Source organism: Nelumbo nucifera, chromosome 2, assembly GCF_055504915.1.
Source record: "Nelumbo nucifera cultivar China Antique chromosome 2, China Antique-T2T, whole genome shotgun sequence".
In the NCBI taxonomy this organism is placed as follows: domain Eukaryota; kingdom Viridiplantae; phylum Streptophyta; class Magnoliopsida; order Proteales; family Nelumbonaceae; genus Nelumbo; species Nelumbo nucifera.
The window spans coordinates 36,710,013-36,854,191 of record NC_142650.1 but is presented as its reverse complement, the minus strand read 5'-3'; the positions used below and the strand labels follow the sequence as shown (position 1 = coordinate 36,854,191).

Genomic DNA, 144,179 nt, shown 5'->3' with positions numbered 1-144,179 from the left:
TCACCTGAAACTGGGTTCATATCTCTCGTGCTAGAAAAACTATTTGTTTTTGCAGTCACAATAATGCAACTATTTTGGATTTTTCTATTTGTTTCATGTTCATTTATATGAAACCTAAAGCCATTTATGCTAACTCCTTTATATCTCTTTGCAGCTATGCACGGGCCACTAGCCAACCATTTCAAACTATTCAAATTTTGTTCATTTCCCTCAATATGCAATGTTATTATCTATATAAGATTTAAAGGATATCTTATTAGAAACATGATAGTGGATTAACATCAAATATTTCCCAAAAGGAAACTCAAAGTATGCATTACTAACATGGTTCATAAATCAATTAGTAAATTCCTTATTATGAATTCTTTGCACAACATGTGGTCATAATCTAGGATTTTCTTCATGAATCTTTTCAAAGTGTTTCCTACAATTGTATAGAATTGTAAGCATGAGTTGTGATTATAAACCTCAAACATACAACAACATAGTCAATTTACTCAATATATGGGTCAATACCATCACAATTTCCTACAATATACAAGTGTGATTTCATCAGTGTTTCCTTATCCAGTTGAACATGAAAGGAACTTCTAATGCCATAGCATATGCTCGAGAAAATTTCAAATCATTCATCAAGTTCATGAACTCCATATTCTTTATTTCTTATTGGCCTATTTAGCCTAGTTTCAACACCTTGAAGCTAAATAGAAGGCCATGCACTCATCCACTATGTACCCCTTGGCTATACATCATTCTGTCCAACTTTTATTTCATACATATGACTTTAATGTATGAAGATATCTATCCATGAAAAAAGAATGAATAAAAGTGGTTTAATCAATATATTAATAAAATAGATAATGTTCAAAATTGAACATAATTGGCATACCTCTCTATTGAGTGCATCCAATGATATCGAATTGGTCCGACTAGCCTAATCTCTTCTACTATATGGATGGACAAATGTACTATAATGTTAAAAAGCGAAGGCGGAAAAATCATTTCTAATTGATAAAATACTATTGCAATATTGAATTCTATGCTAGCAAAGTCATAACTCTTCACAACCATTAAACATAAGTCCCTAAAAAACTTGCACACTTCAATCAAAATAGAACTCATATTCTTTGGTAATACCCTCGTATGGCTATGGGAAGCAATTGTTGCATTAGTATATGGCAATAATGACTCTTCAACCCCTTAAGCTTGTAAGTATTCACTTACACTAAGTGCAAAATGTTGGATGCATACCCATCTGGAACATTCACATTATCAAGTACTTAACAAAAAATGTTTTTTTTTCTTATTCAATTTGTAGCATGCACAGGTAGATAGGTTCTATTTGGTCGAGAATCAGACTTAGAGTGAAATTCTTCTCTTATGCCCATATGTTGTAAGTCCTGACGAGTTTTTAAGTTGTATTTTGTCTTCCCTTCAATGTTCAATAATGTCCACAATAAACTATCATATATATTATTCTCTATGTGCATCACATCCAAATTGTGTCATAATAGGAGATCTTCCTAATTAGGCAAATTAAAAAATATGATTTTTTTCTTCCAATTATGATTATCATTATTAGAGTTGTTCCCACATTTTTCTCTTTCTTTTGCCATTGGATTCATTTCCCTTATCAAGTGTTTTTAATCCTTGCACATCATCTATCACTTGCTTCCCTGTTAATCTTACAAGTGCTAATCTCCACTCTTTATTATCATCAACTGATGGTTTATCATGTCGAAACCTATGATTTCCATCTAAGAATCTATGATGACCCATATGACAAATGTGTGCCAACTTTTCAACTTTAGTGAACAAGTATCCCTCTAACATACAAGGCATGCCAATGTACCTTTGGTAGACACCCTAACAAATTAGCATAAGTAGGGAAGTTGTTGATTGTCCAAAGGACAGTTGCACACGATGGAAATAACTTTTTCTTTAATGCATCATTTGTTAGTACACCATTTTCCCATAAATCAGTAAGATCTTCCACCAATAGCTGCAAGTATATATCAATATCATTAACTAGTGCACACGGTCCAGGAATCAATAAGGACACCATCATATATGGTTGCTTCATACACATCCAAGGGCGTAGGTTATAAATGACCAGCACAATATGCCAAATGCTATAAGATGTTAACATTAGGGGCATGCATGAATCTTAGTATAGTCAAAACCCTGCTACCGTATGATCTTCCTTATTTTATAGTATGAACTCAGCAGCACCTCACCTTCTGGTAGAGCTTCTTTCATAGCTCAAGTAACATGGTAAATGATTTGTCAAAACACCTATAAAGGCACTTAATCTAAAATAGTCTCATTATAAATGATAATTTTGTGGATTTTTTACAGCCTGAGTACAAATCTTGTTCAGCATCACCCAACAATTTGTAATATTCTTTAGTTGTTGTATTAGACCACACCCTTGCATATGCATCTGGTCCCTTAGTTTCTTCATTCACTTGTTTATACACTTGGTTTAATATTCCAAATGCATCCCGCAACATTCCATGTATATCAACGTCCACATTTGGTGCATTATTGCCAATAGGATTCTTCTTCTTCTCCACATGATCAGTCTAATTAGTATAACTTCACATCATCTAATTCCACAATAAATGGGTCAAGACTTCTTCTTTATCTTCTAATGAAGCATTGACACATTTTTGGTATGGACACAATATCCTATCACCACGAGATCCATTAACAACAACAAATTCGATAAATTTTTGCACTCCTTTAATATATGTTGGATCATCCCTACACAATGCATTGAATCCCAAAGTACATATTACCAAACCAAATTCTATATTCTGAAACTTATACCTAGAATAATGGTTATGTACTATGAGGGGTACTTTGGAAGATTAATCCAACTCCTATCCATTTTATATGACTGATTACTCCAAAGATGACCAATGCAATGAAAACTTCCTAATTTAACTGGTAATGGTTAGAACACTGAAATGTGTTTTATCTTTGTAAGATAGTGTTTGGTATGCTCGAGACAAGCATTTGAACCAAGAAACTCAAACATAAAAGGAATGCTTAGATGAGATCAAGAATGAAAACATTGTACCTAAGCACAATTACAAAGAAGAGTTTGGTTTTTAGAAAACCAAATTCCTTGCTTCACATGAATATATATTATTTTCTCTCTAGGTATATGGGGTTGTCTGCATGAATCTTGTTCTATTATTCTGTTCTATTAGTACCATATCCATTATTAGATCATAGTCCCTTGAATCATTTCTCACTACTTTAATCCATATTGTGGACAATTTTGAAATAAAGATTACTGGGGGCTTGATACTTGTTTAGAGGTTGACGGTTGCACTTAATTTTGTATTAATGAAGTTATCGTTTCCAATAAAAATGATGATTTTATTAAATAGTCGTCGAGAATGCTAACAGTTTAGAAGAAGCTGAAATTTCTTTTGCCACAATACTATAAAGAGTGGCAAGAAGCAGACTTCTACAAATAGCTCACTTCCTTTCCCAAGAGGAAAAAATGTCATTAGACCAACATCACAAATCATAATAAATGAATTATGTCCTTGGGGTTTACCTAAATCATAGATCTTAAAAAGATGTCCCCAAATCACAAAGGCAAAAAAGCAATGGATGAACAAGTTTTTTATTTATTAATTTTTTATAATTGATGGATGAACAGATTATTCACCTTGGAAGGTAAGAACAAAGACAAAGTATTATCTTAATATGGACAAATGCATTGATTGGAGTTTGTATAAGAGAGGATTTGTAAGGATGTCCAATAATGAGTACACAAATCAACAATTCCAGCAACTAGCAATTGTCATTTAAAAAGCCTTTCCACCCCCTAAATATGCATCTCAAGGTTCTAAAACATATTAGAGAAGAATGAATCAATGGCTACACTTAGGTTTAGAAGCTGACAACAACTTCTATATTTATAGTTTCTATATTTTTTTTAATCTTTAGAGGGCTTCCTATATTTTTTTAGAAGATTTGCAATTAGTAGTTTCCTTTTTAGTTTAGGAAACTATTAGTTTAAGTAAACTACCATTTTGATATGTTTCTATTTTTATTATCGAGAGTTGATGAAATTAGGATTCGCTACAGTTTTTTGTAATTGCCAAATTCCTAAGTTTTGAGTTTTATATATACACATAAATTCACCTAGAATAGCAGAGTTAGACGAGAACTGATTGAGTTAATTTTTGTTCTTCTCTATATGTGCTTTAGAAGAAAACCATCAACTATTCTCTAGATTTCCCCTAGAATTGAAGCCTACTTTGCAGGAGTTTGAAGCAACGCTACCTAAAGATCTTATAATGTATCCAATAGCTCTTACATTAGATCTGTTGGAAGTTGGAATCCAACTACAATGATTGGCATTATATTTCTCATGTAACCAACATAGAAACTATAAATGCAAAAACAGATTCAATCAAAAAGGAGGCAACAATCAAAATAAGTAGACAATTTACTTTTTATAAAACACTCAGAAATATTGCCGCCCAAACTTTGATTCAATCTTCTAATCTAGTTTTCAGAGGCCCCACCACATTCAGTAAAGACTCCTCCAATTGCAGTTGATCCAGGTTCTAGGGTTCCCAATGGAGTTTCTGCAAAAATGAAGTTTTATCTCCCCCACTAGAGAAGTTAATAAAAGAAAGAAATCCATTTGAGGAATGCAGTACTAATATTGGATTCCTCATGAAGTTTGCAATTAATACCTTGAAATTCTTTGAATGCCAAGTGAAGATAGAATGCACTCCATGAATTTAAACAACCTCCTTCCCTTTAAATATGCAGTTGTCCATTTTCCTACACATATTGTAGCATCTAGCCTATCACTACCTTCGGATATCCCTCAATTATCAGGCTTGTGAAGTGTAAGGTTCTTGCCAGCCTCAGCCCCTCATAACACTGTTGACAACTTCATGCTTGTAGAATTACCATGGCCTATTTGGTCCACAAAATAATGCAATTATATCTCCACTGCAGTTCCTATAGATCCCTCATATTCCCTAATCCCGATAGGCCCAAATTGCCTCTGCTACATCTGTCCATTTCATTGGATAGCATTCAATGCTAATGGTCTCTGTTATGAAATAACAACAGCTCTAGTAGTAGAAGAATTTCCTACCCATTATCATCCTCTAATGATGCCCTCAGTAGAGAAGGAAATGAAATGCCATGTTGTTTTCACCAAATGGGTACCCTGACTTTGATGTTTTCCCCCAATAGATACCTTCATTGTGATGTTTTCTATGATAATGACCCTATCTTGGACCTTTTCTTTGAATCATATCCCATTTTTTCTTCTTAAACAAACCAGAAGACTATTGATATGGTACAAACTAATAAGATGCAACCACAGTAACAATATTATAATAAGATGCCTAGCTTGTGACTTTATCACCTAGGCACGTACTATTCTTACATAAAGTCAAGGTATTAAAGCTAGGCACCTCACTAAGGGCACCTTATTTCCTAGGCAGGTGCTTAAGCAACACATTAACAACTAAGATTTCTATCACTGAATGCCAAGGTTTCCTATATCTCTTTATAATCTTAGAACTATTTACCCAATAAAGAAACACTTTATCCCTCAATCCTCCCAAACCAACACCTCCACCTATGTTCCCAATTAAACCAAATAGTCTCTTCATCTATAGTCTATGAATATGTTTGAACATTTTAGACAAGCAGTGAAGTTTATTTAAGTTCCTACAAGGAATTGAACATTTAATATGAGAAATACAAAAACCAAGGTCTGTTGACCATTCTTGTTGTATAATTATGCTAGTTCTATTATATTATTACATTTTGGAACGTGTCATGTCTGGGTATTACCACTATTACTGCTATTTCTTGACAAGACTTGAGATCCAAGCATTTCCTTGCACAATATACAAATCAGCATCCAAAGGAAAATATTTAATATCTCAACACTTGGGGGCCATTTGATAACAGCTGAAGTGACTCAACTGATGGCCTGTTTGGTAACAGATGATGTGGCTTAACCGAATGACTTATTACTTTGACTTTTAGTGAATAAGTTTTCAAGGAGGTTGTCGTCTCCTTAATGGCTGAATCTGAAGTTGGGTTTTATTATTTAAGTACTTCAAAATATTTATGCTTATTTTGACCTTTAGTTGATGTTCCAAACTTCAACTCCTAAAATAATTATAAGTACACCCAAACCTTGGGGGCTGTTGAGTAGAAGGATAGTATGTTTCTATTTCGTTCTAGCAGAGATTTCGTACCTACCCATGGAAAATGGGAAAAAAGTTCCTTCTCAAGAAAGAGCATGTTAGACTACATATTTCAATTGTTCCAACTAAGAAAAATAACTTAACAACTCATATGACTCAAGATAGTCAAAAACAAAAGAAACCGGATTCCAAATCCAATTAACAAGCAGATTAGTGCATTCAATTCCCATTAACCAATTATACTGAGAGGCATAGAACTATGTAACAAGGGACTACAATTTTATGCAATGATGCATAGATGAATTTCTCATCATACAAATAAGAACTAAAAGGTAATGCTTCATCAAAAATCTATCAAGGCAACAAATTGGAAGTCAATTTGTTTATTTCTCTGCTAAGTAAAACTAAAATATTTAACTTTCTTTTGTAAACTATTTGAAAAGATAAAAAATCTAACAAAGAAATAAAAAAAAACTTAACGAATTAAGAAGTCAAAGAGACAAAGACTCAAAGTGAATAACAAATTGGAAGAAAAATTAGAATTTTATCTTATTTAAATTTGAATGATACAAAACATACAATGGTTGGATGAATGAAATACGACAATTGAAAATTGGAATAAATTAATAAAATATAAAAAATATAATATAGTTATAAATTGAAAATAAAAAATTATGCTATTAAAAATATCAAATAAATTAAATAAAATTTACAATAATTTGAAAAAATGCTATACAACTATTGAGTATACAAAAAATATTGACTTTATCATTTTCTCTTATTGTTTTTGACTTTGATCATTGCAAGAATTGAAAATGGTGGAGGATAGGGTTATTTATAGGAATTGAAAATTATTCAATTGCCCAAAATACCCTAAAAACTACACGTATTTTAATTGTTGGGAGGGGTATTTTGGTCATTATAAAGTTATTTATCACTTTACCTAAAATGTCCCCCAAACTAGCTTTATATAGTTGTTGGGAGGCTTTTGTGTCATTCTTTCTCCCCTAAAACCAAAATATATAAATACCTCCTATATAGCTGTTTCTAATTGTTGGGAGTATTTCTATAAATAAATCCCTCAAAAAACTGAAACTAGCCGTTGGGTTATTAGGCAAAACGCGGCCTACTACGAGCCCATAGGCTGGGCTATACCGGCATGTGGGCTGCGGGCTACACAGCACAATTTACACTTTTAGGTAGAGTTAATCAATTAGCTAAACGATAAGGATAGTTTAAGTAATTTGTCTTTTATATATGGGCCCAAAGCCAGATTGGGCTTATATCGGGCCGAATCTAACCGGGTCCGGGATCGGATTGTAACCTTTGACATATGTTCCAAATCCGGTTCATGATTACTCCTACCTCTAAAAGGAGAGAGAGAGACGAAAGAGGAGTCGTTGAGAAAGTAGAGGGAGGAAAAGAGAACCTGAGGAATAGAGCGAGATGGCGTCTGCGGCGGGATCAAGCGCAGCGGTGCCGTTCTGGAGAGCGGCGGGGATGACCTACATAACGTACTCGAACATATGTGCATCGCTGGTACGCAACTGCCTGAAAGAGCCGTACAAGACGGAGGCCCTTACTCGAGAGAAGGTGCATTTCGCAGTCTCCAAGTGGGCAGACGGCAAACCCCAGAAACCCAGTACGATCTCCCCTCCCTTTCTTCTATAAATCTATAATTTTCTTCATTTCTGGACTCTAGTTACTATTTGAAATTGAAAATCTAGGGTTTCCGTTCGGTGCATGTGTCTCTTGGTTTTAATTGAGATTGTTTGGAAAATCTGATATTGTTTGAATTTCGGGATTTCTGCTTAACCTATGATGTTTCGTTTATTTATCTTTTCCGTTCTTTTAAATGGTTTGGTTTGGTGTGGCCGTTTGGTGGGTATAGAATTGAGATTACTAATAGAGGCCCGTGCAGAAGCACGGTGTGGTGTTAAATTGGATTTTATTTAAGGGGGACGTATTGATGTCTTATTTTATTTTGTTCTCTTTAAATGGTTTGATTTGGTTTGGCCGTTTGATGGGTGTAGAAACAGATTGCTAATAGAGACCCGTGCAGAAGCACGGTGTGGTGTTAAATTGGAGCTTGTTTAAGGGGGAAATGAAAACATTTATGTAGTGCAAATGTATTAAGCTGTGTACAATGAAAAAACACATAATATCAGTTTATTTCTTTTCTGTTTTTTTTTTTTTTTGAAAGATGATACTATCAGTTTATTACCAGTTGTCAGTTGAATGAAAAGTAACTAATATATCTATATCTATGTCCCTAGAGCTTCGAGAACCCTCTATTTGGTATTGTTGTCTATTCATTCATCCTAATAAAATATCTTCTTAAAAAGCAATTAAAGCTATACAATTATTATTTTTTGTGTGAAAACTAAGAATTTAAGACCCTAACATGGACTTGTTTGGGCTGGCCTCGAGGGGCATGGCACAAAAGCGGCTTGTAGAATTAGGAATGTAATATGTCACATTTAGCTACTTGAAGTAATGTAATTGAGAAAGTTTTATATGCTTGAAAATGTTTTATATGTTTGATTTCATTTTTAAATTCCCATTTGAATATGCTTTACATATTATGTTTATGTATTTTAATTTTAGATAATAGGTTTTTTAAAACATTTATTTTAAAATTTAAGTTTATATTTTTATTAATATTATGTTTTTTTTGGTATTTTTTATTTTTTAGCCTTTTTTTTTGGTTTTTTTGCGCCTTGCTTCAAAAAGGCACGTGCCTCGCCTTGCGCCTCAGGTGCAAATTGACCTCTATGTCTTTTTTGCGCCTTGTGCTTTTAAAACACTGCACATAGTGAATAAAAAGACAAAAGTCATAATGGAAAGAAAATGGCATGTGTAATAATTAATAAAGAGAAGAAAAGAAAAAACTAAAAGGGAAACAAAGAGAAAGATACCTGTTAAGTCCCTTAATCTTCTCTATTTGGTACATAAGGTTGTTTTCTATGGTTTTTTAGCCTTAAACACTAACATTTCCTTTAATGTCTATTAACAAATTCATGTTTTAGAAAATTTCCCTAACCTTTTTGGTTTCCAAATATCTTAGTGAAATTAGCAAAATATCCCTGTAGTTTCCATATTTTTACATGGTGGAATGTTCATTAGTGTTGAAATTGCGAACCATGGTCATAGCAAAAGTGAACCCAAGTAGAAGTGTAGAACACCCATCACCTTACTATCTCTTAATCTCTTTATTTATTAATGGCCTTAGTACCTTACTCAATTCCATCTTTTTATTAACTTTTCTCTTTTTTATCCATATGAAACTCTAGATCATCTCTACCTAATAATTCATCTGACTTCTCAATCTCCTCCTCCCTAAATAGCCTTGACTCCTTACTGTCATCCTTTGTCTCCATTTCCTCCATACTAATCAATTCTTCAAATATCACACTTGTTGAACCTTCAATGTCTTTCTTAAATGAAAAATACTCATAATTATGGATGACGATACTCTTTAATAAATATCCTTTCAAAAAGTCTTTGTTATTTAAGTTTTAAAGAGCATATGCCTATCTACATATACATATACATACACACATTGGCACTAGTTTAAAATTGCCAAGGAAATAATTGAACTGTCATAGGGGTCAACTATGAAAGACGAGAGGTCTTTTGTTCGCGTTAACAGATGGAGGTGGAAATTCGAGGTTGAAGCAAAGCCTTTCGCACTAGAGGAGATCAAAATGAGAAGGGGTTCAGTCCTGAAGATTAATGAACTTTCGAAGGCAATAATCATGTTAAAAGGTAATGCTCCCTTGTGGTTCAAGGGTTTCCTAGAGGGAGTGTTACACTCCCCAAGGCAAGTGCACTGGAAGGTTTCCATCAAAGTTGATAGCATTGTTTACTGGGCAGAGTCATTGGAAAATTGAAAAGGAGCTTACATGACACTTTCTTAGTTGTTTGGTCTTGGTAAAGAATGACTAGTCTACATCCCAAAAGGAAGAAACGAGAAGGACTGGAGGTTGATGGTGGAAGCTCTACAACAGTTCTTGGAGTAATCAAGGGACTTGAAACATTTCGGTAAAGGCTCAAAGTTAGAAGAAGTGAAGATGAAAAAGAGTTTGAATTAGAAGAGAACAGAGAGAAGCGTTTTAGATTTTACAAAGAGGAAAGGAAAAAGACTGCTGGAGGAGAAAGCTAGTTTTATTGATGATTTGATTTATTCATTCCGGTCATCCTCTATGGAACCGAATCTTTCGTTGGAGGAGGAAAAAGAAATTTGTAATCACAACAGGAACACCAAGCCTTGATTGGAAACAAATTCTAGAAAAAGTACTGGAGGTGATGAAAATAAGATCATCGACGTTGATAAGGCCGTTTGGTGAAGATAAGGCGATACTAGATGTTCAGGGGAAGGAACAAGATACCTTAAGCTTTGAAACTGTTGAAGGTTGGGTGTTAATTCACCATTGGTGTCCCTTGTTGAACAAGTGGTCGCCAAAAGAAGGACCTCTTACCGTTTGGCTTCATGGTTTGCCCTTTCACTTGTGGAAGGAAGTGGCATTCCACATAGTTGCTTTAGTATTCTATTATTTAGGAGATATTAATTATTTACAATCCATAGTTCGTTAATTAATTAATATTTTACATTTTATTAGTTTATAAGTTATTAATACCAATGACTCATTTAATAATTTTAATATTTTAATATTAATTACTCATAAATTATTAAGTTATTTTTATTGATAATTATTTCTTTTAATTTATTTAAGAAAAATATTTATTTATTTATTTATTAGTAAATTAAATAATTATTAAATATTTTGTTGTTAATTTTTAATTAATTCATTGTATTTTTGTGATTTAGCATTTTGTTGTTAATTATTATTTTGATAGTAATTAGTTAATTAACATTTTAATTTTTATTAGTTTGTATTTTATTATTACTATTTTCTTTTATTAATACTTATGAATTAATTAATATTTTTAATATTTTATTCTGAAAAATAAATTAATCATTAAATTATTTATTGATTAATATTTTTATTAATGATTTATCATTTGTTTTAATTAAATTGTTTTATTAATTTGTTATTAAATAAATAAAAAATTATTTATGGGTCATGGATCTTGTGTATTAACTCTTAGAAATACTTCAAGGAAGGTTTTTTTTTTGTTAAATAAGTTTCCCCTACATTCCCACTTGTTTCCCACCAAAATGGTGGGACTCCACATGCCAAGAATTGGAATCTATAATCCCACATTTTTCCCATCCCATTTCAAGTCATCACACAAACCAATCATGGGAAGGGAGGAATATTCCAGAATGTTCTATATTTTCCCTTCCCATCCCACAAATCAAACGGAGCCTTTGTTTTTCTTCCCGGATTCAAGTCAGTAATTACCCAGGAGACCAAAAGTCACACTATGTTCAGTTGAAGTTGAAATAGTGTTTGGATTTTTAAATTGAGGTAGTGTGGAGGGAGAGGGGGAGAGAGATGCAACGAATTGGATATCCTTGGGTCTACATTCACATCATGTCCCTTAGAATTATGTTCCACCTAATCCCTGCAAAATCCATGTGTGAAGGGGGAAAAATAAGATAGTGATCTATCAATGAAATATGTTTCTCTGATATCTTTTGTGGACGTTATGTCGAATTGTCAATGAAGTTTATAATGCATCGTTAGGTTAATGGGCCCACCTATTGGAACTTCCACCTACTAAATATGGTGCAATATTTACTGTTAACCCGGTTATGTTACTATTTTGATCGAGGTAATATGGTTGGGCAGATTTATGCGTTAAATGATGTCTGAGATCTGAGATTTAGAATCTCAGTATGTGCGTGGTATGCATGAGTTGAGTCTGGATCCGCTGATCATATAATGCTACATCTTGTGCGGCTGCAGTGCCTTGTGCGCAGGGAGACGGGATCTGCTCCTCACACTCGGGCGCCTCACATGCATATCCACCGTGCATTGGGAACATCTCCCGTGAATAATAACTTAAAAGTACGGGAGATGTTCCCAATGCATGGTAGGATGTGCTTGTGAGGCATGTGTGAGGCACCTTCTGTGAGGAGCAGATCCGGTCTCGTGCGCAGGATGTGCCAGTGTTTTGTGTTAAGCAGATCTGAACTTGTACTAGTTATTATTGTTGCATTAACATGGTAGCATCCAATCATTCATCTTTTCAATTCATGTTTTCTCTATTCTTTTGTGCCTGTACTGTTTATATAATCAAAACCAAAATGTTTGATACTATTTGTGTTCTTCTATGTGGTCATACTTTTTTCTTTCCTTGCTAATCTTTCTTTTTATGGTTGCTAATTAGCTATTCGTTCGGATACACCTGAAGAATGAGTGAAGGCTGCTGGTGACCCCACTATTTGTTGAAGTTGATTGCTTCTCTGCCCCAACAGAATTTCCTGCTTCCATCACAGTAGTGGATTGATTCTCTTGGCAAATGTAATGCCTTGTGTTTTCAAACAGTAGTGTCTTTTTTGGGTTTACATGCTTAATGGGGATCACACTTGTAATAAGTTAACTATTATAATTGCAATTAATCCTGCTTTTGTCATCTTTGGATTAAATTTTGATTGATCATTTGGGGCTTGATGATTTTCTTTTGATATGGTTCATGTGCACATATCAGTCTAACTTGAAATAATCAAATCATACAGAAGTAGGGCACGAATTTGTTGATGTTGTTTTTGTTATCCAGCTATGTAACTGGGAGTTCTGTGCTAATAAATTAGGACTTGAGCAGAGCTTTGAGTATTATTAACAGGAGCAGGAGGTGATGACACATTTTTCCTGGTTGCCCAAGCATGGCAGAAATCTAGTTTCTAGAAGCAAGCCGATTATGACCGGCAGTCTGGCACAAGCAAAGGGTTTCATAGTTACTGGCAAGGAGTGATACAGTTTCAGTGTCGAGTTCAATAGTATATGGCAATGCCTTTGAGGCTGCGTTTATTTGCAATGCACAGCTGAACCTTATAACAGATTGTGCACTTGATTCAGTTCTGCATTCATTTGCTTATGTAAATTTTGCACTGCTTCCTCCTACCTTAATTCTCACTCTCTCCATCTCTCATCATATGGGGAATCCAGGATTTAAATATCGATATGATTGTGCATGCTGCCACGCCTTTTGTTAAAAATAGATTTTCGTGTGAAGGGCTGATTTAAACCTATAGTCTCCTTACACGCCATGTGCTTGTATTTTAAATTCACCCGTAAACCACTAGTCCAACTTATATATAATATAATTTTTTAATGTAATAATTATATTAACAATTAAAAAATTGTAACTTGTATATAATATAATTTTTTAATTGATATATATATATATATATATTTCTTAGAAATTTTAACAAATTTGATATACTTTAAATTGATATTTTAATTTACACTTAAGAATTTAATATTTGGTTAACTTTTTTGTTAATGTAAAAAAAGTAAGAAATAATAAAATAGAAAATAATTGATATAATAATTAAAATATAATATGTGCATATTTTGTGTATTGGACTCTTGATTGATGTATTATCTATAAAATTGTGATATTTATGTATTTTGACATATTAATTGTAATATATTTTTTCATACATACCATTAAAATATACATGTCCTAGGTATTTATACATTATTTGTGGTTATTTGATTTTAAATTTAGTGTTATTAATATGTTTATGGTATTTGTGTATATTTCCCTAGCGTGTCTAAATCTTTCGTTCATATCTATGCATTTTCAAAGTGTATCCATATCCATATCTAAATTATTCGATACGATAGTTGATATCGATACTTTAATCCTTTATGGGGACAACATCAATTTTGCTAATAGCTTTTTCACAACTTTTGTTTTTTTCTTATTTTCTATCAAACTAAAAATAGCTTTACCCCTCCCCAAATATAAATAAATGAAAGACCTTCCTCAAACTTAATTTCTCTTTCATATAAACCAACGGTGACCCATGTGATTTCTCTTTCATGTAAACCGGCAGTGGTGATCCATGTGATGCGTAGGTTGCTTTTTAAAAATAGAAAATGAAGTAATAATGATTCATCAAAGTTTTTATATATTTTTAGTTCTTTATGTATAAAATAGTATAAAAAGTAATTTTTTGTTCCTTCTTTGTTATTTTCAAATTTATTCTTTTTTATATAGCTAAAAAATGTGCTTAACAAGAAATTAATAACTTAGCTAAAATACAATTTCATACTTATGCCTCTTTGGACTTTTATATAAGAATTCACCCTTATGTTTAGGTTGTGTCAAAAATAGGGTTTATATTTAGGTTGGCCTTATGGGGATTTTAATTTTGCAAGGCAAATGTGAGCTCTATGCTGAGAGAGAGAGAGAGACTGCATTTTATTTATGTTGTGCTTGGTAAGAATACAAATGCAAATATGTTCAACATAAATATATATATTCAAAAATGCAAAATTGGTTTGCTTTTGCATTTTTCTATGGATAGTCATGTGTTTAACACTTTTTACCTTTTTCTTTTGAGAATGAATAGACACATGCATGTCTAAGGAATAAAGCTTCTATTTGAGAATCTAATACCCATTTCTTGTATATTGTTTCTTGAAAAAAAAAATACCACGAATATAAAGGAGAATCTCTTTTGTTTGGAGGTTTTCCTTTTAATGTATATATTAGATGCGATCAACAATTCTAATCATTAAGCTATATAACATGTTAAAAAACCTATAACTAAAAATTTTAACTTATGCTTGATAAAGAATAATTTGGTCTTCCAATGATATTATGACATGTAGCATCTCAGAATACCTGGTTGACACCTTGGCATCATGTAAATAGATCTCCTTGGATATTTTATAATTGCATTAATAACCTCGGGGCCACCCCGGTAGATCAAACTGCGAACGACTAGATGAGATCTCAGATTGATGTATGATGCGATCTACTTCTACCGGACTACCCCGTCCTGATACATATCATATCAGACCCTTCCCAATACACTCCAAGAGGTGTTTCGGGTCGGGTGGTTCAGGGGTAGACCAGCCCCTTTGAATCAGATTTGATAAAAATTAAAAAAATAAAAATAAAAAGAAATACCAATACAGGCCTACCGATATATAATCTTGTATCGATATTTTGAACCTTGATACACAATGGGCTATGTATAAACGTTCTAAGCCTGAACCCGAATAAGACCGGGCGTGGGCCTAAACTATAGCCATTATCATAGGTACGACCATGCCCGGTTCAGCACCACTACTATCAAGCAGGGACACGTGCTTGGTTACAAGAGCCCAGATAATCCGGACTCGAAGTATACCTCGTTCTCCCGAGCAACGTGGCTCGTCTTGATGTTCGTAGCCGCGTAGAAGCTCTCTGTCTCTCTGTCTCCGTCGGAGCTCCGAGCAAGTGATTGTGTTTCATTTCAGGTATGATCTCTCTCTCTCTCTCTCTCTCTCTCTCTGTGGCTCGCTCACTCTCTCAATCTTCATCTAATTCCTACCCTCTCCTCAATTCTAAGCTCAAACTAACAGGCATCAAATCTTGAATCCGGTGTTCATTTAAGTTAGGAACGATTCATTGCAAACTTCAATTTGAATTAATTAACGTTACGCATATATTTCGGATTAAATTTCAGGATTTTGGTAACAGAACAGTAGTGTAAATGGCTAAAGCTCTTGGAAAAAATTTTATCCTCCATGGAAGGAGGGAAAGGCTCCTTCCTACTGTTGATAACAAAGCCATGTTACCCATGTTTAAAAGAATCTTAAAGTGATAATATAGGTTACTTGGCCGTCTTTTCCACCGGCAGACGGCAAAGGCTGGGCAACAATGATCAAGATGTAAGCGTTTGGATTCAAAATTCTTGCCATGGGCCTCCTTTTTTTAAAAATGAAAAGTGGCCCTATGGCACAAAAATCGAATCAGCGTGCCCAAGCTGCCAATTCTCATTCTTCCTTGGACTCCCCCCCTCCCCTCTCTCTCTCTCTCTGTCTCTCTCTCTCTTAGTTATTCACAACTGTCTTAGCAATAGAGTGGAATCCGGTAAGAGCTTGCCCTCTGATTTTGCTCCTTGCTCCTCTCTCTTCCTTTTCTTTGCTTAGGGCAGTAAGAATAGGGATCATCATAGATTCAAATCGTCTGTGTTCCCGTGAAAACGGCTAATCCCTGCAATGATTTCACCCGCTTCTTATACATTCCTAAATTTTAACTAGCTTGTTGTTTCCTCAACCATCCTAATCACCAAAAGAGAGCAGACAGATTAGGACAAACTAGAAGTAGTACAAGAATCTCATAAAATATCATAGTTTTTGACTTTTTTTTTTCTTGTCAGAATCTCTTGTTTTTAACAAAATACAGAACCTCTACCATGTTCCCCATTCTACACAAAACCCAAGAGTCAATTTATTCGGTTCTATGTTGAGGGATCCTGATGTGCTTGCTTCCTTATTTGATCATCTTATGCTGTGAAAGAAGTTAGAAGATTACATGCAATCATTATAAAATGTTTAAGAACTCCTGTGATGTTTGTAGATAATAATTTGATTTCTAGTTATCTGAGAGTTGGTAAATTATTGGAGGCTCGTAAGGTGTTAGATAGAATGATGGAAAGATGTATTGTTTCATTATTTATCAAAAAAAAAAGAAAAGATATGTTGTTTCATGGATGTCAATCTTGAATGGTTATTTGAGGGCAAGGTTGAATGAGTATGCTATACAACGTGTTGGTTGAAAGTGGCATACAAGCTAACACCATATTTACTTGGAATTACTCTTGTTAAAGTGCATCAATCTCAACACCCAAACCCCATAGACATGTGGACAAGAATTTATTGTTTGGGTCATTTCCAAAGTTTGTTCAGATGGTTAGATTTCAGCAAGTCCTAAAAAGCTATATGTATTTATTTTCTTTTGTTCCTTGTTATATTGTGTGAGTTGTTCTATTATAGTTTATGATGCAGACTTAGTTTGTAATTTGGTAATTTGTCTTTAAGAATTAAAGACAAGGAAAAAAATAGTTTTGAGGTCAGGTTGGGAGCACCCAAACTTGTCCCTTCTATTTGGGGCAAAAGTTCTGACGATTGCAAGCAGAGCCATCTGCTTATAGTGGTTTGCATGTGATCAATTCCAACTATGACTTTAGGTTGGGAGCACCCAAACTTCTAGTTGCGAGCAGGGCCATCTGGTTAGCAAGCACAGAGTAATACTTTGTTTCTGGTTTGCAACATATAATTCTCCTAATGCTTTGAGTATAGGTTCTTAAATTTGATTCATAATCTTATTGGCACCACACTTCCAATGTCTTCTGCATTTTGCTTGGTTCTTAACTTAGGTCACTTTTTTTGGGATAACCTAAACACTTGTTTATGCATATAGATTAGTCAAGGTGAGTTTGAGATTGTCATGTTAAAGTGGCAGGAATTGCATATTTGTATCCAAGCCACTTTGGCATGATAGGTGGTTTCATGTTGTTGAAGAAACATATTTGCGTACATTGATCTATCATTAAGGACATGGCATGTTGCTAAGGTAACTTTTTGCTGATTAGCAACTCTTGCTCATATAGGAAGTTTTGGAAAAAGAACTGTCAAAATCTCAAAGGCATCCAGAGCATAAAGCATTTCTCAACACATTATGATAGCACTGACCTGTATTAATTTTACTATTTGGATAGATTTGTCTAGCTTACATTTTGGTTCTTAATCTTAGGCCTAAAGACAACAAATAGTTCTATCTTTTGATTTTTGTCATGCCTTATAATTGCATTGATTTACTTATGGCTGATGAGTGATTAGTTGTTGTACTAGGAGTTGGATCCTTATTTATTTTTTGTTATATAATTCTAAATTTTGAGTTCCAATTAGTAGAAGTTCATGATTTGTTTTAAAATTGGCCTAGTTAAATTAACCAATATATTATAGTGGTAGAATTGGAATTTTTTCTTTTTCCTTTCATTTTTTGCAATGGAATGATAAAGCATATAAATGAGGTTTTATGTGCAGGACCCACATGGTAAGTAATTATTAATGTGGGCCCAGGCAGCCCAGGCCAGGCTGAAAACAAAACCTAGGCCCAATCTGGGCTACAAATAATCACACCTAAATATAGCACAAAATGTTAATTCAAAAGGAATGAGATTGGAAATTGTAACCATACAAATCTAAATTCATTCTCATTCTTGCCTAAAAAAGAATTCTTTTTTTTTTTTTTGGAAAAAAGTATTTGGTTCTGATGTGGACAGAAAGACAAATGACAAATTACATGCAGTACCTCAAGTATACAACAATAATCACAAGAAATACCAAGCTGAAAACAACAAAATAAATTGGATTTTTAGGGATTTCAGACCTGAACCTGAAGTAAAACTCCTCCTGGAACAGTTTCACTACAGTAACAATGGCAGCAAGCTGGCCTCCTGCACGGACACACAGCGATGGAGGGACTGGAAGGTGCCAAAATGGGTCGACTCCTCAAAACCCAAGCTCCCAATACTTGAAAACCTTAGCTGGGGGGCTGAGCTACAGCTCAAACAAGAGAGGAAGAACCAAAAAAGACCCTTATAGAAACAGCCCCCTTCTCTTTTATAAGACCCACTGGCTTGCTGGAAAAGCTGGTTAAGATATTTACACATAAGCCCCTAGGATGTTTCCCTCTCACAAGCAACTCCTTAAGAACAAAACTAACTTCAAATGAGCCCTCAAAAAATAACTTTTGTTACAAAATGACCCAAGAGACCAAAGCCCAACAGAAATGCACCCAACTGCCCCTGACCAAAAACCTGACTTATAAAATGACGAAAATACCCCTGGTCCCAAACTGTCAACAAAGCTACCCAAAGACAACAATTTGGGATCCCACTACAAAAAAAGCATGCAAAACAGAATTCATTCACACTTTTTTTTTGCCTCATCAGGTTCACAGCAATATTTTCTCATTATGCTCATTTTTTCCAATTCTTGCCCATCATAGAATTTCATTCTAGGTAAAGATGAGATAAAGTGAGAATTGAACCAAACATGACCCAAGTGAACTCCTTTTGGCAGTGTCTCTCTCTGGCAGCATTCTTGTAAGCAATCAGCTCAAGCTATTCTTGGGATTGAATTAATCATGATCTTGTGTAATTGCTTTTCTTATCAAATGCGTTTGCTCTTATGATCATTCAAGTCACTATGGACATTGATGGGTAGCATGAATTCAATTGACCCACTAGAAGTTTATGTTGTTTCTTTTATTCTTAAGATGATTTCTGCAGCAACTTGTCAAACTAATGTGAAGGTTATTACTCAATGCTGGTCCTGGCTATTCGGGATCTTGGGAGGGGTGGACTTATACGAACTTAAGTTCCGACACTTTCTGCATGAAGCGGCCACCCTCAGACTTGAATCTGTTTTCTCAAGTTTGTCAAGTTATAATGTTTTCTCAAGTTATAATGTCCTGGATATTCGGGATCTTGGGAAGGGTGGACTTATACGGACTTAAGTTCCGACACTTGAATCTGCGTGAAATGGCCACACTTTCTGCATGTACTTAAAGACTTCTCAGCTGAAGATATTTATAGGAATTAGGGTGTTGTGGCAAGTTTAAGCGCCCTTAAACCTGTGTTATAGGAATTTTGGTCCCCACCAACTCAAAACAGAATAAAGCTGATGGTAGTTCTTTAGGCAACCCAGGACCCTCTGGTATAAGGGTGTCTTCAGAGATGGAGAAGGCAGAATTTTAGCATTGTTCTCGGGCCCAATAGGTGTGGGCAATGTTTTCAACCCGTCGTTGAGCCGGCCAGTCGAACCATTCAAACCATCACCCGACCAGGATTCTGGGTCCAGTTCAGTCAAGACCTATCAGACGGTCAAAACCATTGAATTGGTCAAGAACAGTTTGACCTGTCCGGTTTGATCGTTGACCCATTTGACCCGGTAACCGGGTTGTGGGTTGCACACTCAATGCACATAAACTTTTGGAGGTCATAACTTTGCACTCTAGTGTCCAATTGGGGTGTTTTTTTATTTTGGATAACTTTTTGAGATCTATGTGTCCCAAATTGCCGTAGGCGCCTTGCCCCGCTATTTTCATGAAAAAAAACTCTTTTTGGCCTCAAATTGCAATTTTTAATATTTTTATAAATAAAAAATTAAAAACTGAATTAAAAAACATAAATTAAATACAAAATAATACATATAACCATCTAAAACATATTTATACATTATTTATTGCTAAATATATATATTTATACATATATATACACACACTTATATATATATGTATATAAATATATATACTTAATACATATATGCGCTGACATGGCACGGTCTGAACCGTTCGACCTGGCGGGTCGAACCGGTGACCCGCAACCTGGAGACAAAAACGGTTTGGCCTCTGGGTCGGTTTTTAAAACATTGGGTGTGGGTGACTCTTTGAGGGCGAAAATAATGACATTACTACAAGGTGTAACTGTGTAAGATACGCAAAGCAGCTAGGACTACAACAAGTAGAAGTAGAAGGGGATTCAAAGCTGGTAATAGGGTGGCTGCAATCAGGTTATTTGGGGGCATGGATACATAGGCAGTCGATGAGGGAAATTATCAGCCTAACAAGAGAGATTGGTGTCTACTTCAAGTGGATAAGAAGATCATCTAATGGTTTAGCAGATACATTAGCTAAACAGGGGGCTGTTAGGGGGAACATGTTCTGGGAAGTTGTGTGACTCAGTGATTGTACCTCAAACCCTACTCTAGGGTGACAGTTTTATTTTTAAGTTTTGTTTAATGAAGTTACTATTTTCAATAAAAAAAAGTTATAATGTTTTCGTTTTTGGGTTATTGTTCATACAGTTCTGCAGACCAATCATTTTTTCTTATTGGTAGTTCTGCATGGTAATCTGACCCACTAAGAAAGCAAAAAGAATATGTTCTTACTGTGGGTCATTCTTAGTTGGTAGTTATTCAGCTTCTTGATTTTGAGAGACATTTATGAATAATTACTAAAACATTCATTGTTATCTTTTTTTATATTCTCATACTTTTTGCATCTTCCTTATAGAATCCGCTCGTTGTATATCTCCAATATAACTATGCTAAACTTTGATCGGAATCTTTTTCATGCATCTTTGTGTCTTATTTGTGTGTTTTAAATATTTTGATTTCTTTGATAAATGAATTGGATTTTATTATCAAAGGATAAAAACTGATACAAGCATCCCAAGGGGGGAACGAGATGCAGCGTCACCCTTATACAATTAAAGCTGAAACTAAAAATTACAACACAGCCCAAGAAAGAGAATCCCTAGCAGCCCCTTGTTTGGCTAACAAATATGCCATTGCATTAGCAGACCTGTTCACCCATTGTATCTTGTTAGTCATATGCAAAGTCAGCCACTTAATTTTCTTTTGTGGATCCCTATACTCCCAAGTAACAGAATCCGACTTCGGCAACCACCCCACAACCACCTTAGAATCACCCTCTATGACTAAGTTGTTCATCCCAAGTTGAGGTGTAAATCGGACCATGTCGTTTGCGGTTCAACACAATTTTGAGCTGGCCCGGCACGACGGACTGCGGGCTGTGCCAGGCACAACATGGTTGTATGGGCCATGCCAGACGTAGGGTTTTAGGCCCACGGGCCGGCATAGCACAACACAATCGAGCGGCACAGTCCATATATATATATATAATATAATATGAATATATTATATATTATATACTATATGTAATATATAATATATATAATTTTATTTTCAATTTTATTATTGAATATATAAACAATTATATACATCAAAATTCATATAAAATAAAATTTTAAGATCTTTTTTAATTTTTTGTCTATTTTTTAATTTATGTTAAAATTTTCATTATTTTTTTTTTTAATTTTTAAAAACATGGCTTGGCCCAGCCTGACCCAAGGCTCAGCCCGTGGACCAGCCCAGCTTGCAGCACGTCATGGATCCACGCGGGCTTGGGCGGTTAGGCCATGGGCCGTGCCAGGCCAACCCCCCAAAGTATCCCAGGGGAGGGAAGCACGGCCCGCACTTTCCACAGGCCGCACACCTCTAATCCCAAGTTGATTTGCAATCTGAATGCCTTGTACAGCAGCAAGCAACTTAGCCCTAGTGGAGTCTTCTATACCCACAGGCCCCAAAAACAAAGATAAGACAGAGCCTTCCTCATTTCTCAAGACTCCACCTACTCCAGACAAGCCAGGATTATCCTGACTGCTCCCATCAAAATTCAGTTTTATAAACCCTTCCAAAGGTGGAGTCCAAGCTGTAATGGATCTGCTTCTTCCTGTAGAACTATTTGCCACTTCCAACCAGTTCTTCCAGAAGCCATCAAAAGTGAAAAACTGTAAGGAGTTCAGGGTTTTTGACCAATGTATTAGCCTTGTTAGGATGCTCTGTTTTAAATATTTTGATTACTTAGCATCTAATGCACTGGTGTCCTTGTTTCAATTTGTTCAAGTTCTCAAAGTAGGCATTTTGTTAATTGCATACCAGTTTTTTCTGTTTTTTTATGAGTTAATTGCAGATCAGTTTTGTTATCAATTACACCTATGTGTGTAGTTGGCATCTTCCCTTTATGGATCACACATCAGATACAACTTTGTTCCCTTCTGTTGTGGATCATTTGCATTCATTGCTCACCATCAGGATATTGATTATCCCCTGATTTCTATTTTGTCTAAATGTTTTGGTTTCTTGTTTTTTATGTGCTGAAAAATTATAGAAGATTGATATTTATAAGAAAGTAAAAAAAAGAAAAAGAAAAAAAAAGGAAAACTGAAGAAAAAGATTATAAAGATACAACCAACCCTAATACGATAGGATTGGGTAAATGCAGGTTTACCACTTAACCCAACCCACTAATATCTGTAATCGTTATAAATATGTGATCGTTTTACCTATGATCTCTTCAATCTGGTATAACTTGTGCAAGTTTTCCTCATCTTAGTTCTACCATGGTGCTTTTAAGCTACAAATGTGGGCTCCTTGTTGACATACCTGTGTGGTGAGGTTCTGCTTCTAGTTTGTTGGGAAAGTAACCAACTAGGTTTTTGAACTCACAACAAGAATTATATATGCTTTATAGTACACCTATTTGTGTATGTCTTTTCTGTTTAGTGTAGTATGCACTGTTAATTTTTCTTGTCCGCATTAAAGATAACATTAATCTGTAGCAGAATGGTTTTGATGTATGCCTTTTCTAACCTGTAGCAAAATTGTTTTGATGCATGCCTTCTATGTTTGTTGTTCTTATGTTTGGTCTATGTTTTTTTCCTATGTGCTGCTGCCTGATTAGTTTTTACTTAATTGTGTATAGATACATTTAACCTGTAGCAGAGCTGTTTTGATGTATGCCTTACCTGTTTACAAGGCTTTTGATCTTTTTCCCCCACTTTTCTGCAAGCAGAACCTCTTGCTCTGAATCTCACTGAATGCTCCTAGCATCTTTGAGATGTATCGCTCGGTGGTGAAGTGCCTTTTTGTGCTTCCATCCTATATCAATAATACAAATAGACATTTTGTTTTCTCTCCTATCATCACTAGCAACTATTCTCATTTCTCCACAGATTCCAATACTCAACCTTTATCTCCCCCAAATCCTAATAATTATCAACTACACCCTGAAATCAAGGCTTCATCATCATCATCATCATCATCATCATCATCATCATCATCAACAGCAGAAGGTGCGGCAAGTCCTCACTATGAGACCCACAGCTCAAAAGAAGAACAAAGGCAGAGAGTTGAATACCAAGATGAGCAGGCCTGTGTCCTTCGAGCTTCCCTTCATCATGTGGTTAGTGCATCCAATCTGGATTTCCCCCTTCCTGTTTTGTGGGACCTCTTCATTCTGATCATAGTATTAGAGCATTACTCTGCTTTGTCAATCTGTTTTCTCCTTTTGTTTTAAAAAATGTCAAATTTAGGCAAAAATTAGGAGAAAATATACTGAATTATTTTGGCAAGTTTTATTTGACTATCCAGTTTTGAATTGTCATTGTGGCTTTGCAGGTTAGGTTGGGATGGACTGAAGCAGCCATGATTAAAGGGGCAAGGGATGTTAGGGTGTCTCCTTCTATTATTGGATCTTTCCCCAGAAAAGAAGCTGCACTTGTAGAGGTGTAAACTTGTTTTGTTTTTAAACTTTTATGTTAGTCCCCACTTCATTTTTAGCTAATAAATGTGTACACGTGTGAATTCTTTTGTTGGTGCTACCCCTAATCTTTTAAAATGGTGAAAGAACTGTAGTTTCTCGAAATAAAAGAGAGTTGAAGAGGTGAAGATAGTTGAAGCAGAGAATGCAGAAAAAATAAAAGAAAAAAAAACTGTGGAATTGTAAGAGAGAATGATGTAAACTTGTTTCATTTTTAAACTCTGATGTTAGTCCCTGCTTCATTTTTAGCCAATAAATTTGTACATATGTAAAATCTTTTGTTGGTGCTGCCCCTAATCTTTTAAAATAGTGAAAGAACTGTAGGTGCTGGAAATAAAAGAAAGTTCAAGAGAAGATAGTTGAAGGAGAAAATACAGAAAAATAAGAGAAAAAACTGTATTATTGTAAGAGAGAATGATGGTAGAAGAGAATTGGAGAGAACTCCAAATAATGGAGCCATTGTGTCTCCCAGTCCTATTTATAGTAGTTTGTGGAAATAAAAGAAGAGAAAAATAAGCAAGCCCACTGTCTAATAGGAACAATAAGAAAAGAAAAACACAGTTACAATCCATTTTTCAACACTCCACCTCAAGTTGAAAATAGAGTCCTGGGCATTTCTCGTTTGTGGCACCACCTTCTTGCGCATTTGTCTTTTGTGTCTTTAAGAGTCTTGTTTCCTGAGTTGTTCAAGTCTGTTTTGGTATCCTGTTTGCAATTTCAAATGTGTCAATTGAGTATATGAACTTTTCCTCCAAGTAATAAAAGATCCGAATGTCCTCTCCATGTTGCGCATTCAATGTATGGAGCCTTACTTCTTTTACTGATGAGGGTGGTTACAAATATTTTATTAGCTTTATTGATGATTACTCAAGGTGAACATGGATATATCCTCTCCACTCTAGGGTGGAAGTTCCCAAGGATTCAAGACTTCCATCATATGGTCTCTACTTAGTTTTATATTAAGATACAAATGTTTCAGTATGACAACACAAAGAATAGGAGCTGTTGGGATTGGTCAAAGTCTGAAGCCTTTTAGTGAAATCTTTTTATTCTGGTTTAGAGTCTGCATCCCTAGGCTCTTTCCCCATTCAATTAGTGTGGAGTGGTTTGGCCCCCTCTAAAGTGAAGTTTTTTGTTTGGGTGGCTGCTGAAGAAAAGTGCTTGATGAAGGTGATGTTGATTAGAAAAGGTTTAGTTCTGTCAGATGTAACCTGCATTTTATGTGGTAAGGGGAAACAGACCTCCAATCACCCATTTCTCCACTGCGAGTTTTCTTCAAAAATCTGAGCACACTTTCTCAAAGCTATTCAGTGTTCTACTTGATTACCTAATTCTGTAAAGGCCCTTCTGGAAAGTTGGAAAGTCAGGGGTAAGAGCAGAAAAAGTAGGATCTTGTGGACAGCAATTCCTCTGGCAGTTCTGTGGTCAATATGGAGGGAAAGAAATAGGAAGATTTTTTATCAAAAGCAACTTCAGGTTGAAAGGGTGATAAACTTAATTGTAGATGACCTCAGAGGGTAGCTGAGTACCAATTTGCTCTTCAAGGGGGATGCTCTGGCCTCTTGTGTGGCTGTAAATTTTTTTGAGTTTTCTTAAAGTAGTGCTCAGTTGTACGTAAGCTTGTACAGTTAGCAGCTATGCATATTTTCTCCTTTTGATTAATACAAATTTTACTTTACCTTTTCAAAAAAAAAAAAAAAGGAATACCTTAAATGTGTTTCGAAGGAGATTTTTGTTGCTTGTGGTTCTATCCACCAGAACTCTTCTCTTAAAACACCATAAAAAATGGTGTTACTAAAAAAGAAGAGCCGACATTTACATGAAGTTGCTTGTGGTTTATTGCAATGTGTTGACTGTAACATACTTGATAAATAGATGCCTTCTTTATCTTGCATTATCAAACCCCATATCATTTGTTATTTCCTCAATATCCTCTATTGCCCATTCCTCTTCATATTTTTGGTTGTTGTTGTTTTGTCCACAATTTATCTCCCTCATGTGGTAAGCTAGACTCTAATTCTATCCCATTTGTCTTCCTTGGTTATCCTTCCTCTCAAAAAGGTTATAAGTGTTTTGATCCTTTGTCCTCAAAGTTTTTTCTCTTTGAGTGTGCCATTTTTGAGAGTCAACCTTTCTTCCCTCCCTCTCCTTAGGGGAAGGACTCTGTCTAGATGAGAGGCAAGTTTGTCTTCCTATGTCTATACTAGTCTCATTTCATCTTTTGTAGATTCCATACCTCCTTGTGTTTGTTCTCGTCACCATAAGGATCACCACATATCACAAGATGTAGAGAGATCAAAAACCATGCAACAAACACCAATTGGCTTGCAGAAGGCAAACTTGAAGGGTATTACACGTCTGCAAAACAAGGTAAGCTTGTTCCTACTGATAATCTTGATTTCCCATTTCTATTCTTAAAGATGTCCCTTTCATGCAAGGTTCTAAATATCGGTCTGTGTCGGTACATTTTTTTTTTACGTTTTATTTATTTTTTTCGAAACTGGTTCAGAGGGGTCAGTTTAAGGCCTGGCTACCCTCTGAACCGGTGATTGACCCAATAGAACCCCTAGAGGGGCGTATCAGTAAGCCATTGGCACAATACGTACCCAAGGTTCTAAATATTGACACATTTTTTTCCCGAAACCGGTTCAAAGGGATTGGTTTGAGGCCCGACTACCCTCTGAACCGGTGGCTGACCTGATACAACCCTTGGAGGGGCGTATCGGTAAGCCATCAGCACGACACGGGCCGATACGTATTGATACTTTGAATGGTTGAACCTTGCTTTCATGCACTACCAAACATCTTATTACCCATTTCACCTTTTGCAATAATTTATCATCTTCCTTACATGATTTCTTTTTGCTATTTCTAATGTGTCTATCCCTAAGAATGTTACAGAAGCCTTGGCTTTACCTAAATGGATAGATGCTATGAAGGAGAAGATTGGTGCATTTCATAAGGACAACACATGAGAATTAGTTGATCTTCTTGAAGGGAAAGAACTTGTACAATGTAAATGGTTATCCTTGATGAAACATTGGGTAGATGTTTTGGTAGAAAAGCAAGATTGGTCGCAATAGTGTTGTCACAAGTGTCATCTTCCTCATCAACATCATCCATGCCTTGTCCCAACTATATGGGGTTGGCTACATGAATCCTGTTTCACCAATCTGTTCTATAAAGCCTTGCAAAGAAAGACAAATCAGGATCCATATCATGTGAATTTGGCAAAAGTTTTACTGTTTGTTGCCAACCTGACTCACCCTCCTCCTTTATCTGGGCTTGGGACTGGCAGTATAAGACAAGCTCACACTGGCGAAAGGGGTTCTCACAAGTGTATGGGGTTGATTATGCAGAGACCTTTGCCCCAATTGCTAAAATAAACCCTCTACAAGTTTTTTTGTCTTAAACTACTAACATAGATTGGAGCCTTCATCAACTCATGTTAAGAATACCTTCCTTACTGGGAATTTGGAGGAGGTGTATATGGTCCAACCCTCAAGCTTCTAGGTTGTCCTGTAAATGGGATTCAAACTGTGTTAAAATCTCGCAATCACAAGATTGGTGTTTTTATTGGTCGATCCTTAATGCCTTCAAATGCCTTAGCAGCCTTGGTCCATTGAAAAGTCCCCTTTTTTAGGCATTATGTGATGGGAGTCATGATAGTGCTTAAATTTCTAATAAACCTCTTGTAGAATGTGGCCAATCCATAAAAGCTACAAACTTCAGATATGCTAGCAAGCATAGGCCAGTTTAGGATGGCTTTCACCTTTTTGGGGTTAACTTATAGTCCTTGTCCAGAGACAACAAGTCCTAAAAATACAACTTGTACAGCCATAAAAGTGCATTTATTGGGATTGGTATATAGCTTTTTTTGCTCGTAAAACTCGCAACACTTGTCTAAGGTGATTTTGGTGTTCTTCCTTGTCATGGCTATATACCAAGATATCATCAAAATAAACAATTACAAACTTGCCAAGAAAGGATTGGAGTACCTGAGTCATCACCCTCATAAAAGTGCTCAGAGTCTTGGTTAGTCCGAAAGGCATTACTAACCATTTGTACAACCCATCCTTTGTTTTGAAGGTGGTCTTCCACTTATTTCCCGTTAAACTCGAATTTGGTAGTACCTGCTTCAGAGATCAACCTTAGAAAATACAGTAGTTCCAGTCATCATGTCAACCATATCATCAAGTCTTGTTATAGGAAACCGATGTTTAATAGTTATTTTATTGATTTCCCAACTATCAATGCACATCAACTACCTTCCTTCTTAGGTGTAAGAAGAGCTGGTATGACACAAGGACTAAGGCTTTCTTAAACAAATTCTTTGTTGAGCAATCCATCATCCTCTACTTGCTTCTTGAGTTCTTCATGCTCAGCTGGATTCATTCTATAGGTAGGTATTGGGCAAAATAGATCCAGGAAGAAGATCAATAACATGTTGGATTTCCCTCAAGGGTGGGAACTCATTAAGAAGCTCTTTTAGAATCAAGTCTGAAATGTCATTCAAAAGATCCTTCACTTTAAGTCAATACTTCAAAGGGCTGGCTAGAATCTTCAACAGGCACTTCTCAAGTCACAAGGGCATAAACAATCCTTTATTTGTTTCTTTCAAGTGAAAACCTCCTCATAGACAGCATGGTAAAGTCTTGTCTTTTCATAAGAGGCTCTTCATCATTCATGGGCAACAACTTGGTTTTATGCCCTTATAAAATAATGAATAGGTGTCGGCTTCCCCATCATGTAATACCTTTCTATAATAGATTCGTGATCTTCCTAATAAGATGTGAGCAACTCAAATAGGAATTTTTTCATACCACACTGAATCAACATAACAATTGCCTATAGAGTAACTAACCAGTGTCCAGTTATTGGAATTGTCATGTCATTGACCCATTCAACTTTGTATGGTTATGGGTACTTCTTAGTTGTTAACTACAATTTGTCAACAAGTTCTTGTGAGACCACGTTCGTGCTGCTACCACCATCAGTGATATGTTATACGTACTGATTTCCACATTTCACATTAGTTTGTGAAAGATGTTGGTGTGAAGCCAATCTTCTTTAACAGCTTCCTTTGGAGCAGTCAAAATTCGACATACCACCATAGTAATGTTTGGAGCTCAATCAATCTTATCTTCATCATTAACCTTCTCTTCTACTTGCTCATCTTTTTCTTGTTGTTCTTCCTCTTCTTCACAAAGATTAAGATTTTTAGTAGAACACATGGAAACAAAGTGACCCTTAACCTCTACACCTGTAGCATTCAATGTCACGTTTTGATGTCCTAGCTGAAGCTTTACCATTGTCGTTTCCAGCTGATTGATGTGGCTTGCTTATGGCTGTTTAGTGGTATTGCTTGCTGTTGGGGTGTGGTTGACTAGTGTCTTCCATCTTCAAATTAGTAAAACGATCACTTACATTCTCTATTTATTGCATTAGTTGCAGCAATAAATCATCACATTGTCAATCAGTCAGCCTTCTACAATATTGTGTACCATTTCTAATTGCCATTTTTTTATGTCATTTCTGATTTTTTTTTTTTATCAATAACTGCAAAGGTGTATTAATCATTAGTTAAGAAGTGTACATAATATAGAAATACAACAATGCCAAGTAAGACAGTGAGAGATAAAATCTCTTATCTTTCCTCACACCAATACCCTCACTTTCAACTGTGCCCAGAATAAGGCCTCTCTCCCCACCCCTTGTTTGGTCAATGCATCAGCTAAGGAGTTAGCAAGACACGTAATCCAATTAAAAGATACTTCCATGTCTCTCGTCAGCCATCTAATTTTCTTCTCTTCATTGCTGTAATTCCATAGCTTCAATTCCTCACTTTGTATCCAACTCACAACCAATGGCAACTTGAGAATAAGTCATTTCTAATTGCCATTGGCAAGAAACAACCTAGAGCTCTGATATCAATTTAATACAGCATGGCCCAAAAACCCAGATATGCAACTTGAGAATGATAGATATGTGACAGGATGCCGAGAAAGATAGTAGAGAGATGAACCACACAGCCTTGAATTACAATCTTTGGAGTCACCTTAGAACCCTAATTCCAGATTAGAGTTACACCAATCAGTTAGAGGAGTCACACCTCTAAGAAAATTATGGAGCCACACCACCAAGGCACAAATGCTCAAGAAAAATACTCAATTCATTCACTGCCGAAAACAGACCAGTACATTCCTTTATATAAGCAAGCTTTCTTGCAAAGGAGGAAACTAGCATTAAATCTTAATTACTACACTCTAATTAATTCTCTAAAAAATTACAACCAAGGTTAAAATTTTCAACATGGTATGCCCTGTATCAAGAATATTGTATCATATCAGCACGAAAGGCCTTCGATATGCAAAATAAAGGCCTTTGGGGATTTTTAACTATTTCACGGGGTAGGCAGGCCTAAGACCAACCTCCTGAGTCATTTTTGAAAAAACAAAAACAAAAACTATTGATACTTTGAACCTTGGTTACAACTTTAACCCTCCATACATTTCTTAGTGACTAAAACTTCAAGATGATTATTGACTAGGGGTGTCCATGAAAAACTGAAAAACGAACCAAACCGCAAAATGTGGTTAACCGAACCGACAAGTATATATATTTATATGCATATTTTATCTATATGTTTAATATAATTCACATATTTTCTATATATTATATATTTATAATATATTATATATCATTTGTTATTTATAATATAATATTATACATATATTTATATAATATATATTATAAACAAGGTTCAAAGTATCGGCCGGTACATTCGTTCCAGGACCCCTTCGATATGCCCCTACAATGGGTGTATCGGGGGTCTAACCGGTTCAGGGGGTGGAGGAGCCCTAAACCGGCCCCCCTGAACCGGTTGCAAAAAAAATAAAAAACAAAACACAACAAAAAGCAGTATCGATTCGCCCGATACACCCCTACCGGTGTATCGATATTTTGAACCTTGATTATAAATATAAAAACCGGTCAAAAACCGAAACCTGCGGACCGGTTAACCGGTGGTACCGGTTCGGTTTCGGTTTGGAGAAATTGAAAAACCGATACCACTGGTTCGGTTTGCAAAAATTGCCCATGGTTTGGTTAACCAAACCGTGGACACCCCTATTATTGGCCTTCCATATGCCTTCTTTGATTCTAAGAAAACTTCAAGACCAAGTTCATTGAATTTGTATTAATTCCCAATTCATGCACCAATTAATGGGTTGATTGGTCATGGACTTGGATTTTGTGCACGGAATGTGGATATGGATAATGGGAATGGGAATGGGTAAAAGACATGGGTTTGGATATGGGTATGGATCTAATTATGATTTTGGTCTTGATGACGGGCTTGGGCTTTCATATGATTTGAGTTTCTTTTCTTCTTGCAGTTTTAAACTTCCAGGCCATCAAATGCTTCGGCATCACATAATGGTCCTAAAATAATATTTGCTCTTTTAGGGTGAGGGCATTAGTTACTAGTTAGGCACCCCATATACTTATATCTTTGCCATCTCACATTTTCTTCTCTAAAGAACTTCATACTAAACCCAGGGAAAATCTGTCTGCCTAGCTTTAGAACAGAGATATACTGATTCAAGGAACTTGTGGATTATTGTATCAGTAGCAACTAATTACCCAAAAAAGGTATAAGCATCCAGTGATGGAAAAAAAGAATGTTAAAATGGTTTGAGATTCTTAAATGGGACCAGGAGTCAACACTCTCCCCAAGGGCTTTTGTATGTAGTTCCATTATCTGAAGTAAACTGAAGTTTGGCTGACTATCTTTGTTTATCATAGGCTCTACATTCTACCTGAAACAGTAAGCAACTAATGTAACTCTTTGTCCTCTTGGTTCTGTTATATACTATTAGTAGTTGAGGTTGATTCTAGCAGTTAAGAAACTGCCTATAAAGGAGAATTTGAGGTCTTTATGTTCCTCCTCCAAGAGGGTTTTGGTCAACTGAAGCAATTGCTACAATGGATGTACAGTATTTGTATTCAACAACAAAAGAATGATATCTGCAGAAGAGTAACAACTTTTAGAGCTACTAGGTTCATTTTGGCAGGTGAATGTCCCCCTCAGGTGAAGATTTAAAACCTTGGATTTCTTCAAGGCCTTTGATGTTGCTTTTGCTCCATATTCAGCTCTGTTTTCATAAGTAGTTTTTAAGGTTGATGTATTGCTTAACAACTCCAGCCTAGCAGAACTACCACTATGGAGGATAGAGGTGAGAGAGGGTTGTCATCGAAAATTATGGTATTCTCATTGAATTTGGAGCTGGTGGTCTAATTAATTTGTTGGTTTGTTCCTTCCATACCCTTGCAAATCTATGTTCCACTAAATCTAAAATCATTAGCATTAGTTTGTTGGCAATGTTTTAAAACGCAGAGGCATGATGTGAGGCATTCCACTTATCCACTACCTGGAGGTGTGAGGCATAAGCCTCCCAAGCACATACGCCTCCTTAAGAGGAGGGGGATGAGGAGGAAGAAGGGGAAGGGGGAGGATGAAGGAGGATCTCATATTTTTTTTTTAATGAAAAATTTCTTGTAATAAGAAGAATGAAGATGCATAACACTAGCTGAACCCCCAACACACACAGAAAACAAACAAGATGTATGAAGACTCTTTGATTCTTTTGCTGGTGGTAGTTGGAAAGAAGAGGGGAAAGGTATTGACGTATTGTGGAGATGCACAAGAGCTGCAGTTTACTAGACAATTTGGAGGAAAGAAATCAGAGGATATTTGCTGATAAGGAGAGGAACAGAGGGGCAATTATTGAGGTAATCACTACAAGGGTCATAAAATAGTTGAAATCTATGAAGTTATTTGAAGACATTTCTGCAACAGCTCTGCTGAACAATTGGAAGGAAGTGGCTTATTCAGCCCCTGGTAAGAATGTTCCTCATCCATTCTGATCTCTTCCGGATCATGGCTTCACAAAGTTGAATTTTGATGGCAGCAGTGAAGGCCCTTCAGGCATTAGACATCGGAGGCATTGTTGGGAATGAGGAGGGTGGGTTTAATGCTATGGTTTCAGGCCAAATTGAGGAAGGAGATTCTCTCCAAGCTGAAGTTATGGTTGTCTTGAAAGGTGTTAAGAGGGTTAAGGAACTTAACATAAGGAACTTGATTATTGAAAGAGACTCTAAGTTGGTAATAGAATGGTTGAAAAAGGAGTAGAGTAGCATGTGGAGTTACTTAAATGTAGGAGTGTTCACGGGTCAGTTCAGTTCGGTTAGAGGTTGTTTGGCCAACAGAGTTTACCTGGTCGGGTTGGGGAGTTGGTCACTCAAAACCAACTGATTATTAGTGAAAACTGGCCAACCCAGGTTGTATCGGTTTGGTCAGTTGGTTCAAAAGATTTAAACTTAAAAAATTAGGTTTAGATTTAAAAAATTGTAACAGTATTATTAAAAAAATAAAATTTACAATATAAAATATCTCAAACTAGGAAATATGGGAATTTCTATTAGAAATTTTAAATTTAAAAAATAAAATATTAATATATATATATATATATCTATGGTCAGGTTGAATCAATTTTGTTCAGTTTGCAAATGACCAAACCAAAACCAACCCGACCTCTCAGGTTAGCATAATGGCTGAACCGAAGCCAACTGAAATTATTAGAAAACCGATCAAGTTGGGTCAAGTTGGTCTGTTTGGCCAGTTTCATCAGTTTGATGAACAACCCTACTTGAATAAAACATTATTCTTAAGTAGTTTACTCGGGGTATGATAGTGAGATTGCAGTGGGTCAAGAGGTGTGCTAACTCTTTTGCATATGCACTGGCCAGACAAGGGTGGGCAGAAATCAAAAGTTTTGGGTTTATCTATAACTTTTTAGCTTCTTGGAGGAGTTAAGAGAGTTTATCTCCCTTCTCCCCCTGCCTTTGTACCTATCTCTCCTTTTTTCATTAATGAAATGTTCCTGTTACTGATAAAAGAAAAACAAATTGGGCTGCATTGTATTGGGGAAGGGGGGGTGAAGCCTCCCAGCCAAGGCCCAAGGGGGTCCCGGAGGCAGAGTCCCCTGCCCAAATTCTTCCCCCTTCTCCTCCCTTTCCTTTTCTTTTCTTTCATTTCTCTACACCTCTAGCATGCCTCATGCAAGAGGTGTATGAGGCATACACCTCAGAGGCATCAACACCACTGGTATATGCCTCAGGGCCTCTAGGCATATGCCTCCCATGCCTTTTAAAACACTCATTTGTGGAACCCAAAGATTTGATCATTGAGTAGTTGATTCATATTGGGTGTTTCTACCTCTGCCTTGCTGTTGAAGAAAATGTGCTCATTATAGTTAAGTTCTGCAGATCTAAGCTTGTTTTCTTTGCGTGAACAGTCAAGGTATCAAGTTTGAGAAATGTTTTCTTTTCTATGCAGTTTTTCATGGATGATTGCCTACAGAGATTGATTGACATAATTGACTCAGAAGAGTTAGGAAACTTGATACCCAGTGAGCGGATCTCAAAGCTTGTTCAAATTCGCCTAGAAATGCAGGCACCATACATATCAAAATGGCCTCAAGCACTAAGCATCCAGGTTTGATGCTACATATACTCACTTCCGCTTGGATTTTCAGGGATTGAGCCCAAAAACCTAATTCTCTTTTTTAATGACATTTTCTGCACTTGTAAAAAGTCCCAACCATTGAATATCACAACTAGCTTTAAGCAGCGGGCAATGCTGGTTGATGAAATCTGGCATGCTGTTGGAGACCAAGCATCTGATATTGATTGGTATCTGAAGCGCACAATCCTTGGAGGCATATATTCTGCATCTGAGGTTTACATGCTGACTGATAATTCACCAGGTTCATTCTTTTCTGAACTTCTTTGAGTTGAATTTATGTTAGGATGTTTGAACTCTGAAATTCTGCAGGTAATTATGAATGAAAAATAGTTGGTTTCGATGCCATAGTTTTCCTCCAACCATCCCCTTTGATTTCTTTTTTTTTCATTTCATTTGTCTTTACCCTTTTTTTTGGGGGGGGTGGGGGTGGGGAGTGGGTGTTAGACTGTATCCAAGCTGATTTATATTTGTACTGAAATTTTACAGATTTTCGTGATACATGGGCTTTTTTGGATCGCCGAGTGAAAGATGCTTTTGATCTTGGGAAAACTCTTCAAGAGGTAACCTCTCATAGTCTATCATGTGTTCCTTCCTACCTTACAAATGCTTTGGTTGTTATGTTTTAGGTTGGGCTTAATGTTGAGATCATTTTGCTGAAATGCTTTGGATATTTTGCAGGCGAAGTACTTGGCAGAAGCTGTTGGTGCAGGAATGGGGAATTCAGTGCAGGGATTCATGAGGAGAGTATTTCAGGGATGAACATTCAAAGGCAGATCCATTCAGATCTACTGTGTGGAACTTATGGATGACCCTTTCCTGTTTCGAAGTCCTGAAAATAAAGTCCCTACGTTCCATAACACATTTTCTTATTCCATGTTTCCATGAAGGTGAGACGGTGGAGTGGAATACACCCTTTATTACATTTAAATGCTTTTATGAGTTTTTCTCCCCATTGTAGGATTATTGGGTTGTGTGAACATAATAAGCAAGAAATAGAATCATGGTCTTGCCACATGATCTTGAATAGAAAGGATATTAAGACCATGTTAATTCTGGCCCTCAAAATTCAACCGTAGGAATCACTTGGACCTTTGCTCCGATCAGGAACATTTGGTTGGTCTATCCGTCTATATGAGAAGCAGCATTTGTATTGTATCGTTCGATTATCGTTGAGGCTGTGCTTTGATTACATTTTGTGACGTGGGCGACTCAATTTATTTAATAATATGAGAAGATTTTTTTTTTTTCCTTCACTTGGGCCAATTTTTGTTTGATCTTGATATAAAACCAGTCAAGCGGGGGACTCGTGCGATGGACGTGTTTTGTTAAAAGTAATTGTGACAAGCCTTGCAACATTACCAATTGGGTTAAGTGAGATAGAGTCCAATCCAAATATTATTTTATGATTCTGTATTGTTGGATAAATTAGTGTTAAATTTTTTTTTGTTAATTTAAAACTAAAAATCCTCATACGTTGTCAGTTCCATTGATAAATTTTATAGCAGTATTTAGTTTTATTAATTTTTTACTGACTTTTTTATTTTATATTATAATTATAATTTTTAATGTATTCTTTCAAATGGATTTTAAAGTCAATATTTTTAAATATATTCATTATTTTTTCTAATTGTAATTTTTAGTTTATTGTTATTAGATTTATTGGTTTTTATCATTATTTTTAAACGTAACTTTAATGGTTATTAAATTATAAAAATTAATTTCAAAACTAATAATTTTTTATCAATGTTTCTCTTTGTTTATTAATAAACTTGTATTTAGCATTCACCATGGGCCAAGATAGGTCAGCCTTAGGCTGGGGCGCTGGGCTTAGCACATGTGATTTGGTTATGACCCAAGCCTGGGCCTGACCCAAGTTCTGCCAAAAGTATAAGCTTGCTTCCAGCCCAACACGAGCCTGGCCTAGGCTTAGCAATTGTAATAAGGGTTATAGCCCAGGCCTGAATAGGGTGGGGCTTAAATCCGAGCCTATGAATTTTAAGCATAAAATAGTGAATATATTATATTTTATATTATATCATATAATATTATTTTATACATTTTGTAATATAAAATACTATATATTATAAAATATCACATAAATGCATATGGGCCATGCGGACCTCGGGTTAGGCCTGAAGTGATGGGCCCAAGCCGAGCCTTGAAGTTAAGTGAATTTCAAATTAATAAATACTAATTTTAAAATTAAAAATTTTGTTTACTTTTACTAAATGTTTTGATAATTTATGTTACGTTATCATTTGATTAAGATTAATTAAATTGTTAAGTTTAATCAATTAAGTTATAGTTAATTATATACTTTATTTATAAATAAAATAATTATCATATTATATTAAGGACTTTTGTTGTAAAAAATTAACAGCCCCACCTATAAACCCAAAAAACATACCCCATAACATATACAAAGGTTTATTAGAGAAATTTATGGTTCAGTCCACTTGAGTTTTATTGGTTTTTATTTTATTTACCAACAACTCCACCTTGAATTTTGATTCATTTCCCCATGACACTATTTCCAACCGTACAATCCAATAAGAGTTTATGAGGTGGATTGAACAATTGTACATCAAAGGAATTTTAAAAGCATAGAAACCTCTCTTGCAAAACACAAAAATGTTTGTTGGCTCTATGCAGTGGTGCCTTAGACCATAATAGATTACACGTGGAACTATGTAAAATTTAAAAAAATCAAAAATCAAAAAGAAAGGGGAAATGAGAAAAAAGAAAGACAAACACCACATTAGACCATATATATATTAAAGGAATGGTTTCAGGTCAAAGCCCCTACAGTCAGACATGTGGCCCACTTACATTCAGACACCTGTCATTTCAAAGATTTAAATAAAATGGACACGTGTCAAATTCTGATTAGTGGTAGTTCAATAACAGAGCCCAATAGAGATGTGTCAAATTATGATTAGTATTAGTTAAAGAAAAGAGCCCACTAACATGCAGAGCGGAACCCACCACCATGTAGAGTTATGAGAAATGGGAAGCTCCCACTTTCAATCATTTCCTAAAAAAAATGAAGTTGTGCTATTAATTACTGTTAACTACTAAACTAATTAATTAATTCCAGCTAATGATTACTAATAATAATTATTATTAACTACTTCTAATTAATTAATTACAGCTATTAATTACTGTTAACTACTTCCAATTAATTCATTCCAGCTATTAATTACTAATAATAATTACTAACTGATAATAATTAATTACTGAAAACAATTTCTTATAATAATTACTACTATTACTTAATTACTGGTAATAATTAATTAGTGACAATATTACCCATTATTAATTCAGAAAAATAATAACTTATAATAATTTATTGTTGACAATATTGCTCATTATTAATTCGAAATGATAATATATTAATGATAACTAATAAATATTTTCATAATGGTAATTAATAATTCGGAAATAATCATTTTATATTTATATTAACTCATATTAATTATTTTGAAGTAAATATTTAATGGTAAATATTTATATTTATTATCAAAAATTATAATTCATACATTTATATAAAATAATTAATTATATTATTATAAGTAATTATAATTAATAATATTATATTAATGAATATAATTATATTATTATTATTATCAATATTTATAATTAATTATTACTTCGGATTGTTAATTAATTAATGATAATTAATAAGTATTTTAATAATTTTAATATTAATTTGGATATAATCATTTTATATAAATATTAATTCATATTAATTATTTTATAAATATATAATTAGTGTTACTTATTTACATTATTATTATTACGAGTAATTATAATTAATACTATTATTATTCTCCAATAAATAATCCATTTAGTGAAAGTTAAATTATAAAACTTTCAATTATTCAATATTGTTAACTTAAAGAATTATAAAAGCAAATATTATTTTACGAATTAACTAAAAATCGTAATTATAACAAATTAATTACTTAATAAAAATAAAAAATAATAATAAGAGTAGTAGTAATAATAATAATAATAATAATAATACTTTAATATTGCTGATTTCAAAATCAATACACACATAATAAGAATATATTATTAGTTAATAATAATAATAATATACTTATTATTATTATTGATTTCGCAATTATTAATATATTATTAATCTATTAATAATACTGATTATTATTAAAAAATGTTAATAGAAAAAATTAATTACTTAAAATTATTTGATGAAATTACCCGTTTTAATTTGGATAGATAATTAATTATTAATTATTAATTTCTTAAAATTATTATTTACAGAATAATTTTAATTACTCTTTCATCAATGACCTTGTTTTTGAATTATTGGTTTTTTATGTTCAATAGTTCTTTACTTATTTTTTCCAAAAATCCAAATAATTTTTCATTTGCAATGCTAACCATTTTATTTTTCCCTTATTCATTTTTCCAAAAGATAAAAAAATAAATTAATGATATTTACCTATTTTATCAAATTATGTATTTATCGAGTTGTTGTCATTGATGATGACGATGATGATGAGCCAACTTTTTGAAAGAGAGGGGTACTAATAATAATTAATGATTTCTAAATAATTAATTTCAGCTATTAATTACTAATAATAATAATTCACTGAAAATAATTTCTTATAATAATTATTGCTAATACTTAATTATTGATATTAACTAATTACTGATAATATTTTTCTTTGTTAATTCAGAATGATAATTAGTAACGATTTTCATAATGGTAATTAATAATTCAAAAATAATAATTTTATATTTATATTAACTCATATTAATTATTTTGAAAATAAATATTGAATGTTAATTATTTATATTAGAATTATTATCAGAAATTTTAATTCATACATTTATATGAAGTAATTAATTATATTATTATTATCAATAATTATAATTAATTATTACTAATAATAATGATTTCTAATAAAAAAATTACTAATTATAATTACTTACTACTAATTAATTCTTAATTATAATAATGATAATTATTACTTTGGAATGTTAATTAATTAATGATAATTAATAAGTATTTTAATAATGTTAAATATTAATATGGATATAATCATTTTATATTTATATTAATTCATATTATAATTTTATGAATTTATAATTAGTGTTAATTATTTGAGTCCTAATTATATCATTAGTTGATTGTAGCCGTACTTGATGATGATTCGATTGTAGTCATATATTTTTCATCTCTTGCTTTAGAGGATGGATGCATATGCAAATGTTGTATGGCATGGATTGTTTTTCTTAGCAGCTCTTTGAATGATTTTCTTCCTTCTTTGCCTCTCTGAAGGGATATCTTAAATGCTTTTTATCCATTCATATGTTCCTAAATATTAAGCATCATTGGTGATATTGTTGTAAACTTTTTATCCATCTAAATTTACTATTTTATAAATAGACTAATGATTTCAAAGTTATTGATACTTTTTTGGGGGTGGGTTGCTCAACAGAACATTGATTTTTTATTGTTAAATTGTAAATTTCAAATTAAATGATACTGTAGTTGCTCCTTACTTAATATGGGATCATTATCTAGATAAACATGGTAAGTCTCTTAAATCAAATAAAGAGCCTACCCTAAATGTCTATTATAAATAATTAAAAAATGAAATAATTCAGATTAAATCAAATAATTACTTATTGAGAATTATTGAATTAAGTAAATAATAAAAACAATCAATTATTTATAGAAATAAATAATAATAATAACAAGCATCAAATACTTAATTAAGTAAATAATAAAAAACAAAATAACAATCATCATTTATCATTAACTTAAAGTACGGGGTCATTCACCAGCATATATATAAAAACAAAGTGGTCAAAAAATTTTCTCCTTTTTTTGAATTTTTTATTTTTTAATTCATGTCATTTTTTAAAGAACCAATGAGATGTTCTCCTTTCCCAACAATCTCTTTTCCTAAAATTTATCCAAACTACCTCCCCTACTTTCTCCTAAATCATCTCCAATTCTTATTTATCTCCTAACTTATCTCTAATCTACTAGAGAATTTCTCTCCAAATTATCTCTAACTCCTATTTATCATCTTTGCCACTTTTTATCTATTTCTATCTAAAGAAAGTTTAAATTAAAAATATAAAAACTATTTAAATATTTTAACAAATTAAATAATAACGTTAAAATATTTATTAAAAACACAAAAAATAGTTATAATGGATTTAATAATATTCATATTATTAATAGTTTTATAATTCTACAAAATTCATCACGAAATTATGTATTAACAATATAAATTATGATTTTCCATATTATTAAAATTAAATGTTATTCAAATAATACAAGTTTAACATTAAAAAATAAAATATTATTTCGATATTCCAATAACTAAATATATCAAGTTTAAATAATGAGTATCGATGGTGCGCGATCTTGGCACTCCTAACTGGCAGAGGCTACACTCCTAGCTGGCGTTGGACGAGGTACCTGCGAAGAAGAAGGTGAAGGATTCCCAGGGAGCTCGCTTGGCGGGAACACTCCGATGCTTAAGTTAGAACTCGGGGGAGAATTGAGAGAGTTGCAAAGAAATAAGGGCTAAGAGTGAAGATGCGCAATTACCTTTTCCCTTGGGGGTTGGAGCCCTTATATATTAATGCCCTATCAAATCGGGTGTAATCGCCTCTGATTCTCTACTGTAGCCGTTATTTGCTAGAGCTGAGTCGATTGGCGCAGGTAACCGTCGCAGGGTACGACCCTGTCAGTCGAGAGACGTTTTTCAGAGCTGGCAGGCACGACACCGCCTGACGTGGGCGCAGTCCTCTGGATTGGCAGGTGCTGCGCCGTCAAACAAGGGACGTGGGAGCAGCCTGACGGGGCACGGTCTTGTCAGATAAGAAGCTTCCCAAAACCTCCAGGTTGCTCAATAGTGAGCTACTTTGTAGCGAGCTGCCTTGTAGCGAGCTGCTAGGCTGGGTTTTAGTGAGCTCATTACGCCAAGTTGTAGCCAGGCTGTCATGTTGAGCTACACCAACTTTTTGATCTCTGGGTACCTCATTTCTGCCCCCTACAACACTTTTCTAACATAGTAGATAGGCCGTTGGACCCGATCTACCTCTTTTATTAGTACCGAGCTGACTACCTCATCACTCGCGGAGAGGTATAGCTCCATAGTATCTCCGACCTCGGGTCGGGTCAAGGTTGGGATGTGGGCGAGGTACTTTTTGAGCTCGTTGAAACTGAGCTGATAGTCTTTGGTCCATTCGAAGCCTTTGCTTTTAATTGCCTTGAAGAAAGGCAGGCAACGATCTTCCGATTTGGACATGAAGCGACTCAGAGCGGCTATGCGGCCGTTCAACCTCTGAACCTCCTTCAATTTCCGGGGTGGTTTCATATCTAAGATTGCCTTAATTTTTTCAGGGTTAGCCTCAATGCCACATTGGTTGACGATGTAACCTAGGAATTTACCCGAGGTGACACCGAAAACGCACTTGTTCGGGTTTAATTTCAAGTTAAATTCACGTAAGATTTCAAATACAGAATGTAAATATTTTATTAAATCACTTGAAAATTGAGTTTTACGACCATGTCATCTACATAGAATTCTACTTTCTTGCCAATCAACGTTTCAAACAATTTGTTTACAAGTCTTTGGAATGTAGCCCCGGCATTTTTCAACCCAAAGGGCTTGACCTTGTAGTAGTACAGACCTAGCTCGGTTATAGCCCAAAAGGCTGCTTTTTCTTCATCAGCAGGGTCCATTTTGATCTAATTGTATCCCGAATAGGCGTCCAAGAAGCTCAGCAACTCATGTCCTGAGCTCGCGTCCACCAAACAGTCGATTTTGGGGAGTGGGAAACAGTTCTTCAGGCAAGCTCGGTTCAGGTCGGTATAATCGACGCACATGTTACCGTTAGCCTTTTTTACCAGAATAGTGTTGGCCACTCAACTCGGGTAATGGACTTCCCTGATAAAATCGATTGCGAGAAGCTTCCCGACCTCCTCGTCAACTGCTTTCCAACGATTCGGGGCTAGGTTGCATTTTTTCTGTCTAACGGACCTAACTATAGGATCAATGTTCAATTTGTGAGTGATGACGCTAGGTAAGAAACTTACCATTACCCGAGTTGGCAGAATTGAACATTTTTTCTGTCTAACGGGCCTAACTTCAGTCGACCTCCTCGTCAACTGCTTTTGCCGCGAACCATGCAAAAGCATTTAAATTTCTAAGTAAGAAACTTACCATTTGAGATCACAGAGGCTCCTCGACTGAAACGCCGATCTGAAGTGTCCGAGTTGGGTTTTCCGTCGAAGTTGTCACAGAAACAGTCTCTTCCGTAGGTGCAGCTCGCTCTTTGCAATGCTTTGCAGGTCGCTCCAGCTCAAGGTCGTCTACCACCTTGGCTTTTCCTTTGAGAGCAGCGATGAAGTACTTGCGATACTCGAGCTGGTCACCTCGCACTACCCCAACTCCGAAGTCCGTGGGGAACTTCATCGCCAAATAATAGATGGAGACCACCACACGTAGAGCATGGGTGATAGGCCGACCTATTATGGTGTTGTACAGGGAGGGAGTCGCGACCTCCAAAAAGTCGTGGTTGAGTCTCACTATGCTAGGCCAAGTGTCGACCTCCACAAGTACAGTGATTCTCCCCAAGGTCCTGACTTCCTCTCCGCTGAATCCCACCAGGGGAGTACTTGCGGGCTTGAGGTCGCTCTCTTGGAGCTGAAGCTTATCGAACGCAGCTTTGAAGAGAATGTCTACCGAGCTGCCAGAGTCGACGAAGACGCGCTTCACCTCAAAATCATTGATCCTTATCTTCACGACAAGCGTGCCATCGTGAGAGTAGTGGACTCCGCGCGTGTCATCCTGAGTGAAGAAGATCGGTTCCTCTGTCCTTGGCCGCTTCGGGGGGTTTTGCTCTTCCCTTCCGATCTCACGAGCTGAGGTCCGAGTTGTGGCCGAAGTGCAGCTCACAACAATCGATCCTTGGTGATCATGTGTATGGTCCCATGAACTCGCCTTTCTTCGGGGGGTGGCCTCTGCGGCTGCTCGCTTTGCCTGCTGCTAGACTCGGGGGCGTCTCTGCTGCCTTGCTCGCCCTACCGACCTGTTTTATTATCATTCTGTACAAAATTTCTTAAATATCCGCGACGGATGAGCTTTTCTATCTCATCGCGGAGGTTCTTACAACTTTCGGTACTATGACCATGATTTTTATGAAAATTACAATACAAATTTTTATTTCTAACACTCGGGTCCCCTCTCAGTCGAGGTGGCCACTTTACATACAGGGCACCCTTAATCGCCATGAGAATCTCTGCCCGCTTTGCGTTCAGAGGTGTATAGTCAGTCCTTTCTACTGGAGGAGATCAGAAAGGCTGACCTGACCTTCCTCCCCGAGCTGGGTCTTTCTTCTTCTTGTCGTCCCCATGGGTCAAGGACTTAGCTTCTCTTTTCCTCTTTTCAGGCAGATTTTCATTCTTCTGATTAATCTCCTCCTCCGTCCCTATGAACTGGTCCGCGAGCTTGAGGAACTCGGTTACAGTCTTAGGCCGGTTGACAACTACATGCCACTTGAACTCCTTGTGTGTTATGCCTCTCTTGGCTGCTGTGAGGCGCACTGCTGGGTCCAGGTCGGGTATCTGTAGACAAGCGTCATTAAACCGCTTGATGTAGTTGCGGATAGACTCCCCTTCCCTCTAGACTATGCCTAGGAGACTTTCTTGGGTTCTCGGGCATCTTTTGCTGGTGACGAAGTGGGAGGTGAAGACCTGCACGAACTGCGCCCAACTTTTTATTGCCCCGGGCACGAGGTTCCTGTACCACGTGCGGGCTACTCCTTTGAAAGTGGTAGAGAAGGCCACACACATGCAGGACTCGCTTTCCCTTGACAGGTGCATCTACGACTAGAAGTCATCCACGTGATCATTCAGGTCAAACGATCTGTTATACTTGTCCAGGGGAGGTAATTTGAAGTCCTTGGGCATTGGGACGACCAAGAGTTCAGGAGACAGAGGGAATGGTACAAAGAGGAGCAGAGTGGTTTTCACTTCGTTCGAGCTTACCTCTTCTTTTTCTTTGAGTTCGGGTAAGTAGTGTGTCGTAGTTCGGCGAGCTCGGCGACGTATCCTCTGCTTCTTCGCAGGCTCTGCATTGGTGTTGCTCGCTTCTGTGTTATCAGGAATGGTTCTTGCAGAGAGTGGCTTAGACTACTGATGACGACTGTGGGTCGGTCCTTGCCTGGAGTCCGCGGCCAGGACCTCGAATCGGTTCTCAAGGAGCGGGGCCACGAACTCGGAAAGTTGAGGTGATGCGGGTTTGGGAGGCTGAGAGTTCCCCGACCTGATCGCGTAGAGAGTTGGGTGTGACCGGATTCTCCCTCCTACCGCGGGATGAGACTTGGCTCCTGGGAGGATTCTGGGCCTGGGAGGTCTCTCCCCAATGAGAGGGGCATTCATTTTGGCGGCGAGGCTTAGTCTGATGCGGGACCGGGTGCCATGGTGGAATCAGCGGCTGGTTCAGAGGCAACTGGGGGAACTGCTGTTGATACTACTGTTGGTAGACATGGTGTAGAGCTTGCTGCTGGTACAGCTGAAGTTGTTGGACTTGTTGCACTTGAGCTTGTATGGCTCGCATGCAATGCATTAGATCTTCAAGTTGGTTTGGTCCAGCTATTGGGGGAAGAGATGGCTCAATGAAAGTGGTGCCTACTACGGAGGGGAGCGGAGCGCTCACCGGTGCCGCGATCTGAGGCACGTTCAGCGTCGGGATCCCATCCACAGAGAGAGGGAGGGTGAACTGTCTGATGGATACTGTAGGGAGGTGAGGTTCAGGGGGAGCGTTCGCACCTGAGTTGCGTCCGGCGTTGCTGGAGGAAGCCATGGATATTGAGGTTGCAAAGCTTGGTGGAAGAAGGGTTTTCGAAGTGATTCCCACAGGCGACGCCAAATGATGGTGCGTGATCTTGGCACTCCTATCTGGCAGAGGCTGCACTTCAAGCTGGCACTGGATGAGGTACCTGCGAAGAAGAAGGTGAAGGATTCCCGGGGAGCTCGCCCGGTGGGAACACTCCGATCCTTAAGTTAGAACTCGATGGAGAACTAAGAGAGTTGCAAAGAAATAAGGGCTAAGAGTGAAGATGCGCAATTACCTGTCAAATAAGGTGTAACCGCCTCTGATTCTCTACTGTAGCCGTCATTTGCCAGAGCTGAATCGATTGGCGCAGGTAACTGTCACAGGGTACGGCCCTGTCAGTCGAGAGACGTTTTTCGGAGCTGGTAGGCACGATGCCGCCTGACGTGGGCGCAGCCCTTTGGATTGGCAGGTGTCGCGCCGCCAGAGAAGGGATGAGGGTGCAGTTTGACGAGCACGGTCTTGTCAGATAAGAAGCTTTCCGAAACCTCCGGGTTGCTCAATAGCGAGCTACTTTGTAGCGACCTACCTTGTAGCGAGCTGCTAGGCTGGGTTTTAGAGAGCTCATTACACCGAGTTGTAGCCAGGCTGTCATGTTGAGCTGTCACTTACGTTGAGTCATGTCCACGTGTCGCCTAGTCAGGAGGTCGGGTCAAATCACCCTCCATCAAGTATTTTTAATTATTTAAATATTATATAAATATTTAAATAACTAAATATTTTAAATAACAAAATATTTAACATAAGTATATTTTAAATATTTAAAATAACGAAATTATGCAATAAAATAAAAAAAATCATAACATAATATACAAATTAATAACAATTCAATATTTTTACAAAAGTAATAATGAAATTATGTAATAAAAGTATAAACTTTAAAATAATTATTAAAAACACAAAAAATTATAATAGACTTAATAATATTCATATTATTAACAGTTTTATATTTTTACAATTTTCTTCATGGAATTATGTACTAACAATATAAATTATGATTTTCCAGTATTCAAATTCAATGTTATTCAAATAATAAAAGCTTAACGTTAAAAAATAAAATATCATTTCAATATTACAATAACTAAATATCTTAAATAATAAAATACTAAAAGTATCTAAATAATTACATAGAATAATGTTTAATTATTGAAATATTTCAACAACTAAATATCTTAAATTCAAATAATGAGTATTTTTAAACATTTTATATATTATTTAAATAACAAAATATTTAACATAACTATATTTTAAATAGTTAAAAAAACGAAATTATACAACAAAATAAAAAAAATCATAACATAATATTCAAATTAATAATAATTTAACATTTTTACAAAATTAATAATGAAATTGTGTAATAATAGTATAAACTTTAAAATATTTATTGAAAACACAAAAACTAACTCTAATAGATTTAATAATATTCATATTATTAATAGTTTTATATTTTTACAAAATTCATCAGAAAATTATGTATTAACAATATAAATTATGAATTTTCAAACAATTCAAATTAAATGTTTTCAAAAAATAGAAATTAAAAATAAAAAAATATTATTTAAATATTTTAATAACTAAATGTCTTAAATTCAAATAATTAGTATTTTTAAATATTGTATATACTATTTAAATCTTTAAATAACTAAATATTTTATATAACGAAATATTTAACATAACTATAATTTAAATAGTTAAAATAACTATATTATGCAATAAATTAAAATTTTAAAAATAAAAACCATAAAATAATTTTAAACTTAATAATAATTTAAAAATTTTACAAAATTAATAATGAAATTATGTAATAATAGAATAAATTATAATTTTATAGATTATCAAATTAAATTAATAATTAAAAATATAAAATTTAAATAAGGATTTTATTTAAATAACTAAATAACATTTTAAATAACAAATTTCACTAATATCAATTAATAATTCTAAAAAATAACTTAAAAAAATAATATTCATTATTAATAATTTTAAAATCTTAATCTATATTTATTATATATTTAATATACTAAAATTAATATTTTTTGTATTTTCAGCAATTATTTATAGTTTTTATATAAACATATTTTCATTAATTATGTATAAGTCTATATTTGTTTTGTTATTTAACAGAAATTTTTTAATAATTATTGGATATTAAACTTTTGTTGTTTAACTTTTTAAATTTAATTTATTATACTTATTGTATTTATTGTATTTTGAGATTACAATATTTATTGACTACCTTAGTATTTTTTTTAGTAGTTTTAGTATTTTTGTAATTATTGTAATTATTTTGTTTTTATTAGTTATTTATTTTATTTTCATTATGAATATATTTTCAATTATTGTGCATTTTTGCTATAAATTTTTAATATTTTTTGTAGATTAAACTATTTTTATTTATTAGAGATTAAAATATTAATTTAGATGAAATTAGGAGTGTTGATCACGGCTTGGTTTAGTTCAGTTGTAGGCTATTTGGCCAACCAAATCGACATGGTCAGGTTGTAGGCTATTGACCATTTGTAAAAACCAACTAAATCGGGTTGTGTTGATTAGGGTTGATTTTCAGTTTGCTCAATTGGTTTAAAATATTATATTGTAAACTTAATTTTAAATTTTAAAAATTACCTTAACATTATTAAAAAATAAATTTATAATATAAAATATTTAAGACTAAGAAATTTGGGAATTCCCCACTTTCCCATATTAAAAAAATATATTAAAAATATAAAAATATTAATATATATATATATATATATATATATATATATATATATGTGATTGGGTCATTCAATTTTGGTCAATTTATAAATGGCCACAGCGAAACTAAGCGCAATTTCAACGGGAAATATTAGAAACTGAGCAATTCAAGTCGAGTTGGTCGGGTTGGTTGGTTTCATGAGTTCGATGAACATGCTTTGCTGAAATAAATTATTGTTATTTTTTTATTGTAAAAAGTTATTAAAAGTATTATAAAATATAAATAATAAATCATTATTTAAAAAGTTAGAAATATAAAACAATTGTATTCGCTTATGTTTTATTATTTAGCTTTCCTTAACAAATCCTGTGTATCACACGGATCCTGCTAGTATATACACTAAAACACAGCAGTCTAACTTTTCTCATTTTTTTAATTTTTATATTTTTTTATTCCATTTCATTTTTTAAACAACCAATGAGATGCTCTCCTTCTCCATAAAAATTGTCTAAAATCTCTCTCTCTCTCTCCCCCAAACGTAGTAACCTAAATAATATTGTCTAAGGTTTCTCCTAAACTACCTCCCCCATTATCCCCCACTTTCTCCTAAATTATCTTCAATTCCTATTTATCGTGTCCCCCACTTTTTATCTATATCTATCTAAAGAAGTTTGAATTAGAAAATTTAAAAATTATTTAAATATTCTAAAAAATTATATAATAACTTTAAAATAATTATTTAAAACACAAAAGTAATTTTAATTGATTTGATAATATTCATATTATTAATATTTTTATATTTTTACAAAGTACATCATGAAGTTATGTATTAACAATATAAATTAGGGTTTTCTGGATTAATCAGTTTAAATGCTATTCAAATAATAAAAATTTAACAATAAAAAATAAAATATTATTTAAATATTTCATGAACTAAAAATCAAAATATTAAAATATCTAAATGGTTATATAACAAAATATTTAACATTATATAATAACTTTAATAGAAATAAAATTCAAATAACAAAAAAATTTACATATTTTATATATTATTTAAACATTTAAATAACTAAATATTTTAACTAACGAAATATAACATAACTAAATTTTAAATTCTTAAAATAATGAAATTATGTAGTAAATTTAAAAGTTTTCTTAAAACTAGAAAAATAATTATAACATATTATTCAAATTAACAATAATTTAATATTTTACAAAATTAACAATGAAATTATGTATATAATAAAAAATTATTTATTTATTATAGTAGGCTCGATTAGGCTTGCGAGCCTCATGAGCCAAGCTTCACTAGGCTGGAGCTCGGCTTGATTAGCAAACGAGCCTATATATCAGGCTTGAGCTTGGCTCAAAGCTCAGTTTAAATTGAGCCAAGCTCAAATCGCTCGTGAAAAGCTCAGCTTATGGCCACCCCTAATTGAGATGGCTTTTGTAGTAATTGAGTTACGTTAACAAGGCCGCTTCCTAGTTTTACCGCAAAGTTGAATTTTTTGGCTCATCTAATGTTATTTCTAGCTTTACAAATTTTAAACAAATAGAATTTCACAACATTTCAAATTTCTTTGAGTCACACTACACAAAAAGTCGTCCGCTACATGAAAGCTAGACCTCCCAAATGGGCACTAAACATCCCACTTAAGGTCACTTTCCATTGACCCATCCAATGTAATAATATTCATTTAATAATAGTTATAATAATAAAATAATAATATCATTATCATTACTTAATAAATAATTTTTTTATTAAATGTTTACTATTAATGAATTAGTACATAATAATATTTCTTTATTTAAATAAATAATATTATTTAGTAATAATATTTATTTAATAATAGTATGTTCTTAAACAATAATGATTATAATTTTTTATTAAATATTCTAGTGAAAGAATATTTAGATAATATTATATAATAAATTATTCAAATAAAATTATGTTATTTTTATTTTGTTTATAGATTATTACATTTTCTATGATTTTATTGTGATCTTCTAATTATTATTATTATTATTTGAAAATAATAAAATATCATTAAACTCGTAATATTTTCATAACATTGTATTCAAATCAAATAATATTAAATATAACTATTATATATGATCGTGTGCGATCTAGATGCTCCTAGCTGTAAGGCAGTTCGGACGTCAGTTGCCAAGTGGATCGTTCGAACTGCAAGAAAGAGGGATCAGAGAACCTAGGGTGACTAACCCGGCGAGGTCACTCCGATGATTAAGTTAGTACTAAGTAGGTAGATGTGAGAGGGAAATCAGTAAGTAGAGAGCTAGAATGCACTTAATCGTGCCCTTATATAGTTGAGTTATTGTGAGCCCCAAGGAGATTTCTCCGGGATCTTCGGACAGGGTGATAGGAGTCTGTTCTGCTCCAGGAGGTGGATAACATGCCGACCGATAGGGCTCATCGTCTCCATCCAAATCGGGCGGGATGAGGATAAGGCCTATAGTTCCACATCATGATCCCAGAGAGCTCGGAAACAGCTGGCGATCTTTTACAATCTGCTACATGTCGCTTTGTTAGTCTCAGCCATCTGGGGTGCCCGGAGTTCGGTGCTATCCGAGGTGACCGGGACTCCCGAAGTGACTCAACTCGCCGAGGTGACCGTAGTGCTGAATCATCGTCTAGTTGGTGGGCTACATCCTTGTGTCCCCTACTTATCAGGTCGGGCCAAATCACCCCTCATCAGTATATATTAATTTATATTATTATTTCAATCTTATTATATTATTTTTATTATATGTTATTAATGTTTTGTTAATAATAATGCCAATTGTTGTTAACATAAACACTTTATTAGTATTATATAAATATTGTTATTTATCATAGTTACTAATGAATTATTATTATGCTTTGTAATTATTATATACTAATTAATTATATATTATATAGTTAATTATTATTATTACTTACTTATTTAATAATTATTTTAGTGTTTATTAATGGTTTATTTATTTTCTCAATGTTGTTCAATCACTTTCATATTTCTTTTATAAGTTATTTCATTTTATTCATTTCTTATCATTTCATCTTTTTCAATGTATCTAGTAAGTCTGCACGTGCTTTGCACATGGGAATTTTTTATGATGATAATGATAGTAAATAATATGTTTTAAAAATTTTCTATAATTTGTTTATATTTTTATGTTTATAAAAAATTTTCTTGTTTTTCACACTTATTTTTGTTTAATATGCTGAACATGCCATGTTAGAGACGTGTCCAAATGCTATTGACATTTTTTTTTGTATTTTTATACTTATGTGTGTTTTCATCCATTTTTAATTTTCATAATTATTTAATTATGACATCAAGAATTTACACATTTGACCCAAAAATGTTGAATTGTTGATTCATCAATTGCCACCAAATAGGAAAACAACTATATTTTTTTGCCTTAGTTTTAAATTTGTATTTAATTTCTATCATCAATAAAAGTAATTATTCTTTGTCACACTTATTTTTCTTTAATATTGTTTATAATTATAGGATTCAATGAGAGAATTAGAATTAATATCCTAAATATAAGATTTAATACGAGGAATTAAATGAGGAGAAATGTTCAATTTACATTTTGTGCCCTCACAATTAGAGATTGACTAAATTCACAAATAGGGACATTTTAGTAAGAATACAATTCATTGAATTCCAGTGAGAGTTAATTCCTTAAATATAAGACTAAATGAGGGATTTAAATAAGGAGAAAAGTGGTTGTTCAAATTACATTTTTTGTCCTTATTTATAGAACAATCGAATAAAAAAAATAGGGTATTTTAATCAAACATAAGTTCCACCCCCTTATTCACACTTTTTATAGTTGTATAGATGTATAGATTATTAACCAATCATTGTATTGCTTGGGTTAAAATTTTTAGTTGTCTTTTCTCAAAACTCAACATTCAAGTTTGAGAACAACTATGTATTTGGATGTCAAAAAAGAAGGAAAATCACAACTTTTCATAGCATTTTTGTCAAAAGTGTTTTGGTGAAAGGTCAATGCAATGGAATGACACCTAAGACCTCCTTGTTAGAAGTATGCCTGACAAAATATCTCTTTTACCATTTCTAATTCTTTAAACTTTCAAAATATTTGAATCTAGGCATCGCCATGGCATCAATAGGTGTGTATTCTCAAGCACAAAAGCTTAACTTTAAAAGTATTCAATGTTTAATATTGGAATTTGAATTGAATCGAAATTTGAAGAATTAAATATGGGTCTATTTATCTCATCGGATCCAATCCATTTGAAGCCCATACCCAACATTAGAAGTCCCCACCATCATTATATGGCATGAGTATAATGTTTCATAAGAGTAAGAGGGTACGCTTTCATGTTGGAATCTTTTAATGAATTACTAGCGGGGACCTATGCGATGTACGTGATTTGTTAAATTAAAGATAAACAATAGAAACACGTAAGAGTATACAATTTTTTTATATAATAATTAATAATCATTTATATTTTATATACTACTTTTAATATATTTTTTACAATACAAAAATAACAATAATTAATTTTAGATAGGGTTGTTTATCAAGCATAAGGATGACAATTTTCCCCATTTCCCTGATCCCTGTGGGGATCTGTCCCGAATGGGGCAAGGATGGGGATGATTTTCCCCCTGTGGGGACAGATATGGGGAAATTTTCATTCCCATTGGCGGGGATGGGGAGTGCACTCCCTGCCCCACGGGGACCTCGATCCCCTGCCCCATGGGATCCCCGCTAATATACATGTATGTATATGCATACGTTTATATATGTATGTACACATACGTTTATATGTTAATAATTTTAAAGATGGGAAAGTCTATGATGCGAAAAAGATATGGTATGGGAAGAGTTTTGACCAATCAAAATCCGCCCATGAATTTTGATAAATAACACTTGATTTGGTACCACGTTTATGATTCAAAATATGTGAATATTTTGAATCTTTTCTAATATGATTGTAAACTTAATTATTTTATTTTTATTTTTTAAATAAAATAGAAAATAAAAACATAATAGTTGACATTATAAAGAATCACGGGGAGTGGGGATCCCCATGGAGATGTGGATGGGGATTTTTGCGAAGGCAAGGATGGGGAGAGGCTTCTCGTCCCTGCCCCATCCCATTGCCATTCCTAATCAAACTAATGAAACTGAGCAACCCGTTTTCTAGTATTTCTAGTCGGCTTTGGTTCAACAATTTTTTAACCCGATTGGGTTGGACCAATTTCACTTTAGCCATTTGAAAACCAACTAAAATCGAACAACCTAACCATATATATTAATATTTTATATTTTAAATATATCTTTTTAATACGAAAAAGTAGGAAAATTCCAATATTTCTTAGGCTAAAGTATTTTATGTCATAAATTTAATTTTTAAATTTATTTTTTAATATTGCCATTGTATTTTTTTTTAATTTAAACTTAAATTTTAAATTTAAGTTTTTAAGTTTAAATCTTTTGAACTGACCAACAAATCGAAAATTGACCCAAGTTGATATAACCTGAGTGATCAATTCCCCAACTTGACCAGGTCGATTTGGTTGGCCAGACAACCTATAATTAAACCGGACCAACTCGTGAACAATACTTTAATCTTCAATAAATATTAAAAATTTATAGCAAAAATACACAATAAATTAAATTTAAAAAGCTAAAAAATAGTAGTTTAAACTCCAATAATTATTGAAAAATTTCTATTAAATAACAAAACAAAAATAGATTTATACATAATTATTGAAAATATATTTATCACAAAAACCATAAATAATCACTAAAATACAATAAATATTAATTTTAGTGTATATAGATTAAGTTTTTAAAATTATTATTGATAAAAAATATTTTTTTGAAAGTTATTTTCTATAATTATTAATTGGTATAAATGAAATTAGTTACTTACAATATTATTTATTTATTGAAATAATATCATCATTTAAATAATCCACAAAATTATAGTACTATTAATACATAATTTTGTTATTTTAACTATTTAAAATCTAGTTATGTTAAATATTTATTTATTTAAATTATTTAGTTATTTAACTAAATATTTAAAATCTTAATCTATTTATTATAATTGAAATTTATTCAGTAGATATTTAAAATATATAATCAATTGATTTAAAATATTAATTTTAATACTTTGTTATTTAATATATTTAGTTATTGAAATATTTAAATAATGTTTCTTTTTTAATGTTAGATTTTTATTATTTGAAAAACATTTAGATTGAATAATCCAGGAAATTATAATTTATATTGTTTGAACATAATTTTGTAAAACATTCATTTGAAGGAAATGAGAAAAGCAATATCAATTGGAAGGGTCTAAGCCTTGTCCCAGCTATATAGGGTTAGTTACATTAATCTAGTTTCACCATTCCATTCTATTAGGTGCCATCTTATCAAAGGTTGTTCCTCACAAAAACAAAAAATAATTGAATATAACAAGGAAAACACAATCCATTTTTGTCTCATGTCTTATGTTATTTAGGTTGTCTACCCAATAACTATGTGTACTTTAATATCACCCAACTATAGGAAGACATGGAAACAATATCCTCTCAGGCTGTGTTTGGTTTGATAAAGAATAATAAAGGCTCAGAAAATTGAAGGAAAATTTGTAAGAAGTTTGGTTAATCGGGGTCAACAACATGTATCCTAGTTTGCCAAAAGGTGTAGGCATCAATGATCAATGGTTATTTAGCGATTTAATACAAAAATATATTTTATAGTTCGGAATATATGAGAGAGGCACCTTGGTTAGTATGGGCCAAATAAAATAGTAAAACTTAAAAGCCAATAGGATGAATTGATATCTCTTAATGTTTTAGGAGAGTTCAGTTCAAAAAAGGGTTTCTTTCTTATTATTAATTTCTCTTAATGTTTCTCTTGGTTAAATCAAGTAGGATTTCTTTCTTATTATTCTAATAATAACACCCCAAGTTTGTTATTTTTCTCATATCTCTTCCTAATGGATTTTTTTTTTCTTTTTATTGTTTTTTTTTGCACAAATCAAATCAGCTAATTTGTTTCTTTTTTTTTTAGTTGTGACCATGACTTTAATGGAAAAAAAAGGATTATGATTGTTAGTTGAATAGTAACCATCTTGTTTAATTCTTAAAGGTTATAACTCGTTTCTCATGAACTTCTATGTTATGTATAATTTATAAACTTAAACTAATCTTTTTCTTAATGCCTCACAACCACTTAAAGTTTATGCCTCACCATTTTAGCCATTCTGTCTAAACTATTCCTTTAACCTTTTAAAACCTTGAACTTGACATTGTTAGTACAATTATCAACTTAACTATAGAAGGTAAAAGAAAATCAGAAAAATAGAAGGTAAGTTTATTAAAAGAAAATTTTATTTAGAACTTCCCCTCAGGTTCCATGGTGAGGGCCCTTATTGGATTCTGGCATTTATTCTAATCAGGTGATCAATCACATTTATTCTAATCAGGTGACTCTTCTTCAAAAGCTTTCTCTTTGACAGTTTGACCCCTCTTCCATTATTAGAGGCATTATTAGGTGGGTTGGAGGTTCTTCACCCTGAGCTCTCATTTGTCCAAAAACCCTAAAATTTTCTTTGGCTATGCAAGAAGACTACTAAGTCCTGTTCATACCACAAAGAGAGAGACTTGTTTGGATAAACAAAGCAATCAACTAATCCATGTTATCCAATCCAATGGCCCACTAAAGAACACCCTCTTAAATGAATGGGCCCATGGGCCCATTACTCTTAAACATTATGTTTCCTTGATGAAATTGTTGGTTAATAATATACCAATCAGATGACTGTGAGTCACTTCAAACCCCTTAGTGGGGCAGTTTCATTCCCAGACAAGAAAACGATATGGGGCATTCTCCATGGAAAGCCTCGGAATACCGAAGCAATTGCAAATTAGGAAACCAATAGGCCACATAGCAAATAAAGGAAACAAACAACATACGAAGAGAGAGAGAGAGAGAGAGAGAGAGAGAGAGATCCAAGGGACAGAGAAGAAGAAACTAGAGAGTCAGCGTGTGAGAGGGGAACAGGCCGATCTCGCAGCTTCTGAGAGTTTCCCAATTTATCCATGAAAGTTTATAAATTTGAGTACATAGATAGAAGGTGGAGGCGTAGATGCATGTCTCGGGTCTTTTCCTCGATCCCTCTTGGGTCTTGCAGCTCGTGTTCACTGCGTTTCTATTTGTTCTCGGGTTTTTGCACCTGGTGAAGAATACAGCATCCAAGTATTTCGTCGTCGACGCGAATTTCGACGGAGGGGGAGGAGGTGGTGGAGTCGTGGCAACGGGTGACGGCAGCCTGGGCACTGGCGAGGAGATGCTCGCCGTTGATGGCGGTGGTCAGTTATGCGCCATGTGCGGCAATTCGGCCAGAAAGAAGTGTTCTGGCTGCAAGACTGTTCGATATTGGTAAGCATTCTTCTTGTTCTTATTCTTTTGTTTTGTAAAGTTCAGTTTTTATTGATTATTTTTTAGATTATTAGGTGTTTCTTGGAGGAAAACTAGTCTGTTTCTTTTTTATTCTCTTTCTCATTGCAGATACGAACGTATCAGAGATCTGATTGCCTTTATGAGTTGTTTCTCTGGGTTACCTACTACTTCGTTTGTTTTGATTTTTGGGTTTCTGATTTTTATTCTTGAGTTCTTTTGTTTATTGGGATTTAAGTTTTTCCCTTTTTTTAAATCAATTTTCTTTTCTTACACTTTCAAAAATTTGGTTGATTTTTACTGTAGTTATGTATTTTTCCTTTTGTTCCTCTGGGGTAATACAGTGGACGATGACAATTTGGGTTGATACCTTGCTTTTAGGTGGTTCTTGAACCTAGATCGTTGGTCGTTGGATGGATTAACTGAACTGATTACAGGAAGGTTTTATAGGACATGCCAGTAGAACATGCCTTTTGGAAAAGTTATTCCTGGAAGCCCATTAATCACTGCAAGAAATTGTGGGGAGGAAAAGATAAAAAAGAGAACAATCTTTGCCAGACAAAAAAAAAGGCAGATAGCCATTGTTCTGGACATGGTCTACCTGAACAAAGCTATGCATATACTGAATGGTTCATTTAATACCAAGTCCTTTCTGCAGATTAGGAATGCTGACTAATAGAATGGTTGGCAGTTGTGGTTAACTCTAATCCTATTGAGACTTAGAGGGACCAGAGGTCCCTTGTACATAGCTTACATGGTGAGCATCGTATGACTCCTATTTAGGGCTGCAAATTGGCGGGCTTGGGTTGAACATTTTCTAAAACTTGAATAGGTCCAGGCTGAGGGCCCCAGCCTGATGCTGTGTAAGTTCTTCAAGTTGGCAACCCGACTTGCACCCCTACTCCTATGCAACTTTACAGTCTTCATATCACCAAAGGATTGGGACAGAATATTCTACAAATCATTTCAGAAGTAACTAAAGTTTAGGTCTTTAAAATCCTTCAAAATAAGGGTCCAAGAAAATTAAGCCTCTTGATCTTCCCAATTTTCTTTCCTCCATCAAGTTTCCTTCTCAAAAATCTGAAGATTCATTTCCTTTCATAAGCACCTTGGATCGCAAGATGACACAAGATCCTACATCTGTTGGAGTATCCTTTGATGGATCATTAAAGATTAGAGACTACAAGTCTGGGGGCACTACCAAAGACTTCTCAAATAGCCTGATTAAGTAGTCTTGTAAGAATAAGAGAATAATAGCAGCAAGTAGGCAACTGACTCTTTATTGGCTGGAAGAGAGTGTTCATTATCAAAATTGTTGGCACTATTTCATGGTTTCAAATTTACATATTCTTTGTGCTGAAATAATTTTGTGGTGGAAGGAGATTGCACAGTTGTAATCAACTGGATTTCCTCTTCTGAGAAGATACATGGTATCTCAGATTGATATTAATGTGGTGGTTGAAAAAATTCCAAGCTGGGAAGACTCTGGGGCTCTTGGTTTGAGAAGCTTGCAAGGAAAGTACTTTTTTTTTTAGATTTTGAGAGGAGGGAGATAGGTTGGCTGAAATTTTCTGGATGAAAATTGTGGGAGTTTGTTATTAAAGAGGTTGGTAAGAGTGTAAGACAAGTCATCATCTAAGCCTTGTCCCAACTATATGGGGTTGGCTGTATGAATTGTGTTTTTCCATTCCATTCTGTTCAGTGCTATGTTCATCGTTAAATTATGGGTGCTTAACTCATTTCTTATTACTTCTAGCAAAGTACTTTTCAGTCCGTCCCTAGCTCTTCTATCCCTTTTTCTAACAAGTAATGTAGATGATCTTCTGTGCACATGACCAAACCATCTCTGTTATGCTCTTTCATTTTATTGCCTATTGGAGCTACTCTTAGATTCCTTCATATAACTTCATTTCTGACCCGTCCTTTGTATTTTTACCACTAAACCATTTAAGAATTCTCATTTCTGCCACACTCATTTTTTGGATAGGTGCTGTAGATGAGTATGTAAATCTATTGAGGAGGTAACAACTCTATGGTGTGTAGTGTTGGTTCTTGGTTTTTGGTATTACATAGTATGCTACTGGGGATTTTAGGGTGGGGATAAAGCAAGTCCAGCATGATGCATGTGAGGCCCATTGGCCATACCACCAAGAGCTTGTAGATGTAGATATGCGGGTTTGATCCCATGCCTCCCATGTTGGAGTGATGGCTTGCAACCAATTCAATTCAGTGTTTGAAAAGCACAAGGGGCAATTTGTGCTTGATGTGCAAGGTGAGGCATGGGTCTTTTTGAAGCAAGGTGCAAAAACACAAAAAATGCCAGGAAATTTAAAAAAATGCAGAAAATGAAAGAAAATATTAAACATAATATTAATAAAAATATAAACTTAAATTTTAAAACAAAATTTTCAAAAACCTATCATCTAAAATTAAAATACATAAACATAACATGTAAAGCGTATTCAAATGAACATTTAAAAATAAAATTAAATATATAAAACATTTTCAAGCATGTAAAACCCACAATCTCTTTTTTCTTCAATTGCATGACTTCAAATAGCTAATGTGATCTAAAACATCTTGCATTCTTGATTCTATGAGCCACCTTTGTACCAATGCCCTCGAGGCAGGCCTAAACGATCCATGTTAGGGTCATAAATTCTTAATCCTTACACAAAAAAAATGAATTTATAATTTTATGGACTTTTAAGAAGATATTTTATTAGGATGACTGAATGAACAACATTGGCAAAACAGGGGGTTCTCAGAACGTTAACAAATAGAATATATTTTTTTGAGCCCCGATCCAGTTGCTATGTTCAAAAAAGAACAAAAAGCGCAAGATAAAAAAGGCGCATGCCTGGGATGAAGCACAAGGTGCACCAGGCGCATGCCTAGGTGCACTAGGTGTGCCTTTTGAAAGTGCTGTGCCTGGGGCTAGGGGTGGATTCGAGCCAAGTACCAGGCTCGAGCTCGGTCCGAGGCTATTCTATAAGGCTCGAGCTCGGTTCGAGCCAGAACCTTGAGCTCGAGCTCGGCTCGAGTCAAAAGTTTATAAGCTCGAGCTCGGCTCGTTTTATATTTTATAAAAATATTTATTATATATTTTATAAAAATTTTATTATAAAAATATTTTATAAAAATAAAAATTATATATAAAAAATTTATTTTATATTTAAAAATTAAGAATTATAATCATTAATAATTATAATATTTTTATTATATATATTATATATATTAGAGCCGGCTCGTGAGGCTAAGCTCTAGTAGGCTCGAGCTCGGCTGAAACCGAGCTGAGCCGAGCTTTTCACGAGCCGAGCTCAAGCAGCTTGTGAAAAGCTCGACTTGTTGCCACCCATGGTGCCTAGGCGAGGCACATACCTTATTTCTTGTATGCACTTACAGATTTAATTGTTATGTTCTCTTTTGTTCTGTGGTTCACCTTCATCCCTTAGGATATCTGTTTACTGTTTATTTATTTGCTGGTTTAATTTTCCTGCGTACAGTTGTTGACTTCCATCTGGATGTTCTCTCAACTTCCAACTTCTTGTTACTTTTGAATTTTCAAGTTCAGAGATGTCTTTTCTTTTGATTTTTCAGCTCTGAAACTTGTCAGAGGGAACATTGGAACAAAATTCACAAACACAAATGCAAGGAACTAAAATCAGCTGGCAATGTAGCTTTGAAGCCACACAGTGGTAGTTTCGAGAGAAGGACTTCCAGCCATGGAGGTAAATTAAATGGTCCAGCTTCAATGGATCCTGGCAATGAAACCTGCAAAGCGCTTCAGCAGTCAAAGAAGGTGGGTGATTGGCTTATATAGCATACTGGAAGTTCAAGTTTTAATTGGTTTTGTTGACTCTTCTCTTTCAGTTGAATTCAACTCATAGCAAAATCCAAATTTTCAGGTTCTGTTTCCATATGATGAATTTGTGAAACTTTTCAGCTGGGACAAGCTGGGTTTCCCCCCATGTGGCCTTCTAAATTGTGGAAACAGGTTCATGCCTATTATATTGATCTGTTCTCATTATTTTGACAGTATGAATGTTTAACTACCTTAAAAGTTACCTTTTATGTTAAATTGGGTCTTGAAGCACTATGACTTGCTTTTAATTACTCAAAAAAAAAAAAATCAAAAGAAACTGATATATTTGCTATATCTTGTTTCTAAATACTGATAAAGTGCTTTCACTGTGTAGCTGCTTTGCAAATGTGGTTCTGCAGTGTCTTGGATTTACACGGCCCCTTGTTGCTTACTTGTTGGAGAAAGGCCATAGGAGAGAATGTAAAATAGAGCACTGAACTCTTTAATCTTCACTCTGTTTTCTTTAGCATAGGCTCAAAACTTCCTCACCTTCTCTGTATTGTTTCTTATTCTTTAGGCAGGCGGAATGACTGGTGCTTCTTATGTGAACTTCAAACTCATGTTGAAAGAGCAAGCCAAAGTTTGCATCCATTTTCACCAATCAATATTCTATCCCGGCTACCTAATATTGGTGGTAACCTTGGTTATGGAAAGCAGGAGGATGCACATGAATTCATGAGGTTCTTCTTGATTTCTGATTAATTAGATCTTGCTTCTGGCATCTGAAGTTATTTTCTACAATTAAACTTAGTAAATGAATCTTCCATCATGGTTTGTTAAGCATGTTCTTTTGTTCAGGTTTGCTATTGATACAATGCAGTCAGTATGCCTTGACAAATTTGGGGGAGAAAAGGTTCTCCCTCCTAGCTCTCAAGAGACGACCCTTATTCAACATATATTTGGTGGCCACCTCCAGTCTGAGGTGAATCTTCCTAATTTTCTGAGCTTGAAATATTTATCTTATCTTGTTTTGTAGTTATTTGCCTTCTCACTTGCTATAAAGAAATGTTGATTATCTGATTATTCATTGTTTTAGAGGCCTACCATTATTTTTTTGATTAGTAAAGAAGAAGATTTGTTAAATCAATGAGAGAATTTAGGACATGTGGTTGAGATCAAGGTTCCAAATATTGACACGGGTTGATACGCCCGCCGGTAGGGCGTATCGGTCTGTGTCGGTACATTTTTTTAATTTTATTTACTTTTTTCCAAAACCGGTTCAGAGGGGTCGGTTTAAGGCCCAACTACCCTCTGAACCGGTGGCTGACCCGATACAACCCCTGGAGGGGCGTATCGGCAAGCCATTGGCACAATACGTATCGGCCGATACATATCAATACTTTGAACCTTGGTTGAGATATTACAGCCACCCAAAATACATAAGATTTACATTAATGCCCAAAATAACGATGTCTATTAACCCCTTGTTTTCCTAGTGAATCTGCTATCCCATTTGCAGTTCTTCTGGCTCATAAGTAGGAAGTGTTTAACTCCCCCTGAAGATAACCCTGTCAATTCAAGGGGCTTGGCCAGCCCATTTTCTTATTATATTATTTACTGGAAAGTCTTGTAAAATCTCCATAGTGACATAGTCTTTACCCAATATGCTACTTTGATCATTATAATGTCTATTAACTCCTCCTTGGGCCAACTTATTTCATTGAAGATTCTTCCATTACTTTCTTCCCAAAAGTCCACACTACTGCTTCTCTAACTGCCTTCCACATTACTCTTCCTCTTTTCTTTGGTTGCCTTTGGAAACTTGAGCTAAAGAAACTTGCCACATCATGAGGAGGGCACCTACACCTAAAGAGAGAGCAAAAGTATTTCCAAACATAGAGTACAAACGGGCAAGAAAGTAGTAAGTGGGATAATGTTTTGCCACTTGCTTTGCACAGGAAACATAAATTAGTAGATAAAAACATGTTTGGCCTTCTTTTTTTTTAAGCATATCATAGGTATTTATCTTTCCAAGAAACACTTCCCAGCACAACACGTGGAACTTTGGGCTGAACAGGCTTGCTCCAAATCTTTTTCATCAGGAAATTCTCCCCCATAGAGTTAGAATGTACAAAAAAAAATTAGGTTTTAATATGCCAAAATTTTAAAGGTGTGGGATGTTGGGAAGGAGAGACTTAACCGAGAAAAAAGGGGGAAAGGTGGGTTTGGGTGATTGCCGAGTTTGATAAGAATGGTAACAAGAGGATAGTTAGAGAAACAGGGGTGGAGTGCGTTGGGTACCAATCTTCTTCTTTGGATGGAGATACGTGCTTATGCTCTCAGTTTGACAGAAATATTGCAGTGGTTTGTGTCTTGCCTGAACCTGAGGTTGTGGATGCAGCATATCAAGAAACCAGGTACAGTTTGGATCAGTAGACCTGTTGGTCTCTGAGGAGGTTATCTCTGCTGAGCGTGGGGGGACAGAAGAGGGGGATGAGGAAATTGGGGAAGGATGTGCCAATGTCGTTGCGGAAATTGAGGATGGAAAAGAGCTGGGAGTAAAAGGGGAGTTAGTCACTGACGACACACGGCAGCGTTGATGGCCAGGAAGAGAGCCACGTTGGTGACCTGTTTTGTTTTGAGGAGGTGAAGGTTGGGTGTTGACTTGGGTTGGAGGAGCAAAACTGAAGAGAAGAGGGAACCATTTATTGATTCAAACTCAGATCAATTGTCCAAGTTTCTACTTTCTATAATTTAATTGGAGTGTTGAACCATTCAAGAGAGATTTTTTGACAAGGCTGATTGATTTGTGTGGGATCCAATGAGTTCCTTATTGAAATTCCCAAAGAGAAGAATTTGTATTTTTCATAACTCTTGTGAAATCTGTAACTCTAATTGTAATAGAAACATCTATTGCTAAACGGTGGTCCATTTGCCATGCAATTTAGGGCTACTACAATGTAGTGGTAAGTACCATTGTATAGAGGTACTACCGGTGTTGCATGGTGTCTCCTAAATGGATAACGTGTCCATGTCGAACACATGGAATTGGAGTTTGACATTTTTACATAACATTTGCTTCTTATAACTTTTAGTATGGAGAAGATTAAGAAGGCAACATTTACCATTAAGGCTGGAACTTGGGCAGGTTGGGTTGGGTTAAGGGTTAACCCAAGCCCAACACTAAGATGCAAACCTTGGGATTTGACCTAGCTCAATATGAGGTCAAACCTAAGTTTACCAACCCAAGCAAACTTGAGCTTAACCCAACACAACTTGGGTCGGGCTTAGGCTTGGGTTGTGTCAAGCCAGTCTTGGTCAGGTTTGAAGGTTGGCAAATCTGCCAACCAACAGTCTCAACCAACCTATTTACTTCCTTTCTGTTTTCAAAGTCCCAGTGGGTGTGAGCAGAAGGTTAGAAAAATTGATCAGAAACTTCTTGTGGGAACCTGGGGAGGAGAAGAAGAAATATAGGGTTAGTTGGGAAAGAGTCTATAGGAGTAGAAGTGGTGGTGGTTTAGGTTTAGAGAATCTTTAGAAGAGAAATCTAGCTCTCCTAGGGAAGTGGTCTTGGAGGCTGCCAATTGACAAAGGATAAATTGTGGGCAAAGATAAACCGTAGCATTAATTATAAAAAAAAAGGTAAACCGTAGCATTCATGGGCTGTTGGCTGAGGGTTGGGATGCTGGAGTGCTGACTCGGGTTACAAATGCTTCTCCATGGAGGTCAATACATGCCATCCTATCTCTCTTCTCAACTTTCATCAGGTACAACTTGTGCTCATGGGACATATTTGGATGGGTGAGTTAAGTTCTTGGAACATATTTGGATGGGTGAGTTACCTTTAAAATTCCAATTTCCGTCCTTGTTCTCTATTTCAAGTTTTAAGGACGAGCCTGTATCCTCTTTCTTGGTTCCTGTTGATTCAGTCTTAGGGTTTGACTGGGATTTAGGCTTTAGGAAGTGTCTTAGAGATTTAGAAATGTAAATTGTTTTGGATTTGATCTACCTCTTACAAGGGGCTTTCTTGGACCCTACTAAATCGTATAGCAGAATTTGGACTCTAACACCCTTTAGTTCCTTTTCTTGTGCCTCTCTCTTTAGAGCCTTAGTCCAACCCTCTGAAAGTCTTGGGTTGCCTTTTCCTGTAAAAGAAGTCTGGGGAAAGCCAGTTCCTACAAGAATAGGGACTTTTTGTTCACAAGTTTTTCTGGGGAAGATTAATACCCTGTGGTTTGCTTCAAAGCAAAAGACCCTCTTGGTGTCTGTCTCCTAACTGGTGCATTCTTTGTGAGGCTAATTGTGAGACTTGCTACAACTTATTAATTTCCTACCCCTTTGTTCTTTCTATTTGGAATTGGTTTGTTTCTTTGTTTGGTTGTAGGTGGACTCCTCCCCTAGATATACACAGCTTGTTTCTTTACTTGGCTGTTAGTGGGATGAAGAAGAGGGGAAAGCTCTTTGGAGATGTACTAGAGCTGCTATTTTCTGGACCATTTGGGAAGAAAACAATCAAAGGACCTTCCTTAATAAGGGAAGAAGTAGAAGCGCCATTTTTGAGGTTGTCACAGCTAGGGTGGTTCAGTGGGTGAAATCATTGAAAATATTATAGGATATATCAACATGTTTGCTACTCAATAACTGGGAGGAAGTGGCTAAATCAGCACCAAGTAAAGCTGTCATCAATCCTATATGGTCTCCAACAGCTGTGGGGTATATAAAACTAAACTTTGATGGGAGCAGTGAAGGCAATCCTATTGGAGGTGTACTCAGAAATGAGCAAGGACAGGTCATCGCTTTATTCTTGGAGTCAATTGGAGTAGGAGATTCTCTCAGAGCTGAAATCTTGGCTGTTCTGGAAGGGGTAAAAAGAGCAAAAGGGTTAAATATTCATAAATTTGATTATTGAAGGTGATTCCAAGATAGCCATTGGATGGTTAGAAAAAGAAGAGGATGGTCTGTGGGGATTTGTAAATGAAAAAAAAAAAAGAAATTCAAATGGTTATCCAGAGGCATGGAAGTGAGATTACTGTGGGTTAAAAGGAGTGCTAACTCCTTTGCTGATTTTCTAGCCAGACGGGGTGGGAAGGGATCAATCATTGTGGGCTTGTTTGTGATGTTTTTTTGTCTTGGGGAGAGCTAAGAGAGTTTACCTCTCCCCCTGGATCCTGTAATTGTTGTTCCTTTTTCTTAATATAAAGTTTCTGTTACTAATTAAAAATGAGTAGACGTTGAGAGGACAGATGGGATTTTGGTGATTTGGAACTCCGAAAACTTACAAGTTCCACAACCACTTAATAGGGGAGTTCTCAGTCTTGATCGAAGTTTCTGGAAAAGATGGGTTTTAGGGAATTGTCATAGGTGTGTATGGACCCAATGATGATTCTTTGAGACTGGTTTTTTAGGTAGAGTTCAACCAGATAAGAGGAAATAGGTCCATTCCCTGGTGCATTGGAGACTTCAACATCATCGGATTTGCACATGAAAAGAATGGGAATGTTTGCAATTCTGCAGGGATGAGGTTTTTGTGGACTTTGTAAATGGAAACAGCTTGGTGGACTTACTTCTGTCTGGTGCCAAATTTACCTTGACGAACTATTAGGAAGATCCCACTTTGGTGCAGCTGGACTGATTCTTGGTGTCTACTGAGTGGGAGGCTAGGTTCCCAAACCTATATCAAGAATCTCTACCCAGAACACTATCTGATCACACTTCAATTGTGTTGTATGGGGAGGGATTAAGCAGGAAGCTTGGGCCTTTCAGGGTTGAACATTTGTGGTTCTAGGAAGAGGGTTTTGTAGACAAGCTGAAGTTTTGGTGGCTGCCTTTCCAAGTAGAGGGTTTGGATTCACATATGTTGGCTAAGAAACTACACCTGTTGAAAGAAAAGATTTGGAATTGAACAATGACACCTTCAAGGCTGTGGAATCTAGGAAGGATGAGCTTCTGAAAACAATAGGGGATCTGGACAGGAGGGGGGGGGGATCTGTCAGCTGAAGAAAAGGTTGAAAGGGCTGAGGCTTAGCTTTTGTATGACAGAATTGCTTCTCTAGATGAGTTAAAATGGAGGCAAAGGGATAAAGTGACTTGGCCGAAGGCTGGGGATAGAAATACACAGTACCTCCATGCTATGGCTAATTGCTGTAGGAGAGAAATTTTTATTCTATCTCAGAAGTTGAGAATGGGTGAAGAATGGCAGATGGGTGGCAGATGGCTAATTAATGCTCAGGAATGGGTAAAGAATGGAAGTGGCAGCAGGCCTTAAGAGATTCTTTTTTATTCTATCTCAGAAGTTGAGAAACTTGAGCTTGAGAAACCTTTTTCAGAGGAGGTATGGGAGGTAATTGTTGGTTTGGAAGGACATAAAATACCTGGGCATGATGGTTTTACAATGCTATTCTATAAGAAGTGCTGGAATTTTTTGAAGGCTGATGTTAGGAATGTTTTGAAGGAATTTGTTAAAAATGCTGCTCTCTAGAGGAGTTTGAAGCCACATTTATAACATTAATACCTAAGGTTAATGGCCCCACCCAAATTATAGATTTCAGACCTATAAGCTTTGTGGGCAGTTTTTATAAGATGTTAGCAAAGGCACTTGCGAATAGGATGAAGAAGGTTCTATCAGGTATTATTTCAGCCTCACAGGGTGTCTTCATTCCCGGGAGGATGATGTTGGAGGGTGTGTTGGTTGCAAATGAATTAATAGACTCTAAGATAAAAAAGGAAGTCCCGAGGTTGTTTGTAAGATGGATTCAGAGAAAGCTAATGGCCGAGTAAATTGGGATTTTCTTGATAAGGTTCTTCAGAAAATGGGCCAGCAGTGGTGGAACTGGATCAAGGTTTGTACCTCAACTGCAAAGTTCTCTATACTCTTCAATGGAGTTTCAGCTGATTTCTTTAAGAGCTCTAGGGGACTAAGACAAGAGACCCTCTGTCCCCCTGTTATTCTTATGTGCTGTGGAGGCTTTAGTAAGGTTGACAAGAAAGGTTTTGGAAGGTGGTTACCTGGAAGGTTTTAGAGTTTGTCATGGGGTACTGAGGTAGACTTGCTACAATAGGCTGATGACACTTTACTTTTCCTTCAAGCCAGAAAGGAGAAAATGGTGCATCTTCGAATGATTATAGCTTCGGTTGAATTAGTGTGAGGTTTATGGGTTAAATTCCAAAAAAGTAAAAATTTTCCTATAGGTGAAGTTCAAAATATTCAAAATGACAAGACCTTGCTGCAAGTTGGGCTATAATAAAGTGGGAAAGCTTTTGACAAGGTATTTGGATCTTCCTATTGAGACAAAATGTATCTCCAGAGCCATTTGGGAGCCAGTAGTGGAAGGATTGGTGAAGAAGTTATCTGGATGGAAAGCAAAATATTTATCTAGAGGAGCTAAGGTAACTTTGTTAAAAAGCTCATTGGAAAACCTTCCAATACACTACTTGTCTTTATTTCCAATTCCAGTGCAGGTAGCAGACAGGCTAGAAAAACTGGAGAAGAACTTTCTATGGTGTGGGAAGGAAGGCAAGCAAAAAATCGACCAAGTTGGGAATTTGTCTGCAAGCCTTTGGCTTCAGCTGGTTTGGGCGTAAGGAGGCTAAGGTAGCTGAATGAAACCTTGTTGGGCAGGTGTTAAGGAGGCGAAGATCTCTCCTCAAACGAGGGATGAACTCTGGTGGAAGGAATGCTCAAATGGAAAATTCTCAGTGAAATCCTGTTATCTTGCCCTTAGCAGAAGCAGTTCAGAACCAAATCAGTTAGGACTGTGGGGAAATCCAGTTCTCCCGAAGGTAGAAGCATTTGCTTGGCTAGTGGCCATGGATAGTATTCTAACAGTGGATCATCTAAAATCAAGAGGCTTCAGTATGGCAAATAGGTGCTGTCTATGCAAGGAACAGGAGGTGAATGTCAGACATTTGTTTCTTAATTGCAAGTTTGCTGACTACCTGTGGAGACTGTTCACCAAAATGTTTGAGGTTCCTGATTTTCATCCAAACTCAACTTCAGAAATCTTTTCTTCTTGGCCAAATTTAAGAGGTTCTAAGAAGGCGAAGGTGATTTGGAGTTGCATTCCATTTGCAATTTGTTGGAACATCGGGACAGAGAGGAATAGAAGAATATTTGATGCCAAATTCTACATCATGGACAGGATGGTAGCTGCTGTAAGCAAATCGGTTGTTGATTGGGTTAAGGTTCATCCAGAATTTAGACATATTGATAAAGAGGAGCTGGGCGAAAATATAGGGGAAGTGCTGGGAATTCAGATATGTAATTTGGAAAATTTTTCCTGAGTTTGGATCCTTGCATTCATGGTTGTAATTGGGTGATGCCTTGTCACCATCATTTTCTTTTATTTTAATGAAATTTTCGTTTTTTACCTATCAAAAAAAAAAAAAAAGAAGCCTTGTTGGGCAGGTGGTTTTGGTTGTTTAACACCGAGTCACAGAGCTTATGGAGAACTATAATAGTGGAGAAGTTTGGCTTAAGTAGAGAGGGCTGGGATCCAGACAGTAGTACTTCTAGTTTTGGCTGTTCAGTTTGGAAGGGAATTGAGAATGTGTATCCAAAGTTTATCCGGGGAGTAAAACTAAAAGTGGGAGGTGGAAGGACGATTTGTTTCCAGCAAGATGCTTGGTGCAGTGACCTGGACGGGAGGATTATCCCTCCTTGTTGCTGATAGTAGAAACAGAGATTTTAAGATAGCTGAGCTGTGTGACTGGGTTGGACGTGTTGGAAGTTGGAGTATAACTTTTAGGCGTCAGTTAAATGATTTCAGATCTGTTGAGTTCGTTGCAACTGCTTGAAAATCACAAACCAACCCAAGACCTTCAAGATGAAAGAAGGTGGAGATGGAGCAAAGATGGCAAACTTTTTGTGAAATCCTTCTACCTGAATAAAGAGCCCCCTCTCCCTCAGGATTTCCTTGGAGGGACATTTGACTTCTATAGTCCCAACCAAGATAAGCTTCTTGACGTGGTTAGCTGTGAAGGGCAAATGTCTTTTGAAAGAACAGTTAGACGGGAGAAGCTTGGTGCTGGATTCTATGGACTGCGGTTTGTCTGGCTAGGAGGACAGTCAATCAACCATCTGTTTGTGCACTGTAAAGTAGTTGTGGCTCCTTATATAACCATTTTCATAGGAGGTTGAACCTGTGTTGGTGTCAGCCTAGAAGCCTTTTTAATCTTGTGAAATCCTGGAAGATTCTGGGTTTAAATAAGAAGGGGAAGTTGCTTTGGAGCACAATACTGTCAGCAATAGGCTGGGTACTGTGGAAGGAGAGGAACAGGAGAACTTTTGAAGGGAGGAGCGGAGGATTGGATGAGTTGTGTCAGCAGGCAAGGGCTTCTTTGCATTCATGGATAGCAGTCAAAGAGTAGTTCAACAAGATCTGATCAGTGTTTTGACTATTTTACATTATTTGGATAATCCCATACATAGCACAAAACTTGGGCTGACATTGCTTTTGGTTTGGGTGAAAATTTTGAATACACTCAGATCTGATGTCTAGTTTCTGGCTATAAATTTGCACATATGCAGTACAGTTGTAATATGAATTTTAAAGAACACTTTATATGACTTTACTTTACCTTCTCTAAAAAATAATTAAAAATTATAAAATCATTTTTTAGGGTTGAGAATTTTAAGATCCTGACACAGACTTGTTTGGGGTTGTCTCAAAGGGCTTGGGGGCTTGTTACAAAGGCGACTTGTAGAGTTAGGAATGAAAGATGTAATTCACATCAACTATTTGAAATAATACAATTGGGAAAGAAATAAAGAAATTAAAAATTTGACATGCTTGAATATGTTTTGAATGCTATTTTTTAATTTATTTTTGCATTTTCACTTTGAATATGTTTTATATGTTATGCTTATGTATTTTATTTAAATTTGTGCTAATAGGATTTTTTTAAAACATTTAGTTTAAATTAAACTGTGAATTTTTTAATTAATACTATTTTTAATATTTTCTTAATTATTTTGATTTTTTTGTTAGGGGAGGTATTGGGTTTTCAAATATGTATTGAATGCTATTTTTTAATTTATTTTTGCATTTTCACTTTGAATATGTTTTATATGTTATGCTTATGTATTTTATTTAAATTTGTGCTAATAGGATTTTTTTAAAACATTTAGTTTAAATTAAACTGTGAATTTTTTAATTAATACTATTTTTAATATTTTCTTAATTATTTTGATTTTTTTGTTAGGGGAGGTATTGGGTTTTCAAATATGTAATTTGGAAAGCTTACTTAGATCTTAGTATGGTGTTGTTCTTGGGTGACGACTTGCCACCCTTAAATTGTAATCTCTTTTTTTTTTCTTTAATAAAATTACCACTTATCAAAAAAATACTTTGATTTTTTTTTACACTTTTTGGAACTTTTGCAATGTTTTGATTTTATACAAATCAATTGTGCCCAACTTGTCACATAACTCATTATGTCGTGGAATATGAAGGCCCTTAGTCAAAACATCAAGAAGTTGCCCCTTTTAGTTGACATAGGGTGGTACACACATCACCCTTTTAGTTGCAACTATGTTAGTGGCTGCTTTATTGTCATAGTAGAGTGACATAGGACTGTTAAAGCCCAACTCTCCCATCACGATTTTGATCCAAAGAACTTTAGCCACGCCATGAGGTATGGCTCTATATTCATCTTCTACACTGGATCTTGTAACTACTCCTTTTGCTCCTCCAAGTAATTGGGTTTCCTCTAACAAATGTACAATATCCACTAGTGGACTTTTTGTCATCCATAGATCCAGCTCAGTGTGCATCATGCATACTTCCACCTTCATATGGTCATATTTTTTTTAAACAGAAGACTTGTCCCTGAATACCTTCTTTAGATACTTGAGGACCCTTTCTGCAGCCTCAAGATGAGCAACCTTAGGAGAGTTCATGAACTGACTAAGAACCCCCATTGCATATGCAATGTCAGGCTGAGTCATAGATAGATAGAGCATCCTTTCTACTAGTCTTTGAAACTATTTAACATTCTCTAGAGGTTTGCTATTACAGTCACTAAGTCTATGATTAATGTCGATGGGTGTATCAGCCAGCTTTGTCCCCAATTTACCTGCATCCTATAAGAGGTCTTGGGTATATTTCCTTTGAGAAATGAAGATACCCTTGTTTGAGAAGGCAACCTCAATTCCAAGGAAATAACAAAAAGGCCCTAGATCTTTCACTTTAAACTGTGTAGCCAAGAAGCCTTTTAACAAAAAAGAGTATGATCCGATTGACATTGCTTGAATCTATGCTGTGTAGCCATGTGGAATCTCTTGAACCGGCCTCTAGGATATTGCTTCAGCCCATACAGGGGCTTCTTCAACTTGCACACTTTACCTTCTCCCCCTTTATCACGAAATCTAGTTGGCTGAACCATATAAACCCCTTCCTCCAGATCCCCATTCAAGAAAGCTTTTTTTTTTTTATGTCTAATTGATGCAAGTCTCAGTTAAGATTAGTTGCCAATGACAAGAAGATTCAAACAATGACCATTTTAATTACTGGTGCAAAATTTTCTGCATAATCAAACCTATACACTTGAGTATACCCTTTAGCCACCAATCTAGCTTTGTACCTTTTCACCGTTCCATCTACCTTATATTTTATTAAAAACACCCACTTGCACCATTCTGGCTCCTATATCTCAGGAAGATCCAACAATTCCCATGTGTTGTTTTTGTGTAGAGTATTAATCTCCTCCTGCATTGCACATGTCCACTCCGGGATGGTTAAGGCCTCTGCAACACTCGTAGGGATGGAGACATTGTCAATGGAAAACAAGAAAGCATGGAAGGAAGGTGAAACAAAGTCATGTGACAAGTGGGCGATAGGATGTTTTGTGGTGCATGCATTGACACCCTTTTGGTGGGAAATAGGAATGCCAAGGTCATTTATAGGATCACAATAGTGGTAGGGATTAGGAATATCAATTGGAATGATGGTACCTGATGCATTCCAAGGATTTCAGACCGGTTAGTCTTGTGTGGAGTCTCTACAAAATAATTCTTAAGGTTCTTTCGCTAAGAATTAAAGAGGTCCTTCCAGTTTTGATTTTATAAATCCTGGAAGGGTAGATACATAACCGATTGGATTCTTATAGCACCAATGAATATGTTCAGGAGTTTTGTGAAGCGGGTAAGAAGGGACATTTGTGCAAGTTGGATATGGAGAAAGCTTATGGTTTTGTTGATTGGCCATTTCTAGAAGAGGTCATGAGAAGATGTGGCTTTGGAGTAGAATGGGTTTCTTAGAGAAGGTTTTAAGGCATAATGGCCATTCCAAATAGATCACATATCCCAAAAAAGTGAAACATAGGGCTGGGTGCTAAATATGGAGAGGAATCTTCACAGAGAACTCTAAACTTCATGAAGTTGCATTTGATTACTTTTGATGGTTTCACAAATATCAGGCACCTTCTAAAAAACTCCATACAGATCATAACATTGCAAAACATCCAAACTATGTTTTTCATGATTTACTTGGAAAATATTCTCAATAGTGTCCAAACAATCTCCAACATATTTGATATTTGCTAGTTCTTTCAAAGTCATCCTTATTTGAAATCTAGGGTTTCTGAGTTTTGATGTCACCACCATCCATATGGCCTGCTGGGATCTTCTAATGACAATGATGATGTCAGCATTTGATAGATGCACAATGATAAAAAATGTCTAGACATTGCTCTGATACCAAATTGTTTATTAAATTCAAAGGATCAAATGGTTTAAAGTGAAAGAAACAGTGAAAATGAGAGAAGAGAAAAATAGAGAAAAAGAATTGGGGCAAGAAAATTGAGGCCCATCTCTCTTTCTTTAGGTTTTATAATAATAAATAAATTACAAATGTAACCATGATTACGGAAGGATCAACTTGCCCCCTACAAGAGGTAATAATAAACTATTTAACATTGATAACTTTGCTTATCTGATTTTAATGTTGAACATGAAATGTATATAGTTGCGGAGATTTTATTCTTTGTTTTGCATCAGTATATAGTACCAAGGATGTTATTGGGTTTTCTGTTCCAAATTATTATTTATGGTGACATTTTGCATGTCTTATAATGCCTATTTTACCAATTTTTACATCTTAGAATATGGGTTTTTCCCCCTTTCTTGGTTTCCTAATCTTGTCATGGTTTCCACTTATTTTACAGTATAGTTTTCATGCTTAGGTAGTCTTGGCATTCAATTAAGAAGGGCATGCTAATAGCAACCTTCTGAATTTTATCAAGGTTCAAAGTATCCATATGATACTCCCCATATCAGGCATATCATATCTTTTTGTCACTGTCAAAATGTCAGAGCAAAATGTTAAAAAAAAGTTTTGGCTCACTAAAACTCTTGGTATTCAAATTTTGCATATAGATAGTATTGATACTTTGAACCATGAATTTTATATATTCTTGTGTACATGAAAATGAGCTTCTCATTCTCCTTTATGGTTGTTTCCTAGTTAGATTTTTGATCTCTCTCCCCCCCACCATCTTTATTAAATCATATTTTCTATTCAGGGTGTAATTGATTTATGCATTAATAAGGCTGATCTCTCCTTTCCCTCTTCTTATTTCTCTTTTTATTTCAGGTGATATGTACACAATGCAATAAGATCTCAAATCGGTGTGAAAATATGATGGACTTAACTGTTGAAATTCATGGCGACGCAACATCTCTGGAGGAGTGCCTAGATCAATTCACTGTCAAGGAGTGGCTTGATGGGGAAAATATGTATAAATGTGATGGGTATGGATGTTTCTTTGACCTCATCTTGAATTTTTCTACATTCTTATTTCTTTACAATGTACAAAAGTTTTTTGAATGGTAACAGAACTTTAATACAAACAGAAATTATGTACAAGTTCAGTGCCCCAGGGAGAGGTAGAACTTCCTACCTCACCCCAATACAATTAATTACAAATGATTACAATTGAGCCCGATGCAACTGGCCCCTATTTATTCCTTGCTTAGAGAATCAACCAAGCCCTTGGTACCCAGTCAGTACTTATCAGTTATCAACAGGTCTCTTGTTAACCACTTAATCTTCTTCATAATCTCTCTGTGAGTCTAAACTACTTTCTTCTCAGCTCTAATCCACATAAACACTACTTGAGAGTCCCCTTCAGTGATTAGTCTCTCTAATTTTATCTCTTTTTCCTTTTTTACTCCATATGAAACAGCAGGTAGTTCAGCTCTTGTAAAATCTTCTATGCTGACCGGACCCAAACAAGGCTAGTATATTACCTTCCTTGTTCCTAAAGCCCCTCCCAAATTCGAGGGTCTTGGATTACAAAAGCTGCTCCCCTCAAAATTTAGCTTTATAAAATTGTCTTCAGGTGGCTCCCATTCTTTCCGTATTTTACTCTTCAAGTCTTCCTCGACGATGATGCTTCCCTCTACTTCCAGGATCTAGTACAACCTAGTCCAACCTAACCTGTCTTGGGCCTTGGCTTATTTTGTTCCTTCTATTAACATGGTTTAGGCTCTCCACCATGAATCCCCTCTCTGCCAGAGAAATGTGAAAAGAATAAATATAAATAAATAAATAAAATAAAATAAAAAAGGTCTGACAGCCTGTGTTGAATTTTAGTAGGTTGCAATTGGGTTAATCATCTTAGTTTGGATTTCGATATTGTTTGCAATTTCTATGGTTGGTGCTTATATTGGACCTCAACCCAGACTCTACCTTCCTGAATGCAACTATTGTTACAAATCCATAATATTTTGACCTTCAAGCATTATATTTGCAGAGAACCGCAATTTATTTTCCTTTCAGATGAAATGTGTTTTGCATATTACCATGGGACCATTTGACGTAAATTGTTTAAATTGTATTGATTTTAGGCCTATCTGTTATTTCAGTTCTTATTTCCATATTTGCCAATTACTCCTTTTTGCAGGTGTAATGAGTATGTCAAGGCATGGAAACGTCTTACCATTCACCAGGCTCCAAATATTCTCACCATTGCTCTTAAAAGATTTCAGGTCCTGACTAGAACCGCTTTTTATGCATTTTGTTTAGAACTATAGGGCATTTGTACTGTTTTAGGATATCAAATATTGTGTCATCTAACAATGTCCATTAACATAATCCTATCCACCATTATGCTCTAGCAAATTATTAGTCTTTACATAATTTTACCCACTTCAGACCATGTTTTGGCTGGTTTCTTTCTTTTACTCTTTTAGAGCCTTCACTTGCACCTATTCACTCTTACTAGTGCAGGCATTGTTACTAATTGGAATTACTCCCAAGTCCTCTCTAATGCACTTATTTCTGATATAGTCTTTCCATTCATCCATCTCAACATTCCCATCTCAATTACACTTGTTTCAGTTATACAAAAATTTAAGTTTATCTATTGAAATTTGTATCTAGTGTAAATAGATCTTAGTTGATGCTAAGACTGCTATTATTTTAATAAATTTCAGAGTGGGAGGTTTGGGAAATTGAACAAGAAAGTTACCTTCCCTGAGACTCTTGACCTTGGTCCATACATGAATGAAGCAAGAGGTGGTGCTGATTTATATAGGCTTTATGCCGTTGTTGTTCATGTGGACATGCTGAATGCATCATTTTTTGGCCATTACATTTGCTATGTCAAGGATTTTCGTGGAAAGTGGTACCGGGTTGATGACTGTAAGGTATTCTTTCTTCCTGACACAGAAGGGTAAAATACCTGCTCAGAAAATTTAATTGAATAGTTGTTGACCTCTTCAGTCATTTTGTACAGGTCATGACTGTAGAATTGGATGAGGTACTTTCCCAGGGAGCTTATATGCTATTATATAGCAGGTATTTTTTTTCCTATTCCACAAGCCGTAGAGTACTTTATATTTATAGCATGGAGAAGGGCTTAAATCTATTAATTTTGATAGTTCTTACCTCTTGAATTGTATATGGCCTATTTGTCCATCTAACAAGATGACTATAGTTTTTGATCCAGTGTTATTTTTGGATCTGCATATTGATGAACAGTAGTTTGATGTACAATAGTTACTGTAGCCTTTGTTGAGGATTGAGAGACCTTAGCTCTGCCATATATTTTATTCTACCAAAATTCCTTCTCTTCTATGTGTATGCACATTTTATTTGTTAGGCAACAGGATTCGTACATTGGATCTTGATGTATTGTTCCATGGTAAAGTTTGCAACATATTTTCCAAATAACTTGAGATTTGTCTTCTGATCAGTTATGTCTACCCTATGTTCATGTAAACTTGCGGAGGATGCTTTCTTGTATGTATGGCATATGGATCACAATAAGGAGTTCAGAATGATTATGATTCTATTCTTTTGTTCTTGGATAGGATTTGTGTGCGACCAACATTTGTCAAGCCCCTGGAATCTTCAACAAATGAGTTGCAGCTGGTGGAAGAGCCCCCAGAAAGAAAGCCACCATGTTCACAACCAATTGATTCCTTAGTCATTCCTGGGTCTATTGATTCTGTTGGTGGTAATGGCTGCCAATTTTCTGATGTTCCACACTCAGAGGATTTGAATCCAGAAGAAGAATCATCTATTGGTGTTCATCCAGAACCTGCAAAAGAACACCCACAGGATATGGATGTGGATTGTCCTGATTCAGGTTCTTTGCGTTTGAAGAATATTGAAGGTTGCTGCAGTAACGACTCTATCCCAACAGAAGCAGCTTCTGTTGAATTCTTGCAGGAAGGGTTTTCAGAGGATATGAATTTGGATAATCCTGATTCAGTTTCGATGGGTCTGAAAAATGTCCATGGTCACAGCAGTAAATGCTTTCCAGCAGAAATTGGTGCTCCCGATGAATTTGTGCAGGGAGGATATCCACAATTGGCTTCTATATGGGAAGCATCATCATCAATTCAGGTTCATAGTTTGGAAAATGGAATGCCCAACAGTATTTCTGGCCTGGGGTCCAATTGTGAGGATGGGCATGGAGTGAGTAATTACAGCAATTGTTTTGTGTCATTTGAATCTTCAAATGAAGATTTGTGCAGTCAGAAAGATGTCTGTGCAACATCTCAGCCTCCTGATGCTTCTTCGGTTATTGGAATTTTGGGCACAAATGATCCTGCTAGATCTCAATCATTGACAAACACTAATGAAGATAATGTAGTAACAGTCGAGTCAGAGAAATGTTCTCATGAATCCTTGGAACCTAAAGCTTCAAAATTGGCTAGGGACAATTCTTGTTGCAGAGAAAAATCGAAGCCACTTTTCCCCCCTGGTTTTCTTAACAATGACACCAGTATCAAGTCCCTGAAAAAAGGCCTGAAAGCCATAATTGGATGCAATGAAGTTAATCCTCTTTGTACCATTGAAAGAAAGTGCAGTGGTCTTTCTAATCAAAGCACTGTCGAGGTTAATAGTAGTTCAGAGTTTTTTAGCCAATTGACATCTATTTCTTCTGAGAAACAACTTGAATGTTCGAACAAGGATGAGATGGTAAATAAAGAAGTAGGTGAGGTTGGAAATCTCTTGAATGGAAGCTGCAACGGAGACACTTTGTCTGGTTTTTCTGATGCCGGCTGCAATACAGGGCAGGGGGTGTTCTGTGAAAATAGCAGTGATATTTTGGATTACAATATGCTACCACAAGGGCCAGCGAAAAACCCTGGAATAAAATTGACTCCATTGTTTTCTCTTGGTTTTCTGGACAAAGGCACCAGAAAAAGGTATCCAAATCGAGATGAGAAAACTTCATCGGAACTTGAAATTGGTCCTTCCTGCAAGTATGACGTTAACTGCAATGGACTTGCTAAACCTGCTTCTTCTCATCAAATCACTGGCGAGGTCAAAGACAATGATACAATATTTTTAGATCGCAGTGACCTGGTAACATCACCTAGTCTTGTCAAGAAACAACCTAATGAACATCTAAATATGGATGAAATGGCCCATAAACAGTGTGAAGTTGGCAATCCTCACAACTACAATGGATATGCTGAATCTACTATTTCTTATGAGCAGTGGAGAAATGCTAATCATTGTGATCCAGGACAGAAGATAGTTTATGAGAACAATGAGCAGGTTAAAGATCACAGAGTGATTTCATCCCAAACCAAGGCAGCTTTGAAGCCAATATTAACTCCTGGTTTCCTAAATAGAAATGAATCTTTGAATGGTAATGGGAACACCCATAGAAAACCTGTTACAGCAGGTTCTTGCAAGGTTAATACCAACTGCAATGGATTTGTTGAAAATGGCTTTCTTCATCAAAGCAGTGGAAAGGTTAACAATCATGCTGAAAATTCCCCAGATTGTGATATTTTATTAGCATCTTCTAGTTTGGTTGACACTCAAAATGAGAAGTGTTTGAGTAAGGGTGAGAAGGCCAACAAAGGACTAGGTGAAGCTGGTAATGATTGCAACAATTATTGCAATGGTGGTAATGAATTGCTTCTTCCTAAAGAGAAGAATGGTAGCAACATCCGTGGCTTTGATTCAGGACAAATGGCACTCTCCAGGAAAGGAGAGGACTGGCCAATGGATGACAGTATGCAATTACTTTTTCCATGTCTTGGCAAGCCACTAGGAAAGAATTCCTCAAATGGAGATAGGAAATTCCAAGATCTTGGTGAAACTATTCATCATAAGGTAGAAGCAAATTGCAATAGATTGGTTGATGGGTGAATTGTAACCCTGTCAAAAATGGCAGAAGATTTCTGGTTAGATTTTGCAGGAATCCATTGATTTATTTCACCTTGGTTAATTTATCATGTTTTTCTTGAAAAACCTCCAAGGAAGCTCATAACCACAAGTGGTAATTTCCCAAAAGAGGCATGGTTAGTGGTTCCTTGGGAGTGAAGATGGCCCCTTCAACTCAGCTTTTTAACAATGGAAGGGAAATAACTACCAGAGGCATAGAAACAAGTGAATTAAGAGCTGATCAATTGAGCAAACAGAATTAGTAGTGTTGTTTCGGATATTGGGTCCAAGACCAGTAGAAACAGGTAGCTGCTGTCTGGTTGTTGTTTGATTATACACTTAGCTGCATTCTTTCATCTTCCATTTCAATATTTTTGCATGGTTCCACCATTAAGAAATGGTGGATTGGGAGATTTATATGGGTTTCCATTATTTGTAGAAATCTGTTAAGCTCCTCTGCCATGTTTAACTGAACAGCATATTTCTAAAGCAAAAAAAAGAAAAAAAAATGCCAGTGTTTTTAAATCGATCTACATTATATTTTTTACTCGTTTTCTAATCTGTTGTGTGTGCATTTGTATTGGGTGGAATTTGGGAGAAGTGGGATAGGATTTTCCCCAAAAACGCTGCTTGCATGTAAAGACTGAGTGGTGAATTTGGGTATGGGAGAGTTTTAACCTAAATTCCCTGGTCAGAAGTGTTTCGTGGCCTAGGTGCTTCCTTGTTGTGTGGTCAATTTTTGGGATCAGATCAGATGGCTGAGTTTCACACCATTGGATAAACTGCATTCGTTGTGTAATACTGTTTTGTGGTCAGAATCTACTCAGATCTGGCATTATAAGATCCAGAGGCATGAATTAACTGGATTCTCTACTACGAGTTCTGCTGCAACCATATGAATTACCTTCATTGTAACAATACTTGAACAAGCCTCTCCAGGCTTGTCTAGGCCTAGCCCCAGTTGTCTAAGGTAAATTTCATGGTTGCAAGGCTAAATTTCTTGCCCACCCTGGAGACACCATGCAGTTATTCTTGTTCTTGAACGAATTAGCTCACGGGCTAGCTTAATTCGCTATTAGGCATAAATTGTCCATGACCTGGTTTAATACTCCGGACTTTGTAAGGTCTTTGGTTGGGGATTTGGGAAGTGAAGGCCACATGTCCAAGTGGGAAACGTATTACCTGTGAACTTGAAGCGCCTGTACTGGACTGCACTTGTTGATTTCGTTCCGCCATTATTTATTTAGCCGGAAGATCTAAGCATATTGAACTTGGCCTTCGCCTATACTCAATTTATATGATATCAAAAACAAAACTAACCTAATTAACATTTATAATTTGGTTCACTTGTAGCTTTTCTTTTGTTTGATTTGCCAGGTTATTTTATGTGCAACTTATAGTTTGGTTTTAAAAGACTAAAAGGCAGAGGCGAGGCGATTGGGGTGTCACAGGAATGAGGCTTAAGCCTTGAGAAAATAAGAAAAAAAAAATGATATAATACATGAACGCATGCAAAACGTAAATAAAGATTGTGACTTGTTTGATATATTAGATATGGGTTAAAATCCTACAAACGTAACTAATTTGCCTTTTTTTTTTCTTTTTATTTCTCTGTCAACCCAGTCTACCTTTACTTGAGCTATACTCTTTGTAGTTTCCTTAAATGTGCATTCATTGAAGTCACTACGGCTACAGTACAGGCGGCTGATGGCCTCTCAATGAATAGGAGAAAAAACTTCTTAAAGCCTAAAAAAAAAATCAAAGAAGAGCTTATTCATATCAAGCAAAGCCCACAAAAACCAATTTGGTAGCGTGTCTAGAATGTTGGTTGATCGTTTCTGGCAGAGGGCCAATCGAAAATGGTAACAGAACCTATAGGCATTCCGTTAATGGGGGTGGGTAGGGCTGTTCATAAGAAGGCCCAACCCGACCAAACCGACCAACCTGGATTGACCCAACCCGAGTCGATCGGGTTTTCATCAGCACCGGTCGGTTTCGGGTTGGGAAAATTTATAAACCGAAATATTGGGTCGGTTTCGGTTTTCTTGTGTAAAAACCGAAACCGACCCGAAACCGAACCGAACTAGTCTTCCTACTTAACTAGTCTTCTACCAGTTCGGTAGTTCCTAGTTTCCTACTTAACTAGTCTTCTACTAGAACTAGAACAGCCCTATCTTCTAGTTCCTACTTAACTAAATTGTATATATCCTAGTTTCTATAGTTTTTTACACCAAATAGGCAACCTATTAGGCAATTACAATTAGAATTAGGTGTCCTCTTTTACCTAGATTAGAATTTAGAAAGTTTCTTTAAATATAAATGTTTCAGCATTCTTTCTATAAAACAATTTGACTTTCTATTTTATTGTCTTATTGAATATTGATAACTTTTGTCTTTTGTCTTCTAACTTTTGTCTTATTGAATATTGAATATTGATAACTTTTGTCTTTTATAAAACAGTTTTGTCTTTTGTCTTATTGAATACAAAAGTTTTTTGAGTGGAACAGGGGTTAGTAAGGTTGATACTGGACCAAAGGTGAGACAAGTTTCAAAAATAAGGTTTGACTGCAGGAGCAAAACCGAAACCGACCCAACCCGACCCAACCCGACTAGGTCGGTTTTGCCCATCAGTGGGTCGGTTTTGGTTTCCACCTCAGGTAACCCGACCAGGTCGGGTCGGTTGGGAAAACCCCAGTAAACCAACCCAACCTGACCCGTGTACAACTCTAGGGGTGGGTAAAGAGTAGGGATGACAATTTCTACCCTACCCAGTGGGTATTCACCCCTATTCTCCTCAACACGCATATTATTGGAAAGCATATAAGCTTTATGTATTAGGTGTTGAGTTTAATAATATTTTGCATTTTATGTGAAGGATAATTGATAGATTATGTGTTCGTTTATATGTTTTAATCAAATAATTGAAAATTTTGTTGTTTGTTTGTGTTATTTTACTTATTTATTGTTTATATATAACAAGAAATAATAGGAAATTAAATGCAGGTTCTAAACTCAACCCGCCCTACTCTTGAATGCGGGTAGGGTAGGGTAGGGGAGTGTTTTGCATTTTCATGTGCAGGGAGGGTTTTGATTCTCAAAATCCAAATCATTATGGGTTTTGGGGTGGGTATGGGTTGGGAGATTTAGGGAGGCGGGTATGGTCTAGAATTTACAAAACCTTCCCCAAACCTGGCCCGTTTCCATCCCTAGTAAAGAGCAAAACATTGTCAAAGCCTTGGGGCGATGGGCTCATCTCACCATAGATGATGGTTGCCTTGCTACATTGTGACCCATAAGATTGCACAGACCTGATGAAGATCAAAAGTTGTGATCCCTACTAGCAAAAATGATCTGGCGCTTGGGTGTGGACTTTGGTAGCAAGGTTTATAAAGCCAAAGTTAGAGAGCCTGGGGAATGTCCTAGGCACTAGTCTTCAACAGTCAAGCCAGTAAGTGCTGAGCTTTCTAAGGTGACAAAGGAAGCAAGATCAAGAATCCAAGAGTAGAATGTGTACCTTATAATGGTGGCAACTTACCCTTATATAGGTCTCGAGGCTTGGCTTAGACATGGCGGGAGGGGCAAGTTAGGTGGTTGGCCTTAGTGGGCACATTTGGGCAATTAATGGTGGCAACTCACCCACTTCCTTGTGAAGTGGGCATCTAGTAGTGCCAGGTGGTTTGATGTTCGCACAAGGAATGGGTTGGCCCTTCTGTGCTAACGAAGATAAGGAGAAGCTCACTTCTGAGTGGATACAAGGTGTAACAGGAGGGGAAAATCGTCCCTCATTAATTGCCTCCCACTTCTGAGTTCGATGTAAGCAACTCGGGCAAAATAAGTAGTTTGGTTAGTTGCGGTTCTTGTCAAATACTTTGGAATTAGGTTTCTGGGGCTTGCGAATTCCTATGAGTTATGTACATTGGTTTTGAACCATTTGATAGATCATGTCGCCGTATGCACATACTCCACATGGAAAAGGAAAATTAACCATCATGGATGCCAAGAAACACGAAAAATTGAATTTGTGCCTTAAGAGATGAATTGTTGCGATTCCCCCCTTTGTTGGATCAAATGGATCTTAGTCATTGATAATTTGCCATTCTTACCTATAAATAGCAGTGCTAGGGGGTCCATTTTCACTTGTCCATTGTGGAGTTTCCCTATAGTGAGGTTGGAGAGCTCGGTTTGTGGTTGAGGAGTTTGGTTAGAGTTAAGTCGGTCGGTCTACTCTTTTAGTTCTCTTAGGCGAGTCTCCTTCCTTTTCTTTTATTTCATTATGTCTAGTTCTTTTGAGTTTGAGGGAGAGGAATAGGTTAGTGCTCAGGTTGGGGAAGAGGAATTCCCAATCCAAGAGTGCTGAGGTTCCCATAAAAGGGCCTCAACTTTGAGAAAGAAGTTCGAGTCTGGCCTGACTCAGCTAACACTAGCCGACCTCCGATGGATCTGGGAGTGGTGCCATGTCCCTGACAATTTTAGGTTTATCCTCCTTGGTCCTGACCAGCGTCCTTGGAATCACGAGGAAGGAGAGGGTTGTGCATACGAGTAGTCCGTAGCAGGCCTTAGGTTTCCCCTTCACCCCTTGTATATGAAGTCTTGAATTACTATGACATCACCTTAGGGCAACGTCACTTAAACTCAATAAGGGTACTAATTGGCACCATCTTGATTTTCCATCAATTCAACTTCCCCTTAAACATCAAGACCTCTTGGGTTATTAGCCAAATAAAGCACCTGTCTAATGAGAAGGTTTTTTTTTTTTTTTTTTATACTTGTCATATTGATCTTAACACAAGCAATTGGATGGTCTTCCTTCCAAGGTTCTGACCTAGAAGAACAAGTTCTTTTACATCACGACTGAAGGAAGGTAGCCCTTTACCTTGGATTAGACTGTGGCTTTTGCCGCCCTGGGCAAAGAGACCCTAACTTAGCTCGAGAAGTCACTAGTTGAGGACTTGGTTATCAAGAAGTTATAGGTTGGGGATTACTTAGCCGAGGAGCTATTGGTCCGAGCTGGTCTAAGTCCAACGGGTAGGTCACTTTTCTATACTTAGATATTTTCTTATTCATATTTTACTTACCTTATATTGCTGTCTGACGCACTTTCCTCCTTGCATGAGGGATGTTGAATGTCGATATTACCAGAGTCTTTTCCGACATGATGAAGGTTGTGAAGGCTAGAACTTCCCATGATGCAAATGATGAGTCGAGGTTTGGTGAGGGGTGCCAATGCCCTGGAGGTTGTTCACATCAACGTTAGGACATTGAAATGGTGACCGAAGGAGGCAGTCAGGAGGGAGCACACAACCCCTTTTTGAGTATGTCACCACAACTCCCAGTGTAGAAGTAGTCGGTACCTCGGGGACCAGGTCATTGGCATAGGGGAGGCAATCAACGCACTTGAATGAGAAATCCTGGGACGCTAGGGTGATGGTCAAGCTAAGCAAGGAGATCTTACTCCCTAAAGATGTTAATGAGATGGGGAGTTAGGCTCCCTTGATGCTCGGAGCCCATCTTGTTCGACACCTTGTGATGGTAAGTGCCTATTTATGTTATGTTCTCCCTTTTTTAATGTTGAGTTGAGTTGATCGATCTTTCCTTTTAGGCCAACTCCATGTTGCAAGCATTGATGGGAAAGGCTGGGGTGTACATTGCTCAGTATGAGGCCATCAGGAATGAGGTAGCACATCCAAGGAAAGATGGATGCGACAAAGGTAGAGATTGGTGCCCTGAAGGACAAGGTGAGAAAAGGCCAAACTGTCGGAGAAGCTGATTGAGGTAGAGAAGAACACCATGGTGCTGCTAGGCAGCCTAGAGAAAATGAGGGTCGAGCATGCCAAAGAGCTGAAGATCATGGAGGCCAAGCACGCTGAGGAGTTGGAGGTCATTAGGGCAAAGTTCATTGAGGAGTACATCTCTTGTCTTGAGTTTCGAGGTGACAGGAACAAGTATGCCTTTGCATCCATGAGCAAGATTTGCCATCAGCTCATGGTTGTTCTATTTCTAGAGTGAGACTTGGTGAGGTTAAAACTGATGGTCGTTATTGTTGAGGTGTTGAAAAAGGCTTATGAGTATGAGGACTTCGGCAAGGAGGAATGGACTTGGGATGGTGAGGAGGTCATAGATGACATCCCCCTAGTGATGTCTGAAGCTTTTTTTCCTCTTTTCTTGGACCTTGTAAATATGCAACAATGTATCCTAGGCCTCCGAGCTAAGTTTTTCTTTTTCTCCCCCATTTTATTCGATGTAGACAATCATCTTGTAATGAAATGAATTTTTGTTCACTGATTAGTGAAAATTCTGAGTTAAACTTTTCTCAAACATTCCACATATCGGTCTGAGGTGGCTAAGTTTGAAATGATTTCCAACCAAAGTTGCACAAAGCGAGGTCACTTAGAGTGGGGTTAGGGCACGATCAATCCCAATCTCGAGTAGTTCATATCCATCCACTTGAGCTATCCCGGCAAATTGATGCCGACTTACTCATCCCAATGTTAACTAAAACTGAGATGAGTTGTCCTAGCTTGTGAGGGTGAGTTGGTTGAGTGAAATAAATTGAACAAATGGTGAAATGAATCAAATTAGGCAAAGTGAAATAAATTGAAATAATGAATTGAGCTTGAAACTTCATTTAATAATGTTAATATGATTACTGATAATACAATTTGAGGTTCCTAGCATTCCATGTATGGGGTACTGATCTCCCTTCCAATGTTTTGACCTGGTAGGTCTTGAGTCTTAGTACCTTAACAATTTTGTAGGGTACTTGTTTTCTAGAACCTACCTTGGGCACCATGACTTGTCGAAGGTTACTAACACGAAAACTCCTTCGAACTTCTGCATTATGACATCGAGCAACCCTTTGTTGGTAAGTCATAGCTAGACTTGTTCATGGGCTAGGCCAGGCTGGGCTTTGCCTCTTTATAAACAAAAAATTACTAGGCCTGAGCCCGAGCCCGGCCCGACCATCGGGCTTAGATCTTGAGCTTGAGCCCGCCCCTATATAAAGCCCGATTCCTAGGTCCGAGCCCAAGCTTGAACCCCAACTTTGATAGGTATTTTATAACATATTAATCATATATTATATATTATATAATATTTTATACATTTAATAAATATGCAATACTTTTTTGCTATTAATTTTATTATTATATAATATATTATGTATTATTAACATATATATTATATTTCTGTTATATATTTAATATTATCAGGCTAGGGCTGGGCTTATTTGGGAAAGACCGAGTCCGGCCCAAAAAATAGTCGAGCCTGATTTTTAGAGCCTAAGCTCGAGTCTGCGGGCTTAAAATTTTGTCCAAGCCCAATTTAAGATGGGCTAGGCTGGGCCAGCCCATCGGGCTACTTGGCCCATGAATAGGTCTAGTCATAGTTCGAACTTGGGCTTGCTTGTGTACTTCTTCTATCAGGTCCAGATTAGTCTAGAGCTCGTCATCATTCTCTTCCTTATCGTAGGTCTCCATTTGTAAGGTAAAAACTTTGATCTCAATCGGAATGATCGCCTTGGTGCCGAAAGTGTGGTTGAACGGAGTTTAGCTAGTAGTAGTTCTACTTGTAGTTCAGTAACCCCATAGCACGCTGGGTATCTCTTCTACCCATTGTTCCTTAGCTCGAGTGAGACATGTTTTTAACCCATGGAGGATCGTTCCGTTGGTTACATCGGTTTCCCGTTGGCTTAGGGGTAACTGATCAAGGTGAAATTTTGTTGGATTGCTAGCTTAGAGTAGAAGTCTTGGAACTTTAAGTCGGTGAAATGCTTACCCTTGTCTGAGATTAGCACCTATGGTAGCTTGAACATGTAAATACTAATCTTATAGAAGAAACTTTGAATGTGCTAGGCTATAATGGTGGCAAATGGCTCAACTTCCACCCACTTTATGAAATAGTCGATGGCCACAACTAGGAACCTTCTATGGTCTGTGGCTGATAGGAAAGCACCAAGGATGTTGATCCCCCACTATGCAAATGGCCAAGGATTGGTGAGGTATATCTGGTTGTGGTGGGTTGATGTGGTATGTTAGCATGACGCTAACATTGGTCACACTATTGGACCATCTGGATGGCGTCCTCTTTCATAGTGACCTAGTAATACCCTTGCCAAAGTGCTTTTTGAACCAATGACCTACCCCCAAAGTGTTCACCATAGATTCTCTCGTGGAGTTCTCTCAACACGTACTTAGCTTCAATAGGCTTGAGACAATTGAGGTAGGGCGAGGTGGACTTCCTGTAAGATGGTCAGCTATGATGGCGTAGTGAGTAGATCAGTAAGCGATCTTCTGATCTTCAACTCGGTCTGTGGGTAGTGTGCCTTGGAGCAGGTACTCCATGATATGATTAATCCAGCTTGGCTCAGTAACTATGATTGGAGAGACTTTGACTTTTGGTTCTTTCTTTATGCAGGGTGTGACAAATCCTAGATGTAAATTGTCCTTAGAACCAATTAGCTGTGAAAGTGCATCGGCTTAAGCATTCTTAGACCTCAACTTAAGTGTAAACTGTCCTTCGTGTATTGTCCCATACCTTTGCTAAATATTTGATTATGGCTGATTCCCGATCTTTATACTGCTCATTGACTTGGTTAACAATGAGCTATGAGATGTTGTAGACGATTATCTTTTTTACACTAACCTCTTTAGCCAATGACAATCCCACCAATAGTGCCTCGTACTTAGCCTCATTGCTCGATGCTTTAAACTCAAATTGCAAAGTGTACTCGAGCGTCACTTTGTTGGGATTGGTCTAGGGGTGATCATTTCGGCCTAGCCCGGCTTGGAAAATCCGGGCTTAGACCTAATTTTTAGACCCAACCCAGATATTTACAAATAACATATAATATATATTTATGTATATATTATTTAAAAATATTTGATCATTGATGTTTTATATATTAAGTCGAGATTTGTAAGAGATTAAAGATTTTAATCCTACGGTCTTACCAAACTATAATCTAATGTTCAATGGAATATGAAAATTACTAAAAAAAGACTAATTAAATTACTAAACCCTAATCTTCTCAGTTGTCATTTTGTCTCCTCTCTCTCTCTCTCTCTCAGTCTCTCACCAATTTCACAAAACCATCGCCCACTAATCTCTCCCTCATTAAAAGTCAAAACCCACTGCACCTTACAATAATTCCTTCCAAGAGAAAAAGTCTGGCTACTTTCAAGAGTCCAACTATGCAACTGTGCAAGACTACAAGCTTGTGCAAGAGAAAAACTACTCCAACGCCCGTCACCCATCAAGGTACAGGAAAGAGTGCAATTGTGCAAGCCTACTGCAAGGTACATTTTATACTTTTTTTTTTTTTTTATCTTCTTGTGTCAGAAAACATCATGGATTTTGAATATTTATGTTGACCTGTATATGTGATATGCCTCTTGCTTTTGGTTTTTGTTAAATGAGTTGAGACAAAGATAAAAAAAAACTTAAAAAGATTGTCAATGGCAATCAAAACAATAAACCCATATGTGATATGCCTTTTTCTTGTGATTGTGGGTTTCAATTACTTATTTTTAATGGCTTCATTGGCCTGCACATGTTCATCTATGAAGATGTGCCAACGGAAATGAAACCAATTTTGGTTTTCAATGATTTGGACGTATTAAAAAAAGATGTGGACATTCATGTGTAAATAGAGAAACCTATGCATTACTGCATTACTGCATTAAAAGTTTTTTTCTTGCAACTCTCATTCATCAAAATATTAATCTCTCTCTCTCTTGGTGGTATTTGGATTGGCAATTGGCAAACGCTTAATTAGAGGTTGGATGTAGTCACTATTGCAATTTGTTTTCATGTTTTATGTTTTTTTTTTTAAATTTTAACTATAGTGATTATGATGCATTTTTATTCTTATATTAATTATAATTTATTTGTATATAGTTATATTAATGGACAAGGAAAACAATGGTGACAATATTAATCCTGTCATTGAGGAAGTAGATGTGGGTGTTGATAAAATTATTGATAGACCACAAAAAAGGAGTAAATCAATTGTTTGGAAAGAATTTAAAAAACTTTCTGCAACTACAAGTTCTAAGTAAATGGCTAGATGTAAGGCTTATAATCTGGTCATGTCAACTGATTATAAAAGTGGGACTAGCCATATGCATAGACATTTGAAGTCATGTAATAAATGAAAAAAATCAAGATGTAAAACAAATGATGCTTGCATCTCAAGGATCAAAGAAGTTATCAAAATTTTCATTTGATCTATATTTGTAGCAAAAAGTATTTGGTAATATGTTGGTGACGATGGAGTTACCATTTAGTTTTGTTGACTCACCATATTTTAAATTAACCATGCAAATTGCACGTTCAGGGTTTAAAGTGCCATCTAGGCATACCATCAAGTAGGATATCATGGATCAATACAACATAGAAAAGTATAATTTGCATGGTTTATTAGAATCAATCCCTGGATGAGTATATTTGACAGTAGATATGTGGAAATCTAGGGTAGGTGATAAGTATTAAACTGTGACAACACATTTTGTGGATAGTTCTTGAAAGTTACAAAAAAGGATTTTGTGCTTTCATTGTATCCCTCATCCACATGCTGATTTAACAATTTATGGTGCTATTATATCTAGCTTGTTTGAATGAGAGATTGAGAATAAAGTATTATATTACTTTGGATAATTGTAGTGTGAATGATGTCATGGAAAACACTTTGAAGTGTCATCTATTGAATAAATGTGATCTTGTATGTGATGGTAAATTCTTTCATATTCGTTGTTGTGCGCATATATTAATTTTGATTGTTCAAATTGGAGCGAACGAGTTAATGGATTTTGTTCCCAAGATAAGAGATAGCATTGGATATGTGAAGATTTCAGGTCCAAGAAAGAAGAAATTTGATGACATTGTTGCACAGTTGCATTTAGATTCAAAGTGACATATCCACTTAAATTGTTCTACCAGATAGAACTAACTTACAACATGGTTCAACTTGTTTTGTACTTTTAGACAAGAATTTTCTTACATGGCATCTCATTACTCAAATTTTCAGTTTCCTCCATCTAAAGGTGAATGGTCTAAACCAGAGCTTTTATGTGATTTTTTATAGGTATTTAATGATTACAATCTCTTTTCTGGATCTAAATACCCAACTTCCAATTTATATTTTCAGTCTGTACATAACATACACGTGTTTGAGAAAGACTTCTAGATCACATTCATTCTTGGATGACATAGTAAAACCAATGTTAGAAAAATTTTAGAAGTATTAGGATGATTATAAATTGATATTTAATTACTGTTAATTGCTGTTATATCTATTGATGCTTTGTTTAGAAAATATACAAATGTTGGAACTAGTGATGATGGTAAAAGAAGGATTAGGATTGTAGATGAAGAAGAGTACTTGAATTTTGAGTCATAAGTTCAAAGTGCAAGTAAAGAAATCCATCTTGGATACTTACTTGGAGGATCTAGTGCATAATATGATAGAAGAAATAGATATTTTGGAATGGTGGAAGGTGGGTGCATTGAGATATCAAGAACTTGCAATATTGGCATACGATGTTTTGTCTATTCCAATTACAGCTGTATTTTCAGAGTCTGCATTTAATACTAGAGGAAGATGGTGGAATAGTATTGGGCTTCTCTTAAGCTAAAAACTATTCAAGCAATGATTTGTCTCCAAGATTGTCTACACGGACAACAATCTCAAGGTAATTGAATTTTAAATTTTCTAATAAGTATTTATTTTTTCTTTTAATGCATCAATTAATATTTAGTTTTATTATCTTTTGTAGATGTTCATGAAGAAAAAGGTGAATCTTCTAGTGATGAAGACTTAACTAATGAAGATGAATCTAAAGTTTAGAGTGGGTGCAAGTTTTGGTAAAATCAAAATCATCTTCAATATTTTCTTACTTATTTATTTTCATTAATTTGAACTATTTTTTCTTAGCTTGCTAATATCTTTTTTATTTCACTTTTTATTTGTAGGAGTTGAATGGAAGATGAAGTTCTTTATAGAGATGTTTTAAGTTGTTTTGTGGATATTACATGACAATGGGCGGTTCTTTTTTTATAGATATTATAGGTTCTAGGTTGATTTTTTGTTGATAGAAGAATTGGTTTGTTACAAGTATTATTTTTAGCATGTTGTTGTTTTAAGTTCAAAGCAGGAGGAAAAAGTATCAAAGCTCTGATACCATGTTTTTCAAGAAGAAGAAGAAGAGAAGAAAAAAGAGAGAAGCAATGTGAGAAAAGGCTCAAAAATTGTATTAACGGCACCAACCATTCTATTACATATATTAGGGAAATCACAAAGTACAAGAGATGAAGTTACAATAGTGTCCTAGTAGTTGACTACTAGGAAATCTCTTCGTCAAGTGGTCGACTACTAGGAACAATATGTTGATAGTAGTCAACTACTAAGAATAGTATGCTGGTAGTAATCGACTACTAAGAACAATATGCTAATAGTAGTCGACTACTAAGGAACTACAAACTAGGTCTCAAAACATGAAGTGGCTAAGTGCCACAACCCAACTGGTTAGTCTTTAGACCTCCTTGATGGACCTCAACGGTTACATGTCTAGGATAGCTCAGATTTTCTTCGGGTTATCTTTAATGCCACGTCGAGTTACCATGTAACCAAGGAATTTTCCCAAGGTGACACTGAAAACACATTTGTTCGGGTTGAGTTTTAATTGATGCTTTCTCAACACCCTGAACACTTTGGCTAGGTCATCTATGTGCAAGTTAGCAGTTCTACTTTTAGCTATCATATCATTGACATAAACCACAACATTATTTCTTATTAAATTTTGAAAGATATTATTTACAAGGCGTTAGTAAGTCATGTTGGAATTCTTAAGGCCAAAAGGCATAACTTGGTAATAAGCTTGTCTCAAACAAAAGAGGTACTTTCTTGATTATCAGAGTGCATCAGGATCTAGTTATAGCTTGAAAAGGCATCCATGAAGCTTTGTAGTTTGAATCCCAAGGTGGCTTCTAATAGTCAACTTTTTGAGAAAGCGAGAGCTATCCTACGGGCATGCTTTGTTTAGATCGATGTAGTTGGTGCAATTGTGCCACTTACCATTTGCCTTCTTGGCGAGTACAACATTGGCTATTTAGTCTGAGTACTTCTGGTATAAACTCAATGTCCATGAGCTTTCCGTCTTCCTTGTTAATCCCCCTCCATTGACTTGGAGCGAAGTTACTCCTTTACTATTTAACAAGTTAATTTAGCTTGGAGGGGGTCTAAAAGAAGTGAGTTGATTTGCACATTCTTCTTTGGTTCAGCCTTACAAAGGGGTATCATGACCACTTACTCCACGGGCTGTCCCCGACTTTTGCCAATCTCATCAGTTAGATCCATGTTGATATCTAGGGATTACTTCCCTTTCAATTCTACCACATAACATTTCCTTGATTTGAGCTTATCCCTTGAACTACACTAATCCCTCACTTAGTTGGAAACTTCATGGCAAGGTAGTAGGTCGATACAACTACTCGGAGGGCATGCAAAAGTGGGTGGCCCAAAATGACTTTGTAGGTTGATGGTGATTTCACAACTAGAAATTATGTTATCACAGTTACCCTACTCAGCGTGGTCCTCGTTGTTACCGACAGGTTAATCTTCCCAAGTGGAAAGATAACGTTTCCATTAAAACTGAAAAATGGTACATCAATTGGGACAAGATGCTTCCGGTTGAGTTTCATCTATTCGAAATCTTTAAAAAACAAAATAGTAGTAGAACTTCCACTATCAATCAAAATTTGTCTTCCCTCATAGTTCGCTATCATAAATTTTACAACCATGGTGTCGTTGTGAGGTAGATGGGCGTGCTTCAAGTCTTCTTTTGTGAACGAGATTGTCTCATCTAGATTTGGTTGCTTGGGAGGTTAGGTGTTGGGGTTGGTCTATATTTCTTGGGCTGATGCTCTTCTGGATGTGTGGGTACATCTGACTACAACCGAACCTCTCGTGATTACTATAATCATCCCAACAACACCTCCCACTTCAGGTTCCTCTTCCCAGTCCTTTGGTTGTTCGGTAGGTTAGTTGTCCTTGACGAACTTCTTGAGGTAGCCATGCTGGTTGAGCTTCTCGATCTCATTCTTCAATTCTCGGCAGTACTTAGTGTCATGGCCAATAATCTGGTGGAATTTGCAATACCAGTCCTAGTTTCTCTTTGCAAGGTTGCCCTTCATGAGTGGGGGCCACTTCAAGTATTCCTAGTACTTAATCTGCATAAGTATCTCACCCCTGCTTGGTGTTGAGTGGAGTATAGGTTTGGTACCTTTTGGGTGGAGTGTGAAATCGTCTAGATGAGGTCCCTTTGCCTCAAATCTGCTTGTTGTCGTCTCCATCTCACTCATCGACTTGGTTTTTTCTTTTATTTTTTCCTTTATCCTTTATCCTTGCATGCATAGATGGATTCCTCAACGTTTATACACTTTTTTGCTTGGTTGAGGAACTCGGTCATGTCCTGGAGTGGCTTCTTCGCCAGGGAGAACAAGAAGCACAAATCTTTGAGCCCATGGGAGGTCGTTGCTATTGCTATTTTCAGATTAAGGTTGCATACCTTGAGAGCGTCCAAGTTGAATCTCTATATGTACTCCTGAAGGTTCCCCTCAGGTTGCTACTGGATGTGCATTAAATTCTTTGCAATCTTCTGGTATATGCGACTTGTTGCAAAGTGGGCCACCAACAGATTGATAAATTGGTCTAAGCTCTTTATGGAATGGGGTGCAAGCCCTGTTAGCTGCCATAATCGAGTTGCTTCCCAAAGGGTGATTGGAAAGGCCAGGCACATGCTTGCTTCTGAGGCCTTGTGAAGTAACATGAGGGCTTGGAAGCTCTCCATATGGTCTAATGGGTCAGCAGTTCCATCATAGGTCTCTAGGGTTAGTGTTTTGAAGCCCTTAGGGTGAGTCTATGAGAGTATCTTGGGCAAGAGAGGAGATTCCCTAGTTACCTTTGGAGTACTAAAGTACTAGATCGGCTAACCTCCTGATCCCTAGATGAGCTATCATGCTTGTTGCTCTGAGTTCCAAGTTAGCTTCTTATGGGAGCTCGTTGGGGACGCCTTCCATACTTGTGCCACAATGAGGTTGCTGCAGTGCACGAGTAATTTGTCCTAGTGGAAGAGTTCACCCTACTCCCTTTCTTAGGAATGTAGGTGTTGTCCCCTTGCTTCGACGTGCGGGTTCTAACAAGGCTTTTATTGGGAGTTCGAGCTGCTGGTGGTGCTAGAGGCATTGGTATCTATGCTGGGAGCTATTCCACAGCTGGAGCCGAACCAGCTACACAAGGCATTGTTTTCAAAACCAGACTGGACCGGACTGTAAAAACTGGGAACCTCCGTTTTTCTCCAAAACCGTTGATTTTGGTCAGCAAACAGCTGAACTGGCCAGTTAACCGTTCAAACGGTTTTGACCGTTTTCCAATTTTTAATTTTATTTTTTTATTTTTTTTGTCAGAATGGGTTGGCTGTTTGGGTCGAACAATTGGACCGTTCAAACCAGTAACCGGACCCCTGACCAGTTCAGTTTTAAAAACCATGACACAAGGTCCTTTAGTTGGTCCATGGTTACCCCCTATGGCAGCACAAAGGGCTCAACATGGGGAGGAAGCCTCCCTAAGGAGGATCATCTACTGGAATGATGAGTGTGCTTAGAGTTTTTTTGAGTCAACATAATAGTGAGAGCAAGGGAATGACCTTTGTGTCTAGTAAGACCCCACACATGGCACCAATTGATGCCCAGTTCCATGAATGTAGCTTAGCATTTATGTCCACTTCCATGGAGTTTCATTTAATTAGTTAGTTTCGGGCCAAGAAACAATTGGTCAATGTTCAAATACTGCTAGGGAATATCTAGGCAATCGAAATGGTCCAATGTTCAAATACTGCTAGTGAAGAAGATGTTGTTAGGTGGGTATTTAATGACTTGTTTCGAGAAATTGGTAGTCCTAATTAAGGGTTGTTCCAACTTCCAAGCCAAATTGAATCAACCCCAAGCATTACTTTTGTATCCATTGTTTGTTCATTATTTTTAGTTATATTTATTAACTTTTATCTCCAGATAAATATTATTTTATTATTTTTAAATTGAACTTAAATAGAATTTATTTTTAACAATAATTTTGTTTGAAATGCATAGGTTATGCTAAATAAAGTTAAAGTATAAGAAGCCTTAAGACCGTTGCATTTAGGAATAGCTGGTCAAAGTCCAACCCAATTATTAATTTTGGACTATGGTATTTTAGATAAACTTGTGTTATTTTTTATGGATTTTAAAATAAAAATAATTTTTATAATTAAATAATTTTTATTATTTTTATATGGAACCTAAATGCAATTTTAAATTTTGATAATATTTCTTAATTATTAATTTCACTAATATCTTATGTATATTAGTTATTGTTAGATAAATTTTCATTAATTTTTTATTTTTAATTGACTTTGTATTAATAAAATTATTGTTTGTTTATTTTATAAATTGCCTATTAATAAAATTCTAGGGAATTACGTATATTGATTAAGATTCTTGGATTGCATCCCCATTCACTGACACAAGATTTAAAGATACCTTTTCTCTTTCTAATTGAACTAGTCTATTAAATAGTTTGCAATCTGAAGAAGAATTAGCACTTTTCGGTAGAATGGATTTGCCACATTGTGGTAGAAAAGAGAACCGAGAACATAAGATCCCATTTGGCATCAATTCTGGGGATTCTCATTCTTAGAATCCTTTCAGAAAAGGATGGATTTTGAGAATTTTCACTGAGAGAATCACTAAATGTGTTTGACATTGTCATCTGATTTCTATTTCTCAAAAACAAAATCACGTTTGCAAGCAACAAGTTTCTTGAAATCAATTCTCTAGATGATTGATACACAAAACATGTCAATTTTAATAAATATAAGTTCAAATCCATGTCAAAAAGAGAGACTGAAGCTTTGAAATCTTAACTCTAATCTTCTAACACCTCACCAATGAAGAAACTTTCTCTTATGCCATTACCAAAGAAGGAAAGAATATCCAGTGAAAAAAACCTCCTTCACATTTGTTATGTCTTTGTCAAAACATATCCCATTGTTTCTTTATCATTGTCAGAGAACAAAAAATGAACCATTATCAGTGCTTGCACAGTAGATGTAAATAAGGATAGTTTAGGGATTTAAAAAACTTTAAAAATCTGAATGAGAATCTTTTTTTGAAAGTTAATTGAAGAACCCTAATGGAGGGGTATTTGTGGCAAATTGGAAGTTGAGGGGTTGTGGTCACAAATGAGAATTCAGGGGCTAATTGTCGCTAAGGTTCTTTGTAAGTTGCCTTTTTTTTTTTGCTTCGAAATTTTAGGAGAAGGCTTAGGTAATTGGAAGGGGAGAGAGATTTTTTAGGAGATGATAATTTCCTTTTAAATTAAAAAAATACAAAAGAAAATTTACAAATAGTAGGGACGACAATGGGGTGGGCTTGAGGAAGGTTTTGTAAATTTTAGACCTGCCCGCCCTCTATACCTCCCAAGTCGTATCCTCCCCAAAACCAGTATCAGGTTAGATTTTCAGAATTCAAATCCTCCATGCACATGCAGTTGCAAAACCCTCTCCAACCCTATCCTCTTTGCATTTGAAGGTGAGGTGAGTCGGGTTGACGGGTTGGGTCTAAAACCCGAATCTAATTTCCTATTATATAAGTAATAAGCAAGTAAAATAACATGAACAAACATCAAAATTTCCAATTATTTGATTAAATGTACAAAAAACATAAACTATCAATTATCCTTCACACAAATTTAAAATATTATTACATTCAACACTTAGTACATAAGTTTAGAGGGCTAAGAAGGGGAATGGAAGGGAGAGAGAGATAAATAGCAAATTGAACCGGCTGGTTAATTGTTCGAACGATTTTCACTGTTTTCCAATTTTTTAAGAACGGACTGGCTGTTCGGGTTGAATGGTTGGACTGTTCGAACCGATAACCGGACCCTTGACCAATTCGGTCACCGATTCATTTTTAAAAACCATGGGAATTTGTGCCAGGCAGGCATGGCTTGCTTGGACCGTGGGTTGGTCCGGCACGACCCATTATAGTGTGGGCAACCACATTACAACTCTAAGGAGAGGATATAGGTTCGGAGAGGTGAACCACTATAGGTCCTGTACATACTTGTCTCTTGATCCTTTTGCTCTTAGCATTCTAATGTTGCATTAGAGTAAGGGTAGGTTTCAATTATCAACATTCTATGAGCAACATTTGTTATAAACTTGAAGATATCCACAGTTTCGTATTAGCTTGGTAGGTTGTTTCGATAACAGATACAACTCGGCAACTGTATAATCTGTTTATGCTTGTTCAAATTAAAGTTGAGCGTCTTCATTAATTGCTCTTGGTGTTTCATATTTATTATGTTAAAGTTATTAAATAGACAAGTTAGATTGTAGCTGCTAGTTAATAACTTCAAAATTAAAAACTAAGTTAAGAATCTTTGTAAATTTAGTACAAACCCAATTTTTTTTTATAAAGTCAGAATGGGGGGTAGTACGTCCCCAGAAATCAGAACAAGCAATTACATTTAGAGGAATAGGGACGGAGCTGAGAGAAACATTGTTTGTGCGTGCATAGTTAGCTAGCCAGTCTGCAGTCGTGTTTCCTTCTCTGTAGATGTGATGATACTCAATCGTTTCCTCTAATGTTTCTCTTAAAGTGTAGCAATCTTCAATAATTGGGCATACTCTCTATGGAGGATTGTAGCTCTTCTTCAGACACTCGATAACAAGCTTCGAATCTCCTTCGATGATGATGTACCTGTTTGAAAAGTTGAGACTAAGATTGTGGGCTTCCCACGCCACCCATGCCACCCACGCTTCAGCAACGTTAACTGTAGTTTTACCTAGCTTGTAGGTTTTGAGATCCAGAATATGACCCAGGTGGTCCCTGGCAATACAAGCAACTGAACAATCCCCATTAATGCACGATGCATCAAAATTAATTTTAATAACTTCAAAATCAGGGCTCTTCCATCTATTAGGGATAACATCCTTCTTTCTCAAACACCCATCATCTCCCTCCTTCATCCCTTGGATCTCTAAAAATATATTATAAGCCCTTTCAATGATGATATAGGGGGACAAACTCCTATTATTGAAAATACATTCATTGCGATTCTTCCAAATTTGTTAGAGGAGGAGAACCAATTTCTCTTTGTTATAGGTGTCACCTGGATTCATACCGTTATTACTCGAGATGAAGTTCCACCATTCGCAAATATTATTGCCTAAGTCATTGAGAACCTGAAAGCAGTCTTTAGCAATATTCCATACTTGCTTAGCAATAGGGCAGCTTATAAAAATGTGGTCCGTGTAATGTGTGAAGAGTACAAATCCAATTCTCTCATTCTTGGGATAGCAACTTAGGCAGTTGGTCAACACCCTCTTCCTTGATTGTTAAAACCCTCATTTTTTTTGTTGCCATTGTTGCTACTGCCGTGAACTTGATTGTTATTATTGTATTCTGTATTATTTTGCATGTATTTGTACGGTATATATTTATGTATGTACTCCTTCCAAATTGAACCTAATTAAGGGAATACCACAATATCAAAGGATAGAGCTGTTTTGTATGTGTTAATATAGAAGTTTACAATTGTAAACACCTCATAGTGAAAATCCTAGTATTCTTATGGTAGATAAGATATTTGCAAAACAAGCCTAGTAGGGTGATACAGTATTAGTAGACGTATGGTACAAACTAGGCTTCTTATAGGTTTAAATTTATTATTGTTGTTGAGAAGATTGAACCATATTGTCTGCATTCATGATATTTTTTGGGTGGATATATGATGTTAATGGGCACATATATGGCAGAGGTGTTACCAGAGTGGGAAAGATGAGTATAGAGGAGTGATGATGCTCTGATAGCATGTTAATGATTTAAGGAAGATAAAATGCCTCAACTTTCTTTTCAACCATTACGTACGACTATATAGTTGGTTTAGATAATTTAATGTATTTTATAGATTATAAAACACAAAGTACATATGAATAACTAAAAATCCGTTTACGTAGCTAATTGATTCTGATGGATAGAGATGGATTCTACTGTTGAAAACGTGGGTGTCGGATTCAATAGCAATGACCCTCTCTAAAGAGGAGCCCTTGGTTAGGGATGCAATTCAGACCGGGTTAGGTCAGGTTGAGGTCAATTCTAGTTCAATCCAAGGTTCTGAACCTTAATCATGACTTTAACCCAATTCAACTTCTCCCATCTTCTTGAAATCTCATCAAATGTCTCAAATTCTCCTATGGTTCGTTTGATTTGAAATCAGAATTAGAATCGAAATTCTCTGGAATCAGAATCGGAATGGTTCATTCCTATACTCTGTTTGGTTCAGACAGGAATGGGAATGAGAATTGAAATCAGCAGTAATAGGATTTCATTCTCAAGGGAAGGGTAGGGAATGGTCATTCCCTCAAAAGGAGGAATGCTAATCCAGTAAGAATAGGAATGTGATTCCAATTCCACCCAACCAAACAGTTGGAATCAAAATAGCCCATTCCGATTCTGATTCCAGACCCCTATTCCTACAAACCAAACATGGCCTTAATCTTTGACTAACAGAGACCTAAACTGAACTTTTATGATCATGCTAACCAAATTTTTTATTATTCTTTACTTGTTTAATATTTTTATTAGTTTTCGTTTTAGTACAAACTTGAGAAAAGGAATGCTAAAATAGTTTGAATCTATTATAGATTATAATAGATCATTCTGTTGAAAATCTAAAATCATGAAATTATTATATTAAAATATAAACTTATGGAATAAAAATTACTAATGACATCTCGTTAATGACATCTTGCCATTAAGATTAGGGTTTAAGAGTAGTTAAAACAAATTGGCATGGTCATACATAATGGGAATATATATATATATATATATATATACACACGAAACCCTAAACCCTTAAACCCTTTTTTTTAAAGAAAATCCATAAACCCTGAAAACTCATTAACTTTAAACCTTAAAACCTAAACTCTAATTAACCTTAAACCCTAAAATTTAAAAATAAAATGCATTTGATTGGAGGACAGGTTGGAGCCAATATTTCCTCATAATTGGTGTTCCTTAAACAAGTCAACAAATGAACAATGCCCAAATTCAGATAAGCTATATTTTGTTGCTATAATAAAGACTTCTGATCATTTATTATTTGCTATAGAAGAGGTTTTTTTACTTTTTTTAACCTATATTATTTTATATGTAAAAGTCATGTAGACTACTGATTATATCATCTCAAAAATCTATTTTGCCAGTAAGTTTCACGTTCCAACTCCCTATCAACATGATCCGCACCACACATTCCACCATGAGACTGAACCACCATATATGAGATATGCGGTGTCAGATTACATTGAAAGGGTGTTTGGATGTGTTTTGTTGGCAGGAGATATGGATTCAGCTCATAAGTCTAATGTCCAACCAGGTCCGGATCTGCTTCCTACAGAGTGCTTCTTATACTAACCTCACACAGGAGCATGTCCCGTACATTTTATTCATGGAAAATACTCCCAATAGACGGTGGGATGTGGCTGTGAAATCGGTGTGAGGAGCAGACCTCACAGATCCCAATTCTACAGTTGTAGGGCTGAATTGGGCCTATATTTCAGGCCTAGTGGTCAACATAGTCTTGGTCCAACATACAATCCCTTATATCCTACGCAAAGAAATGGCCCGGCCCAACACAGTACATCGTGAGCTGTGATTCCGCCACATGGATTGCCTTATTCTATTCCTGGCTTTCCTCCTCTCCATGTGTCGCATGAGTCCCCGAATCTAAAATACCTCGGTCTCCACAAACTAACTACACTTCCTTTAACTTTGCAACACGCATTCCAAGTGTTTGCATTAAATTCTCCCTGGTTTCCCACAGTAAGCCTTTCATGTAGTACACGTGGCAGTCACCCACTAGAGGATCTGTACTTACCATAAAAGAATATGTAAAACATTAAATAATAAATGGAATCCTCCTCGTCTATAATCAATACAATACAAATAGCCACACTGCCACAACTTCTTCCCGTCTCTCTAGTCTCTGCTCAAGGGTCAAGACTAGAGTAAACATGGCTAAACTGATCATCCCCTTGCTTCTTCTCTTCCTTCTCTTTGTCTTCTCGCCATCAAATGCTGTCTCTTATAATCTCGTCAGCTTCGGCGCCAGGCCGGACGGCAGAGCTGATGCGACAAAACCATTCCTTAGGGCATGGGCTTCAGCGTGCCAATCAGTCAGGCCTTCAACAATCCATGTGCCTCGTGGAAGGTACTTGATGAAACCAGCAGTCTTCAGAGGTCCATGCAAGAGCAGAATTCTTATAAAAATTGATGGAACAATCCTTGCTCCGAACAATTATTACGCCATTGGCAATGCAGGAAATTGGCTTTTGTTCGTTCAGGTGACCGGGTTGTCTGTCCTTGGGGGGACTCTTGATGCGCGAGGAGCTGGTTTCTGGGCTTGCAGGAATGCTGGCAGGAACTGCCCAGCCGGAGCAAGGGTGGGTTACACAACAAACCCAACTTACTACTGGCTGTTATTTCTCATTTGTTTTGTTTGGATTTGTTGTTTAAGCCAAACGAATTAATATAACAGTTAAAGGCTCTTTTGATTACTTCTTTCAAATTTATGCAGACGATAACCTTCAATTACGCGAACAACATCTTGATCAGCGGCTTAACATCGATCAACAGCCAGACTACTCATGTTGTAGTAAACAGATGCAACAACGTAATGGTGCAAAAGGTGCAGATCTTGGCGCCTGACCAGAGCCCCAATACGGACGGCATACATGTACAGTTTTCGACTGGTGTCACCATCAGAAGCTCCGGCATTAGGACCGGTGATGACTGTATCTCCATTGGTCCAGGCACCTCAAACCTGTGGATTGATCACATAGCATGCGGTCCTGGACATGGCATCAGGTATGGAGAACGATTTGCTTGATCGATCTTTGGAACAAATCAAACTGATCCACACTACTAGAAGTCTTCTGCGTTAACGTGGGCTTATTTGTGATTATTTATTGTAGCATTGGGAGCCTAGGAAAGGATCTGAGAGAATCGGGAGTACAGAATGTGACCGTGAAAAATGCTGTTTTCACCGGAACTGATAATGGTGTGAGGATAAAGACGTGGGCGAGGCCGAGCTCCGGCTACGTGAGAGGTGTTCTCTATGAAAACATTATTATGAAAGATGTGAAAAATCCGATCATTATTGATCAGAGATATTGCCCAGACAACCAAGGCTGCTCCAGACAGGTAAATTTGAAGAACTTCAGTACATTCATGTTGGATAATAAAAATGAACGGTCTTGATTGATAATCTTGGTGAGGTTTTGTCAAATTAGGTGCATTCGCTAGCTACTGGGTTGGCCCAGTTGGGTCATTTTGATTGGTCCAGTTTGATGCAGATCTGACCGAAGTTAACTCGGCCTCTGGAGTGCGGTTCTAAGAGAGAGAGAGAGAAAAGCTGATCTATGAATTTATTAAATTGAATAAGCTTTCAATTATTTTAGGCTTAAACGTTTAGAGAGGCTATGGCATTTATATCAAATGCCACAATAGGGCTAAAAAATCAGCTATACTTGGAGTAGCAAGGCTAAAACCAAATCATGGCCATCCATGTATGAATGTGGCCCCACCTTGAATTAGATGAAGTGATGTAAAGTGGGGCCACAATAATGCATCAAAGGCCATGATTTTACTGTTTTAGGTCAGTTAATACTAGTCCAGGTGGATTAATTGAAGGATTGTTTGGTAAGTCTTTTTGAAAGGTTTTTTAGAGGTTTAGTTAAAAGTCATAGTGAGATTTTACATTAAAATCTTGATAACTTGAAGATCTTTTGATTAAGGTATATTTTCTTGTGCAAAAATGAGATGAAAAATTAAAAAGCTTCATTTAGAGTTTCTCGAAAATTATCCAAAATAGATTCTATACGTCTTTTCAACACGTCTTTTGACAACTAAATCTTTTCCTAATTAAAAGAGAAAAGATAAAAACACAAACTTCCGGACTTTTAAAAAGCTAACAACCTATACGAAAAGATACACCAAACAAGGCCTGAAACTAGTTTGGTTGATACTTATATTATCTAGGCCCTGAACAAGTGTTTATTTGAGCATTATTGCAATTGGCGTTGCATTGCTACTTAAACATTTAAATGAAATGTTTAATACCATCCTAATATACTAATTCTCATACGATGGTTAAATTTAAAAATAATTTTTTTTTCTGATGATTGGTTCATTATTATACACAAATTAATATTTAAATGTAGATAGTAGATTAGTAGCATAGAACCCAAAAAAAGGATCGAGGCTTTTTTTATCACTAGAATGGTCAAAAAATTCATCTATGGGGAGTCAACAACCGATCTTGTCCCCTGCTCTGTAGTGCTGATCCAAGCTGTAAGGGGGGTGCATCTTCTCAAGTCAAGTGTCTAGTCCCTTAATTTGGCTAACATATAGGACAAGGTCAACTTTTGTCTGGGCCTAGTAAAGAAGCTACAGTAAGAAATCGTTTAAACAAGTCAAAAGAAAAAGAGGTTGCTATCAGTGGTGACTGGTGAGCCAACTGAAAACGGAAGGTGTTATAGGTAGGGGTGTCAATTGTATTGGATTTTTCTAATCCGATCCAGTTGAGTGCATTATAAGTGGACTAGGTCCAATTCAATGAAAATTTTGGATTATTTTGGATCAGTCCAATGGACCATTTAATTTGTTTAAATTCATTTTGATTTTGATTGATTTCAACCTAAACCCAGTTTATTGATATCTATATTTTTATCTTATATCAATGAATCAGATATTGGTTTAATCCAATCCAATCCAATATAAATTTATTATGGATAGACCAGGTCCAATCCAATCTAATAATTATTTTGGATTAACTTGGACTAGTCCAATATGTCTTATTGGCCTATCCAATCCATCTAAATTGATTTTGGATTGGACAGCGGGTCATTGATACACTTATAGCAGTGGACCTAGTTGGGGCTGCGCGGCCGTAAAAAATGGACAAAGAGGTGCAGTCTAATAGGACTATGTTTGAAGAGGAAGCTCTGGTGCAATTGGTGGGGTGTGAAGTGTCTGGGCTCAACGCCATTAATAAGCATGCATTTGTGGGTGTCTCTTTTGCAAGTAGAAGAGGATGGGGTGAGTGAGTTTCTAACTCTAAAGAGGTGTTGGCTTAGGAAGCTTGGTCGCAGAAGAATCAAGGTGTTTTGGAGCAAGAGGAGGATTCTATTAGGGTGAGGAATTCGGTTGCTCTACAGATAGCTTAGACTAATTGCTAAGTAGGGGTTGATTAGAGTCAAGCCAAGCTGATTATCTGGTTATTATTTGAACTCGGTTCGATAGAAAACATCAAGTTCAACTTTGGGTTCGAGTTCAATTCGAGCTAGAGATATGAACTTGAATTCAGCTCAAGCTCGATAGTTTGCCAAGTTTCATATAAAAAAATAAAACAATTATGCATGTAAAATTTATACATATAATAATTATTTGTAATTATATATAGTTACAAATATTTATATATAGTATAGGTTAAATTAGCCTCGTGAGCCTCACGAGTTAAGTGTCATTAGGCTCGAATTTAGCTCGGTTAACAAATGAGCTTGCATATTGGGTTTGAACTTGACTTAAAGTTTAATTTAAATCAAGCCGAATTGAACTTTTCACGAGTCAAACTCGAATAACTCATGAAAATCTTGATTTGTGTCCACCCCTACTGCTAATTAGTAGAAAGTCAGAATCTCCGTTGGATTTCAATGGGGACGTGGCAGTAAAAACCAATAGTTGCAGGGGAAGCATGGTACCCGTGGTATAGGTAGAGGGGGAAGAGGAAGAAATTCAGTTTTGTTTGAGTTGACTTGGTCTTTACTGCCATTAGGAATGTGAGAAAGCATTATTGTTGTTTACTAAGCCCTAGTTTGGTAGCACTTATTTTAAGTATTTATTTGAATAAATACTTAAAATAAATAAATGATGGGATCACATAATTAGTGTCAAATAAGCACTTATTCGCGCTTGGAAAAAAAAGGAGCAAATAAGTGCTTAGTTTTCAAAATAAGTACCTAAAAAAAGAAACCCAGGGGTTGCTTATTTTAATCACTTATTCATTAAGTACTTATTCCAATTTTTTTGATACAAAACTGTCCTCATCGTTTTTTCAAAATTTCATGGAGCGTCTTCTTTGAGCTCCAACATGAACCAATGATGGCGAAAAGCAACTCCATGCTGAGAAATCGTTCCAAGTATGCGAATCTACCCTTTTTTTTTTTCCATTTTTACTCTATTTTAGGCATCATGTAAGTACTTATTGATTAATTAAGTGGTTTACCAAACACTTTAAAGTTTAACCCAAATAAATACTTAAAATAAGTGTAAGTGGTTTGGGAAAGGACCTCCCAAACACTATAAGTACTTAAAAATATGTACTTTGTGAAATAGTATTTGTTTCTCAAACCACTTATTTGCAAAACATAGCCTAAATCAGCTCATAGCCGATCAGTCTTGCTTTAGGAGTGTTTTAACTTGTTTTTGGGCCTTTTGTTTTCATATTCTGTGGTGTTGTTTTGATGAGTGGGGCCTTACAGCCTTAGTGAGCCTCCCCCCTCCCATCAACTGATGGAGCAAACATCAATTTGACATTTTCCCTAACACTATGATTTTTATGTTTCTAGCGAAAAACTTCTATGATTGTTTTAAATCAATCAAATGGAAAATTAATGTTATAACTCAAAATTCCTAGATGGTGCTAAAGTGACTGCATTTTAAGTAGAAACAGCCACTGTACCAAACATCTCCTAAATTGGCATGCATCTTTTTATAATTTTTCAATTGTGTTGTAATTCTTATATATAATGACTTGACCAAATTTTAACTTCTTTCATTCTTTCTGTTTCCTTCTATTCTAACTGTTCAAACATATATGTATTATTGTTGTTGATAGAGTTCAGGCATAAAGATCAACCAAGTGGCATATAAGAGAATCCGGGGAACGTCGGCAACACAAGTTGCCGTGAAATTTGACTGTAGTTCTAGCAATCCATGTAAAGGGATCAGATTGCACAACATAAGGCTTACTTATCTGAATCGTCCGGCACAATCTTCATGTACAAATGCTCGTGGAACTACTAGTGGATTTGTCATTCCGTCGAGTTGTCTCTAGATAGGGTATGTCTTTGTATCCTTCATCATATTCAATCACTTGTTGATGGGTTAGATCTTAGATGTAGGCTTGGCAATTGATTTGAGTCCGGTCCAATAAAAGGGTATTAGAGTAACCATGTAGTGTTAAAAATAAGCCCATTTATGGTCATGTCTATCGATCCTAAGGCTATGTTTGGAAACGATGCAAATGGAGTGTAAATCTTGGGTAAATTTGCACTTTAGTTCACTTTTGCCTGTATTTGACAACATTACATTTATGTATTGACAAATGACAGAAAATACATTTTCCAATGCATATTTACATTGATAATAAGATGTAAAAATACATCAATAAAAAAGAAGTAAATTTGTATTCAAGTGGGCTTTTGATAAAAATGGCATATGCTTTATTGGAATTCATGTTTGCATCCATTACAACTAAAAATTTGTTTGGTAAGAAGGTAAATTTGTTAGTTTAAAACTAACCCAACTTTATAATTTATATGGACCGTTTTACACTCTACATATTTGCATTCACACTTATTTGCATTGTTTCCAAATGCAGCTTTAATTAGCTGATGCCAAAAGGGGCTAGAGAGGGTTTTGGAAAGTCTCCTCATTGTGCAATTAATGTGCATCACTTTAATATGTCGTAGTCATTCATTTAACTTTTTTAGAAAAAAATTATAGAATACACCACATCAAGTAAATTACCTAATAACACCTTGGGTAAAGGACTTAAACATAAGCTGAATTTTCATAAATTGACTTAAACATGCCCAAGGTTTTCAAAGGTTAAAGGCGTAGTGGCCCAAAATGGTGAGGCATAAGCCTAAAAAATTAAGAATAAAAGTAATTGAAATTTATAAATGATAAAAATAATGTGTAATATACCAAGTTAGAATGACATAAGTTACAAATATCTATAAAAAAGAAATTTATAAGCAATAAGTCTTTACTTTTAAAAATTAAATAAAATAATAATTAACCATCTAACAATTATAAGTGTTTCACACTTTATGTTTCAAAATGTAATCTTATGAAATTATTCATATGAAGAATCATCTATATAATGGGCATTAGATTTATGTTCATCCAACAGTTGTGAAAAAAGAAATAATGTAGTTGATTTGGTCTATGTAAAAAAATCAATTAAAAGAAAAATAAATCCATTAGAAAAAGAAATGAGAAAAACCACAAACTTGAGACGTTAATTAGAATATTAAGAAAAAAATTTACTTCATTTATCCAAGAGAAACTAATAACTTGATTGGCTGATTTTTGCATTGAACTCTCTTAGGCTAAAATACTAAGAGAAACTAATAGAACTTGATTTGTCCTATTGGTTTTTTATTTTTATTCTATTTATTTGGCCCATAATTATTAAAGTGCTTTTTTTATACATTTTGAATTATAAAAAGTACATAAAAATATGTATTTTTTTTTGCATGAAACCTATGGCTACCCGACTTGGAGGAGGGATGGTATGGAGTGGATAATGGAGTCACCACCTTTTTTCTTGAATGGGGAATTTAGGAAAATCCGGGAATTTTCAAGAAAAAATATTTCTTTTCTTGGTGACTCTTAGACCCAATGGGGATGGGATTTGATGGGTTCGAGGACCAAGGTACGGTGTGGGAAGGTGTTAGGCACCCCACTTGTGCCTGGTTAAACTGGCCTCTACTTCACCAATTTCCAAGGAAATTTTAATAATTTAGGGCTTTCCAGGAATATGAAAAATTAACACACGTTGTGATAACAAGAGAGTAACAAAATGTTATAATTCTAGTCATTTGAACTATTAAGAGAATGAGAGATTTAAGAAAAATCAGCCTACATGAATTATGGAAGTTTTAAGGAGTGCCAAAAGGAAAAGATGTATGTTGGAATAGTAAAAAGCAAGTGTTGTGTGTTTTATTAAAAACATGTAAAAAAAACTAAGTGAGAATATTTTTAAATGCAAAAACAGATTAAGGGTTATTTTAATTATTCTATACTAATGTAAAAATAACTAAAAACTAGTTTAGGCAATGAATTCTAACTAGATAATGCGATGGAGATGAACACTAGGACTTTACGATGTAAAGGATGACTAAAAGGTAAAAGAAATAAATATAATGAATCTAATAGAAAGAATAATGAGACTGTTATTGCAAAAACAAAAAGAGTTAAGTTGTTGGAGGCTATGGATCTAATTAGTGTATATAATCGAAAGAGGACTATTATAGGTTGGCAAGGCTAGAACCCTAATAGAACAAACAAATGATTATGCATAGGATTGATCTAAAAAAAATAGAATGAATATAAGTGGGTGAGGACGATGGTGGTGAAACTTTCAATGTTAAAGCATGGTATCAGGTGGGTGATGATGAGTGTAACTGCCATATGAAACAATTCTAATGCCAATTGTAATGCTTAAATGCAACAACTATTTTTAGTTGAATTACAAGTCTTAGAAAAACAAAGAATGCATGGAAAATTGCTACAAATCAATGTGGAAGATTGATTCCTACAAATTTTAATGCTAAAAAAACTAAAAAAATAAAGAAAATGTGAAGAAAATGATCTAATATGAATAAAGATATTCCTACTAGACTACTTATAAGAATCAAAAGATTAAATATAAAAAGGAGATGTAACTGAAATAAAAAAGTGAACTAAATTGGTTGAACGGTAAAAAAGAAACTATCATACTTCGGAAATGATTTACTTGAAGCAACTTGCAAATTTTGAATCAATGTTAATCTAGGTTGCTGCCTAGAAGGCACACCGTTGAACATCCTTTGCACCGAGAATAAATCTTTGATTCTTAGATGAACTCCCAGTTATTTGGGAGGTTAAAGACGTTTGCTATGTAGCCCAAAAGATGTAGGATCGCTGTTGTATGACTATAATTTAGTTGCACCATTGTTGCTTCATGAATGCTTAATGCTTCACTTCACGGACATAAACATAACCAAGGGGTTATTTGTAGCCCCTTCACTTCACTTCACTTCAAGAATGCTTCATCCACAAAATTATGTGACTTCTAAGGGTCTCTGTGCAAATTATGTAGAACACTGGGAAGTTTTTATAGCTAAAATGCAGTTTTTTGGAAGCTGGTGTGAAGTCCAACTGAGAGAGGGGGTGTTTTTGTAAAGAACTGAGAACAGGAGGGCACCTCATATCTGCTAAACCCAATTGGCACCCATCTTACTGTATTACCATGCTCCCCTCTCATTAGCAAACCCTAGGGAGCCTTTTTAACCTAATCTTTTCCTCCTTAGCTAACCCTAGCCACCATAGATGTAAAATCTCTATCATCCACTCCTTCTAATCTCCACCATCCATTTTAGGACTCTCCTTTGTAGCTTCTAAACCCTAGGGTGCCACCTATTCTGCTAATCCTCACCATTCAGCTTCTCACCATTAAATCTCAGCCACTCCCTCCATCCTATATCCCAACCATTCAATTTAGGGCACCATATATTCTTTTAATCTTAACCCTTTAACCCTAGATGTTCTAATAATCTACACCCTCCATTTCTGGGCGCCCGAATATCAGCCCTACATAATATTGGGTGTCTTCTCCTTCCATTTTTAGCGATAGGATCACCCCAAAACCATCTTAGCCATCCATTAGAAACCCTAGGGCATTCCTAACTTTGCTAAATCCCAACTGTCGCCCCCATCTTTCTCCCTATTTCTAGTTGTGTCCACCCTTCTCTATAAAAAGGGTCCCAGGGGCCTTGTAAAAGGGGCGGGTCAATTCATCTAGGTAAGAAGGAAGGCTGATCTTGAGAAGTTCAAGAGTAGAGTAAGAGAATGACACCTAGGCAAGAGGAGGGGTTCCTACTTGCAGTTCGCCAACACCACTACTACCACCTCTGGATTTGAATCCCAACCATTTTTTTCTTTTCAGTTTTAGAATTACCTTCTGCTCTTTAATTTCTAGTTTAATTTTTCCTTCCTGCAAATTTATTTTTATTAGATTTAATTTGTGTTTTATTTTTTTTCTTCAGATCTGAAATTTGGCCAGGTAAGGCGGAAGGCCTAGCTCGAGAAGTTCGAGAGTCGAAGGAGAGATCCAGAGACTACTACCTCTGATCGGATTCTCAGACATTTTTATTTCGTTTCTTTTATTTATTTATTTTTATGCATTTGTTATTCTCAGTACTGTTCAAATTTGGTTTTAATGAATTCCATTAATTAATTAATTAATTTTATATTTCTACAACTCCCCTTTGTGTTCTCTCTCTCGGATCTAAGTACATAGTTTTTTTTCCCTTGCTTCCCTGTAGATACGACCTGTTCTCATCACTTTACTGTGCTAGTAGTTGTCTGAGAATCGGAATAAAATTATAAATTTTTAAACTGGTGTTGTGAAGTGTTTAATGACACGCTTTCGGACACACCACTAGGTCAGTGGGTTATTGACCAAGACAATGGTTGTTGTATGATTTTTGACTTTTAGGTTAATTCAAATCGGAACCGAGACCAAGTTAGGGTTGGAATGCCAACAGACGTCTACTACTGAATTCACCTGACCCGATAGCACCCATTTTGGGAACATCTAGTGCCAAAGTCACTAAATGGGTAAGTCGCCAATTCCTAAAGCAGACTATGTAATGTACTTTATCTGTTGGGTTACGGGCGGGCATTTTACTAGAGGTTTCTATTGTATCAATCTACCCTTGTGTGATTCTTGTTGAAGCATATACTTGGGGGGGGGGGGGGGGGGGTGCAGGGCAAACGATTTCAAAGCGGACTCCCCATTCATTAGATAGGGAATATCACCAAGATTTTGTGTTTCGTTGCCGAACTTATTCCACTTCCAACAGCTCGGACTCGGATCGTGTGGGTCACCAGAATACTTCGTATAAATAGATATTCGGTATATCAATTTTGATTTGGTCTGAGATCTCTTATTGAATTGCTGATTCAATGAGCATTCTCAATATTATGCCTTGAAGAGGACTTGAACCTCCACAATCTTTAGCACGAGATTTTGAGTCTCGCGTGTCTACCATTTCACCACCAAGGCATCTTGAAAGTGAATCGAATTCCATGAATATGATATCTATTTAGTGTGATGTATGGAATATATGACAAAGGTGGAGTGTTGGAGTATTTCTATCAATCGGTCATGTCATATAGGCCCAACTGGAACATCCAATTACTTCAATTTGAATTGTCCAGAGGATATCTTATATATCAAAAATATGTACAATCAAACCTATTTCTTGATTCAATAGAAGCCCAAAGAAGTGAATATGGTACCCAAATAAAGAGAGATATGTAAAAAGTAGGTCCGATTACGCCTATCTCTAATCCTAAACGTAATGTAATGGCGTAGGGATCCATATGTAAACATAGTATCTAATTACATACGCTCAAATGACCCCTTCTCATAATGAGAATGTACATAACCCTATTCCAGTCTGGAATGAACTTATAATCATGGAATTGACTCGATCATCAGATTGTAAGTTCATAAGCCCAGCCCATTCCCATTTTGGGTGGAATAGATCTACTAATTCTTTGATTCTAGTTAGTAAGAGGGATCTTGAACTAAGAAATAGACCCTAGAAGCTAGAAAAGGATATCCTGAGCACTTGCAATAATTGGGTTAATTGATATTCTTGGTATAGTAGATGCTACTACACATACAATCATACTCAATTTGATGGAATTGCTTGATCTTAAAGGAGATCTTTTATAATTTCGCACGTGAGGGGTTATTTTTTGGTTTTGTCCAGTCGCTAATAAGTTGATTATTTTTAGATAATAGTAGATAGAAACAACACTCATAAGGAGTCCTATTGAAACCAAAAAATATAGGTATGCGTGCCATCCACACCAGAATAGATGGAGTTTTCCAAAAAAAACTACTAGTGGAGGAAGACCTCCTAGAGATAAGAGACATAGGGTTGAAGAGAGAGCCAAAAAAGGATCTTTTGTGTATAATCCTGCATAATCTCGAATGTGAGTCAATAGTGGATTGAAAACACTAAATGAGAGGTGCTATGCACATGTCTAAGTAAAGATAAAAGAATAAAAAATGAAAAGACATTTAGATTTTAAAAATTTTGTTGTGATTTCTAATAAGCTCATGGTTGGATCAATAGTAGGAGTCACCATCCATTTTTTTAGAGGAAATGGATTCTAATTTCAAATTTAAAAAACACATTTTTGTTTTGAAAACTTAATAAATAATGACTCCATTTGTCCATCTAAAAAGCAATCTATCAAAGATCTTGTCTTTAGTTGGATTAGGAGAAAGAACGTATTAGGCACCCCTCTCTCCAAGCTATAATGACAGTCCAATTTTGAGAACTAAACAGACTTAGGCCTTGTTTGGTTCGCTGCTTAGGGCTTATTGTTTTAACTCTTGCTCATTCTCCAATTCTAATTTCAAATTTAAAAAAGACATTTTTGTTTTGAAAGCTTAATAAATAATGACTCCATTTGTCCATCTAAAAAGCACTCTATCAAAGATCTTGTCTTTAGTTGGATTAGGAGAAAGAAGGTATTAGGCACCCCTCTCTCCAAGCTATAATGACAATCTAATTTTGAGAACTAAACAGACTTAGGCCTTGTTTGGTTTGCTGCTTAGGGCTTCACTATTTTAACTCTTGCTCATTCTAGAATGAATAACATTAGAGCGTTTGGTTACAAAATTCTTGCCATCGGCCTCATTCTTTTCAAAATGAAAAATCATCCCATAGCACAAAAACTGGGGTAGCCCGCAGCATGAAAAACAATCATGCCCCATCTTGCCCACTTTCATTCTTTAAAGAAACTCTAATGCTAGTGGTTAAAAACCACTAGCATAAAAACACTTTCATGAAAACATTTTCTCGAAAGCACTTTTATGAAAGGACTTTTATAAAAGTAATTTTATGAAAATTACTTTTATTAAAGCAAAGTACTTTTACAAAAGTACTTTTATGAGAGCACTTTTATAAAAGTACTTTCTACATGAAAGCACTTTTATAAAAATAATTTTATGAAAAATACTTTTACAAAAGCACTTATATAAAAGTACTTTTATGAAACACTTTTACAAAAGTATTTTTACGAAATCGCTTTTACAAAAGCACTTTTATGAAAGTACTTTTACAAAAGCACTTATACAAAAGTGCTTTTACAAAAATACTTTTATGAAAGCACTTTTACAAAAGCACTTTTATAAAAGTACTTTTATGAAAGCACTTTTACAAAAGCTCTTTTACGAAAGTACGTACTTTTACAAAAGCACTTTTGTGAAAGTATTTTTCTCAAAGTACTTTTATGAAAATATTTTTCTCAAAGTACTTTTATGAAAGTACTTTTACAAAAGTACTTTAATGAGAGTATTTTTATCAAAGTACTTTTACAAAAATGCTTTTGTTCATTCACTTTGGATTGAATTAGACCCAATCTAGTCCATTTGCATTTTAATTGGACTGGATTGTATTGTAGTAGGTGTTTATAGTTTTTTTTTTATATATTTTATGGATTTTTCATGTTATTTTGGTGTTTGATTCAATTTGGATTGGATTGGACCCAATATGGTCCATTTGCATTTTATTTGGGCTAGATTGAACTTGGTTTCTATGGATTTGGTTCAGTCTAGGCTGGTGGTTTATGACTGCTAACACATTTTTTTTTTTATTTAAGAATTAAAAGGAACAACATAAGACACTTGTTAGTTTGAAAAGAATTCATTTGTTAGGAAAAAAAAACGTTTGGTGCATAACATTATTTTCTCATTTCACCTATTCTTGTCCATTTTAAAATCTCACATTAGACAAGAATGAGAAAAAAATGAGAAATGAACCAAAAATGGCCTAAGGGTTTGAATTAATGGCTTGTGTCTTACAAAATTTCCTGAATGCAAGCTGAAGAAAGAATGCTTGAATTATTATTATTAGGGGAACTTACATTCTTAACAACTATAACATACATTCTGCTAAAAGTTTAAAGTAGCGAGCCAAGCCATGCCAACTCAAGATGATTATACCAACAAATTCTCAGAGATCTAATATATTTTATATTTTTATGAATATTAAGTAATAACCTAATTTAAATAAATAATAGCATATTAATGGCTTTATACGTGTAGTAATTTATAACAATTTATATAATATGTTTCCTGAATTCAGTTTGATGCATTATTAATAAAGTCATTGCATGATATCTACATGCCCCTCTAGTTTGGTTGGCCAAATTTGTTATATAAATTTTTAGAAAACATCTCTTTAATATAAATATAAGAAATACTATTAATTAAATTTTCAATAATTTTTTTCTATTATTTTCAGATTTTTTTGTTAACAAATCACTAGTTTTTTCTACAACTTATATGTAAATTTCATACTAATTTTCTAAAAATATTTTGTTGTGAACATGAATTGCCTCTTTTAACGTATAACTCCATTGAACGAACTTAAAATTTTGAAACATTATGGTGGTTGATCAAATGGATCAGGTTGTTTCCTCAACTCTACTAATTTCCCAGAAGAAGAAAAAAATAAAAAGTAGAAATGAACCAAGGGCCCAAAAAATGTAATGCATTTAGAAGACGAAGTTCATGGGTCGGATTGTTTGCATACACAAAAACTATCTAACCTGCGAACTTTAATTACCAGTTCTTACCGAATTAGGCCAATCTAAATTTGATTGATCTAACTAGATATGCAATTTTGAAAATTATAAAAAGCAAATAAGGGAATTTTTCACTAAAAATATTTTTTTTAATTAGAAAATAATAGAAACTTAGAAAAATAAGGGAATATAACAAAAAAAGAATTACTAACAATGAAAATTTTTATCATATTAAAAATAATATTTACTAATGAAATATTAAAATTAGAAAATAAAATAAAATAAAAATAAGGTAAAATTAAAAATCAACAACTTACGTTACATGATTAACTTATTAAGTAACTTATTAATAGATAAAAAATAAAAATTTATTAAAAATAAAAATTAAATAAATAGATAAAAATACAAAAAAAATAAAATTTTTTAAAAATTTTGGCATATCTAATATATTATAATTTTATTATATTAAACAAACTCTATTCCGTTTGTTAATTGTGTCCATTGTCAATTGTTTTAAAGAAACGCATGCAACATTGAAGCAAATAATTGGACTGTGGTTTTGCTTTCCCTACTTTTCTTTCCTTACCTTTTCCTGCAAATCAAACATAGCATAAGGGAACTAAAAAAGAAAAGTTCACTAGAAATGACTTGGCAAGGAAAAGACTGTACTCAAGATCCAGATATTTGGTTCACGCTGACATCCCTTTGGTTCTGGTGTTGAAGTTTCACTGTACTCAAGATCCAGAAAACTTCGTAGTGTAAGGTTCTAGAGTCTGATGAATAATCTATTTGTACTAGTAAGAATAAATCTTTTGTGGTAGCAAAATATAGGGTTGTGTGTCTTACTTTGAGGTATGGTACCTAGACATTCTAAAATTATGACAGATGGATGACAATATGTTTATTGGATGCAGAAAAAGGCACTCCTTCAATTTTTGTTCAAGCAGTTTTTAGGATGGAAATAAGTCTGGTTTATAACACTGTCAGATAGTGTGTTTTCATTTGATGTATGGTTGATTCATGGGGAATTTCCCTCATTATTATTAAGAGGGTAATTTTCTTTTCCTATATGATTTACGAGTTTGAAGGTGGTCCTTGACTAGAGTTCAAATCTTGGAAACAGCCTTTTTCTATGTACACGGGTAATGCTGCATGCATTTATCTCACCTAAACTTGTTCATGGGCCGGGGCCGGCTTGGGTCTCCGGATGGGCTTGAGTATGTGTTTTAGCCTGCGGGCTTGACCTCGGGCCTAAAAGCCCGAGCTCGACTATTTTACGGACCGGGCTCAGGATTTGTTAAAAAAGGTTGGCCCGGCCCAACTTTTCCTAAACTACCTAACCCTAACCCTAAATACTTAAAATTTTTCTTTTCATTCTCCTTTCTCACTCTCACTCTCAGAAGCGGCTCTCATTTCTTCCTCTCAACTCTCAGAACTGGTAAACCCAACTGCACCTACAAAGTGCGAACTCAGTCACCGACGGTCGACTCCACCGGAACTAGTCATCTCTCTCTTTGGCGGTGATCTCTCTCTCTCTCTCTCTCTCTCTTTAGCTGGCACCGTTTTCATCTTCTTTCTTCTCATTCTCAGTTCTCTCTCTTCTTAGAACTAGGTCTTCTATCTTCTCAGTTCTCTCTCCAGCCGACGCCACCAGAACCCAGGCCGCCGTTTTCATTTTGCGAACTCAGGCACCGTCGCACCGGCGGCTGGCACCACCAGATCTAGATCGTCTCTCTCTCTCTCTCGAGCGGTGAGCTCTCTTTCTCTCTCTCTCTCTCTAGCCGACATTGTTGTCATCTTCTATTTTCTCACTTTCTGGGTTTCTATTCTCACTCTCAGACTCCCAGGAATCGGCGAACTCAATAGGCACCACTCTCTCAAATGGCACCGACGCTTAGACTCCCAAGTCGGGCTTCAGGCTCGGGCCTGGACTTCGGGCTTTTTTGAGGGCCGGGCTCGGGCCCAAGTTTTAGGCCCGTTGGTCGGGCCGGGCTTGGGCTCGGGCCTGAAAAGTTTATGTTAATAAAAAGTAAAAGCCCGGCCCAGCCCGGCCTGATCCCGGCCCGGCCCGGCCTGAGCCCGGCCCGACCCGGCCCATGAACAGGTTTAATCCCACCCCATTGTAAGTTCAAATCTTGTGTGAATGGTGTGAGTGTCCAAGGCTGCATACAGCCTTTCTCTATGTACATGGGTAAGGCTGCATTCATTGGTTACACGGCTATAATGCTCCTGAATCATTTACCAAAAACACTAATGAACGCCCCAATGCAAGCTACCGTGGTGGGCCTTCCCCCAAGAAAAAATAATTTAATATCTTGTGGGCCAATGGCCCACGTATCAGACATTAACCAGATAAGAACAGATACTACATTTGATCTTAGCAAAAGGCCGAGAAAGGTATGCTTTCTATACCCTCTCTAGTTTGCTTTTATAGTTCAGTTGCGCCATGCTATGGACACCAAAATCAATGCCTTGTTACGTAATCAGGGGGCTGATTCCACCCAAGCCTAGTATCAGTTTAGTGGGGTTTAAGTGGGTTTTCCGCTTAAAACACAATCTAGATGGATCCGTTGCCTAGTACAAAGCACGTCTAGTTGCAAAAGGCTTCAATCAACGTACTAGAGTTGTGGACAGTAAAGTCCACCACCATTTGTGTACTTGTTTCTCTAGCTATTTCAAAAAAATGGCTCATCCTCAGCTTGATGTGCAAAATGCATTTCATGGGATTCTTGATGAAAATGTTTATATGTCGTAGTTCCCTGAATTCAGTGATCCTCATCATCGTCGCTTTGTATGTCGCCTTCCGTAATCTCTGTATAGGCCCAAACAAACCCCACAGGGTTGGTACTCTAAGCTAAGTTCATGCTTAGTTGACTATGGCTTCACAATATCCAAATCAGATTCTTCTTTGTTTATTCTTCACCGACAACAAGACCTCATTTTCCTTCTAGTCTACGTTGGTGACATTTTCTTAATGGATTCCAATTCTGATATCCTCTTAGCCATTGCCAAAAGAATTCTCCGGTATTATCAAAAACACACTTGACTACAGGCTATGTCTCACACCTTCCTCTTCTTTACGTCTCCGTGCCTTATCTGATGTGGGCTGGGCTGACTGTCCCGATGACCACAAATCTCAAGAAGGCTATTGCATTTTTCTAGGCAACAATTTGATATCCTGGTCATCTCATAAGCAACCCACCGTTTCTAGATCAAGCACCGAAGCGGAATACAGAGCTGTTGCTATAGCCACTTCTGAGCTCATTTGGCTCGAGTCTCTACTCCAGGAACTTAGCGTTCCTGTCTCCTCCACCCCCGTTCTTTGGGGTGATAATATTGGCGCTACCTACCTTTCAGCAAACCGGGTATTTCACGCCCACACTAATCACATTGTCAGGACCTTGTCACCTCTCGTTCTCTTGAAGTCAGGTATCTCTCCAAGCTTTGTGTGGCATCTCTCAAATTTTCTTTAAGCTTTCAGACTCCCATTGGCTGTTGGAAACTTCGCACCTGATCAACAAGGAAGACCACTCGTTGCATCAACTATTAGAAATGCTCTTACATAATGTCATTCTGAGGTGTAGGACCGTCTAGGAATTGTCTTGATGATCAGTCATAGTAATTGGAAGTGGAAATTTTACACCACATCAATTGATGTCACTGAAGTTAATGGAGAGAACAGTCTCTTGGAATTTCTAAGGTGCTTTGGCCAAGGATCTTACCTGTCGACGCAAAAAGATGTCCAAGGGCCTGAAATGTGGTCCTGGCGGCGAAGATTCTGACAATTAAGTCAGCCGAGGGGTCGAGGTGATAGGAGGGTAGGAGCAAGTGGAAAAACAAGAGTGCGTAAGAGAGGTTTCCTGTGGTCGGCTATCCGTACTTATAGGCAAAGGTCTCTCCTGAAGGCGGCGTAATGGACTTTCTGTAATGGCTCTGCTATCTCTGCACGTTGGGTGTTATTTAGGCTAGAACCATTAAGGCAATGACCATGTGGCCGAGCATCACTTTGTCATTACTAGAGACGTGATTGAGGTCGTAATGACGAACTCACATCTTCACCCCACAACGCCAGTACATTCCCGCCTTGTATTGAGAGCATCTCCCGAAGATGGCATCATCAGTTCTGGTACCATCGGGAGATGTTTCAAATACATGGCGGGAATGTGCCGTGGGGCGGAGATGTGGTCTCCGTAATGACTGCGATTATGGCTTCTCATTAAGTCAAAGAGGAAAAAGTTGGATTCACTCTCTGAGGCATGTGCAATATGCCAATATCCAAGCTCGCAGATTCAGTACACAATACGCAATACTAATATTATGAATTTTTTTTATCAAACATGAGATATCATTTGAGCAGCTAGATGAGGTTGAATCTTAATTGTTGAATTTTGGCACGTAATTTAGTGGTTGGATCACGGCACACTAGTTGGATGTAGTCTCTTGATAAGAGCTAATCTCTTTTTCCAAGGATAACACAACTTTGCCAAAAGTCCCACATCGAGCAAATACGAAGGATCGAAGTTCCTTATCTATGCTTCAGCAGCCAGAATTATCGCCGAGCTCGGTAGTGTGAGCTTGTAACCCGAGCGGGGGCATCAAAGTGTTCGAATGTTGGTCTGACTTCGATGGACAGGATCAGGCGGAGTAATTTGCTGGCACGCCCGTTCCAAGTAGGGAGTTGAGCCATGGGGCTTGAGCGTAGGCTCTCGGGTCTCTGGGTTCTTAGAGCGGAGGGCACCGCGTCAGGCTGGCTTCACAGAGCAGCGACAACCTCCCGCTCCCATCGGTGGAAGGATAACGAGTCGGTGCTCCGATGATCCACTAATGTCCTAGGGGTCAATCCCAATCGGACGATCACTTTTCTTGCCCCGACTCCGTCAATTCTGTCCAGGTTCAGCTTCCCGTCTAAAGTCGGGGTTTTTCAAACTTTGCCTATCTTCTGTATCTGCAGTAAACTCCATTGACAACATCGGCTTCTGGGAATTTGGAATAATCCCATGATTCCTTTAATATAAAATCTCTTGTTGAAAGTTGCATATAATTCGTTAGGTCTTTCAACAGATCCTCATTCCTCGTAAGAGTCCCTCAAACTATGGGCAGTACAGTAGATTCAAATGCTGTTAGTCTAAACATGAAACTAGCAAAATCAGAGTGAGATTAAGAATTAAGACTGTTGTTTCTAAGGTTAAATTGACTATTTTTAGACTGGATTTTAAAGGCTCATGAATCATTTGAGACTTTGAATTGCGGAATTAGTAAGGTTCATGCATCAGAGTCCCTTTCTTTAAATTTTCTATGCAAAACTTATAATCACAGCCAAAGAACTTGTTTTCCAAAGCTCCCATTAATTATCTTAAAACTCATCTTCGTTGAGAGCTGATACTGCCATCAGATCTATTCACTGGTTTATTAGAAAAAAATGCATTATTGCCAGTAGACACTGGCTACAATTATTTGCTGAAATTCTATTTTAACAACTAGATAATTTAGGGAATCTGGAGACAAGTATGCCTAATTGCAGTTGTTTCACCATCAGCTGGTTACCTCAAAGCCCATGTGGCATATTTGTGGTGGCAATGGTCCAATTGTTTGCTTCAATGTTGTATGTGTTTCTTAGACACAACTGACAATTGTCCTTATTTTTCTCTCTTTATTTTTTTCCTTAAACCGCCATTGATCTTCTCACTTTTAAGGTTTAGGCCATTCAGAGGTCTAAGACTTTGTCAATTGGGTTCTACTTCTATCCATGATTTAAAGCCATTCAGAGGTCTAAGACTTTGTCAGCCATTCAGAGGTCTAAGACTTTGTCAATTGGGTTCTACTTCTATCCATGATTTAAAGCCATTCAGGTGCTGGTTCGATTCTGAGAGCAGTCACTTGTTCAAAAACAGTGCCAAAAGGTTAGTGCCATATCCGGTCCAACTCTGCCAAGACCCCAGATACCTGGAACCAACATTCGACAATGGCCTTACTGTGGACTTTATTTGCATGTAAAGAAAGAATTATAGCCATAGTTCTGCCATACCCCTTGACCATGTAGATTTTGAGGTCAGATGAGCTCAGGGCACATGAGTTTAGATGGGAGCACTTAAGAAGAAAGGCATACATCTGAGTTCTTCTTTCCCTTCTGAAGAGGATGGCTGAGGTTCTGTTCTGGTGTTATCAATGAAGTTTGTACTCAATTCCCCTATTCAAGGTGATCCAGAGGCAGAGTAGCTGGCAAAGATTACTATGAATAGCTTAGTGGGCTCTTTAGTTCTCCAGTATTTCTAAAGTAGGTGATCCTCTGCATAGGGCCTTGGATTTATAGGGGCACTGAGGAATGAGCTTCATCTTGATTCTTGAACTAAATCTTATCACTACCCTATAAATACTACTATACCATCCAAATGAAAAGAAGAGATGCATTTATATTTCCCCCAAGAGAACTACAATGTATCTCAGAATATAGTTTTTTGGGAGCAAAATGGCATTGAAGCAGTATTTAGGATGAAAATAAGTCTAGTTTTTAAAACTTACTGTCAAATGCAATGATTTCATTTGATGTATGATTAATTCAGAGGAAACCTCCATGGTGGTATGTATAGTAACTGTATAATGCCATTTCCATATGGTCCAGTGGGAATTCTGTTTTCCTCAAAGATTTTACAAGTTTGCAGTGGTATATATTATAACCAGTTTTGTGTTAGGTCTCATCACAAATCATGATAATGAAGGTAGGTTGATTTCTTTCACTAACTCATTGGATCCATTGCATAACCCATTTAAGAAATTGTCAATGGCTGATGTATATTTTCCTTGCTGCAAAGTTCTTGTATGTTTTACTCTGATTTTTGTTGTTGCTGTGCATTTGTTTGCTCTATTCTTTTTGGTTGTATGCCAAGTATCCATGGTGAGATAATGCATGGGCTAATGAAGGAAAACATCCAACTGAATGGGAAGGTGTTTTCATGAACTCGTCTCCGATGGTTATAGCACCACCAAGCCATGAAGCTGCAATTTCTAACCGTTGGACCGAGGCAAATGCATTTCCCGGGAGTTGAACCACCGGAAAGGTATGAAACTGGAAGAGCATTGACCAATCAAAACCCTGTAAAATTTTATGAAAACCACCTGATTGATCACCACTTTTATGATACCAGTCAGTCGTAAGTTTTTCCAGCATCATAATCAAACCCTTGATTGATAGGCACTTGCGTTGAGCTCAACTTTGGTTGAAAGACTCCACATGGGAGGTGCAATTTAGATGGGCCCAACCCAAAATTTTATGTCTGCTGGTGCTGGACTTAGATTTTCAGTTCCTGGGATGGGCCCAGGCCCAATACGTCGAGTTTTCTCATTTTTGAGAGTATACATTAAACCGAAACAAAAATAATCAAAATTTATGAATTTTATAAATGCAGAATAAATAAAGAACCGACGGACTTGTTATAACCAACTTTAAAACGGAAAAACATTAAAATAGGTTTGGTAGGGGAGCGCCAGGCCCGTGCAGTATTGCAATGCAAGGGAGACGCATGGAAGCCCGAGTAGCAAGCTACTGTGATGGGCCTTCCCCCAAGAAAAATTAATTTAATATCATGTGGGCCGATGGCTCACGTATCAGATATTAAACTGATAAGAACAGATACTACACTTGATCTTAGCCAAAAGGCCGAGAAAGGTATGCTTTTTCCAGTCTCTTCACTTGCGTTTTATAACTCAATTATTCTTCCAATATTCCTCTACATTACCGATGTGGGACTAGAACCAATTTCCACTTCTGCCATCAAAGGAAACCATATCCAAATTTTGAGTTCCATAGTCCACACTACTACCATTGCAACTTTTAATGGCCCAACTAGATCATTCATCTAGTAGGACCTACTTTGAGTTCCATCCCACAAGGCTTTTCCCCACATCAAAAGAAAAACAGTGCTCTTTATCTGGTGATTCCCTATAGAGAATTCTTGGCAGATCTTTGTATCATGGGTTCTGTTCCAGAAAGATCTTCTCCAGTTATGTTCTTCCCTTTCAATGGGTTAAGTTGCTTTTTGCCATAACATCTGTAGGTGGGTGTGGAGCTTTTAGCAGTCATCCAAGACTGAATTCTATGTTCTCACTATCACAGCACCATCTACCTGTAAAAACAATTGGATCGGCCAGAGGAATGTTGGGAAGGTAAAGATTTCCTATCAATAGGCATTGCCCTCTGGTTGGAATACAAGATGATTTCCAATTTGGCCATGCTGCTCATACAATTTGGGTTTCCTCAATCTACCCAACTCTTCATCATCTTTAGTTCAAAATTCTCTTATTTATATAGCACATATTGTTACTAAGAATTAGAATAAACAGTCGAGTGGCATTACCTCAGCTGCCTTGTACAGACGGACAAGACATTTTATAGTACTGTAACGTCCTTAATGTGTTTGTGTCCCCATTGGATTATTAGAGTAATTAAGTAATCAAATCTGTCTCAAGTTTACACAAACATGAGTTATGAAAATCCAAAAGGAAGCTATCCAAATCAGAGCACCCATTTAGTAAAGAAAGTGCAACAAAATTCCTGTAAAATAACACAACAAAAAATTAAGACCATCTGATCCGTGATAAATTTTGGAACTCGATTACAGAAAAAAGAATATTTAAAAGAGCCCAACAAAGAATGAGAAGTGAAAATTTTATGAAAATAAATGAGTCAATCAGATCTTCTAATTATCTATATAATCATGAAAACAACATATTACTATCAAATGACATCAAAAGAAGACTTAGGATCGACAAGTAAATGTATTACGTACTCAACAAAAAATGAACAACCTAAAAAAAACTGAATTGAAGAAACCGAACCGAAAAATCTGATTAATTGAACTGATCAATTTGGTTTTGGTTTGGTCTCAGTTAACCTAAAAGAAAAACCAATGGTTTAATTTATATGCATTATATATAAACACATTATATTTACAATTATCTATTTATATCATATATTTTTATATTTATTTATATATATTATAAATATAAAAAACCAAGAAACCAAATCGATCAAAAACCCAATCGATGGACTGGTTAACCGAATAGTTTCAATTAGGCTTCATCAGTTCACGAGATTTTCAAAAACCAGTGCTATCCATGCCATTTGATTTCAAAAAAGAGCCCACGATTCGGTTAACCCAACCATGAGCACCCCCTACTACTTACTATTACCAAATTACTTGAACACAAGCTGCACAAGAGTTGACAAATTAAAACAGAAACCATGCGATGTTCTTAACATTATAGTTCATATCTTTCTGAACTTTCACAATTTGAGACTTTGGCGCATAATTTGTCACAACCCGAAGAGGTAGCAGTCTCGTTGTTAAAATCAATCACAATCCCATTTGTGATCTTGACTGATGCTGCTTTTCTTCAGTCTGTCAAATGCATTAGATACTCAAACCAGAATTTATATGCAAGACTGCAGATGACTCTTGGATTGAAAATGCTGAAGAAAAGGAAACAACTCAATAGGTGGCTCATCCAAGAAGCAATACTGTCCAATTGTATACTTGAGGATTAGCTCGATCAAAAGTATTTTAGTTTTTCCTTCAATTTAATAAACTCAATAAAATAAAAAACCTTCTGTGATATAGGGTAGCAGCCCATCTCCAATTTTCAAATGCTCCTTTGAAAGCTGAGGTGAGATTACCATTCGAAACAAATTACCACAAATATGGAGATGAGAGATGGCTTGTGATGAGGGGTAATTTGGTCCTCCCAATCATATAATGACATATGTAGCCTTTGGATGACACCTCAGCATTAAGTAAGCAAACCAACTCAGCAAGTTAGGTTGGAGCACCTCACCTAGGCCGATCTCCATCTCGGCAAGGCCAAACTAGTAGGACCCATAAGATTATGGTGACCTATCCTAGGAGTCGGCCAAGTTTTAGGAATCCAAGGCGACTTGCAAGGAAGAACCCGCTAACTATTTCTCTCTCAACTCTCAAAAGAACCCATAAACCTCTCTGATTTAAGCATCGGATTGCCCTCCCCAAGTAAAAAGACACCCAGCCACTTTAGTTTTCTTCTCTTGGAGAACATATCAGCTTGGCCTAGCACAACTTGGCCTTGACCAGAAAACATCTGAATCAGAGTTTGAGTCAACAGACACGAGGGAGCAAACAAAGACTTTCATCTACCAAAAAGCAATGAAAACTTATGAACTGTTTTAAAGCAAACAAGGCTTTCTCTGAATTCTCAAATCTTTTTTTTTTTTTTTTTTTTGGGTAAACATGAATTAATTTCATCGTTCTCCCAAAAGAAGAATTTTCATTGAAGAACCAACGGGGGAGAACCCCGCTACATGCAAATATTTAATCTGACTAGAGAGCACAGAGCTTATCAAAGCAGAATTAAGGAAACTCAAAAAACCAGGTGGCTAGCTTTAAGGTAATAATTCCTGCTTTGCCAAAGAAATGCTGGCGCCCGCCGATTGCTAGAGAGGGGGACGAAGTGCCAAGACACCTGCTGAAAGCTAGACACTTCAAACCGTACGTATATCATCGAAATAACTTGGATCTCCACACGGACAATTGGATTTGAGTTTGGACTATTCGAAAACCAGTTGAAGAGAGCGATACAAGTCGGAATATCAGACTCCAAGATATTCCGAACTTGGAATATCATCTTCAGACATAGCAGCCAACAAAAAAACCAGATGATACGCCAGCGTTTTGCCCAATTGGAAGACTCCATTACAATACAGTAAAAAGCCAGATATATGCTTACAAGTACGATACCGTAAAAAAGAGAACTAAGCATTCGAGGAAAAGTAGTTTGAAAATAAAGATTTGTTCAGGGCTTCTCAGCACTGAGAAAGCCTTTCAAAAATAAGCGTATGCCGTTGAATGCGACGAGCACACGGTATTCTTTAGTAAAAGGCGAAAGAATGGTCCGCTCTGCGCTCACCACACGGCTCCGTGAAGAATAATGCAGTCTGAAGTAAAATCTTATATAAAATCTGTGGCCAATGAAGTTATCCTCTTACGTCCGACATGGGATTTAGGGAGGAGAGAATCGAATCAACTCCATCAACCGTGGACTTAGGATTCAATCTACTTATTACTAGTTGCGTTCAACATCCACTAAAGACAGAAGTGTTTCCATTAAACCAGGTTAAGTCACTACACATACAAAGTCACAAACTAACTACCACTATCGGTTTATCGCTATCAGGAGCTAAACCAACTCTGAAGAAGCCACAATCATATACGCTGCTAATAGCTGAAGCTTGGACAGAATTCGACTTACAGCTACAAATTGAGTAGGGCCCAACCCAAACCCAAGTCGCGGGCCCAACTTCAAAAGAGTTGGGACCAGAAAGCCACGCAAGAAAAAATTGAGTCCTGGTTGAAAGAGCAAGGGGGAGATCAGCGCCTACCGCGCAATAGAATAATGGGCGACCTGATTCTGGGCTCTGTTAACATGCTGAACTGAAGAAAACTGGATCGAACTGATCCCAGAGCAGATCCACATCATTAAGAATGTTCCCCACAGAGAAGAAAACTCTCTGTTTCTTCAACTATTGACAGCACGAACAACTGCAGAAGTATCAGACTCAAAAAGAACATGAGATACCTGCTCAGAATTCAGAAGCAGCTTTCGATTACCCACAGCTTTAACCAACTCCCCCTTTTGAGTTTCAGAGATCGCAGGCGACTGCTCCTTGCTTGGACTCAGCAATGAAAGCTACATCGCATTTACATTTACCAAATTGGAGAAAGGTTGATGGATAGTAGTCTAGTCTGCTCTTCCTCAATCAAATTCTTAAGGTCCAGATAAAACAACTTCCCCATGATTAGTATCTACAGGTTAAAACTAGTAACAACTTGAAGATTTATCTTAAAAAATAGAAACCGTTTTCAGTTTTAATCAGAAGCGCTACAAATTCACATTCAACAACAAGTGGTTAGTCGAATTAAAACTTGAATTTAATATTGGGTAGGGGCCGCGCGAACGCGTACCCCCGCTACCACAAATTATGACGTACACTCTCCCACTCGGGGAGATGTTAGGCGGGCACCCCTCCCTAGTGCAATGAAGGTCGCCAACCTAGGCCATGGGCCTTCTTGATCACCCATCGACCCCGTCCAGGTAAGTATGTATTTCTCTTATCCATTCTCTCTACTAATACCTCCCTCTTTCACTTGCTTCTTTTCTATCTTACCGATGTGGGACTTAAGTACATCCTCCCTCTTGCATCCCACATGATGATGATAGTGGGATCTGGGCACCCAATGACATCAACCATGTCAAAAATCATGAATTAAATAATGTTCAACCATCTTTGTGCATAGTTTTTAATTTGTTTTTATTATTTTGATGTGAAATTTTCCTTGACTGTCCAATAAAATTGAAGTCACACCCAATTGTTTTAGTGGGTCCAATTCTTGAAGGCCTTGTTTGGTTGTTTTAGTGGTTCCTATTGACTGCTTTTCCATGTTTGTTTTATTTGAATTCGTGTGGGATATAAGGAAAAATCACTTTCTCTATTAATTACTTACCTGCAGGGTGAGTAAACAACTTTTCTATTGATCAAGTGAACTTGCCTTTCTAAAAAATGAACAAGACTATTACTTAAGTATCAACAGTACACAATACGAATTAAGGTTTCTCTCTATACATACTACGTGATTGTATTTACACGCCTCGTAGGCTATTATCATGAGCAACCCTTTTTCTGTTCTCTTTTTACATAGTTTATACACACTATATCAAAAAGAGGCAAAAGATGTAGAACATGATGTTTGATAATCTTGTAGGCTAGATCAGTAGCAATGCTCTGGCTTATGAGCTCTCTTTTTCTCTCTCCCATCAAAGACTCCACCCTAGGGAAACAACTCTATGGACTTTGACACACTTTGTGATCACAGGTCATTATAATCCTCGAGTCTTTCAATTATTTCCTCATTGCAGATTCGAGTCATATGTATATATGTTGTATGCCAACAACTTAAAATTTAAAAGCAAAATTTTTCATGAACATAATAACTATGTCCTTGTATACACATAATGCTGATACTTAATTGACCCCAATCCTTATGTTTAGTAAATAGGAACATTTGACAAAAGGTAGAGAAGCCATGCCAACCCTAACCCAGCCTGATCTCAACCAAGCTTGCACCCTTAATACATTTATAACCAAATTTTAATTAGGCTTGGTTTAGAAAGATAAAAAATACAAATATATATATATATATATATATATATATATATACATACAAAATAATACAAAACATAAGGTTTTACATTCTATATATTTTGTATTTGTACTCTTTTCACACCAAGTTGAGGTATAAATATAAGACAAGATCAGTGGACCTCACAAGCTTTGTCCCCTGCTCTATCTGATTAAGGTACCACATTTTTTTTTATCACATCGTTGATTGGTTATCAATTTGTTTCTCTTTCTTTTTTTTTGTTTTGCATATATATCATGCCTCTTCAATAACCATTATTGTATTCTTTTTTTTATCCAAAACGATGATATATAACACTAACTAACAAAACAATTACAACTTCTCCACTGAGGAGACTCAGTCATGTCTTCTACCAAAACATTTTATAATATTTATAGGGGGTTATTTAGGTAAGTTTAAAGCTATATTGGCTATACTGTCAACACATCTATTTGCTTCTTTGTAGCAATGAGAGAAGGTAACATTTGGACATTGGCTAATAAGCTGCATAGCGGTCTTGAAGAGAATTTTCATTCCCAATTGGGTGATTTTTCCTTGTTGAATAGTAGTAACAGTGGATAAGGAGTCTGATTCGATGATGAGAGGAAGGAACTCTTTTTGAATTGCTTGTCATAGCCCCTCATGAATAGCCCATAGTTTTGCCATTTCAATTGAAGCAATGCCAATGTTGTTGAAGTATTCTCCACACCATCGACCCTAAAATCTCTGAAAAGACCAGCAGCTAAGCGCGCCATTACTGAGTTTTGCTTTGATGCTCCCTCTGTATTGAGCTTAAGGTTGTGTTTAGGAGGGACCCATGTAATGCATTTCCAAAACCTGATACCACTTTGAACAAGTGGGATTAGCAGCAAAATATACATGTCAGTAATGTTATTTATATCCGACCACATGAATTTGATGGATATTTATTTCTTTCCAAATATTCCTAGATTTCCAAATGATCCACAGCATGACACAACAAGGATAATGTGTTTTTGGAGTTGATTTTGTAAACTATGAATCCAAGATTTAAAATTGTGAGGGATAGGCATAGCTATTGGAAAATAGGTCCATATATCTCTGGTTTTTGGACAATTAAAGAATATATGGGCATGGTTCAAAGTATCGATACGTTTCTGTATATCGAGAGAGGTATATTGATACTTAGATACACACAGAAATGTTATTTTTTTGGTTTTTTTTTCAAAATTTGATTTTTGGAGAACTAAAAAAGAATATTTTGCATTAAAAAAGAATGGGATAAAATCCTGTAAACAGATATATTGGAACCCAATCAAGCTTATCATATCAAAATTTTGAACCTAGCATATGGGTGATGTCTTCATTTTGACTTGACAAAGAGAGCATTTTGGGTCAGCTATGACATTCCTATGGTGCAGAACTATACCAGTGAGGAGCTTACCTATAAGACTCATCCATATGAAATGTTGGACTCCATCGGAGCATGGGAGCCTACCTATAATTTTGGTTACCACGTTATAGATGATTAGAGGCTAATAGGATGGAATTGGGTGACCTTTTTCTGGGTTTTTCTGCTTCGGGGTTAGAATTATCGAAATATGGGTCATTTCCGTAAGAATTTTCCCTTATTCAAAAATTTCCAAAATGGTGCGAGTAATGGTCCCAATGTTTTATAAAACAACATTTCGCTGTAAGGCCCTGGGATTTATTCTTGAGGAAATTCCAAAAGGCAACTCTTATCTCTTCTGCATTGACTTCTATAAACAAATCGTCTATATTGTTGGAAACTGATTTAACAACAATTTTTTTTTTTTTCCTAAAGGCTTTATATCCATTGATTTTGATCATTTTTAATACTCTTCCAAATTGGGAATGTGTGCTATTATGCTTTAAAAACACAAATCATAAATCTTGAACTTCATCCAAATGCAACCTGATTCTTGATTCTACCTACTTTTTAGATCAACAGAAAGTAACATTACAGGCCAGCTTCATTCAACACATTCATAAGATGATAAACCACGCTCAGAAAGCCAGACTCGATTGATTTTGATCAACATGATAATACCCCATACCAGTCATACCCCATGACCAGATTTATGAATTATAAGGTCAAATCTTGGAAACAGCCTTTTCTATATGTACATGGGTAAGGCCTGATATTTACAATTTACAATTGGTATGTATTTTAGTTGGAATATATACCTACCTGAATTGTGTTTAGTTTCATCACATGTCAAGTTAATGAAGATGGGTTAGATTTCTTTCACTATTAAGTATTAATAACCCTCATTCGAGCTCTATTGCATGCCCCCTTTCTAGAATTTTGACCTGGTTTCAATCCCAATGTTGGTGGAACATGTAAATAGCAAATGCATGTATTTCCCTTTCTGTGGAACTTTTCTGAGATGTAACTCTTAGAGTTCTATTTTCCATGTATTAATACAAATGTATCATTTAATTTTTCATTTTCTTTTCTTGGTTGTAAGCCAAGTAAATATGGTGAGCTTATGTATACATAGGAGTGTCAACGGTATTCTAAAATCTGATTTCGAATTCAATATTAAATATAATCATATCGAATTTGGATAATTCGAATATCTAATCAATTGAATTCGGATATGACCTGATTTGACTTAATAAATATCCGAATTCGACTGATTATTTAATTCTTATATATAATATATAAAATATTTTATATAATTTATATATAATTAAGTTATATAAATAATTTATATATTTATATACTTTATATCAATAAAATATTTATTAATTATCTAAAATAATTAATTAATCGAATTCGAATTGAATATTCGAATATGATCCGTTTACACCCCTATATATTCATGGAGAACATCCAACTTAAAGGTATTGTGTTTTCAAATTGATCGATGTACTAGCTATGTGTCATCTCCAAGGCTTTGTTTACGGTTCATTTTGGTTCAATTTTATCATTTTATGAATCAAAACTAAGGTGGAAGAGTTGAAACCTTTCCCATTAGAATTAAAATTGTGTATGGGAACTTTCTAACTTGTTCCTTATTATTATTATTATTATTATTATTATTTTATTATTATTATTTTGATAAAAACCAGAAGGGACTACACAAGACAGGGGGTAACACGTCCCCACAAATAGCTAGAATAAATGAAAGCAAAAGGCAAAGGAAGCTTACAGATATTAATTGAAACAAATTTTGGTTTAGATGTCTGGGCCTCTTGGGCTTTATGAGTCAATCAATCAGCAGCTTGATTCGCTTTGCGGTAGACTTGCCTGTAGGTGGTACTTCCCTTGCATTTCTCATTCAGCTCCCAACAGTCGAGAATGGTCCTCCTAAGGTTCCACAGGGCCATTGTCACACAGTTAAGATAGGAGATCACGAGCTTGGAATCGCCTAAAATAATTAGAGGGAAATCCCTAAAATTCATAGCCAAGTTATGGGCTTCCAACGCAGCCCAGGCCTCAGCCTTATTAATGGAGACAAGACCCAATTTACAGGCTTTGTAATCCAACACCGCACCAGGGTGGTTTCTAGCTAGAGTAACAATGGTGCACAAGCCCCTATTATCACAAGATGCATCAAAATTAATCTTAATTGTTCCAATCTCAAGGGGGTTCCACCTAACCAACTTAGAATAGTTAGAGCTATGCTGAATTTAATTTGGGGTCAGAAAAACTTTCTTGGTATTCAACAAAGGAGAAGAGAGACTTTTCTACAACTTTAGATAGGGGGATTGAAATGTCCTTAAATACTCTTAGGTACCTTCTTTTCCAAAGATGCTACAACAAGAAAAGATATTTCTCTCTTAAATTCCTTTGTTCACTCGATTGGTTCCTTAAAATTTCTAACCACCAATCCCTAAATAGTTTCTCTTGGTCATCTAAACCTTGAATAGATGAATTAACCATCAACCAAACTTGTCTAGTACCATCATAGCTTTTAAAGAAGTGATTAGCATTTTCTTCTTCCCTGCAAAACTTACAATCACCATCAATATTGACAGCTCTAGCTCTAAGATGAGATCTCAAGGGGAGCCTGTAATTTAGCAAAAAGGTACAGAAAAACTTGTAATTTTTTTCTTCCGAGTGTCTGCCCTGCCTCTCCTTGAGCAGACTCCCCACAGGCCGATGATTTAGAGGCCGAAGTGGAGAATTTTGCTGGGTGAGGACCTTGATGCCGAGCTGACCAGGCCGAACTAGGAGTGGACTAGGTGCCGAGCTGACCAGAGGGCCAAGCTGACTGGTGGCAAGCTGGATTGATTGTTGAGCTTCGTAGTTCTTTAGAGACCTGCAAGGAATCAATGTCAAAGGACCCGGGGTGGCTAACTCGGCGAGGTCGCTCCGATGCTTAAGTCAGTACTTCCATAGTAGGCTACGAGCTAAAAATCATAAAGCATGAGAGCTAGAATATGCTTACTTGCCCCCCCCTATGCCATTGGGGTTGGTGCCTTTATATAGGCATTGTTTGGCGTGAACGTGCATGGCGGTTGCCTCCGGGAATCTCGGATCACTTAAACGACCTCTCGGAAATCTCAGATGCGGTGCCTTTATATAGGCATTGTTTGGCGTGGGCTTCATGCACCGCATCTGAGATTTCCGAGAGGTCGTTTAAGTGATCCGAGATTCCCGGAGGCAACCGCCATGCACGTTGACCATCATCCGGAACGTTCGATACATGGGCCAACTTCCAAGGATCGTGGGAGTGTTGGAATATGCATGCCAAATTTGTCAACGAGGGAAGTCGCTCCTTGCGTCGAGGTCACTTCGGCCAGTGACGAGGTGCTTCTAGCCGACCTGAATCGTGGTCGAGGTCGCTAGGTCGGCATAAAGGCAGGTCGCCAAGTTGGCGTCAGTGCCAGGTTGCCAGGTCGGCGCCTATGCCAGGTCGGCGCCTGTGTCAGGTCGCCAGCTAGGACGCCATCATCTTGGCTAAGGCAAGTTGTTGCCTAAGTGGTTTCGGGTGTCACCTAGTTATTCCAAGATGCCATGTGTCACAATGTCATCGGAGGGCCAAATCCGCCCTCATCAATTCCCCCCCACTCCCAAGCTGAAAGTAACTTGGCGAAGGGAGTAGATTGCTCCTTTTGGCCTGGAATGACTAATTCGATGAGCTCGTAAGCGTCGATCCAATTTGCTTCTCAGGTCGGAAGAGTTCAAGTGTTTGCAGCCTTGTGCAGGGCCTCACCATCTTTATTTTTGGGGCACGAGAGCGAATTCATCTGCTTGAGGAGAGGTGCAGTAGGTACCCTGAGGACATCTACCTTATTAGGGATGTGAGCATCAAGAGGTTATGCGATCCGGCTAAGTACCTTAAGAGTAAAGCTCATCATGCCGTCCTTACCCACCTCAAGATCGTCGAGTTCACCCAACCCAGGGAGGATGATGCAGCACGAAACTCCCAAAGTACGTTGTGACACGAAGGCTAAGCTACTATAAGAAAGGCCTTGACTGCAATGAGACCCTAGGGCACGATGCATGGGGATTGGGGAGCAAGGAATCAATTGCGGTGCAATGAAATCGCAAGGCCGCGATGCGCGATGAGAACTAGGTGCAAGCGCGATATATGCAGTAGGTAGGCGATGGGCAATGGACCAAGATTCATCATATGAAGCTTAAAAATTGCATTGGCATGCATGCGATTACATGATGCATGCCCAAGCTGCAATGTGCACAACTCTCTCATCACACATAAGGCAATCACCAAGGCTCCTGATTTCTTGAATCATTGTATTCATTACAAAGGGTTTGTTATTGAGAAGTCAATGAATTTTGCTTCGTTGGGCTTCAAATTAAGAAAAATAAAATTTGTTTTTTCACTTTATCAAAAGCTAGCAGGTCCCTGATCAGAATCATCAATTGAAGATGTGATATGTTTTCAGTTGAAGAAACTTCATTTTATACATTTGGTGTTCTGATTAGAAAATGAAGGGTGCAGCTTTGTCATTTCTCTTGCATTGTTGATGGAATATGAAATTGATGAAGGGTGGTTTGGCGTGACCTAGTGAGAAGGGGACATGTGGACACAATCTGACTAAGGGATGACAGCTCAGCTTGGCGAGCCTAATTCGCAACGTTTGAGCTCGGGTGTTCGGTCACTTCGGCGTAGGGTCACCTCAACGTAGAGTTATCTCGGCATTCAATCCAGTTCGGAACTAAAGAACCGAAGTATCAGCTCGGGGATAACAGCCCGAACCGCCACGTAATGACTTTGGAAGTTTTGCTAGTAGACTCCGAACCTCACGGGATCACGCTGCGTAACAGCATGCCTTATCATCTCCCCACCCGGATTGGGCGGAAACGATAGACTTTATTGATTGATACGTTACTCCCCGATTAAAGCAAAAATGGATTTCATCCCCTTAGGCCGAAAATCCCGGAACTGTTCCATGAAATCCGCGGGAACTCAGCTATATAAGAGCAACAACCCCTTCAGGGCCCAGGTACGCGTGATCACTCTATTCTCTAGTTCTCAAGTTCTTAGATTCTCAAAGCATTCAGCTCGCACCACAGTACACTAACTTAAGCATCGGAGCGACCTCGCTGGGTTAGCCACTCCGTATTCTCTGATCCACTATCTTGCAAATTCATTTAGCTCGCTGCTCGATTGAAAGCCAGATCACCCTCCAACTGAAAATAGCCAGATCGGCGCGTTGCATCAGAAACAAAGTTGTTGGTTGGAAGGAAAAATGAACTCTTCTTTCAAGTGTTCTTTCTAGCATCCTAGCTTATCTACTTTTAGGTTTCTTGGTAATTCATGTGTTATCATGTGAATGGAAAAGTTCTTTGCTAATTTTTGTAGTTGGAAGTGATGTGGAAGGCATATCATAATTCATAATTAAATATCAATGGGTTTCTTGGAGATATGTTTGTAAGCCTATTGATAGAGAGCTGAATATATATCAAGTGTGTGATCGATACAAGGTGTAATTTGATTTTTGATTCTTTGGATTGTATAGATCCCAAAATCTTTATAAATTTCATGGATGATGGGATTTTTTTCCTTTGGTATTCCTTTCTTGAGGATAATGATCAATGGGCTCTTACTTGTAAATAGGTTTTTCTTGCATTTCTTTATTAATAAAATTTACAGTATCTGCCCCATGGGAAGAGTAAATTTTGGGGTTTAAAAACAGAGTAATTTGTGAAATTAATTATTATGAAACAATTTCATGGTTTTAAGCATTGTAAAAGAGAATTCCTTTCAATGAATTGTATTAATCACAAGAGGTAGGGTTGTGTTCAAGCTTGATTGACATTGAACCTACCTCTAGGACTGTTTCCATAGATTCTTGCACAATTTGTGGGAGGCTCCAATTGTCTTCAAGAAGTATGTTATATGTTTTGATTCGACCCAACAATTGTATCATTAATGCCTTCCCCATATCTACTTGACCGCCAAATTTTTTGTTCGAACAAAAAGATAAAATCCTAACAATTCAACCTAATTGCATAACAAGAACCATACAATTACTCAAACACCTCCCTATACCCTATCAACTAATGAGTTCTGTCTAAAATCACAATCAACTAAATATTATTCCTTGGGATTCTTTTTTTTTTTTTTTTTTTGCATTGCATTGCATATCTGAACTAGGCACAAATTATGCATTTGGTGCAGTTTTCCCATACCAAAAACTGATGCAAAATTTGCACCACCTTCTTCTTATCTCAATTCTCTCACATCTAAAGTGGGGATCACCTTTTCTTACTTCCTACCTCATTCCCCAATAAATTACGCGCCTCTTAAATCCCTTCTCTTTCATATAATATGGGAATTAATACATCATGTTACGTGTTTTACTTCTCACAAACAAATTAATTGAAGTCAACTCTAAAGTCAAAGTAAACCAAAAATGGCATTCAGTATATTTGCATTCTTATGCATTTAACCAGTGCAAATAAAATTCGAATTGCAAACAAATTGAAATTGAGCCTTGTATTCTCTTATGCTTGCCCACTAGCAGTCAAATTAGTACTGAAACTAATCACTATCGGTGCCACCAATAAAATGATCCCATATACCAACCAAAGAAGGGTCCACGTCCCCACCATTAAAATGCCCATATATAAGCACTTCATTTAGCCACGTGGTTAGGATATTCAGCAGGCAACCTAAAGCTGCCACCTAGAAGTGAATTTCCAGCCTCAAGGAATTCAAATCCGATAAGGCCAGAAGTAATCTACATCACATTCCTAGACAACCTGTCTAGCCAAACGTGAACCAAATTCCCGGAAATGTAAATGATTCTCACCATTTTATGAATTCAAATCCAGTCATCAAGTCCATGTTTGGTTCACTGTTTTCGACTTCATTCTTTTAATTCTTGCTCTTTTTAAGCAAGAATATAGGCAAGAACGAATAAGGTTAGGGTGTTTGGTTACACAATTCTTGTCATGAGCTACATTCTTTTTAGAATAAAAAATCAGTCTCATAGCACAAAAATTGAGTAGCCTATAGCATAAAAAATAATCATGTCCTATCTTACTCATTTTCATTCTTTGAGGAAACTCTACCTACAAAACTGTTTTCATATATGCTTACATTTGTGAAAGCACTTTTACAAAAAAAATATTTTTATGAAAACACTTTTATGAAAATACTTTTACATAAAAGCACTTTACAAAAGTATTTTTATAAAAATAAATTTATGAAAAGTACTTTTGCGATACTTTTACATGAAAGCACTTTTAAGAAAGTACTTTTATAAAATAACTTTTACAAATCATCTATGCCAACTAGTAAACATTGACTGTTGAAGACCTAGGCTGGCAGTTTATGAATATCGACACAATTTTTTTCTTATTTTTTTTTGAAGAATGAAAATAAGTAACATAGGATACTTGTCAGTCTAAAAAGAATTCATTTTTAAGAAAAAAGTGTTTGATTCATCGCAATATTTTCTTATTCTACCTATTTTTACCTATTTTTATCCATTTTAGAATTACATCTTAGGTAGGAATGAAAATTGAACCAAACATAGCCCAAGTTTCCAAAATTCTGATGAAATTAGTGGAATCAAAAGGACTAGGGTGATGTTGGGTTCATGATTCTGAAAAGGGGCAATATTTGTTTTAAATCACACAATGTAAAAGATGCTGTTCTATTCATGAAAAGACATTATAACTGAAGACATTGATATGTGAGATACACTATATATATATAATTGTCATGTTTTGCTTACATCAATGGATCAATGTTTCCTAGTCGAGAAAACCCATAATTAAAATGTTGTATTCAAAAACAAATTAAAGGCCATTTTGTTGGCTCTTAGAACAATGAATTGTAGGCTTCAAAGCAAAAATCAGCAATAGCATAAAAATAGCATACAATGGTTGTGTTTCATGACAGTAGCAATGTATTGTTAGACTGAGTCTATGTGAGCTAGCTAAATGGGGATAACGCCATTTTGTTTTGCTTCTCACAAGCAAATAAGATAAAGTAAGCAAAACTGAATCAGAATTTGCATTTGACATATTTAGATTTTCATCCATTTACACCAGAACTAATGAAATTTGCACTGCAAACAAATTGGAGAGCTTATGTTGCTTTCCCACTAGCAGTCAAATTAGTACTGAAACTGGTCACTGTCACTGTCTCTAAATGCTTTACTTTTTGTTTACACAAGCAAAAGTGCTTTGCTTTCTCTAAGGTTTCTATGTCTCAGCAATCATTCTTCTAGCAAAACCAATTAATCACCACACAATCTTATAAAGCAGTACCAGCAAAACAACCATCTGATTACATGAGTGTCTAGCTAGACAAGGCAATTTATTGTTTGTGGACTCTAGTAACTGTCTTTCCTGCTAAGGATTCAGACCTTTTTTCCATGGAGGCTGGTAGTTGAAGAAGTTTTCAGTTTAAAAATGGGCCCAATACTGATCAAAGAAGGGCCCATATCCCCACCAACAAAATGCCTATATATGAAGACTTCATTTGGCCACGTTGTTAGGATAACACACAACCTAAAATGAATTTCCACCCTGAAGATAAGATAATAAATTTAACCACACAATAAATTTAAAAACCTTACCTAATAACTTAATCTTTTAAATTGAACAGTTTATTGAGATAATATCGGAACCTATTTGATCAAAGTAGAGTGTAGTGTTATAGTAGAATCTAAAATTAATTGAATGAAGAGAATTAGTTCAGTTCCCAAATTTCCTTTCCATCCAAGCACAGTTTCCGCCGATTCTCTTGATATTGCTTGCATCCACATTGAGGGAATATGATGTTTGAGTTCCTCCAATTAAACCCAAACACACCGGCAAAGGAAATAAAAAATGGATTCCATGATGTTTTGAATTTTATTTTCATCGTTGACTTGATCATTTTGAGTTTAATTAGTTGTATTTAGTAATGCCATTTAATATCTGATTGCTATCTGAATTCAATTTGAATCTAATATAAATCCAATAATAAGGTCCAAATAGAGATTTCAGTGTGAATTGAGTTCAGTGGTAAACCCACACTGACTCGACCCTATTGGGTTGGCCATAATCTGATGTTGGGTTCAGGTCTGGATTAAGGTGAGCCCATGTTAAACCCAACCAATTAACATTGAAGTATTGAAATGCTTATATATATTGGCTTGGTTGAGCATGGGTGCACTATATGTGAGAATAGGGATGGCAATTTTATGGGAATTTTCAGGTGTTTGACCCGTCTTGGCTCTGATAGGACTCATTTATCAAAACCTTATAGGGTTGGGGATTTTAGATTAAAATCCTATAGGGTTTGGGTTTTGACTTTAGGGTATGCGATGCCCGAAACCGAGGATGCATAAATATGAACCTATTATATTATATATCATGAACAAGTTTATAAATTTTAAGTATTAAGGTAATTATTCTATTATTAATATTTTATTTGTATAAATTTCATGGGATTAAAATCATCATTTGATGTAAATTTGGATTTGATTGATTGTTTATTTCATTTAATTATAAAATGCTAATTTTAAATATTATTTCTTTTAATTTTTAATTTTTAGTTTGAATTGTTAATCATATATATGTATTGATTGTTTTGATGAACACAAATGATAATAAAACCTATTTATTTCAATAAATAGCATAAAAAGGTAAGATGGCTTAGTGGCTTAAAGTAGTGCTAAGAGATTTGGCGTTATCATTAATTGATCCAGGTTTAAGTCATGCTATAAGCATTAATATACTTTTTTAGTAGAAAATGTTGGGTCAGGGGATTTAACGGGTGGACTAGTTTGAGAGATTGAGAGGAAATGTTAGACGAGTTTGGAATTAGGGATACATAGGCGGGTTCGGGAATGAGTAGGGCAATTTGCATGGGTACCCTACCTATTGCCATTCCTATGTGAGACAAACTAGCTAGAAAGGACTAGCTGATTAGCTGAAATTAATAGTTTTTTTATGGCTGTTTGACCAATTATTTTTTCTACAAAATCACTGAACCACTAATATTCATTTATGACTAGTGTGGAGCAGAATCCTTAGTTCCATAGCCCCTCTTTATCTAGCTAGATCTTGTTGGGTTTGGGCAAAAATTATTTTGGCTGCATTTGGAATCGGTGTAAATTAAGAATGATGTAAAAGTTTTCGATGGTTCGATTTTATCAGCATTTGGAAGGAGTGTAATCATGATTGACATAAAACTCCATTTCGGTTCAATTTACATGTATTTGGATAGAGTGGAGTTTTACATCGTGAATCAGTATAAAGCCTCGTCAAATGTAAAGTTTTACATCGATTATTGATGCTATTAAATACTAAACTTTACACCAATCATATCACACTTTTCAAAAGTGCAACTGTCACTTTTTCATGGTTCAGTTGTAAAATGTCATCCCTATACTTTTACACCGATGACGTTTTACACGAATTCCAAAACGCTGCCTTTGTGTTTGATTCCATTTCACATTCCTAAATCCAACTCCCTATAAATCCGGATCACCTGCTCATAAAATGTCTTCCAACACCCTCCCAACATTACTTGACACTACACGTAGATGTTAGATCATTAGGTTGTTAGAATGTATTTTATTGGCAGGATCCAACTCGGTAGTTTTTAACTTTATATTCCAATCTCTGCATTCAATTTCCAAGGCGGCTTGTCTAAGAAAACCGTGACACAGCATATCTGAACCACCAGATGTCACGGGCCAACCCTGACCTAAGTCCATGTGCCTAAGGGTCTAATTAGATACGCGTGAATCTCAACTAGATATGGCCCCTTGGCTTGGCAGCCAGCCTAGCTAGAGGCCTGGACGGGGTCAATAGGAGAGTCTAGCTCGAGGCTGACCGCTTGGCCGGCCGGCCAGCCACAGCCTACCTCTGCTGCTCGCCCCGTGTTGTTGCTGTTGTTGTTGTGTCTTAAGGATTCATCAATTCAAACCAGCGTAACTTGCGGGAGTTTAAGTAGTATTGGACTTTCTTCCATTCTTTTGCATTTAATTAGTACTGTAAACCAAACGCCCCTCTTTCTGTATTTGCTTATTTATTGGATTTTGTTGTTAAGAGATGTGAGCTAGGTGAAATAAGGGAATAGAGATGGTTAAGATGTTGTAACGTGAACTGTCTACTTTTTAGTTTCTTTTTCCTAACGATCAATGGTTTTTGCCTTGACTAATGTGCGTTGCTTATTTCAAGTCTTTCTGTATGCAAAAGTTTCTGGTCGGTCGGTGGAGTTATTTTTCCGCTACAAAAGAGTCTCTCGCACTTTGACTTCACGTCCAAACCTCCAATAAAAGGAGGTAAGCCGTCATGATAGAACTCTCCAGAAATAAAGAGAATTTATCAAAAGCACTTAAACGAAATTTTAGAAAAAAAAAATATATTGAGCTCAAAAATGAAGGAATTTGTGGTTTATATGTGAAGACGAGAATATTAAGGGTCCGTTTGATACGCAGTTGGAATTGGAATGAAAATCTTTGGATTTGGAATCAGAATGTTTTATTCTTATAGTTTGTTTAATTCAGACAGGAATGGGAGTAAGAATTAGAATCAGCAGTAATGAGATTTCATTCCTAAGGGAGGAGCAGGGAATGACCATTCCTTCAAATGGGTGAATGCCATTCTAGTAGGAATAGGAATGGGATTCCAATTCCTTCCAACTAAACAGTTGAGATTGGAATAGCCCATTTCGATTCCGATTCCGGACCTCTATTCCTGGAAACCAAAAGGGACCTAAGTTTTTTCACACAATAATGATTAAAAGAAATAGGAATCAAATGCTTGGGGTGAGGAGTTCTCACAATGAATGGATTATTAAACTAAATCAAGTAAAAGAGATTTTTACTTAGACTTTCAAACATCGACTGCAAAGTGAAGGTATATGGAAGCAAAAGATGAGTTCTTAGAATCCTCCAACTAGGGTTGTTCATGGGTCAGGTTGGGTCGATTTGATAGTTTTTTTTCAACCAACCCGACCCGGTCGGGTTACTTAAAGAGTAAACCAAAACCGACCTAGTCAGTTTAGGTCGGTTTGGGTTGATTTGACTGCTAAAAAAGTCTCTCCCAATTTGGTTGAATGATTCAACCACAACCTGCAGAACTTAACCTACCAATGCACCACACATAATAAAGCTTAAACCAACCAATGCACCACCCTACACCTCTAGTGTAGGAAGGACTAGGACTCCTATAATCCTATTTGCCTATTTGGTGTAAAGGAGAGAACCTCTCTTTTACTCTTTCCAAAAGTGTAAGAAACCAACTAGCCAAGTCTCCAATGTGTCCACTCTCCATTTTTCCATGACTCCTATCATAGCATCAAATGAGAAATTTTCCAAGTTTGGCAAGTCTAAAGGTATATGGATTTTGCTTGCAATGCTTGCCAATCCCAAAATGATTTTTAAAATTGACTAAAATTGTGTCTTCCCCTCCTCCCCCATAGCCATATTCAAACTTTCCTATTTGATGTAAAATTTACTACTCAGAAAAAGAAAATAATCCTAAAGACTAGAAAGAAGAAACTAGAAAATTAATGTTAAAAATAAGTAACTAGGATAAAGATAACCTAGTTAGGGATTACCTAGTAACTACTAACTAGTTAACTCGGTTCGGTTCAGTTCGGTCGGTTTTCACATAAGAAAGCCGAAATTGAAATTGATAATTCGGTTTACCCCTCTTCACAACCTGAAACCGTCCGATGGTGAGGAAAAACTAGTCAAATCGGGTTGGATTGGGTCGGGTTGGTCGGTTTGGTCGGTTTGGCATTGTTTGTGAACAGCCCTACCTCCAACCTCAAGTATCTTCTGAATCTCTAAACTCCATAAATGAGTTAAAATCCCTAGGGATGCCCTCAATATAATAAAGAATATGTGATTGCTGTTATAAGAGCCTTCTTTCACTTTGGTAAGATGATTAGAGATCTTAATAAAACCTTTTTGCTTTTGTCTCAAAATGCAAAAATCCGGAACACCCGGATCAATTTAGACCAATTAGCTTATGTAATGTCATTTACAAAATAATAGCAAAATCTTGGTAAATCGAGTAAAACCCATCCTCACAAAGCTTATCTCTCCTTACAATATGCTTTTGTGCAGACAAATTACTGATAATGTCCTGATAGCACATAAAATCAATCATTCAATGAAAAGGTAAAAAGTAAAATGTGGTAGTATAGCTCTTCAGATTGATATGAAAAAAGCTTATGATAAGATGGAATGGGACTATTTGCTAACAACTCTCACAAACATGGGATTTCATAAGCAACTTATAGGATGGGTAATGGAATGCATGACAACAATAAGCTACAAAGTGTTAATAAATGGCTCTCCAGGCCAAGTAAAGGGATACGACAAGAAGACCCTCTCTCCCCAAACCTTTTTTGTCTTGTGTAGTAAAGCTCTAACAAGACATGTGGAAAAGTTATCTATGGGAACTAAAGTAAACCCAGGGTTTAAAACATCTAAAGTTATTTATGGGAAAAAAGTGTTAATAGATGGCTCTCCATCTTTGTAGATTATTGTTGTCACCATGACAAGTTATCTATGGGAACTATCTTGGATGGTGACCTCGTCCTTAGGAAAGTCATGGTGCCCGAATCCGGTGTTGGAAATCTCAATTCCAATTGGTAAGGCTCCTACATAATCAAGTAGGTCATCGGCCTTGGCACCTCTCGACTAGAACACTTGGGTGGAAGATCAGTTCCTCATACTTGGAACTCCGAGAGCCTCTGGATGTACTACCAGTGACATGTAATCCTTGTACAAAGAGCTTACCAATGAAAAGTGCAAAGTTCCCCTCACCTCGACTTCAACTTTAGTGTAAATGTTCCTACTACGCTTAGCTAGTAGGACCCCTCGACCGTGCGACTAGCCATAGCACATGACCTTCACCAAGGTCATATGCTTGGACTGGACAACGGCCAAGGAACATTACTCTCGGCGAGTCATACGCCTACTTGCCTTATTAGCCAAGGCAGAGAACCTCGGGGACCTTGGCCACGGTATCAACCAATAACTTCGGCCCACTACTTACTAAACAAACACACTAAAAAATAGATAAGTTATTTTTCCAAGGTAGGAAACACTCGTGATCTCGGCCAGGCACATCCCCATGGCCTCAACTGCACAAAGGCTTACAACCCAAATCCCTAGGGAAAGTTAAGCCAGTCAACCTAAGGCATTCTCCTCCCTTCCCTTCTCAATAAGGAAAGGGGCCCCAAGCCCTCAACGACATAGCTCCTTGGCCTAGCCACTTTAACGGGGATAGAGAACGAGCCACGAGATCTAAGGCACTCGCCTCCCTTTCCCTTCTCGCTAAGGAAAGGGGCTCCGAGCCCATGACACCGTAGCATGGCCTCAGCTTGGCTATCTTAAGTTAGTTTCCTAAGCGAATAACTAAGTAATGAACAACTA

The 144,179-nt window shown here is 36.3% G+C and overlaps 4 protein-coding genes, 1 long non-coding RNA gene and 5 other non-coding genes across 12 annotated transcripts; 6 read left to right on the top strand and 4 right to left on the bottom strand.

Moving 5' to 3' along the window:
• Positions 1-7,598: 7,598 nt before the first annotated feature.
• LOC104599077 (ATP synthase subunit epsilon, mitochondrial) lies at positions 7,599-12,758 on the top strand. Its single transcript, XM_010261443.3, has 2 exons — positions 7,599-7,854; positions 12,513-12,758. Exons 1-2 carry the CDS (start codon positions 7,659-7,661, stop codon positions 12,539-12,541), a joined length of 225 nt encoding a protein of 74 aa, XP_010259745.1. The 5' UTR covers positions 7,599-7,658; the 3' UTR covers positions 12,542-12,758.
• Positions 12,759-15,458: 2,700 nt separating this feature from the next.
• On the top strand, positions 15,459-36,156 carry LOC104599076 (ubiquinone biosynthesis COQ9-like protein). 2 transcript variants are annotated; one of them, XM_010261442.3, is made up of 7 exons: positions 15,459-15,601; positions 23,574-23,963; positions 24,179-24,286; positions 34,720-34,878; positions 34,978-35,149; positions 35,395-35,468; positions 35,587-36,156. In XM_010261442.3, exons 2-7 carry the CDS (start codon positions 23,619-23,621, stop codon positions 35,665-35,667), a joined length of 939 nt encoding a protein of 312 aa, XP_010259744.2. In that variant the 5' UTR covers positions 15,459-15,601; positions 23,574-23,618; the 3' UTR covers positions 35,668-36,156. The 2 variants fall into 2 exon arrangements, with proteins under 2 accessions (XP_010259744.2, XP_010259743.2); XM_010261441.3 differs by having other exon boundaries at positions 15,466-15,601; positions 23,484-23,963.
• Positions 36,157-56,478: 20,322 nt separating this feature from the next.
• LOC104599075 (uncharacterized) lies at positions 56,479-79,939 on the top strand. Of its 2 annotated transcripts, XM_010261439.3 has the most exons (11): positions 56,479-56,937; positions 60,556-60,757; positions 60,864-60,952; positions 61,155-61,240; positions 61,338-61,500; positions 61,619-61,742; positions 74,350-74,507; positions 75,662-75,746; positions 76,194-76,406; positions 76,496-76,557; positions 77,073-79,939. In XM_010261439.3, the coding sequence occupies exons 1-11, from the start codon at positions 56,645-56,647 to the stop codon at positions 79,375-79,377; spliced, it is 3,780 nt and encodes a 1,259-aa protein (XP_010259741.1). In that variant the 5' UTR covers positions 56,479-56,644; the 3' UTR covers positions 79,378-79,939. The 2 variants fall into 2 exon arrangements, with proteins under 2 accessions (XP_010259741.1, XP_088754466.1); XM_088898340.1 differs by lacking the exons at positions 56,479-56,937; positions 60,556-60,757; positions 60,864-60,952 and having other exon boundaries at positions 61,342-61,500.
• A 6,534-nt stretch (positions 79,940-86,473) lies between these two features.
• On the top strand, positions 86,474-91,679 carry LOC148802115 (uncharacterized). The gene is made up of 3 exons (XR_016082922.1): positions 86,474-91,079; positions 91,164-91,251; positions 91,360-91,679. It is a non-coding gene; the product is annotated as an uncharacterized LOC148802115 (long non-coding RNA).
• A 9,198-nt stretch (positions 91,680-100,877) lies between these two features.
• Positions 100,878-106,801, top strand: LOC104599074 (polygalacturonase-like). The gene is made up of 4 exons (XM_088899065.1): positions 100,878-101,930; positions 102,065-102,354; positions 102,462-102,690; positions 106,385-106,801. Exons 1-4 carry the CDS (start codon positions 101,502-101,504, stop codon positions 106,601-106,603), a joined length of 1,167 nt encoding a protein of 388 aa, XP_088755191.1. The 5' UTR covers positions 100,878-101,501; the 3' UTR covers positions 106,604-106,801.
• Positions 106,802-117,366: 10,565 nt separating this feature from the next.
• Positions 117,367-117,553, bottom strand: LOC148802114 (U2 spliceosomal RNA). Its single transcript, XR_016083212.1, has one exon. It is a non-coding gene; the product is annotated as a U2 spliceosomal RNA (small nuclear RNA).
• A 2,153-nt stretch (positions 117,554-119,706) lies between these two features.
• On the top strand, positions 119,707-120,014 carry LOC148802113 (signal recognition particle RNA). The gene has a single exon (XR_016083349.1).
• A 2,609-nt stretch (positions 120,015-122,623) lies between these two features.
• Positions 122,624-122,819, bottom strand: LOC148802112 (U2 spliceosomal RNA). The gene has a single exon (XR_016083208.1). It is a non-coding gene; the product is annotated as a U2 spliceosomal RNA (small nuclear RNA).
• A 3,157-nt stretch (positions 122,820-125,976) lies between these two features.
• LOC148802111 (U5 spliceosomal RNA) lies at positions 125,977-126,093 on the bottom strand. The gene has a single exon (XR_016083199.1). It is a non-coding gene; the product is annotated as a U5 spliceosomal RNA (small nuclear RNA).
• A 1,024-nt stretch (positions 126,094-127,117) lies between these two features.
• On the bottom strand, positions 127,118-127,277 carry LOC148802110 (U1 spliceosomal RNA). Its single transcript, XR_016083207.1, has one exon. It is a non-coding gene; the product is annotated as a U1 spliceosomal RNA (small nuclear RNA).
• Between the last annotated feature and the right edge of the window lie 16,902 nt (positions 127,278-144,179).

Bases quoted from the DNA above. Each gene is read 5' to 3' on its own strand.
- LOC104599077 (XM_010261443.3), top strand. From the start codon at position 7,659: ATGGCGTCTGCGGCGGGATCAAGCGCAGCGGTGCCGTTCTGGAGAGCG. The intron at 7,855-12,512 runs GTACGATCTCCC...GTTGCTAATTAG, and splicing joins CGGCAAACCCCAGAAACCCA to CTATTCGTTCGGATACACCT.
- LOC104599076 (XM_010261442.3), top strand. From the start codon at position 23,619: ATGTATCGCTCGGTGGTGAAGTGCCTTTTTGTGCTTCCATCCTATATC. The intron at 34,879-34,977 runs GTTTGATGCTAC...ACTTGTAAAAAG, and splicing joins CTCAAGCACTAAGCATCCAG to TCCCAACCATTGAATATCAC. The intron at 35,469-35,586 runs GTAACCTCTCAT...GATATTTTGCAG, and splicing joins TTGGGAAAACTCTTCAAGAG to GCGAAGTACTTGGCAGAAGC.
- LOC104599075 (XM_010261439.3), top strand. From the start codon at position 56,645: ATGCATGTCTCGGGTCTTTTCCTCGATCCCTCTTGGGTCTTGCAGCTC. The intron at 56,938-60,555 runs GTAAGCATTCTT...TTGATTTTTCAG, and splicing joins TGCAAGACTGTTCGATATTG to CTCTGAAACTTGTCAGAGGG. The intron at 61,743-74,349 runs GTGAATCTTCCT...TTTTTATTTCAG, and splicing joins GTGGCCACCTCCAGTCTGAG to GTGATATGTACACAATGCAA.
- LOC104599074 (XM_088899065.1), top strand. From the start codon at position 101,502: ATGGCTAAACTGATCATCCCCTTGCTTCTTCTCTTCCTTCTCTTTGTC. The intron at 102,355-102,461 runs GTATGGAGAACG...TATTTATTGTAG, and splicing joins GGTCCTGGACATGGCATCAG to CATTGGGAGCCTAGGAAAGG. The intron at 102,691-106,384 runs GTAAATTTGAAG...TGTTGTTGATAG, and splicing joins ACCAAGGCTGCTCCAGACAG to AGTTCAGGCATAAAGATCAA.